Source organism: Mycena indigotica (assembly GCF_014461135.1).
Source record: "Mycena indigotica strain 171206Taipei chromosome Unknown Mind.scaff0007, whole genome shotgun sequence".
Classification (NCBI taxonomy): Eukaryota; Fungi; Basidiomycota; class Agaricomycetes; order Agaricales; family Mycenaceae; genus Mycena; species Mycena indigotica.
In genome coordinates this window covers 4,618,391-4,740,952 of record NW_023503006.1, presented here as the reverse complement: position 1 = coordinate 4,740,952, position 122,562 = coordinate 4,618,391, and the positions used below count along the sequence as shown (strand labels likewise).

The window sequence follows — 122,562 nt, the reverse complement described above, 5'->3', positions numbered from 1 at the left end:
TCGTACTCGCTGTCCTGACCAAGGCTTGCAGGTTTCATGCCAGAAGCCGGCACCTGCGGCAGATGGATAGCGAAGACACTTTCCGTGAGTGCACCATAGCTTACCCGCTGCAGCCCCGTCTTCCCACTGTTATACTGCTGCCTCTCGGCGTCCTTGCTGTCCATTGCCGCCCAGAACGAGCCGCTGCGACCACAGCTGTCGAAACAGCAATATTCATCTCAGTTTGAGCATTACTGACCGAGTTCTTCAGGTTCCTGCCCTGGATTCCCCCGGGTGACGCGTTCACGGACAACGTCCGTCGTGGCGCGTTTGGGGCCGCGTTGGACGGCGCATGCGCAGCCTGTTGGTCGCCAGATTGCTGGGGTAAGTCCCGCTCTTGAAATCGTCGCTTACAACGTCTAGAACGACCCAGAACGCTGCTAATCAAGGATCGATCTTGATTCCGCCATTGCTGACCCGGGCCGAGCTTTGCAGGTTTCTGGCTGCAATTCGGCCCGGCGGTGCGCGCGCGATGGGTGCTGACGACTGCGCGCTTGGGGGCGTGGTCGTGGCTGGTTATCGACCAGGCTCGCTCGGTACCCAGCTTGTCTTGTATCCGTCGTTGCTGACTGGATTTTGCAGGTTTATCGCTGGAGCTCGGCCAGGCGACGTGTTTTCAATGGAGGTCGAAGACGGCCCGCCTAAGGATGGCGCGTTCCCGGCCTGTTATCGGCTGGGAGTCCAACGCGCCGCGTTGCCTATGTCGTCAGTATCGTTCGCTGCCAACCGGCGCCTGGGACATGTCGATCGGCCGTTGTGGCCGGCGCATTCCCGGCCTGTTGTGGGCAAGACGGTTGTTGTCAGTCCCAGCGTCGCGCGCTCAATTAAGTTACTTACCGCCTTGCAGATGCGTCCTCGTCGAGTCCAACGCGGCCCAACTCGTTGGCAGCGTCGTTCGTTGCCCAGCGCCGCCCGGGACAAGTCGATCTGGCCGACTCTGGTCATCGAGGAGCCGGGTCGGTGTCAGACGCAAGGCTGCCGTCTTTAATGATAGAGTCGCCGTGCTGGCCGTGCTGAGTTGATTTTAGGCTAGCGGGACGTTTCGGGGAGGCCCCGGGAGCATACGGGGTGTGTTGGTTGCGTGAGTGAAGTGGTAGAGTGTCTCGAGACTTTGTTAGTGGTGTGGTGGGATGAGGGCCGGGCCGGCGTGCTGCTGCGGTGGCGGCTCTGTCAAGCGCGGGGTGCATGGTGTACATATATTGATCGACGATGAGCGATCGAAAACGCGGCCGCAGGCCATTCTGTGCGCGCACACGCCCGCTGCCTCCGGGACAAACCGTCACCCCCTTAGCCGGAAGCAAGAATATATTCGTGGCAAGGCACTAACCGACCTGAAGGCAAAGTATCGCAACCTTGGCGAGCTGAGCATCATGGGGAGGGCGTCTAGGACTTCAACCTCTACTAGTTGATAACATTACTATCTACTGCCACTTGTCATATAGGGAGCTACTTAGTGTCCTGCGAGCCACTTCGGTAACCCCACTCTCACAGAGGGTTTCGCAACAAGCGGGCTGAAAACCCACGCAGGATTTCGGAAATCGACAAAGTTCCAGATCGTATCTGGCTTCCATCCCGCCGTTTTCCAGCCATTTAGTTTCTGTGGGGAGCAGTAACGAGAATAGTAGGAGTGGGACTCACCAAGTATCCTACTTTGATGAGCCCAGTCCTACTTTGATATGATAGATGGCATGTGGACGCTGCCAACAGTGCATAGCCGAGTGATAAAACGACACTCAAGATCACAAAATCAATCAAACACAAATGAATGATGCTCCGCGCAGCGGGCCTCCGTGGCGAACGGCAGCCCGCGGCAGCGTGGGGTCCGGGGCAAAGCCCTGGTCGGGGTCCGGGGTGGAAAACCCCGGCCGCCGCGGCCGGCGCCGCAACCCTATTGATGCGACAGTTGTCGATCCATCAACGTGTGGTTGATTTGCGGGAAGCGAGTCCCATTCCGGGGCCGCGGGAGTAGGACTGGGACCCATCAAAGTAGGACTGAGTCCTACTGTGCGAGTCCCAGTCCTACTATTCTCGTATATACTCTTCTGTGGGTGATACGGCAGTCCACCAGAAGGACCGCTGTGGTTGGCAACAACGCTCCGGTCATGGGCGATAAGGACGAGCACGTTGTCCGCCGCATCCCAGCGCGCGACTTTCTCAAGCGAGACCTCGGCCACCACAGGGTCCTCGTAGAACGAGTCTGGGGTGTCGGAGACCCGGAGGAGAGACTCAGATCGGGACAGAATGTCAAAAGCGCCGTCCCGCGAGCCGGGGGCCCCAGAAGAAGTAGTCGGTGGAAACTGTTGAAGAAACTAGACAAAATATTCGATGTTTATTAGAGTAGGACTACCAAGTATTTATATGTCAGGGTTCGGGTCGGGCCAACGGGCCCTATACGGCCCATCGGGCCCTCACCACCCTTAGAGCCCTAGGGCTTGACAAGCCCTCATAATTCACAAGCTCAAAGCAATGAGCAACAACACTAATATCCCAGAGAAGGGACATAATCACGGATCGCGCTTTAGTCAGCCATCAAGCCATCATGACCCGCCATCAGGGATCATGATGCGCCGCCGGACGCCCTTGACAGCGGGCCCAATCGGCCCTAGACAACCACAGGGTCCAGGAGGGAGCTCCTTACTGTTGCATTGTCAAACACTCCTTAGTGTCGACATTGGCATGGCTCCTTTCCAGAGGAATGGTCCCTGGGCTCCTAGCGGAGCGACCAGGGACGACCAGAGACATCCCCTGCTCCATTCTGATCGACCCTCAGCGGGCCCGATCGGCCCCTAGCGCCCACAGTATATAAAGACCAGAGTATTACTCCTGTACCTTAGTGTGACGGGGCGCTTACCAAAGCGGGTCCCGGCACACGGGAGACCGAGGGCGGAAGGCCGGCGAGGTCGGACAACAAGGAGAACTGGCGTAAACTGTAAGATTGACCTTCGGAAAAGCTAACTAATACAGAAAATGGACGCAGTATTTAAGTGTTTTACATATATGATGTCATAGTGGAGAATCCGTGCGCATCTGCGATGATCAACACATGGAAATGGATATCATGGGATATTTATCACCGGATCGCGGAGCACGCGATCCGGGGCCTTACATACGCCCTCCATATCTTTACTCGGAAAGATATCCAAGTGGCTTCAACTGAGAAACATTGTCAGCACCATCCGGCACTGAATACATGCCAGACGACGCGTCGACGATCGCTGACTGATACCACGTGATGACATCAAACGCGTCATCGCGTAAGCGCTTCTTGTCAAGAACCACCACGACGTCCGCAACGGAGTCTACTATGGTGAGTGAGTTCAAGCCCGGATAGACCGCGAATCGACTCAGAACAGTTTCGCCCTCCGAATGGAGTCCAAAGTGGTCTAGTAGGACCGTCTGCACCGTCCGAGCGAGCGCGTCATCGAGCGACTCGAAGAAACGCGTGCGTCGGCGCAAGTTCTTGGTGCCCAAACCCAACAAAGCGGCTCTGTGGCGAGCATACCACGCGGCGATGCGGAAGCGAGAGTCGGCCAGCTGCCGGGACTCAAGCAACACCTCAACGCCGTATCTCTCATCACGCACGACAAGCTGCGACTCCGAGAGCCGAGCGAGCGCGAATCGGCTCGTTTGCTGGATGGCTCCTTCATCTCCTGGGTATGGCTGGGCATTCCGCAACGACAGCTCTGCGTTGAGGAGGAGGAAATTGCCAATGGGGTGCTCAGAGGCAGCGTCACCAGGTGCGTTGTCCAACAGCTCCGAGGATTCAGCTGAAAATTCTTCGCCAGAACTCTCAGTGGACTCCCCCTCGCCCTCCTGGACAACGACACCGTCGCTAAACAGTTCGGATTCGACTTCGTCAGCCCACGACAACCCAACGGCGCCAACCGCCAGCGTCTCGAGCACCTCTGTGCTCTCGTACAGCGCCGACTGGCGCTCGGAGAAGTCCACGCCGTGAGCCCCAAAAGCCTGGCGGCTTCCCTCGAACAGATGACTTCACGGTGGAAGTCGTGGGGCAGTCTCGGGCCAGATGCCCGATTTCTCCACAGGTAAAGCAAGCTCCTTTCGCGAGGAGCTCATTCCGACGCTTCACAGACATGCGGCGCTCTTTCAGCGCGTCTGGTTTCGTTGGCAGCTCGACCGACGCCGCGCGAAGCTGCTCACTCTGTGAGTCAGCCCGCGGCTTGTCGGACTCAACCCGCCCTCCGTGGCCTCGCCTACGGTTGCGGTGAGCGTTCTCACCGTCCCTCTGGGTGGCGTCTGACGATTTCTCGTCAGGCTTTGCCTTGTCGTTGCCCAGGGCATCAGACGCGGGCGATTCTGGCTCAATATTGAGCAGAATTTCGGCGTCTTCAGCCGCTTGGACAACGTCGTCCCAGGAGGCGGTCTCGGGGTCGAGCTTCTGGCGGTACATCTCACGCTGGATGTCCGCGTTCAAGGTGCGCCAATATTTGACCACTTTTTCTTGATCATCCGCTAACCCGATGATATTCCAGGTTGTTTCGAATTCAGCCGTGTATTCGACAACAGGTGCGTCCTTCTGGACCATTCTATTCAACTTGTCCCGCATTTGGATGCGGAAGTTCATAGGAAAACAAAACTCGAACATTCCCCAGAAGAAATCACGAAGTGAGTAATTTTCCTCGTGCAAAACGACCTTCTGATCGTAGAATTTCGCAGCTTTGCCCTCAAGAAAGTGGGACAAGTAGAATATCTGCTGCTCTGCGGGCACACGACCCGTATTGACATACGCCGTGCCCTCGCGAACAAACTTCTTGTACTTCGCGGGGTCGGGCGAACCGTCGTAGGGTGTCGGTTTCACTGGCTTCAGCAGCATGGGCAGTGCGACGTCACGTCGGCGTGAGCCTAGACGCGAAGATTCGGCGCGGCCCGGAGCGACGGCAGGCAGGCGCCGTCCTGGCCTTGGGACTCCATCAGCATCCGGTGAGTTGGGCTCCCGCTCAGAGCCGGAACTCGAAGGATCGTCAGATGGGTCTGGCGAAGGCGGGTTCCCAGGCGCCGCTGTCGCGGCGTTAATAGCGCGCTCGATAGTGCTCCCAGCTGCGAATCGGGGGCCACGCGAGGGTCTTGCTGGCACCGTTGGGCGCAAGCGAGAGCCCTTCACTCGTGGTTCGGCGGGTACGTCCCGCAACATGCGTTCGCGCACATGGTGTTCGGCACGACTAGCAGGTGGCTTCACTGCTGGTACATGTTCCTCGTTCGCAAGCCTCAACTCACTGATCTGGCGCCCCAGATCAGCGATCCTTGCCTCAGCGCTCAAACGAGAGCCTTCGACAACGGAACCCATCCGCGACGGGTGTTCGGAGACAGGCAACGTCTCATCCGGGGCTCTAATACCCGGAGAGGATGGCCTCGACGGCGAGAATTTCGCGAAAAAACTCGGCGGCGTCGTTCGACGTTCGATCTTCACGCGCGGCTCACGGTGATGCAACTCTGCAAAGTTTTCGAATGCATCACGCTGCGCGGCTAATTCGTTTTCAGAAAACTCTTCCGAAAACTCTACTGCTCCCCAATTCCTAGGGTCGGGGCCCTTCCCCTTGTTGCGGGAAGGTCCAGCCGAAGGTGGGTGAACAGGCCTTGGGCTGATATGGCCAAGGTGCGTCGATGACCGGAGACTCTGATGTTCGGATGGGGACACATACCCATCATCAAAAGATTGGCGAGACCGCTCGTCAAACTCAATCAATGGCGACGGCGACCTTGAAAATCGCGGGGCGGCACTCACAGACTTGCGACTCGCAGCAAAGCGAGCCTCATCAGCCAGCAGCTGGTGTCGGCGCGCCAACAGGCTGAGCTCCTCAACACTCATGCCATCCATGGCAAGGTGAGTTGTTGACTCAGATTCAAACTGATGTATTGACGAATGTGCTACACTTGTAGGACGAATGACTGGGCTTCGACGCGCGCTCGACAAGCGCGTTGTCATACCAGCACTATCATCGTCAACCGGATCAAGATCCGCGACTGGCGTCCGGCGACCCCAATCGACATCGCCCGAAAGCGCAGGGAACTCAGCAAGCTGAGACTCGGCAAGCCGAGGACTGGCAAAGCCAGGAACACGCCCGGAGGCGGCACGCCGTGAGGCGGGGGCGAGAATTCGGCATTGCCGGGACACCGCGACCCATATCACTCACCAAGTGATGGTCGGCTCCACTTGTGGAGCGGGATGACGACAGGCGTGACGTCAAACGAGCAGGGGGCGTCGGGGCAGGAGCGCGACCGGTAGCCACAGCAAGACGTGTTCGATGGGTAGCCATGAGACGTCGGAGGTTGGTCAGGGCAACAGCAAGACGACAGGAAGGGTTGATCAGACCCTCGGAGTCAGTACAGACTGTAAACCAGTAGCGAGCAGTTCAAAATATGTGACGGGGCGCTTACCAAAGCGGGTCCCGGCACACGGGAGACCGAGGGCGGAAGGCCGGCGAGGTCGGACAACAAGGAGAACTGGCGTAAACTGTAAGATTGACCTTCGGAAAAGCTAACTAATACAGAAAATGGACGCAGTATTTAAGTGTTTTACATATATGATGTCATAGTGGAGAATCCGTGCGCATCTGCGATGATCAACACATGGAAATGGATATCATGGGATATTTATCACCGGATCGCGGAGCACGCGATCCGGGGCCTTACACTTAGGTTTAGCATTGAAGTCTCTTCCTTTGAACCCTACTCCGGCCTGGTCCCCTAGAGCGGTGTTGCTGCGACTATACTCCAGGAAAGGGGCGTCTAGACGACTTCCAACACTCCAGGCTAGCTTGCCTCATTGACCTGAGCCCTTGGTTGGGCTGGACAGCTCAGGCTCTTGTCTCTTATGTTCACCCTTGTCCTAGCCACTTCTTCTTGCTCTCTGGCCTCAAGCTCTGGGTTCCCCTGGTACGGGGCGATGGGAGGGTGCGGGCCCGATCGGGCCCGCATGTCACGCGTCACACCGCGCCGTCACGCGGTGTCTAGGAGCCACAGCGACTCGTTACTCCAGGAAAGGAGATATGTCGCCCCTTGGACTGGCAACCCTTCTCAAGCGCTCCAGGGGTCTCGGGCCCGCAGCCCCTGTTGCGGGGCGACTCCCCTCGACCCCCGAACCGTCGGGTGTGACCGCGTTACGTCACGCCCCGCCCGAACGGCTTGTTCAACTGGCCCAGCCTATGCCTTGCCCTATGTCTTGGGCACCAACTCTACTAGGCAGCGATCTTTGGCTATGGACTCGTTCCCTTCAGCAGGGGTAGGAAACTCTAGACGACTACTCGTATCCTGTGACACCGCTGTCACACAACGTGGCAGCGGGGCGTCTCGAGTCGCCCGAGCTGTCCCTACCCTGCTCTCTATTGCAGCAGTGGCACCATCTACGCTGCCTGGTTGCCAACCACCCAGCTATGGGGGTTGAACCATCTTTCCCACACTTGTCAGGCTGGCAGGAGACCGTCACGTGGGCCCGGGCCGGCCCTGTTCCTGACATTATACTACTCTCTTTATTCTAGTATATTCTGTATTCTGAGTCAATAGAAAGTGGGAGAACATTCCCGACGCGCCGAGCGTCGGTGATGGCGCAGCCGCTGACGTCATCTCTCGGCGATGACTCGGGTTCGCCAACCCGCTTACTTCAACACTCCCCCTCGAACACGAGTCGAGCCGTGCTTTCGCAAGCATGGTGCGCAGTGGAATACCTCGCCTGGGTTAGAGGCTTTCTTGTGGTGTTGTAGACTCCCCCTTTCTCCATGCAGTCTCTGATGCTGACTGTAAATCCCAGTGTCTGTTGCCCATGTGCCGTTTGCTGCTTGGCAGTTCCTATGGTCCTTCCTGGCCGCCCTCGGCGCCAGCGTCAACCCGGAGTCCATGCCGTGCCCATACCAAATCCGTTGCCGCGGCCCATAAGCCCTTGGTGTCCATGTCCGTGTCCGCGAGTACATTCCCATGTCGTGTCGGTAGCCTCCGGCCCGGTTCCAGTTCAAGTCCATCCAATTCCGAGTCCGACTGTGATCCAGCCCATCGTGGCGATCCCTTTCGTGACTCTGTTCCATTCCATTCCAGGTCCCAACCAACTGATCCAGCCCATTGGCGATCCCATGGCGGTAACCCATCCCAAGCCAAGTCCATGCCGCTCCGGCGCGCCGGCCGTGAGCCCGAAGCTGTGGCGATGACCGATCTGTGCTGACCATGCTCATCTGTCCGTGTGCTGGCGATGCTGAGCCATCTGCCATCCGTGATCGAGTGTCCGGTACGTGTCGTTCCCTTCGCCGCTCTTTCCCGCGCTGCTCTGCCAGCCCATTGCCGTAGAGGGATCACATCCCAAAAGGCTGCTCCAGAGAGCCGTCCCATCGCGTGGTCGCTGTGTGTCGGAGGAGGGTGGTGCAGGGGATAATAAGTGGTGTCGCTACTGTGGGGTGCTTGGCCAATGTGAGGTGCCGGGGCCATAACCTGTTGAAGAAACTAGACAAAATATTCGATGTTTATTAGAGTAGGACTACCAAGTATTTATACTACTCTCTTTATTCTAGTATATTCTGTATTCTGAGTCAATAGAAAGTGGGAGAACATTCCCGACGCGCCGAGCGTCGGTGATGGCGCAGCCGCTGACGTCATCTCTCGGCGATGACTCGGGTTCGCCAACCCGCTTACTTCAACAGAAACATGTCCGCGGCTTGACTCTACGATGTGGGCGGGGCATGGGAAATTCGCCTGTAGTGCCGGGCGGGGGCGGGCTTCGCCGACGTGGTGGAAAGTGTCTCCAGCAAGCAGGATGAAAGTAGACGGGTTGGCTGTGACGCGGGCTAGGCCAGTTAGATGCCCCGCGATATGCTGGTATGACGTTAGTCAACGAGGAGAAGATGCTGGGGCCACATACACCCGGAGTGTCCAGCAAATAGAAGCTGCCGTCGCCAAAATAATCGACTGCTCGCAGGTCATTGATTTCCAGTGAAGACTTGGAAAAATCGATTGGAGTGACGTTCCGACCGCTGCTGGATATCAGTGTTTGAATCCGTTGAGACAAAGACTTAGGCTGACGCAAAATCGGACTCTTGCAGCGTAGCATTCGGATTGGTGGGATAAGTAGAAACGTCGGTTTCGGAGCCAATGACGAGCGATGTGGTATTTGGAAACTTCGACATGTCGCCCTAAAACACCGTTAAATTGCAATTGCTTCAGTATCAGCGTCCGGCTCACGATATGGTCAAAATGCGCATGACTGAGAATGACTGTTAGTAACGAGTAATAGACTAAGCACTGGCAAGGCCACGCACCTCCAAATAACGCTCTCTATGCTGCTTGGCGCTAGGCAATGGCACGGGTAGGCCATACCCGGCGCGGGTACGCGGGTTTTACCCGTGCGGGTACGGGTACGGGTCAGTGCAGCCCCTACCCGTTGCTTCCTGACTCAGCTGGTTCCCCTCGTGATTTGGTGGTCAAGAGGTTCTCTGTTCGATTCTGCATTTGTGTTCCATTTTTACCGCACATTTCTGGCGTACTTTGGACACTAATCACAGTCTCGTCACCATGCCTTCTTGACTCCCTGCGCCACCCGTGGGTAAAACCATACCCGTACCCGCGGGTATGGGTACTGTGGCTGTGCGGGTAAGGGTACGGGTAGGCCCTCGGATACCCGTGGGTATACCCGTGCCATTCCCTACTTGGCGCAATGCCTGCCTGTCCGAGGAGGTCGAAAATGTCCGTGTCAAAGTGAGACGGCGCGAATTGGCCACTCGCGAACGGCGCAGCCAGGCTGGGCACAAAGTTGAGGGGGTCTTTGCGGATGCCGAGGTCAAACATGACCTTTCGCTGCCCGTGTTGCACGAGAAAAGCGTACATCGGCAGCTCCATCATGTCGCGGCCAGGAATGACGGGGAAGATGAGGGTGTGGAACTGGTTTTGGGCGGTTAGGGCTCGGCACCGTATCCGTAGCCATACGGCATACGGACGTACGTACGGACGAAATGTCCGTACCGTGGAGCTCCGACAGTGGACCGTATGCTCCGTATCGTATCCGTACGTGCGGGCCGATACGGTGATGGGATCACCGGGCCGCTGTTCCAACTCCCTGGCCACAGATTTGGCGAGCGACCGCATGGAAATCGTGGATCTCACCAATAACGCGGGCTTGGCATGGCCGAGGCCGTGATACGCGGCCGGTCTACCCAACGTAGACGTCCGTATCACGTACACGGCCGCACGGCAGGCTTAAGATTTCATTAGTATCTGACCTCCTGTAAGTTGTCTACACAAAACCTACAATTGTTTTAAGATTAGGCGAGTATGACTTTCTTAAAACTTGGTGGACAGCGCGTATTAGCGTCGGGTCGAGGACATTTCATCTCACAACATCATGATGGCTCCGAGTCCAAATTAGGGTTATGCTCCGAAACCTCGATTATGCGCCGAAACCTCGATTACCTCGAAACCACTGTACACTACCACAAAGAAAGAATTCAGCTATTCCACACCCAACCCCTGCTCATCCTGCGTTACCCTCGGAAGGTGGATGGTCCGGCTTGATTCCCTCGCGCTGATGGCTCTTCAGTTTGGTGAAAACACGATTGCAAACCACCTACCTCCAAAGGTTTGGAATGGCGCCATTGACGGGTATGAGGTGAGCTGGTCCAACCCGGGCAAAGTAAGTCCAGCTGGTGGCACGATGAGCTTCATTCACAGGTCTACAAACAACACATACCTTCGTGGTTGCCATGGACTCGGAGGGGAGGGAGTTTGGTGGAGGTAAACTGTGGCTGGGTAACGGAAAAACCAGGGCCTGGAGGTGGTTAAGGTGAGCATGAGACTGCTCTATAGCTATGTGCATACCTCTGAACCCGGAGCTAACAGCAGGTTGCGGCGCTATTGATGTCGATGGGCCGGGAGCCATGGTAGAGTGACGGCGGGAGTGCACAGATGGGTCGGGCTGTAGGCTCTGGCTGTGGATGGGCTGAAGCGGAAGTGGTGCCGTCTTTGTATTCACGAAGGCCCTCGATGGTGTCTTCAGGATGGAGCTCTTCCTCAGTCTTGAGAAGGGCTATAACATGCCTAGAATCCGTTAAAACTACATTGGAAGCTAATGAACACATACTTTTTCCATTTCTCGTCCTTGATATTTGCGCCGTTCTTCTGAACAAGGCTCTCCAGCCACACCATAAACACACCCCAGAACGACTTGTCAGTGGTTCTTGGCTTCGGGGTCTTGCTCACATCTGAGGATATGTTGTGACGGGGGACCTTGTTGGCATCCTCGTGGAGCAATGTGGGGTTTTCGCGTGCAAAGGTGCGCTGTTTGAGCATTTCAGTGATAAGTAAGCAGTCGTAGACAATTGCGCACCAGGAGTAGCATCCGTACAAGATGATGCGGCGTGATTTTGTGGTGGTCAAGGCCCATTTTCTTGACGGCACTACGAGTTGCTGTGGTCAGGTTCTCGGTGAGAGATTCACCAATCTATGAGGACATTAGTGTCAGTAGAGTGTACAACGAGAAACGGTCGCGTACATGAGTGGTAAATGTCTTCTTTGCATATGACGCGTATGTCCGAGCCTCTTTTTGAAGCAATTTGCGGCGCGCTACGGTGAACTCGGAAAAGATATCGTCGAATCCATTCGTGTCCTTGTACTTTTTGAGAATGGGCTGTGCATGGGAATAAGTGCGAAGCATTGCAAAGAGAAAGCCACATACAAGAATTGCCGCTATCAAACTCTCGTTGTCGTATGCCTGCCGCTTGGGGTCAAACACAACTTGCTTCGCTGCAGCGATGACTTCGTCCTATAGGTAAGCTCAGCATGGGCAGAAAGAGATAAGCAGCCAGGCCTTTTGCTCTTGGTTCAGTGCTGCTTGATGCATGGTCTTCCGGATTTGAAGCAGAAGTGCCTTGATCTCGCTGATATCTTTGGCATTTGCGAGAGCAATTTGAGTGTTGAAGAGATTATGAGCAGATGAGAAGAGGATGGGGATCAATTGGTCGTGCGGGAGACTGAGTTTCTAGAGGAAATGTCAGCCAAATAGTATGACAAGCCTGAGACTCGGAAACGCACCGCACGAAGCAGATGTAGCTCTTGTCTATTCTCATCGTTGAGCTCCATTCGGTCGGAGACGGAGTCCACAAAATCAATGGGATTGACGACATGAGCTAGCGCTGTGTCCAAGTCGGTCGGGGCTGGCTGGCTGGATCCAAACGACTCCGAGGAGCCCAGACTTGCTTGCCGCTGGGTGAAGGGGGGTTGGAGCTCATCGTAAGATTGTTCGAACTCGTCGGTGGTGCACATAGTATAGCGCTGGCCATTTTGGGACTGTTGGTATGCAAACGACATGGCAAAAGGAAGAAAGGAAGGTGGTGGTTTTGTTGGAAAAGGAGGTAGGCTTTTATACGACTACTGGAGGTCAAATTGAGCTAACGGAGCTTAGGGTTGTTACGAAAGACGTACCCGAATGGACGACGCGACCTGACCAGGTGTCCTCTGAAACAAGCACTAGCGCATCGGCGACCCTGACGAGCTTTGGCGAGCCTATACACAACACGGACGGACCATGAGCGCAACACGGCGGACCCCGTGGGTTCCGTACAGCCAGTGTTTGAAGGCACAGTGTTCTCACTGTCTGAGAGCGGAGAAGGGAAAAGGTTGGGAAAGGAGCACGTGCTATTGATGATGTAAGTGACTTGGACATCGACCATTTTGGAACATGGCTTTTTTAGATAGAAAATGATTATTAATTTAAAAAACAAATATTAGTAAGCTAATCAACATCCATATTTAAAATGTTTCTCAGACTGCTGGATTTTGACCCTATTTGGGGCTCTGCAGCTGCAACAGGCAAACTTCCTATATGACTTGCAGTAAAGTTATTAGAAATCAAGCTGCCCACATCATGGTTACTTGATTTTTCCTTTCCTTTATTTTTACCCCTGTTTTTTTGAGTTTCAAACTCTAAAGTTGCAGCCTCCCAGATGATCTTCTCTCTGAGTAAATGTACTGGCTGACTACGGAATGATCCAAGAACCTCAGAATCACGCATCTGTGCTGTATTGATAACCCAGTTGTTAACTGCTCTGGAGTGGTGTTCTACGGCTAACTCCTTTTCACTGGTTTGTTCTCGTTCCTGCTTTGTTGATCTTGAACGGGAAATTTGACACTGATTGTCAACACAATTATGCTGGATATTGACTGTGCACAATATGTCCTACAAGAAAAATCAAATTAAATCATCTGTACAAATATTATTACATACCTCAATACTAAGACAAATTAATACTTCAACTGATTGCAATTGTCTCATAGAATATGCAGAGTGTGGAGTGCCCAATGACATCTGGGTTACTATGATAAAATCTACCCTCCCACTCATTTGTGCAGGGGTTCCTAAGACTTGCACAATTTCAGATACTCTGCCTATCTGCCTTTGATTTGTATGATCACTATAGACTATATGGTCTCCCAGATTGCAGAGATCATGATTTTTTAAGAATACCTGTTGTGGTGTGTAAACATATGTAGTCTCCAGGTCACATGTGGATAGTATGGGAATATTCCATGCAATTTGTGCTGATTTTATAATGCTAGCCTTTTGTAATGGTCCAGTTTTTTGACAAGTCCCAGGTATTTTAAGTGGGACAGACTCAGAAATACCAAGAAATTCACAGCAGAGAGCCTGAGTATGAATAAAATCCAGAGGCCTTGATCCTACAGTACACCAGGTACCCTGTAGAAAGTCTGTTGGAGAGAATTTCATCCAATGGGACTGGGAATCAAGCTGAGCTGAAACTTTAATTTGATCTGTTGATGGGACAAAAAAATATCCACCACTCAAAAGGTGACGTAAACGATTGCCTCTAGCCATCTGCATGGCAATATCCTTTGATGGTGCATGGCGATTGCTATGAATGCTGCAAGATCTAATTACAGCATTAAATGATTCAAACCCTTCAGTTGCAAATAGCATTGCAGGCCCAAATCTTCTGATATGTTCAGGCAAGTGAAGGATAACATGAAACTTGGGTTTGTTAAACCAGTTAATACTTAGCTGACAAGTACAATTGAGAAAGTGATCAATTGCATGTTGGAGTTCAGCCTATAAACAATTAGAGATAAGATGGATATATTTGGAAACATACCAAATAATCATCTAAATTATTAATTGAAGGTTGCCATGCCAAAGTCACAACATGACTGAGAGCTACCCAGGTATTTACTCGTTCTTCCGATAATAGACCTTGAAGCACAAATGGTGCTACTTGCACAATTACACGAAAATCACGTCCTGTGAGTGAGCCAGCATATGTAACAAGTGTATGGCCTGAAAGAGTAGGAATTCCAAGACCAGATACATTGAAGGAGGAAAGTCTTGCAATCAGAACTTGTTTCTGATCTGGTTTGAGTCTAGCAATAGCATCACGCCAAAAGTATTTGACAAATCCAAGTAGGATAACATGAAGAATTTCAACTGGTGTATCACTATGAGGGTCAAAGTCTGTTGTGAGATTAGTAAATTAAGTTAAATATTTAGGTAGATAATTACCCTTAATACGCCATACAGGACTAGTAATATCTGATGGAAAATTTTTCTTCAGATTATTAATATCTGCTTGTTTTCGTTCTTTTGTGCCGCCTCGTCGTCCAGAGATGGCAAAAACCTGGGATAGAAATCCCTCCATAAACTTGTCCTTGATTCCATTATTGGTTCGCATCTCCTTGTACTTTGATTGCTTTCCAACAGTTGTTGCTAATTGAAACTGAGATTTGAGATGTTCACATGTTTCTACCCTATTTCTAGGAGCACCAAGATTCATAAACTGTGATATTCTGCTCCTGAGATCTGCTACTGAATAGTCCTGTTTCTTCTTGTTTTTTCTTTTTTTAGTTATAGGAGCTTGTCCTGACTTTTGAGTGCTGTTTCCTCTACTATGGCTATCACTGTCAATGCCAGAGCTATCACTTAAATCTTTTTCTGCTGCAGGCTGTATATCATCATCATCAGACTCATTATGTTCTGGTTGTCCTTTAACCCAGCAGACACGACAGAAAAGCTTTCCGCGAAATCCAATATGACAGGCTAGTTCACTCTGCATTGGATTGTCACCTAGCATAGCCAAGACAGATGGGATCAGAAGCACAAATTCCTTGTAATGACAGTCCCATGCCCAGATACCATTCTTTTGTGCAACTCTGAAGATATGTTATTATTTATAAATGATAGATATAGAGCCCACATACTGAAGCTGCTGTACAATGCCATCTAGCATTTCTAATGGTGGCGCTATATTTGATGTTGATAGAAAATGAATATTTGACTCTCGATGTACCTCCTTACGAGGTAGACCTGCAGCTGTAAATAAGAAGGAATTATGCTTGTTCCACTTTTTTGATAGATTCCCAGAGGTATCATCACAATATAGCCAGATAGGAAATGCCATAACACGATGTCCCTGAGCCTGTTTACGCCATTGATTGCCTTCCTGTGAGTTTGTTTTAGCCCAAGGAGTTAAGGTATTCTGTGTGGTTGAGTGTTCTCCTAGGATATTATTGATGTTCAGATTTTTGTTTGTTTGATTTGATTAGAAAAACTCACCAAAAATAATTCTGGGATCAGCCAGCCCTCTATCCTGATAAGTGTGCAGCAATCTGGGAAGTGATTGTGCAAAGTGAGTAGATAGAATTGTGACTGGGCGATCTTTTTCTATAAGCCATCCAACTTGTCCATCAATTCTAGTCATTGCCATTGGATATGCATATGCATATATTTGACCTGTACGTTGAACCCATCTAGTTGGCATGCATAGTTCTCCATTTGATAATAAAGCAGGCTCCCAGATGAAAAAATCTTGATTCTGAAGTCTTATCATTGGAGTTGTTAAGTCTGAATCAAGTTCTTTAAGCCATCTTTCTGCCTGCCAGGCTTGAGCTAAAGTGGGATGACTATCTTCAGGATAAAATTGAAGTTTAGGGCGGACTTGAGGATTTGCCATTTCCTAAAATTTGAATTTATAAAATACATATTATATTTAAAAGAATGTGGACACGACTCACTTGAGCAATAAGAGCTGCCAAGTCATTCACATAGTATTTATGACCAAATGCACCTGTGTATTTGATACTCTGAACTCCACATAATTTTTGTAAAGTTTTGTCAATATCATCAAGCACCCGATCTGTAGGAAGGCTATGGAGCCCAAGTGTTTCCATAGCCCAATGAATTGCTGCATTCTGTTTTCTCGAGAATGAACACCGTGGAAGATGCCGGAGAATATCTAATACACAAGTCTGAAATTTGTTAAAATGTCACCATTAGATTCATGGATTAACTTATTCTCACTTCTTTATCTGGCCATGGGTACCAGTCAGACTGAAAATTTCCAAGATCTATATGATGTCTTTTATGAGCATGGGGTTGTTCTAAATTTATATTTGATTGAATTTTTATTTTTATTAATTTATATACTCACCAAGTTGTTCTAAAGTTGCACTTGATGAATTTGACCCAGATTCTAAGTCACTGCGTTCACAATCTTCATCATCAGAATCAATATCTGCCACTAGAAATTCATGAAGTTGCTCTAGTAATTCATGCTGGTGGGCATCAGAGCCTTCAAATTGCATCTCAATACTAGCTAAATTATTCCATTCCCCTGTGCCAGTGGTTTCATTGATCCAGCTATTATTATTTCTATTTCCCTGTCTCTGAGCTGCATCTAGAAGAGTTTGGGCAAGGAGACTCCTTATATGAGCCTGCGATTGAAAACTTGCAGTACCACTTTCATGAGAAGAGCTACTAGCTGTAGCTGGGTTACTAGAAGCTTCATCAGTTTTCCGTAGATTTTCAATATGACGGCGTGATGATTCATGCTGAGCAATATGTTTCCATGCAACAGGGTTACTATTCAAACACACGGTGCATGTGAATTTATTCATTGCTGTTGGAATCCAAACTAAAGATAAGTAGAAGTTAGGCTGGTCTAATATTCAGAGATAGATAGCCTACTGTCTGGTCTTGCAGAAGGGAAGTTTCCTGTGCTGATGCTAAAAGACAATGGATTTGAGACTAGAATATTAAATTTATATATGTCATAATATAATATAAAATCCATCTGGTACCTTGTGGTTGTTTTGACCCTCCTGGAACCCAAGCACGCAGATACAAGACAGATAAATTCTGAACACCAATGTCTCCCAGGACTTGGTGCATTTGCAAGGCCATATGCTGGCCACTAGGGAATAAAAGACTGTAGTTGACTTGAGATAGATCTGCTATGCAATGTCGTTTACGCAGCATCTGGAAGAGATCTTGGACAGTTTGACTTGAGTGCACAGCTGAATATATAATTAAACATTTGTTCTAATACTGATTTTAAAAAAATACTTAGAAATTGGGGCCCCCTGAGGCACCCAAAACAGTAATCTGATATGGACATATCTGTTTAATATTTCTAGAGTCTTGCCTTGAGTGCAGCAACCAATAAACTTGCAAGTGTCGGCATACTTGAATTGATCAGTCTGAGATCAAAGGAAGAGCATCAATAAAACACTTGCTAAAAACATAGCTTGAAAATGCAACAAAATACAAGAGAATATAAACTGTAGAGAGTATTGTGTGTCCACATCTGATTTGTGCATAGAGAAGAGAAGCTGAGCAGACTAGAGCAACCACAATGAGAAGCATCATGCCCAATATTGTGATGCGGTCATAAGCAGATTTGCGACCAAGATACTGATGCCGACGCCATCGGAAGAGTCGTTGCTTGTGTCTTCCAACTTTTCGAGAAAGTGGTGTGGTAGGAGGGAGCTCTTGGAGGCTCTGGAATGCTTTGCCCATGGTGGGATAATGCAAGAGCTCTTCGGGCAGCAAGCATGAGGCTTGTGCATGTTCACCACCACCCACTGGCACGCAGAGCCCAAGTCAGCGGATGTGTCTGATACCCGTGGAGACTGACATTGATGCCTTGATGCCGCACTGAAGCGGACTGACAGTCCATCCATCACTGCCATGTCATGTCATTGAGTTTTAAGAAAGGCGCAGAAGTATGAAAGTCTCAGAAGATTTTGCTTCGAGTCTCAAGCTGAATCACAATATCATTGTCTCAGGCATCTCATCCAAAATTCACAAGAATGTGCGCAAAACTTTTCTATGACTTGGCGCCATATGATTTATCTAAGACACCGGTGCAGCCGTGTACCGCACCGTACACCGTACCGTACCGTGAGGCCGGCCGGCCGCTTGTCCGTACCGCCGTAAGGTCCGAACTTGGCCCGTATCGTCCGTAAATGGTCACGTACCGTATACGGTACGTACGGTGCCGAGCCCTATGGGCGGTAATGTTGCCGATATTAAAGCGTGAGATGGAGACAGTCGCATTGGAGGAGGGGATGTCAAAGGTCGTGGAGTATTGTGAGGCAGCATGGACAGAGGACAGCCCTGCAACAAGCGCCAGTGCTGCGAAAGCTTGTGGAACTTGAAGGGAGAGCATCGTTTTCAAATTCGCTTGGTGGAGAAGCCACTGGCATTTGCTGAGACTTTTATACTCAAAAGGTCGGCGGCAGGTGGGGCTGACGTGATGGGGATCCGTTGGTCAGCCTATGCTTGCAAATCCTGGAACGTAAGTCGGTCCCGACAAGCTAAAGGAGTCAATACTCAGCTTGACATAGCTGGCGGCTTCCGGGATTCGTTAGAGGCTCATTATGCGTTACATTGGTGTTCGTGAATTATATTGCCCCGTTCTTTGCCTAGGTATTGATTGGGGACCGTCGAAGACCTAGAGCTATCCCTTCGAAATCGTCGTGCCAGGTAAGAGAGAAAAAGGGAAAGATCCGCGATCACCGCCCGAATTCGGCTGGTCCGACGCCATCTAAGCGAAGTTTATGCAGCCGGAAAGCTTCCCGAAACAGTGTACTGCACCTTACTGTAAGTACAGCCTAGGTGGCAGAATGTTTATGGCGCAGATAAAGCCGGGATGGACCCCCATTGGCCTGGGACGCAACAGCCCGGGCTTGCTTCAATCGGGTACCGCCGGAAACGAGAAGAGTAATCCAATGTCAATGCTGAATGAATGGTGCCGATGGAACATTTCTGCAGTCACTAGCTGAGATTTATGTATGTATCAGTCCATGAGGTGACCGTTTCCTCCTCTTATGTACTCGTTGGGGGTGAAGTGTTGAACGAATCGAAATAATCACTCAACTCCACGTCAATATCCCAGGGAGTTGCGTGTGGTGCGCTTTGCGCTGGAGACTGGGCCTGCCTCCCAGACATTTGGCGGAATGATATCCAGTTGCGGAACGCCGTCACCCATCCACAAGCCCGGTCGCTGGCCCAGCGCAATGGCGCGGTTATGGTACTCCACCACCGCCGCTATATTTCGCATCAGCAAGACAGCCGAACAAGCTTAAAAAGAATGCAAGCTTGCCAGCGTGTTCGTGCGGGGGCGTGCCCGCCTCGGTTTCGGTGCATTTAGCCTCGAATTCGCGGCAGACAATGCAGCGCAGATTGGGGGTATTTGCATTGGGCTCGGCGATGTCGATGAAGAGGCATGGCAGTTGAAACTTGAAGCACCGAGTGCAGGGTGTCTGCGACAAGTGATGAGTGCAAGACAGCGCGGATGATTCATATAAGAATTACCGCGGCAAGGAGTACTTTCCCGTAAGAGCCAATCTATGTCACAACGGAGTCATCCTTTTGAATGACCGGAGAAGGGTAGCTTACGGGTGCTCGTTTGCGCGCTCTTGGATCGACACCGCCTTTGATTCGCGCCTCTGCCCGCGCAAGGTCGAAGAAGTCCGCTAGGTAGTAAAACTCGGCCCAGTCATTCCCCAGTGGCGGGCGTGGAAGGGAGTAAGTATCCCAGTCGATGACAACGGGCGGGGCCGGTGGAGCAGCCAACATGTCGGTGATGGTAGCGAGAGGTGGTAGCGGACTAGGCTCTCGTTTCACAACACCGACTTCGCGTGGTAGCGGGGAGGATTTCGTTGGGCTTGGTTTCACTAGTTGGGCTGCTTTCTGTTGTAAACATTAGTAGAAGCTACGAATGAACGTAGGCACGAACTACCGTGACAGGCTTCTTCTTCTTCTTCTCCGGTGTCTTGAATGCAAGAGACTCGCAGCGAGTCATCAACTATATCAGTCAAGGTTCTATAAGCAGCGGAATAGCTGAACGCGCACCTGTCGTATCTCCTCCAACTGGGCCGGTGTAGCGGCAGCGCTTGTCTTCGAGACTATGTCCAGTTTCATCTCAACGAGTTTCTGTACTTGGTTGTCATTTCAGGGCCGTGCGGCCACAGAGACGTGCCACGCTCATTTCCAGCCGACCCTTCAGCATTCCAATGGCGGGCTCGTTAGGCTCCTTTGCATTGGCTTTCTCGAGTTCCTAGAGCCACTCTCAGCCACTCATAATCCGAGCAATGATGGAAACTCACCGCTAGTAAGGCTGCCTTGTGCTTCTCGGAAGCCTCCAGTTTCTCCTTCATACGCGCCAGTAACTCGCTCAGCGACGTTTCGTCGCCGGTCCGCATGGTGGTCAACCACAAAAAATTGACAGGTGACAGCCTGAGATAGTTTATGGCCCGAAAAGCCGAAGGAGATTTCTCACCTGCAACCTCCATGTCGCGATTGGAGGTCCCCTTCAAAATCGACGTTCCGGACGCGGCTCTTGAGGAACTTTCCAAGAAACTCGCTCTCGCGCGGCTTCCAGATGAGTTGGACGAAGCTGGCTGGGATTATGGTGTCCCACTCGACGACATCCGGCGTCTGCTAGTTAAATGGCGGAACGACTACGACTGGCGGGTGCACGAGCGGCAGCTCAACGCCGAGCTCCCGCAGTTCACGATGGACATTGCGGTCGAGGGCCATGGCTCGCTCAGCATCCACTACGTCCACCAGAAAAGCGAGCGGGTGGATGCGATTCCGCTGTTGTTCGTTCACGGCTGTAAGTGTTTTCCTCTGTGTTTCTGCCGCTAACTGGTGCCAGGGCCCGGCAACTTCCTCGAAGTCCGCAAAATCCTGCCTCTGCTTGTCGCTGCATCGCCAGAACATCCCTCTTTTCATGTGGTCGCGCTTGGTTTACCCGGTTATGGCTTTTCCGAGGCACCCAGGAAGAAGGGCTTCCGTCTAGACCAGTACGCGGAGGTGGGGAACAAGCTCATGCTGGCGCTCGGCTACGATGAGTATGGTGTGTCGTCTCGCGCAGACTCTCCTTGAGCTCATGCATGCATTAGTAACCCAAGGAGGCGACCTCGGCTTCCAAATAACGCGGCGAATCGCACGCAACTATGGCCCCAAACACAGCAAGGCATGGCATACAAATTTTCCAATGTGCGTCATTGTCTACGGTCTCATTCTCTTACCCCCGCCCGAACAGTGCCCAACATCCATCTCTCTTCGCATCCCCGCTGTCGTACCTCCAGGCGCTGGCGACGCCCTACACCGACTTTGAGAAAGTAGGCCTCGCGCGCTCCCGTTGGTTCGAAAAGAGTGGGCGAGGCTACTTCTATGAGCATTCGACCAAACCACAAACCCTGGGATACTCTCTTGCGGACTCGCCGGTCGGGCTGCTCGCCTGGCTTTACGAGAAGCTGGTTGCGTGGACGGACAACTACGCGTGGGAAGACGACGAAGGTACATATCACTCTTTCTTCCGGTCCACTTGGATTGATCCCCCTAGTTCTGACCTGGGTATCCAGCTATTATTTCTCGCGCGGGGCCCTGCGGCATCAATACGCATATACTACGAGCTGGCCAACGGCGACAAGCGCTTCCCGCCCCGGTCAGAGGCGCCGACGATTCCATTCGGGACTTCGCATTTCCCAAAGGAAGTCCTCATCGCGCCCCGAATGTGTGTCTCTTTTATATCTCATTGCTTTACTCAAACTACGCTAGATGGACGCGCCTGTTGGGAAACCATGTCTTCGAATCCGAGCATGCAAATGGTGGGCATTTTGCCGCTCACGAGGTACCTGAGCTGCTGGTGGCCGATGTGAGAAAGATGTTTGGCAAGGGCGGGCCCGCGTATGGCGTCGTCCCTGGTAGAACTGGGTATTGAAGCAAGCAAATAGCAAACAATGTAACCAGTGTGAAAGCGTGTTCCAAAGCGACAAGTATGCAAAATCTTCTCGAAGAGGAAACTTTGAGATATATCACACAGTAATCGGGATGATTTTCACCAGCCCAGCCTGAGTCCCGCCAAACGGCCATCTGGATAGTTGACACCACGAGATAAGGGATGATTTTATGACTGTCGCTTACTGCAAAAGCCGAAAAAAGAAGTACCCGCCGAAAGGGCGCAGCATAACGGTACATTTGAAGAGCGATAACAAAGCAATGGAATGGAAGGTGATGTAGTTAGGTAGTGCAAAATTTAACTACCGTATTGAAAACCTCTATTTGACCGCGAAATCCGGACTAGCTTCCGAGTTCAGATCAAGACGACAAGTAGAAGAGAGCGGCTTACCATCTTCCGAAGTATCTCAAAGAAAGCCTGATTTGTATATGCCTGTCCCCCCCCTATCGCCACCGACAGTCCTTGCTGCACGAAGAATACACCGTTGAAGTCGTCTAAAACGATGGACAGGGTATTTTCGGATGTTGTGCGGATGTTGTGTGGAAGACACATGACGGCATGGGCGAAGTTTGGAATGCGTATGTGGGGAGAAGAAACAGAAGAGGTCGCAGATGAGAACCCAACCGCAGGACACGGCTATCGCGGCGAGAGGCGTGGGACAGTCCGCGAGCAGTAATTCAGTGAGCAAAACAACACCAGCGGCTGTCAATGCTGAGTAGAAACCGCCGAGGCCCCAACTTCATGTCTCCGGAGAAAACGGCTTCAAAAACTGGCTTCCTGCCTATATTCCTAGTCAAAATCAATTGTACATGTTGAAATTATGCCAACGCACCTCGAAATGCACGCGAAAGAGCCATGCAACATGCGTGTCGGAAGATGTAAAAGACCCGTTGTGACATGGGATAAAAGCTGGGTGGAAGTCTTCTTGCGGTCGGAAAACGCTTTGCATTTCAACGGGAGTGCCGCGCAGTAGCGATAAAGAGGGCTATGCCGCTGTCGATAGATGCGTAAACCTCGAGTTGGGTGTGTGCATTGTGGTTACGAATTGTTGGAGACGGGATACGTGGAGAAGGTCGACCCCAGGGGCTGGGAGGAAGGAACGATAGGGAGACGATGGTTTTCATTGACTTGGACTTCTCTGGGGGGATATGTCGATAGTCGCATGATATGAGAGCTGTCGATATACGAGGCTGTTGCAGATTTCGACGAGTGTAGAAAGCCAGCGCGGCGGGGTAATGGACAGGCTCTGGCGAGGATTCACGCTTAGCTTGCAGCGACACTCTACTTCCGAAGAGAACGGGTCGGGAGAAAGCACAGTAAGTATTGCACGGCATTTGCCACTAGCTAGAATACGACCGAAGTAAGTCGCAATACACCAGGGTAAGGCAAGTGAACGCACTTATGCAGCCAGCAGTTCCTGGGCTAGGAGTGGGCCGTCCACTGTAAAGAGAGGCGCACAGCGTATTCTTAGTCTTCGACTCTGCGAAAGGCTAGCGGCCGTTCGGCGTTAGTTGGCCTGCTGGGCGACGTCAGTGCTGCATACACAAGGGAGGAGCAGGCAAACGCACCTTCCAGCATATCCCCGTCAGCATATCCTTCGCGGAAATGGTGTCTCTAGTGCGAAGGTCCCTCGATGGGGAGCCAGGGAGGAAAACTGGCAGTTGTCGCAAAGCGTGTGTAGCATCCCGGGTCCCAAAAGGCTTGTCGAAGGTCATAAAAGCAGACTGCTTCATCAGCAGCTGAAGGCGTGTGTTGTGGAGAGAGAATGTAGTCAGTCTTGGGAATTGGAAGAGTTGGCGCCTCCGAGATGATATTCCTGAAGAAGGCGGTGTCACAAACGACGATCAACACAGTCACTTTCCACCACTCCCAACTTCATCATACTACACCGCCAGTGCCATAGCCTGGGGCGAGGCTCGTTGTCAACCATCTTTCAATGCCAAGGACTGGAAATCAGGCCAGCTCCAACTGCAAACTACAATACTCTACAATATCGGTAAGTACTAGTAGTATTTGGAATTTTGGATCTATTTCAAGTTAGATTTATAAGAAGTAGTCGCCGTGTCTGAAAAGGACCTCTCGTTTCAAACTGTCTACAACCTCATCCGAAGCCGTCCACATGCTCCCGATCTGTCGAGTGTGATATTTCACCGCGCGCGACAGATTCCAAACGAGTCTCCCGATCGTCTTCCAGTTGGGAGATAGCTTTAAAGGCGCTACATCCTATGACTGGAACCAGTCGCTCTTGAAGAGCTGTCGAAGCCTTCCGGCCATCCTCCGTTGACTGTGGCTGGCTCCGTCTCAAGTCCTCACAATCCGCCTTCGTTGACGTTACTATGACCGTATTTCCTGTCGCCGCTTTCATCTCGCTCTTCCTTCTTCTCTTGACGGTGCCTCACCATTGGCGAATACGAAGCTTTGCCACGTTATCGATTATCGCGTGGCTGGCGATCCATAACTTTGCGCAAGGGGTGAATGCGACCATATGGGAAACCAATGTCAATCCGGGGGGGTTAGCAATGAAGATATGGTGCGATATTGGTACGTTGTACCCGTTCGTTGACTTGTAACTTCCTTCTATATCGACGTTTTAGGCACAAAGCTCTCTGTGGGAGCGAAGGTCGGCTTACCTGGGTCCTGTTTATGCCTCCAGAGGCGCCTCTACCAGATAGTGTCTGGACAGGAGGACCTTGTCACGACTGTACGGAATCGCGCGGTCAATATCGGATTCTGCTGGGCCATCCCTGTTTTGGTCATGAGCTTACGTGCGTAGTTTCTTGAAACTCTAGTTTTAGTCCGTCTAATACTCGTAGATATCATTGTCCAAGGACATCGGTTCGACCTTATCGAGACACTGGGATGTTCTCCGGCCATCTATTCTTCATGGCTATCGCTCGTCATCCTCGATTTCGCTGTCTTCCTCTGCGGCCTACTCTCCACGATATATTCTGCCCGCACATTTGACGAGCTTTACGCCCGCCATCGAACGGTGCGGATGCGCATCCAGTACCATACCGACAGCGCAGGCAGCAAATGCGCCATGACTTTTGCCTCATTCATCCGGCTGTTGGTCGTGACGTTTCTCATTGGCACCTTGACGACTGGATTCGCTGCCTATCATGCTTATCTTGATTGGACGGAGGGTCTAAAACCCTGGGCTTCTTGGTCTTTCGTGCACAGCGACTTCAACACTGTCTGGCGGTACCCAATGACGGACTTCACGGACATTGAAATCGCCACTTTGTATATATTTTGGTGGCCATGGCCTATTGGAGCCATCGTCTTCTTCCTCCTCTTTGGGCTAGCGCGAGAGACAAGAGAAGAATGGACACTAGCAATCACGAGATTCTTCCCAAACCGGAAAAAAGAGCCGGCGCCCAAAGAGTTCAGCCCTGACTGGTCGGTGGACGTAGAGGGGGCAACATCGACACGAAGTTTTGGGGAGGTCCTCTATCTCAAGCCCGAATCGGTCGAGTCGGCGTCGGCGACTCTCGCTACTAGTAGATCAGCGCCCGTGGAAGCGATTCCAATGACTACTGCGGGGCCACTGCCAGCAGAACGGGGCGCGGATATGCTTCATTCTCACTTGGATGATGCCCGTTCTCAGTCTGTTCGCCCACTCCCGATGCTACCACCTCGTGATATACGCCCTAATATTTGAGGGATTATGGATAGCTTCAATGCGCAGGCAGGCTCCAAAGCTCTATCTTCAGATTCTTCACTTGATGAACCGATGATGACTGGCAGAAGCACTTTAATGTTTTACGGGTCCATAAATTATAATGATTCATTTGCGCTGTGGGGAAATTTGAATTTGACACATCTATTTCATGCAATTCTGGCAGGCTCTCAGTGTCTGCAGAGAGAGAGAGTAATTGAAAACGCTCACACAAACTCCTCCGAGTCCCCAATGATTGTCTCCGTCATAGTCCACAGTCTCTCCGCCGCAGCCTACAAAATGAATATAAGCGCACCGTCATAACAAAAACAAGCAGTGACACGAACCAGATCCAGACAATGCGTGGCCACCTTATCGTTCGCGACAACCGAGTCAACCAAATAAGCACCGGGTGTGACGACGATCCGGGGGTCAAATGCAGCAGCGATCGTGCTATGAGAGATGAATAAATATCTCAACCGCGAACTAGACTCGCTCACGTAGCGGCTCCCTGTGGAATCGTCTTCCAAGGTATGTCGCGAGTATTCGGCTTCCCATCAGCGCCAAAGATCTCCATGGCCTGCATGGCCGCCACGGAGTCCTCTCTCTGCGTGATGTTTGTCAAGATAACTGACTTCATTCAGCACAAATCGAAGCAACGAAAACAACTTGAAAGAGGACGCACTTCCGGGATGCAGACTGTAGCCAAGAATCTTGCCCTCGTACCGACGCGACATCTCAATCGCAGTCAAGATATTCGCGGATTTCGCGTGATAATACGCTTCTTGCGGGGATGTGAAGTACTTTTCCTCCACGCCGGCCCTCTCTCTTGCAGGAACAGCTAAACTGGCCAAGCGGTCCCAATCGAGACCAGTCGCGATTGCATGGGCAGTACTGGAGACGAAAACGACACGGGGCCGGTATTCGGGGCTGCAGGCGGCGAGGAGCTTCGGCAGGAGAAGCTTTGTCAGCAGGAAGGGGGCAATGTGGTCAGTGGCGAGCTGGCTTTCGAGGTTGTCGACGGTGAGCTTGAATGGCCCGAGGGGAGCGGCGGCATTGTGGATGAGTACGTGGAGCGGTTCGGGATAAGCATTAACCCGGGCGGCGGCAATCCGCACCGATGCGAGAGAGGACAGGTCAAGGGAGAGGCATCGAATGTTGGTAGTCGGAGTTTCTTGCTTGATGGCTGTCTCGGACAGCTTGAGTCTGGCATTATACTGAGCGGTTGGAGTCGGAGATCTAAGTAGTTGTCGCACCTTTCCTCGTTGTGGCCAGTAATGACCACAAGATTCGCATATTTGGCCATGGCCCGTGCTGCCTCGAAGCCAATCCCATTCATCGACGTTCCAGTGATGAGAACTGGGAGCCATCAGCGACGACCAGCGCGAACGAGAGAATGTACGTGCCGTTCTTGCCATGAATCTCTGCAGCCAGCGCTGCAGCGACCTCTGAAGCGGTAGATTCATATGTGAAGGCAGGGTAGCTTGCACTGGCAGTGGCCATTTTTTATGTGGAAGAGGAAGGTTGGGCGTGTCACGAGCGAGGAAGTGGCATTTTATACTGTCCAGTTCGGAAGTTTGCGCATCAAGCGCCGGGGTGGACGAAACTAGTGAAAACTTGAATTCAAGGGCCAAGTGGATTGAATTCCCGCCACTCCAAGAAATCCAGCAGTCGATGTAGTCGTCATTGTGTGCTCTTCTAGGGTAGGCGCAAGCCTCCTAGCCCACCGTAGTCGTCTGCTTCAACGAGGACATCGGAGCGGCTTCCACGATCCGTAAGGCCGTGACAGCAAAAATCCAGACTCTTCCCAGCCCGTCACAGAATGATGATTTGATGGAAACATCAATGGGGAGACATTTTTTGTGTATACTACAGATTCGGATGTATCTTCTTTACTTCTATGGCTCTTTAAAACTCGTACTTCTCGCCAATGACCGTCTCCGTGACTTCCCAAAGCTTGGCGGCGTTATCCTACGAAAAGTCCCCACATAAGCCAAAAGGACGGAGAGGAGAGGAAACTTGGAGCGTACGGGGCTAGCGGTGTGCTCAGCGACCATCTCGGTCATAACCTTGTTGTCGTTGAGGTAGCCGCCGGATTGACCAGCGATACGAGGATCGAAAGCGGCAGTAACAGTTCTAAGAAAAGAGTTTCAATGGGCATGTCGAACAACACAAGGAGGAAACTGACGTTGCAGCGCCTTGCGGGATGGATTTCCACTCGAAATCCTTGGTGTTCGGGACCCCCTTCTCATCAACGAGGCCCATTGCGTGCATGACAGGAATGGCAGGACTTTTGGTACCGAAGTTGGTGACGATGACTAGGATTACCCGTGAGCTGTTATCGAGGACAACGAGAGAAGCGGCTCACTGCCGGGGTGGATGCTAAACGCATGCAGCTTTCCCTTAGCCCGACGGGAAAGCTCGCTAGCAGTGAGGATGTTGGCAGATTTGACAGAGAAGTAAGAAACATGTGGGGGGAATGGGACGCCCTCCAATCCAGGTTTAATCACATCCAGGACGACACCTTCGAAAGTTTAGAAAACGCTCACGTTGCGCCGGAGGAAGAGTCTTACCTGGGCCAAACATGTGTGCCTGGCTGCCGATAAAGACAACACGGGGAGTGTAATCTGCGGTAGCGGAAGCAAGAAGCTTGGGCGTAACGAGTTTCGTGAATAGGAATGCAGCAACGTGTCCAACACCAATCTGAGTTTCTAAACCGTCGGCAGTCGTAGCGAAGGGGCCAAGGGGAGCGGCGGCGTTATTAACGAGGACGTGAAGTGGTTCGGAGTAGGCATTGACCTCGGCAGCTGCTTTGCGGACAGCAGCAAGCGAGTTGAGGTCGAGAATAAGTTTTCGAACGTTGGCAGAGGGGATATCTTTCTTGATCGCCTCCTCAGACAACTTTAGCCTACAATTATCGTGAGCAAGAATGATCATGATGTGTGGATGGGCGATGGCGCACCTCTCCTCATTGTAGCCGGTGATGACGACCAGGTTTGCGTGTTTAGCAATAGCGCGCGCCGCCTCAAAGCCGATTCCGTTCACCGACGTTCCAGTAATGAGGACTGTTCAGATCGATAAGTACGACGGAGGCGACAACAGATTGAACCGATTGCACACCGTTTTTGCCTTTGATCTCATTGGCGAAGGCATCGGCGGCCTCCTCTGCGGTTGTTTTGAATCCGAGTTCTGGGTAGGACATGCTTGGAGGTGAGGGAATGAGAGAAAGAAAGAGAAAAGCCTCGAGGACTTTTATATTTACCCCAGGGCCGCGCGTCCGTCAATTGGCTTCCATCTCCTCGCTTCGCTCGGAAGCTGACTGGTGATTCCTTGTTCGACGAAGCTGGCCGAGTTGTCACCGAACCCTTGCTTATTCAGGACTCTCCATTTATGCACCGCCCTTCCCGTCGATGAGACGTTCGCGCCTCGACTCGATAGATGAAAAGTGTTTCGAGACGTTGAAGGACGTCAATTAGACCTGACTGTTGCGTCGCTACAGCAATGTATTAGTTTCTAGACCAGTAAAGCAAACGGTAAGAGCTCTGGCACCATATATACGTGGAATGCCGGTGCCGAGAGGGCGAGGCAACCCGCGACAGGCGCTCCCGAGATCGAACGGCCGGTCGTGCAACGAAGTCGCAACGGGGATAGGCTCATAATGATAGAGAGCGGGAGAAGAGAATAATGGGTGTGACACTCCCGTCACAAATGTGACGTCATAAATCTCTGGTCGACTGAAAGTCTTACTTTGGCAGTGCTTCTTGAAGATGGCCTTGAAGATGGCCGCCACTGGAAGAAGGAAGGAAGCCAGCTGGAGTGCGCCTACCAAAGTTATCTCCTCATGTATGCCATTCATATGAAGACACATCTCAGAAAAATGCTAAACAGATGAATTGAAGCTTGAGAACTCTAAGGGTTTAAAATCATGAACTCGAGGACTCGGAAGTACTTGGTCAAAAAGTAAACTTCTCGCCAATCAGCTCTTCAGTGAGCGACCACAGCTTTTCCCCGTTGGCCTATAAGCGCAAAGACATTGAGCATGCCAAAGCGAAGAAGAGCGATGGTGATTATGGCTCACCAGATCCGAGGCGTGCGGAGCGACCTTGTCGTTGGCGAGCACTGAATCATCCAGATACGCGCCGGGACTATCCACGAGGCTGGGGTCGAATGCCGCCACCACAGTCCTGTGTTTGACGATTAGCGAACCCTCGAATGTGATGAGAGAAGTCTCTGAACAAACGTTGCTGCTCCTTGCGCAAGGGTCTTCCAGGTGCCAATCTGCGTGTCTGGATTGGCTGCGCCGTCAGCAGTCAGAATGCCAAACGCCTTGAGCATATCAAGGGCCTCGGGGTCGGTATGGATGTTGGTGAAAATGACTGGTATTGGATGATCAGCGTGCGCACAATGCTTCGCTGCCGAGAGCACTTACGGCCGGGGTGAAGACTGTAGCCGAGGATCTTGCCTTGCGAGCGCCGCGAGATTTCTTTGCCCATGAGCACATTTGCCGCCTTTACCTGGCAGTAGATTTCCCATGCGTTATACTCTTCAGCCTTCGGCTTAGCGAAATGGTCAAAGTCAATGCCTTGCGTCATCGCTTGGCCGCCGCTGGAGACATAGACCACGCGCGGGCTGTAGGTGCCGCTGACGGCCGCCAGGAGCTTCGGCGTAATAAGTTTGGTGAAGAGGAAAGGGCCGACATGGCCAGTAGCAACTTGTTGGTCGAGGCCCTCTGGCGAGAGGACAAGCTTCACGAATGGGGCAGCGGCATTGTGGACAACGACGTGGATGGGCTCAGAGTATCCAAGCACCTCGGCGGCCGCCTTGCGAACCGAGTCAAGAGAAGAGAGGTTAAGGACGAGACGACGGATATCGGCTTTCGGATTTTCTTTGACAAGCGCATCTTGCGAAAGCTTCAAGCTGAAAACAAGTCAATGATCGAGTAGTGCGAAAAGTAGTATAACATGCCGCTCATCGTTGTAGCCAGTGATAATGAGCAGATTAGCATACTTCGCAATGGCCTTGGCAGCCTCAAAACCAATGCCGTTTATCGAGGTTCCTGTAATAAGCACTGAGAGCAGCATCAGCGTCTGCAAGCCGAGAAAGTAATGCATACCATTCTTGCCAGCAATATCTTCGCTGAATGCCTGTGCGGCAACTTCAGCAGTGGTTTCAAAGGAGAATGTAGGAGCCATAGAACTTGAATGCAAGGATTGGATGGTTTCTTAACGATGATACTTCGAGTTTTATACAGCTGTGTAGTCCCCCGACTGACTAAAGGGTGAATCCAAGCTGAATGTCCATATCGGTGAATAAGCTGCAGAATGGCTGAGCAAGCGCTTGAGCACCGTTCTCTCTGGTCACCGTTGGGCTGCATCGGTGTTCCGCCCGCTTCGACGCGGTGATGCGCGATGACAGTATGTGCATTGTCGGCGGGGTGTATGTGGCTGGTCAGGGAGCTCTTGGGAGAAACCTGCCCGCTGAAGCGTTGAAACAGGACGCTTTACATGGGCTGGCTGGGCAAGCGGGGATGGTTGCCGAAATGCACGTGCTGTGTCACGAGTCACAACTGTGACCATGCTGATCAGCATGATCAGTGATCTGCAATATTCCTTGGCGCTAACCACGTCGACCAACATTACAGGGAGGGGTGGTCCTTTTGGTAAAGAGGGCCCATATTCACTACAAGTCATGGCACACGCTATTATATTCATGGATTTTCAGTTTGGCGTGGACTTCCACTTCAGTCGTCTTGGATTTGTCTTGGATGTCTTAAATGGTGCCAGTGTGGAAAGTTAAGTAAGTACTACCACAGTACCATTCCTCTAGTTATATGCAAGCTCCCTCACAAGATACATAGGCTTGAGAAGTCACTTGCCTGCTGCTTTGCGCTCACCGCTAAAGTTGGCCCAACCGTGAGTGCGTCGGGCAACGTTCGGTGTCAACAAGATAAGGCGTGTGAAATTCGCCTATGCGTGCCACAGACTGCCACAGATAATTCTCTCTCGGCTGTTCCGAAAAGCCGCCCAATCTACCGGTGGGTCGTTTGCACCAACGCGGCCACGTCGAATCCTCAATAAAGGACTAGACTGTTCATATATTCGGTGGAGCACCCTCACATTCCCGTATCATTATGTCCTTCCAATGTCCTTCTCATCGGAAACAGGCGCCGCCTAATGTGTACATCTTTTGATCCGAGACACGTCAATCATTGGCCAATCTGCAATTAGGCACCGCTTGTGGATCGACATACAAAAGCCAGCGACAAGAATTTCCCCCGCCTTTCTCCTCCCATGGCCGAGGCACCATTCGTCGTTGCAGTCCCTGACACCGCCCTCAACGAGCTCCGCCAAAAGCTCGCACTCAGCCGGCTTCCCGACGAAATTGACGAGGCGGGCTGGACGTATGGTGTACCTCTAAGCGACATTCGCCGACTCTTACAACGCTGGCAAGAGGGCTTCGACTGGCGGGCACACGAGGAGCAGATAAATGCGGAGCTGCCGCAGTTCACACGGGACATCGACGTTGAGGGATTTGGCACGCTCAACATCCATTATGTGCACCAAAAGAGCCAACGAGTGGATGCAATTCCCCTTCTGTTTGTTCATGGATGTGAGTCTGAATGGAGTGCGAGTCATATGCTTCGCTAATCCATATCAGGGCCAGGAAGCTTTCTCGAAGTCCGCAAAATACTTCCTCTGCTGGTTGATGCTCCGCCTGAACACCCTGCTTTCCACGTTGTCGCCCTCAGTCTTCCGGGCTTCGGCTTTTCAGAGGCCCCAAAGAAGAAAGGATTTAAATTAGACCAGTATGCGGAGGTGGGGAACAAACTCATGATTGCCTTGGGATATAGCGAATACGGTGAGTCGTTCTTGATTCTTTGTTTTTGTATCTCATGTTTCCCAGTAACACAAGGTGGCGACCTGGGGTTCTCCATAACCCGCCGTATTGCGCAGAAGCATGGCAGTCAAAACGCCAAGGCCTGGCATACAAACTTTCCTATGTGTGTCGTGGCGTATCCGTCGCTCGATTCAAGCTGACATTGTTTGAGTGCTCACCAACCACCCTTCTGGGGTAGCATGCTGGCCTACATTCGCTCGGCCATAACGCCGTGGTCACCCTTCGAAAAGGCGGGCAGAGCCAGGACGTTCTGGTTTGTGACGAAAGGCAGAGGGTACTATCACGCCCAGTCGACGAAGCCGCAAACTCTGGGATACTCGTTGGCGGACTCGCCCGTGGGCCTTCTTGCGTGGGTGTACGAGAAGCTAGTTGAATGGACGGACAACTACGCATGGGAAGACGATGAAGGCGCGCTACGTTTTTGTAAACTTCTCTCTCTGACAACTCGCAGTCCTCGCTTGGGTAACAAGCTATTATTTCTCGCGGGCGGGGCCTGCAGCGTCCCTGCGAATATACTACGAGCTGCACCACGGCGAAGAGCAATTTCCGCCCCCCTCTCAAGCGCCGAAAATCCCCTTCGGCACCTCTTTCTTCCCCAAAGAGGTCGCGATTGCGCCGCGAACGTGTGTTTGCTTCTGTGTACCTCCATTGCGGCTGACCGCTCTGTCAGATGGACACGTCCTCTCGGGAACTGCGTGTTTGAAGCAGAACACACGAAGGGGGGGCATTTCGCAGCCCATGAAGTCCCCGAGCTGCTTGTGGACGATGTCAGAAAGATGTTTGGCAAGGGTGGGCCAGCGTTCGGTGTCGTATCTGGTAAAACGGGGTACTAAAGAAACCAATGCAAACGCTCTATCTACATATTTTCAAGTTCTATCGGCCATATCTCTCGAAGTCCGCCTCCGCCTTGAACCTGAATTTGTTCAATGTCCGGTAATGAATCACCCTTCGTCTGCCCCCATCCTTGTACGTTTTCTCGGCCACACAGCTAGTCCGAGCAGGACACCTCCCCGACGTTGTGAGGCCGCAACCCATTTGGACCCCAATCTCGACACGCGCGAGCGTTTTGTGTGCCTCAATCAGCTTCGTAGACAGTCTCTTCACGCCCCACCAGCTGGGAATCAAGTCCAGCATCAGTCCAGCTCAAAGCCCCCATGGATCATGCATATTGGTCCAGGCTGGAATACGATTTGGCGGGAAGCGGCATCGATATCATGGTTTCTTCGTGGGTCCCCGGGCCGCCGATGCACCTTTCCGTAGTCGTCCACGCGGAGGTGAAGAATGAATGACTGCAGGCATTGAAAGCCCTCCAGCGCTTTTTGGAGGCAGCCCTCGTCCCGTTTCTGGGTCGAGCCGTTAGATTCAACGATGTTCAGGCGCAGCAGGCTCGGGAGGTGTGTTGCGAAAAGGGAAACGAGTCCCTCAAGTGGCCGCCTGAAGAGCTCAATGCTGCGTAGGATAGTAAATTCCGTGAGGGTGTGATTGAAGGCCGTCAAACATTGAATTTCCAGTGGGAATCCGCTATATGGAGCAAAATACGTTATGAACAACCGTCGAAGCATCCAAGAGGTGTTACGGAGAGCAAGCAAGCGGAAAGTGGACCCAGTCGCCCGAAGTGCCGAAGGGTAGTGCTTCAACTCCGCAAAATCCTGATTGTATGCGAATGAGATGGTTTGCAGCGCTGACTGAGTGTCGAAAAAGCGAGGGCCAAGGTCGAGCCTGAAGTCGGAGTGGATGTTTGTGAGGCGGAATGGACAATCGGGGTCGTCTAGTACTTGAGCGTATACGGACATAGCTTTATGCGTTTGCTGAGCAGACAATTCGAGAACAGAATATTGAAGCCACATACGCAGAAATGTCCAAGCATCGGTGGCCAAACAGAAGCGCTTCAGGTTGACGCATCGGCGGAGCGCGGAGCGGAAATCGTCGCAGACGTCTTCCGAGACGGCTTCGCACTGGGCATGAACATAACAGGACGCCGGTCCGTTTTTGCTATCCTTTCCCAACTGAAGAGAGTGGACTTGAAGCGCCAGGCGGCTTTCCTTGATGATAACGGACGACCAAGCGACAAGCTTCCGGATGATTGTCTTGCTCGGACACCCACTTACGCTCCATGGGCGAACTTGAATCTCGACGCGGCGGTAGAGGTATGGCTCGGCAACATAGTGAAGTGCGTATGAGGCCCTGCAGAGACTTGCTAAAGTGGGCGGAGCACAGTGTGAGGCTATCTCCATGTGAAGCTCTATTGGAAGATGTCGTCTTCTGGGCATTTGCTAGGGCGGAGAATGATAGCTTCGTTTAGTGTGTGCCCGTGTGAGCAAGAAGCAAAGACAAATGCGATCACGTTTTTATCATCATGATTCATCTTAACCGGTTAACGGAACATTCGGGTCTGTAAAAGACACAAGATTCATCTCTAGACTCTGCCGGCGACACATCGAAGAAGTAATAAGTCAATCGTCATTCGGCGGCGGCGGTAAAACTCAACAGCCTCCAACAGGGCGTTTTCTGTTGGTTCATTCAGAGCGGTTGGCTGCGACTATGCCGATTCGCTGATTTGTGCGTGAGGTATAGCACTTCGCCAAAGCTTTTTGGGGATGTCGCCTGTTCCACGTCCAACGACCATTCCGGGCTGAACTCCGCATCAAGTCGCAACTTTTTTCGACGACCTCCACAGAATCTCCCGACTGCAAGCGTCCATGCCTCCCTCGGGGTAATAGTAATGTTCGTGCGCGGGCGCGCGATACGCTTTCGTGAGATTGATGGGAAACTGTCATGGGATTGATGCGCGCTTTCGTGAGCTACGTTGCCGAGCGTCAAGTTTCGTGAGCTCCGTGCATCATGGGAAAATTTCCCAAAATAGCCAGTCACGCGTGGTGACTGGCTGATCGCGGCTTGCTTCTGTTCCTCCACTTTCCGTCCCCACCACTTGCGACGTCCAGGACACTGTTCGAGCGCGTCAAACACGATGCCGGGTGAGTACATGCTCCAAGAACATTCACTCACCGGCCTGACTCGCCATAGGGCAACGACGATTCATTCTGGGACGCGTACGGCTCGTCGATGGACTACGGAGGGCGGCAGTGGGTGCACACGGGGTCAAGCAACGGCGGGAACGGCGGGTACACGAGTTATGTATCGTGCGTGACCTTTTCTACTGCTTTGGGCCATCCTAACATGCAGAATAGGGTCTTAAATCTTTTATCAGCCCGATGGACCGCGCTGTGCGACGGCGAGAACAGGGAGGAGGCGGGGTGCCCGGTGATTTGTGTCCACTCGCATCCACGTCAGCTGAACCCAACCGCGTTAGGAGGCCAGCGCGCGGGCGTCAAGCTAGGCCGGCGGCTTGCGGCCGCGTCATGGGCAAAACCTCGGGCTCGGCAGGTGGTGGCGTGGATGACAGCAAGGCGAGGGGACGCGCTGGGCGTGGACCGGCCGCTGGGCGTGGGCCAGAAGTGGCCCATGGGCAGGCTCGGCGCAGTGCGCCTTGCGCGCCGGTCTTGCACGGCGCAGATGTGATGCAGGAGGTTGATCGTGTCGGTAAGCACCGGACGGTCCCCGGGTAGAGCGGAGGCAGTCGCTGCGGCGGGCGGTGGCCTAGCTGGCGGCGGCAGGGCCGGCGAGTGGCTCACAGGTGGAAGCCGCATTACAGACGCAGGCTGGGGGACGTTGTCGGGGGAATGGACTCGCGCTGCGAGTCGGTTGTGGTCGTGGGGGGGAGGGCCTGCGGCTGAGCACTGAGAGATCGTTGGGTAGCTAGCAAGTATACCATTATTGATGCGTAGAACATAGATCATGAATATAGACTCAATTTCTGGCCCTTATGCGCTGAAAATAAGAAATTTTGGACTCAGTTGATGGGATCAAAGTCAGCGACAAATGCGCTGAGCTCCCCTCCCCCACAAACCAGTCCTCTGGCGTGCTTGGCATCCAAAAGGTAACGCATGGCACTATGATGGCCCGTTGACAGCTCACGAAAGCTGACCGCGCGCCCGCTCACGAACATTGCCAGGGCCCCCTCCCTCGTCTCCCGCGCCAGCCCGAAGAGAAGGAAGAAGACGATGGCACCGACAGGCCATGGCCACCAAAATATATACAAACTCATGGTTTCATCGTCCGTGAAGTCCGTCATCAGGTACTGCCAGACAGTGTCGAAGTCGGCATGCACAAATGACCAGGAAACCTAGGGATTCAGACCCTCCGTCCAATCAAGATATGCATGATATGCAGAAAAACCACTCGTCAATGTGCCGATGAGAAATGTAACAACCAGTAGTCGGATGAATGACGCAAAGGACATGGCACATTTGCTGCCTGCGCTGTCGGTATGGTACTGGATGCGGATCCGCACCGTTCGATGGCGTTTATAAAGCTGGTAAAATGTGGAGACTGAATATATCGTGGAGAGCAGTCCGCAAAGGAAGACGGTGAAGTCAAGGGGCCTGCGGATCAGCAAGCCAAGACATCGAGTCACGCATGTGACATAGGGTAGGGGGGGTCCCTAAGTAAAAATTTCACTTTTTGGACTTGTGTCTAGGGAAGATCCAGGGAGGGGCCAGGGATGTCCAGGAGGACTATAACTGCATTTTATCTGTTTGTAGCACTTGGGTGGCAAGTTGGAACCAATGAATACAACACATTTGATGGCCAATTTCCCAATTGGGAGTGTATGATGATGAGTGTGATGCCAAAGAATGATATGTAAGCATGTCATCACCTCTTTTTTATCATCTCTGCTGTCTGGGTCTTTTGGATGTGCTGAGCACAAATTGGTTCTCCCTTAGGGCATAGTTGCAAGAAAATTTGTAGAAATGTGTCCCAATTTAACTGCATTTTGTCATGACAAATAATTTCCTTTCTTGGAAGTCATGTGTCTTAGTCATGCTTAGTCAATAGGGTAGGGAGGGTCTGCTGGTACTTCTTTCACTTTTTTGACCCAATGTCTAGGATTTTTCTTGTGCAGGCCCCTTGAGTGAAGTCCAGAATAAGGATTGATAGCCACGATGAATAGATGGCTGGAGAATAGTGATGGCCAAGTCCGGTTCGGTCCGGTTCTTGGCCCTTTTCGGCCGAACGCCGGACCGCCGGTTCGGTTCAAAACGGGATTTTGCCGAACGTGAACGCCGAACGTCGGTTCGAACCGGCCCCGAACCGGCGTTTTTGGACCGAAAACGGCTGAACCTGGCCGAACCGAGGGCCAGGTTCGGTTCGGAAACGGCCTTGGCCGAACCTGAACGCCGAACGCGCGTTCAGTCCGGTCCGGTTCGGGTTCGAACCGAAATCCCGAACCGGACCTGGCCATCACTACTGGAGAACAGCCTAGCGTCTCGATAAGATCAAAACGATGTCCTTGGACAATGGTATCTGATAGAATAAGTAATTATCAAGTCCAAAAAATCAAACTTCAAAGAAAAACGCAGGTAAGCACATGACCAAGAGCGGTAGGGCCCAGCAGGCTCCGAGGTTGACCAGGCGATTCCATGCACTTGTAGTAACAGGCTCTATGCCAGAAACTATCTGGTAGAGGCGCCTTTGAACAGAGCTCGCATAGTGGCGTGGCCGAATGGCGTGCGCCCGCCAAACGCCGGCGTGCACGCCACTGATGGCTGTGGCGTGGCGTGAGATGGCGTGGGACATTCCCTAAGGATTTTCTTCGTTGTTTGTCACTGTGCACTGAATTCCTTGGTGGGTTACACTGGCTGTGGTCATTTCCCCCAAGGTGCTTACTACGATTCTGGTGTCGTCGACCGGTATGTTCCGGTCTTCCCGGCATCTACTGATGAGGCCACCATGGGCTTTCTGCCTCACCCTCCGACAGCACATGGTGTCTTCGAAGCCCCTTCACCTTCTTGAACATATGCTGTGTGAATCAGTGGGTCCGACACGCCCCATTGACGGCACATCGAAAATGTGTGACATTATGTCAGGGGGGTAAGGGTCCAGGTGCCTAGTTGATACCAAAGCCGGGGGAACAGCCCCACAGCCAACTACTTAAGTACAGGGCTATCTGCGCACGGACCAGTCACGTGATCAGTCACAGCTGTCACATCACATGCTCCCCTTACACCAACCCCTCCTCAAGATCCGTCGCCTCGACGGATAGGCGGAGTGTAGGGTTCTGCAAACTCGTATTCGGGGTCGCCAGGGAAATAGAGGTTGTCGCCTATAACACGCGATGATTGCGCAGGTACGCCCCTCGTTGGGCCGTCTGTCGATTGCGCTGCCGACCGTGCGCTACCGCGTCAATCTGCATGGGAGTGGAAGCCACACTGGTATCCATCCGCATGGGAGAGGCGCCTTGGGTATGCGAGACTCGGGTAAACGTCGACGGAGTTCCCATAGCCACCGAGGGTGCGAAGGGAGTAGGGTTAGGCTGGGGAGTAGGGAGAGTGGAAGCCGCGGCCCGTATAGGTTGGGTAGTGGCGGCGGCGGGGCTGACGGGGGTAGGGTAGACGGGAAGAGGGGAGAAGACAGTCGCGAATGCCCAGCTGGCCCGCCGGGCGGCAGTCGAAGCCCTCGGATGAGCGGCAGGACGTGCGGCAGTGGGGGCGCGGGGCACCTGAGACTGGCCACGGGGCACAGTGGACGAGCGGTGCGGAGCACGGTCGACATCCATCTTAGTGGCGTGGGACGCAGGCACAGGCGCGACAGGAGGAGGGGGAGCAGGTCCCTCAGCAGACGGTGGCTGACGTTGCTTCTTCGCACGGACACGCTTACGCATGAACCGTTTCCCAAGCGCAATAAGCGCTTCACCAATTTGCTGGTCGGTTCCCCGGATAGAGACCCGGCGCCGCCAGGCGCAGCGCGATCAGAGTACGCGCAACTGAGCACCAGAAGTGTCATGAGCTTGGTGGAGACCCTTGCCGCCACGACCCACGATATGCCCGACAGCCGAGTCAGGCACCACAAGCGTACAAGAGAAGCGCGTGACAGTGTCGGGCGCAGTAGGGGGGAAGGTTTCAGCAAGTGGTATGGAAGTGTGGGCCGCAGCGATGACGGCAGGGGTAGGGGCCGGGATTGTTGGAAGAACCCAGCGACTGCCGTCCCAGACACCGTGGAATGTAGGACCAGGGGAAGGGGGAGCAGGGGGTGGAGCAGGCGTACCATACTCAAGACGGTCGGTGAGGCGAGTAATTTCGCTCTGCAGGAGCAGGCAGTACGAATACAGGTCGACAGGGACGCCAGGAGTCGTCATTGGAGGAGAGAAGGCAAGCACAGTAGGGTGAGGACGAATATAGGAGATAGAGAGGATCAACTGGGGCTAGAAGAGTGCCAGAGTCGATGTAGAGGCTTTGGTATGCTGTCAGGGGGGTAAGGGTCCAGGTGCCTAGTTGATACCAAAGCCGGGGGAACAGCCCCACAGCCAACTACTTAAGTACAGGGCTATCTGCGCACGGACCAGTCACGTGATCAGTCACAGCTGTCACATCACATGCTCCCCTTACACATCATACATAACCGTCACTTAGAAGTCCGTTGCACACGGACCTTGAGTCCTACCCTCTGCCGGGCACCCTCCATATATCAGTGTTTGGTGCCGGGATCCATGACCACTGACCAGCGTTGAACACCGGCCTACCGGCCACAGCCACAGCCACAGCCGGCGTCCCGGACTGCCGGTCAGTCATGATGCATCCCTGACAGCCCAGTCCGCCCAGACGGCGCAGGTGTGGGACATTGCTATGGAGGGCGGCCGGCTCAGTTGGAGCCTGTCAACCGGGCGGAGCCTGGGCGAGGAGGGACACCACCAGCCGCCGGCGGGCCCGCGACGGCCGCGGAGGTCCGAGTCTATATGTGTGTGCTTCCCACTTGCTGGGGGACCACACTTCTTTGGACGCCGCCCGGGCTTCCCACCACAAGCCTCATGGAGCTCGCCACCGCTGTTGGCTCTTGTACAAGCTACTCCCGGGACCTGCGCACACAACGCGAAGATCAAAGTCCGGCGTGAACCGCGGTCGACGCTGGTCATTGCTAGATGGTGCTGGGGCTTCCTAGGCCCCTTATTAGAGGCCTTCAAGGCAGCGCTGAGACTCACAAAGGCCGGTAACACTCAGCATATATGGCGGCCCACGCCAAAATGTCTGGCATGCCAAGCCGACAAAATGGCGTGTACGCCTAATGGGCTGGCTTTGGTTTTGATCGACAGCCAAAAGCCACTCCCACGCCACGCCACGCCACTTGGCACAGGCGCACGCCACTTGGCGCGGGCGCACGCCATTCGGCCACGCCAAAATGTTACCTCTTGCCTTTGAAGGCACAAACAAGACCCAGGCAAGCCGACTTTAGCTCCGACAGAAAGTTTTGTGCCTAAATATGAGTGTATACGAAATCAGTGGGACTGGGACTGGGCCAATCCCACTGATCCTGCCCAGTCCCACTGATTCATGTCCCATCAGTGGGATTCATGCAGTCAAATTTGACACATTCACAAGTCCCACTGATCAACGGGATCGTCGCGGGTATACCGGTTGCGGTGCTGGCCGCGGCGGCCGAGGTTTTCCACCCCGGACCCCGACCAGGGCCTTGCCCTGGACCCACCCTGCCGGGGCCCGCTGCGCGGATCATTCCTCCTCCTCCCTCCCCTTTTCTGCCATTCCCGGGCTCAAACAACCCTTGCCATACTGGGTTGCGGCAGCGACAGCTGGGGTTTTCCACCCCAGAGCCTGACCAGGGCTTCGCCCCGGACCCCACGCTGCCGCGGGCTGCCGCAGCGCTGGGCTTGATCTCCGGCGTCACGCTGTGTCAAGCCCAAGAGCATCAATCCCACTGATCAGACGCTGAGCGAGCATGATCAGTGGGACTGGGGCTGATCAGTGGGAGTGATGTGGACTTGACAGGTCCCACTCCCACTGATTTCGTTATCCCTCCCTAAATATATCAATTAGGTATGGTGGATCAGGGATGAAGAAAGGATTAAGACAGACCAATATCACACCAAAGCTTCAATGGTAACCTTCCTACTACTAATCAGTAAAAGTGCACAAAAGTCTTTCAGGTCTTTCTGGTCTTTTGTGACGGGTATAGGCATAGTACACGGCCAAATGTCATACATCAGTTGATAGATCACTCTGTGACAGTAGCATAGTAACTTGATCTTGTCTTTCATCGTCTTTTGGTCTCTTCCTCTCCTCGTACCCCTACGACTGCCTGAGTACGCCTTAACTGCTTCCTCCATCGTAGGCTACGATTACCCTTTGCCTGAGGGATGTCTGGACTCCAGCATCCAGTCTGAGCATACTGCATCTGCTCACCTCCTGCCCCGTAGGTTACAACGGGGTTCCTACCGGTTCCACTTCACTACCCAGAGGCCCTCCCGGACCCGCGATGCACCGAGGCATCACAATGGAGCCCACCGCGAGGGGCTTCAAGGGTGGTGAAGTGGATATATGCTCTATGCATTTTCCGAGAGCTGGTTTGGGGGGCAGCGGAGTCCCAGTTGCTTCCCGAACCATCTCTTAGGACCACCACAACCCTCCTCTTCCCTCAGACCAAGCTGAAGAGCGAGGAGTCGGCGCCAGTGAGCCCGACACGATGATGATGTGGCACCATCACTTGTTGCTTGTAGCTGGATTCCAGCTGCAGCAATGAGCTAGCTTGGTCTGAGCCTCTCCCCTCCTTCCCTTACTCTTCTCCAGAGGGGACAGACTGAGGCAATAGGTCCAATGGGCAGTACTGTCCACTTGGACCATTCCCCCAGCTCTGTTTCTGATTCTTAATTCTTCATTACTACTACCTTCTATCGACATATGTGGCTACGCGCATACCATCATCATCCTCCATTTCCCCCAGTCAATTCCGAGTCAACGGCAATGCCTCCACCTCCACCAGTGACGACACGTGTAACGTCGCCATTCCCCACCTTGATACCTACGACAACAGGACACCAGTCCGGTTTCTGACCGGCCACAACTAAGCCTGCGAGTAGCTGCCGGCAGTGGAGTTCTACATTGCTGGATTCCAGCAGTGCTACAGCTCTACTGCCCAACGCACACTCGCTGTTTTCGGCTTTCTTTCCGAGTCAGGTCAGACACTTTTTGCGAACGACCTCTGTGGAGAGGGAGACAATGAAGAAGTGTCGGTTGGGAAATTGAGCTGGGTAGTGAAAGGGAAGAAATTAGATTGGTGAGCACGACTTTGCGTGTTTGCGCTCATAAAAGTTGTGCAATATCATGACCTTCGACTCACGAACGGTCCCAACGAATTGGCCAATATATGCCAACCATGTTCTTCCCTCTTTCACCTCAAAACTCCGTCATTTCTTCCCCCACGATACTTGTCTTCGACTCATTCATTCATTTGCGCGACACCGCCTCCTTCCCTTGCGAGCGGAGAACGGCACGAGTGTCATGGCGGCTTATCCACGACAACAAAGCGGGGCCAGCATCTTCACCAGATGACTCGCCTTTCTCACAAGGCTGAGCGAGATTAGAGAAGAAAGTGGAATCCTCGACTGGGACATGACTGGATTCCAGCTGTGTTTCTGGTCTGGGTTGGTCATCCAGCGACACGGAGCGAATAAGACGCTGGCCGCTGAGATTGCGAGATTCCCGAGCGCCGTTGCTTAATGCTCAACTATCGCCATTGGACTACCAGATTGTCCCTCGTCATCGGCTTTAAAACTCTTCTCGTGCATTCAAACCCACACTCTACTTGTCCGAGTCCCATCTGTTTTAAATCCCCAGTAGCCAAGCCGCATGTCGCAAGCGAACGGTCCGGCAAACAGTCTACAACCAGTTTGGCGACGTCGACTAGTCCACTGGAAAAGCATGCCAGCGAGTGAGATTTTGTATCACCGAGCAAAGGGCGTCCCTTCCAACCCTGACGACATCTCCGCTTTCTCGCAAACGGCTGCCGAATAGCGAGTAGGAAGTTCGGTCGGCGGGATGTGCAAATGCTTGGTTGCGACAACCTCCTCCCTTTCGGATCCTCGCCAGTTCCTCTGTTGTTCGGGTCAATGGTAGCGCGAGCGAACGACTGACCGCCGAAACACGAAACCGCAGTAGCGAGGTCGGAGGGTCGTTGGTTCCAAAACTCACCTTGCGCATTCAAGCCCGTGCTCTGTTTGTCCTATCTGCTTCAATCTCACAGTTGACGCGTCTCCTCTCGCGACACGCAATCGAATCTGCTCAAGCAACAGTTGTAAACGCAGCCGTCTTGGTTGTCTCGAGGAAAATGGAGACGAGTGGAATATCGACCTCAACGTGTAAGGGCCACTCGCGGATACCATTGCGTCGTTGACTGGGGGGCAAGAGCCATTGTAATGCTCGCTGATTCAGAGTCAGCGGCTAGCAAGCATTTCGGAGTTGTCACGTGCCTGTGCCGTGTCTGCTGCTTGACTTATTTCTCGATACATACCGACAAGCAACGCAAGCACAGAATGCTCTTGACCATGATCCCCCGCCAACGACGGCACTAATCCTGACGACGGCATCAAATTGTGTCCTTCCCTCCTTGTCGTCTTCCTATATTCGCCTTCAGACCCGTTCCCGAACGACGAAGCATTGCGAGAAGTTTGGAAATGGAATGGAGGAGTACTAAATGTCGAGGTCCTGGGCCGAGGTTTAATGCCGAAGCTTACGACCAGAACACGGTTGGATCCCAGCCGTGTTACGGGTCCCGTTGGCCTACCACACGACCCAACTGGCGGCTCTCGCGGGTTCACGAAACGAAGCGGTGAACATCTTGCTCTGCCGACATCGGCTATAAAACGCGCCAAATCTAAATCTTCCATTGACGATCGTTCGACTACTTGTCCAATTCCCCTCATCTCTCCCTTGTCGTCAGCCCTAGACTTCTATCATTCGTCTTGAGCTCTACGCGGATCGCTACATAGTACCGGACAATGATGAAGGACGAGTGGCGAATAGCCGCAACGAGCACTGTTTCTCCGACCGTGCTGTTGCTGCTTATGCATGGCTTTCAAATTTCCACTTGGTCCTCGCGAATGGCTCTCGAATAGCGACTTGCTCCTACTGCAACGCTCGCGCTGGGGGGCTGTCCTTTTCGCCGTTACTTTCTTCAAGTCCACTGATGAAAGCCGCCGCACTTGCACTTATCGTGTCAGTCTTTCCCGCGACAGCGATATCGCAAGTCCCCTCCCCATCTTCACGCTCTTGTTTTCGAGCTCGACAAGCACTTTCAGCTTTCTTTTCTACGATGGATTCCGGTGAGGCTAGCATTGGCCATGGACGACTGCAACGCTCGCGCTGGGGGGCTGAGCACACAGTATATTACAGTATATCTGCTAAGCGCTCCCCTCGCAGTCGTTCGGAGGAAGACTGTATTGATACAATGGCTGGATTCCAGTTGTTAGTTATTAGTCTGTCATAGTCGTAGCCCGATGGTCGAGGGTCAGGGGAAGCCAAGTATACATGAATGAACCACTGGATTCCAGAGGTTTGTGCATCATATGTTTGTACGTGAAGCTTCACGAGAAGTTGGAACCAAATTGGCGGACTATGGAATGTCTAGGTACTGAGCTGGGCCGAAGTTTATGACTAGAACTCAGTTGGATTCCAGCTGTGTTCTGGGTCCTTTTGACCTTCGGCACGCTCCAGCTTGTCAGTACACGAATTTCCGTTGGTCCACAAAACGAAGCGGTACAAGGGCTCATTCCGCCAACATCCACATCGATGACAAAACGCGCCAAGTCATTAACAGGATAACTGCGGTAACAACTCACAAAGAAGCACGAATCTTCATAACGAGATCGTGGACTATGCGGACAACAGCCATTACACGACCTCATCCTTGGTCTACCACGTAATCCTGCTCGCAGGCAAAACGGCTGGCAATGAAGACACTCTTTGCCCAGTCCTCGACACTCTTTGCCCAGTTTTCGACACTCTTTGCCCCTCACGATCGAAGCACCAGCGGGAACCTCGAAGAGGAGGTTGCGATGAGCTCGGAGGTTGCGGATAAGCGGCACGTTGACGGAAGGAATTGGGACATGGACTTGATTGGCCACACACAACTATTCTTGCGAAACGAGCGTAATCAAATTACCCGATGGCCAAATCTCTTCCTTTTGCAAGTCCTCAACTTATTCGAAGTTCTTCCCCCTTCCCGTCCTGACGCCCTCGTTTCCGAACCCCTTCCTTTCAGACCAACGGCGATATCCCCCAGGTTCGAAGCGAGGAATGGGCTGCAACCGCCGCATTGGCACTGGAAACCAATATCAGAAAGGAATGGATAAAAGAAGCGGACAACAAGAAGTGGAGACCAACCTTGAACTTCGGGGATTGCGGTAATGAAGGCTGTACATGCAGCAACCCACGAATCAGCGCCGAAAGCTGGAAAGGGACTGTCCTGAGCTGCAGCGACCAGTATACGGTTGGACTCCAGCCGTGTTCCGGGTCCAGCTGATCTTCCACTGCATCCAACTCGCTTGCACGATTGGCTCGGAAGACGCAGTAAATGGCTTACGATGGCGACCTCGAAAGCGTGCCAAATCTGCGCTTGACGGTCAATCGACTCGAGCTGGAGCGATTTGCGAGGAGTTGCAGCTGGGATGGGAGGAAATGAGTGGACCATTGTGTGTCGACAGGCTCTGAAGGTGAACTTGAATAAGCAGGCTGGATGGGAAAAGATATGAGGATGGCAGTAATAACCCACCAAAATTCACGAATCGTCGTGTCGATGTCGAGGGCTTTGCGGACAGCAACCGTCCCCACGCCTCGTCCAGCCGGTTTGGTACTGCCCGTATCTCGATAAAGTTCCCCATTCCCATAGGTTCCCATCTTTTCGGAACCACTATTCGGCCGTCTCCCTTCATTCTTCCACCTCCGCTCCGTCAAGGTCAATCAGACACCATCAGCAAGCTCATCTCCTCCCTTCGACAAGTCCACCGTCGACAAGTTCATCGTTGACGAGCGAGAGCTGTTGCTTGACAATGCTCGCCGTTTCTGCGTTGGTCGACACACATTCTGATGACGTCACGTGTGTCAGCCTTCCCTCTTCTTCGTCGACGACTACGCGCGACCCGCTCGCCCGCATGAAGCTTGCGAGTAATTTGCAGGCGGTAGAGCTCTCCATTGTTGGATTCCAACAATGTTATAGCTTTACTGCCTGCGTTATGAGCGGCCCGCGGTTCCTTCTGTTCTCGGAACCTCCGTCAACGACTCAAACGGAGCACATGAAGAAAAGAAGGATATGGTTGGGAGAAAGGGCTTGCAGAAGAAGAGGAGAAGGAATTGCTCGCCTCCGTTGGCTCCGAAATGAAACTAGTCGACTCTGAGCCATCTCGTCCTCCAACCTTCGAACTGTTGAAGCCTTTACCCCGGTCTTCGTAGCCTCCGTGCCGAGTTCTAGCTTCCACCAGCTGCCCATTCACCTTCTCCACGACTGGGCCCCAATTTTGACACTGTATAGGCTTACGTCGCTGGATTCCAGCAGCGATTCGCAATCTTGGCAGTCGTTCCTATCCTTCCGCGTTCACTGCCTCCAAATCAATCAGCTACCTTCGATTTCGACAAGTCCACCTTTGCGCTGACGGAGCCGTCTTGTCAGAAGTGCCGTTCGCTGCCGCCGACACACGACCACAAAGGCAGCACAGGCGATCAAAGCGGGTCAACGACCTCACCCGGTCCCGCCAGTCTCAATTTTTGCTCCAAGTCAATTCTGAGCTTAAGGACAGCACATGTGTCGTGTCAATTTTTCCCGCAACAGCGACAGCGCAAGTCCTTCCCCCCTTCCTGTCTTCACGTTCTCGTCTTCGAACCCTTTCCTCGACAATCCTCGACGATCGTTTCGATAGCTGCGCGCGTGACGGTCAGGCTGGATTCCAGTTAGGCTGGCATGGGCCGGGAAGGACGACCAGCTGCAACGCTCGCGCTGGGGGGCTGAGCACAGTATATTATGGTATATCTGTGAAAGCGCTCCCCTCGCAGTTGTTCGGTGGGATGTGCGGAAAGTCTGTTGGAGGCCCGGAGGAGGACTCCACAATAAGTAACTGGATACCAGTTATTAGTTATTAGTCCGCCGTCATAGACATATTTCGATGATCAGAGTGCGGAAGGGAGAATGGACAGTTATTGGCACGGATTACGGCGACACCAAAAGGGGCAAAGCGGACTGTTGAATGTCGAGATTCCCGAACTGAGTCCACGAATGAGTCGTGACCTGGGCTTTGCAGCCTCAATCGCTGGCCTCGGCAATATTCAGGATTGTCAAACGCGAGAGGCCAAGGGAGCAAGTCTTTCTTTGGTCCAGCATGTCTGCACATGACTGTTTTCCCTGAGCCAGCGGGACGAAGCAACCGTTGGCATCGATTCTCAAATCTTCTACTGAGGCTTAGTCGAGTGCTGCTCATTCGACGATCCGCGCCTGGCACCAGCTTGATATCGCCCTCGTTCCAATACTTCTTCCGAGACTTCGCCATTCTCCATCCCTCTGCTTTCCTCCCCAAACGAGAGCGGTTGCTTGACAATGCTCGCAGTTTCGAGTCGACTGACAAGCATTCCGATGACGTCATGTGCATGTGAAGTGGCCGTTTTTCTCCCGCCAGCCTATACCGCCAACCTCCTTCCCTCGCCCTCAACGGTCTCGACGACTTGCAAGACCTCGAAGGATGGGACGAATGAGCGGTGCCGTTGAATGCTGTATTGATGGATGGGCAAAGGCTCTATTGACTCGCGCTACAAAATAGCTCGCGAGCGGGCCATTGGCAGGAGGGTTTTACGCCGCTGGATTCCCGCGGTGGTTCAACACTACTGCTTAAATGCCCATACTATCTTCAGTATTCGCCGGGCCCAAGATTCTGCACCAATCGAGTGTCAGAGGTAGAGCAAACGGCACAAGAATGGACGAATAGGCTGGGCTGCGAAAAAGAGAGGTACTGGGAAGAGCTTAAGCTGCCAACATCACTGCTTCCGAATTATGAGCGCACGAACCCTTGGTCAATACGACTACGAAACACGGCCAAAACAACCCCAGCTGACGAGGACACCAACACCATGTCTCATCTTTGCACCTTTGCTCTCCACATCCGGTATCTTCCTGAAACGCAAAACGTCACGAAGGTTGGAATTAGGACAGCGGACTATCGAACTTGGAGGTCCCTGAGCTGAAGCGAGGTCTTCGACGGGATTCCAGCCGCGTCCTGGGTCTCGTTGGTCTACCTCGTTGGTCTACCACGCGGGCAAACGGCCGGCAGTTGAGTGTCCTCGACAGAAGCACCAGCGGGAACCCGTCTTCACGCCCTCGTTTTCGAACGCCTTCCTTTCGGACCATCGCCGTGGCCAAGCCCGACAAGCATTTTCGATGGCTTCGCTTGTGACGTGGCTTTCTTTTCTGCAATGGATTCTGGAGGAAGTACCAACTGCAGCGCTCGCGCTGGGGGGCTGAGTACACAGTATATCATGGTATATCTGCTAAGCGCTCCCCTCGCAGTCGTTCAGTGGGAGTAAATGGGAGTAAATGCACTGCTCGGAGGAAGACTACGATAATACGATGACTGGATTCCAGTTATTAGTATTGGTACACTGTTATGGTCGTAGCCCAATGGTCAGTGTGAGGGAGGCCAATTGGAAATAACTGAATCATGAGTACGGATTCCGTCTTGTGTCTCAAGGTGTCTTGGTGTATATTCACTCTCAAGTCGCGATTCACGAAGAGCTTTGTCAGCCTTATTGTCGAAAAATGCGATAGTATCCGTACTTCTTAATGGACAGCCAATTCGTCGTGCTCACCAAACTGTTTCCCTTCCCCCTCCACGCATTACTCCTCATCAACTTGTTCAAGTTCATGAACATGAAGTCGCCTCCTTCCCTCCGAGCCCTCGCCAAGCCTATCGATGGCAGCAAGGTCGTGTCCTCCGTGGCTGGAGTCAATGATAGCTCGAACGAAGAGTTAGCTGCGGCAACCTCGCTGGCGTCGGAAGAGCAACACTTACCGGCAACATGGACTGCGGCAATGAAGGCTTCACATGCCGCAAACCACGAGACCGCCATTGCGAAGCCAGAAGGACAAAGCGGATGGTAGAGTGCCGAGATTCCCGAGCTGGGTTGAGGTCTACGAACAGGATAGATTAGCGTCTTGGAATTCGCAGACGTGCAACGTAATCCAGTTCCCGAGTAAGCAGCGAACAATGGAGACTCTACGCTGTTGGATTCCAGCAGCGCCTTGTCTCTATCACTTAGCGCTCATTTGCTGCCCTTGGTACTATTCGGACCATCAGATTGTCACCCACAAGAGCGAAGAAACCAATGAGTCAATCGGCTTGGCAGACCCAGCTTGTCTGCATCTATCCGCGCGAGACTGTTCTCGTGAGCTCGCGAAACGATGGCTGTCGAACATCGAGTTAACTGGGGGGCGAGCGAGCGTTGTGTAAAAGATGGTCGAAGTGCCGAAGATGTCACGTGCGTGTGACGTGTCGTGGCTGGTTTCGATATCTTCTCTCCCAACCTCCAAGAAAGCGGCCCTTCTTCCTCACACTCGACAATCTCGACAACTTGCAAAGCCTCGAACGGAGGAAGATCGATGCCGTGAATGCTGCATTGACGGATGAGCAGAGGCTCCGTCGACTCGCGCTACAAAGTAGTTTGCGAGCGGGCCATTGGCAGTAGAACTTTGCACCGTTGGATTCCAACGGTGGTTCAGCCCTACTGCCTAAATGCTCACGCCAATCTCAGCTTTCTTCGCGCTCAGTGTCCTCCACCGAGCTAGTGCTCTGAGCCGAGCGAACGCTGCGAAAGTAGACTCGAACAGGCGGGGAGTGGGACAAGAAGAGCAAGGAAGTGCTCGAACGACTGGTGTGTATCTACAATCGACCAATTCCTTTGCATCCCCGTTCAGAATGCCATCTCGACTACCATGTTAACACCATCGACCCTTCAATGAAACCCGTGGCTCGTCACCGCTATCGGAAGCTGCGACATCAACAACAGTCCTGGGGCTGCTACCTCCAACGACACTAAATCGATATTCTGACAACGGCGACATCGAATCTTGTCCTTCTCGTCTTCCCGTATTCGCCTCCAAGCCCGTTCCCGAATGACGAAACATCGCGAGAAGCTGGAAATGAAATGGCGGAGTACTACCAAATGTCGAGATATTGAGCTGGGCTGAGGTTTACGGCCCGGACATGGTTGGATTCCAACTGTGTTACGGGTCCCGTTGGCCTGCCACACGACCCAGCTGCCGGTGTTCTCGTGGGTTCACGAAACGAAATAGTGGACGACGTGCTGTGGCTGCTGTCCGGGTCGATGATGACGCTAAGGCGGACTTCCTCCCTATATACCCCCTACATGGATTTGGGTAGACCAGCTGGATAGGAAAAGAGTCGAGGTCGGCGACCAGGACACGGTCGGATCCCAGACGTGTGCGGTCCAGGCTCCGTGGATTCACCGCTCAATCCAGCCCGTTTATACACGATCTTTCTCGCTGGCTCACGAAACCGCGCGGCAAGCGGTTTACTCCGCCGACATCGATTATATAACACGTCAATTCTTCCGTCAACCCCATTTCCTTCTCCTCTGCGCACAACTCGTCGTCAACTCGCTCAGTAACATTATGCCGGCTCCTCCCGAGTCATTGTCAATTCCAAGTCGTGTCCAAACATAAAAAGTTGGAATTGAAAGGGCGGAATGCGAACTATCGAATGTCGAGGTTACTGAACAGGATCGAGGTCTACGATCGGGCCATGGTTGGATTCCAGCTGTGTTCTGAGTCCTGTTGGCCGACTACACTAACCTGCCCACCGTTCTCGTGGTTCCCAAAATCAAGCGGTAAACGGCTTACTCCGCCAACCTTCGAGACGTTCGAAACTCGGAACTCTGGCTCCCCAAACCTGGCCCGTCGTCGTCTCACTTTCGAGTTCTAACCACTTCGACCTTCCCATTCACAAACTCCTGGTCAGCCGTTCCATCTCGGCCGAAACCCTTCCCGAACTGCGAAAATCACAAGCGGATGCAGCAATCCGCAATCTCTGCTGTCCTGGGCTTGAAGAGCTTCCCTCCGCCTAGTCCTAGAGCCAGATTCACCCTCAACGATATGTTGTCGACATTTTCATGTTCTTCACTCAATCCCCTCGCATCCACCTGCGACCACGACACAACTTAGCGATCCCTCGCTTGCGTCACTCTCAACCTTGACATCGTAGACTGGGAGTACACTGATCACGTCCTTGCGTTCTCCTACAACCGACTCGCCCAGCTCGCCTTCTCGCAAACGACTTCCGAATAGCGAGCTGGAAGTTATGTCGGCGGAATGTGCCGAATGCTTCCAAGGGAATGAGCGAAGGCTGGGTGGCGACGAATTCGATGGACAACAGCTGCAAATGGGAACGGGTTGGAAAGCTGATGAGAGGAGAACTGGAACAAGTGCGAAACTAACCAACATCGTGGATTGCATCAACGAGTGCTCGACGACACTGCCTCTTTTCAGCCACTGTCATTGCTTCCATGCATAAACAGTCCATCCTCTGCGACAACGACAGGAGATATTATCCGTGCTCGACTGCGACGCTCGTGCTGGGGGGCTAAAGTCGATGGACACGGCGTATTAATCGTGCGTGGCAGGGAGATATCGTAACTGGATACCAGTTATTTGTTATTAGTGCCATGGTTGTAGTCCAATGGTTGGCGCGTGTGGGATCCAGTATGCAATTGATAAGTGAACTACTGGATTCCAGAAGTTCGCGCATTCATGATCATATATGCCTGTACTTCACGATGCTACCTGAACACCGCGCGGTTCATCGCCATTACATCGATGACTACAATCGTGACACGTCTGCCTTGGTTCGCAAGTGGGTCATTGGTAGGTTCTCTGTGCCCAAGCTACTCCAACTCCACTTGCTTCTACCCTCCTCCTTCTCACCCTCGGTGGTCTGGACGCAAGAAAATAGCGAATGGGAGTGAACAAGCCCGACTGTCAAGAGCTAGTGTCGAGAACTGAACAGAGGCCCGCTGCCAGGGCAATACGATTGGATTTCTGCAGCGGCTCACAAGCTCGACTAGTTGTGAGCTCCCAGAGCTGCCCTCTGCCTTTTTCGGGCTGTGTTCCTATTCTGCCGTCATATCCCTTTCATCTCCCGTATTGCCTGCTGCTGCCTTCTCTGGTCCACCAGTTAGCCGCCACCATCTTCACCGATCTCCTTATCAAAATTCGGAATCTCAGCTCATCCTTGCCTCACATATGCACTGAAGCCGATGGTGTTGAGCATTACAGCCATAATTTTTTTTCCCATGGCTGGTTGTTTCTGTGGGTCGGTGATAGATGGGTTGTCTGGCGTATAATTTTTCCCTGCACAGTTCCGCAGTGTATCGGATCCTGCGGTCTGTACAGAGAAAAAAGTGGGGGGCTATAGGGGGTATATAGGGAGGAAGCTGTGTAGGCAGGAGAACCTTTGGATGCCAGAGGTTTGACTTACACAGTGGACTCTCCCCCTCTTGAATGGACAAGCTGGGCAGGAGCTAGCCACTATAGAGGAAGCTGCGTGGACAGGAGAACCTTTGGAAGCCAGAGGTTTGATGTACACTGGGGACTCTCCCCCCAAGCTGGGCTAGCTACTCCATGATGGTATCCTGGACTGAGGGCAGCATACAGGTAGACGGTCATGGATACCTAAGGTCCTCTGTAGTTGTGCTGCTACAGGGAGTACCCTGAGACCAGATGCAGCCAATATACAGGACCAAGGAAGCCAGAAGCTCTACTGTGCCCATGCTGCTACTATGGGATACCAACCTGGGGATGTCAAGCAACTACCACCAGGTCATGCCAGCACCTAGGATTAGCCCAATTAGAGGGAATTTGGCCTATCAAATTTTTTCCCCTCTTTCTCAAGTCTCAGTGGGGTTTGTTGCAGAGGATTGGGGGGCCATTGTGATGCAGTTTACCCGGGATGTCCGACATTGCCCGTGTGGGGGGCTCTGTGACGGGTATAGGCATAGTACACGGCCAAATGTCATACATCAGTTGATAGATCACTCTGTGACAGTAGCATAGTAACTTGATCTTGTCTTTCATCGTCTTTTGGTCTCTTCCTCTCCTCGTACCCCTACGACTGCCTGAGTACGCCTTAACTGCTTCCTCCATCGTAGGCTACGATTACCCTTTGCCTGAGGGATGTCTGGACTCCAGTATCCAGTCTGAGCATACTGCATCTGCTCACCTCCTGCCCCGTAGGTTACAACGGGGTTCCTACCGGTTCCACTTCACTACCCAGAGGCCCTCCGGACCCGCGATGCACCGAGGCATCACATCTTTGGGCAAGGCCAAAAAGACCTGAAAGACCTGAAAGACTCAAAAGATGGTAGGTCTTATTCCAGCAGCGTCCTAGTCTTGGAAAAGACCTAAGGTCTTTGCCAAAGATTATGAAAGACTACAATAAAGACTTGATTTAAGACCCCCTAAGACTCTTGAAGATGCAATGCGAAGAGTGAATAAAACACCTGTTTAGCCCACAACACACTGTACATTATCAGTAGCAACGACGCAGGTTGCCACTGATAAGCCCCAGCGTTATCAGCAATTCCCCAAGTGGCGAATAATTGTTGGTGAAGGGGGGTGAATAATTGTGAAGTCCAAGGCAGATTTTCGCTAAGTCCAGCATGTAGGGGTGAATAATACAATCCAGGCCATTTTCACCAAGTCCCCCCGGAGTCACACTATGTGACATGTGACACAACATCCTAAGGAACTTTTGTCAATAGATAGTAGAGCTGGTAGTTTTAGTGACTATGTAATATGGTTGTATACTGTAACATAGAGTGATACATGACAAATTTCCAAAAAAGGAATTTTTGCTATTGGACAGTGCAGTCATCAGAGAATGTCACAGATCGTCACAAAGCCAAAGTTGTATATTTTGTCTATACGGACAACTTTCATTAAGTAACCTATAGTGACAACTCAATGGTGGTGTCTAGACTAGTCAATCACCAGCTGAGATATAACTGATAACCCTCTATCTCTATAACTAAACAGGCCACAGAGCTGATTGAAGTACTACTAGGGATATCTGAATGGTGGGGTTAATGTTCCTATCAATAAAATATTATCAGGATATCTATAGTAGCCAATGATTATCTATCAGACATTTTGATCTAGCCATATCTCCACCAGTTCTCCATGGATTCAGATGATTGTTTCATTAGTAGGCAGGTGGTCATATTGCCTTTATATAGTCTGATATGACCCTAGTGTCATACCTTTGAAATAGACTGTTATACCACTTTTTGGTAGTTTTTCTCTCTCAAATTTGATCAAGCACAATAATAGCTTGATATCTGGGTGAGAAATGCATGGATAATCATAATCAAAGTTGTTTTATAGTTTGATGGATCCCTATAATAGCTTGGAGAGGTATATATATTTTTAGACATTCTGTATGCCTATGTATATAGCATATTGTGTGTTATGCCAATCTCCTAATATCTCACTTGAAGGCAAGGAGTCTCCCATGAGATAAAGGTAGGAAGCATACAGAGGGTTACCCCCAAGAGATATTATACCTCTAATAATGTTTTATCTATGTAATCTCATGTAATTCTCATTTATACACATGACTGCTATTACACATCATATTAACAATACAGCCATGATCTATTTGTTGATTATGGATCAAAATATGTCAACTATAGTTAATGAGGTATATCCAGGTACCCACATACTCTGATTGATGACTGTATGTTCTTGAATGATGAATTGGGGCAGACATTTGATTACAGGATTTACAGGTTTGGTGCAAAACTAGGTTACATGAATAGTGAGGGCTATAGACTGAGTATTGGACTTTGAGGTGTGCATATGAGTATATTTGGATATCTATTAGGACTATGTACTGTAATTAGTTGTGGTTCTGGCATGTGTTACAGAAAGTAGCTGAAGAGAGAGTAGGTACCCATAGAGTAAAAGAGAGTGCCTTCGCTCTTACAACTGGTCAGAAACTAGGGCTCGGCACCGTATCCGTAGCCATACGGCATACGGACGTACGGACGGACAAAAGGTCCGTGCCGTGGAGCTCCGACAGGTCCGTATCGTATCCGTACCGTATGGTGATGGGATCACCGGACCACTGTTCCAGCTTCCTGGGCCCCAAATTTGCAATTGGTGGCTGGTGTCCACCTGGAAACGGTCGATCCGACCGAAAACACACGCTTGGCATCGCCGAGACTGTGATACGCGGCCGGCCCACCCACCGTATCTCGGACCGTAAGGCCGGCCGGTGCCTCATCCGTACGCCGTAAGGTCCGCATTTAGTCCGTACCGTATACGGTACATACGTACGGTGCCGAGCCCTATCAGAAACTAATTTCAAGTATGATCTAAGACTTGAATGTAGGGTTATATAGACTGTCAAATGAACCTGTCCAGTACTTAAATCAACCTCATAACTAATCTGGATCTCTCACAGTACCATTATCAGTGTTATCTATGCCAAACATGATGGGTTTACCATGGCATAGCCTTTGTGAATCTGAATAACCTGAGTATATGAACTAGTAGAGGTATAATCCACCTTCTAGAAAGTGGTGCCCCCTCATCACCAGCATATCACCATCCTAGGTTATATAGCACTAAAGGTCTTCAGTAATTGACCAACTCTAATACTTGCTATATGGTTGGGAATGGGGTCCCAAGATATCAGTAAAATACTCTGTAACTCAGTATTCAATCATGCTTGGTAGTCAATAGGTTGATGTGATGGTACCAGATGAGATGGCTGACTAGGCAGACCAATAGTAGGATGATATACCTTTCAAATAAGCTCCCTCCCAACTTTATCCACCCAGGCTAGCTAGAGATCCATGGTTATCTTTTAGGGTTGATGGAAATCAAATACCACTGATGAGTAAATACACTGCATAATCGGGATTATATTGACTTGGGATTAGGGATGGACACACTAGAGCCTCAGCTTGGAGTCTCTGGCTATATAAGTCATCTTCCTTATAATGTTGGAGTACCAGATATTCTCTTTTATATGATGGAATAGCAACTACAGTGATTATATCATATTATGGCGACCAGATACCATGTTTTATTAATAATACTCTTTAAAACCTTCCTGACAGTACTTAAATTATGTATTTTCATCAAGTACCTACGGAGATAGAGGCTCATCAGTTTTAAATCAGTGAATGATTGGCTAGTACTGCCACAACTATTTAGCTGCCACTATAGGTTACTAAATGAAAGTTGTTCATATAGTCAAAATATACAACTTTGGTTTTGTGACAATCTGTGACATAGTCTGATGATTGTACCGTCAAATGGTGAAAATTTCCTTTTTTGGAAAGTTGTCCTGCTTATCACTCCATATTACGGTATATAACAGCATGGCACAGGTACCGAATAGTGGTTATTAACCAAAAGTTCCTTTTTAGGACACTCTGTCACATGTCACATAGTAGACTTGATTCCGATAGCCTATGTCGTATTATTCACCTTTATTCACCCCTACATGCTGGACTTAGCGAAAATCTGCCTTGGACTTCACAATTATTCACCCCTTCACCAACAATTATTCGCCACTTGGGGAATTGCTGATAACGCTGGGGCTTATCAGTGGCAACCTGCGTCGTTGCCACTGATAATGTACAGTGTGTTGTGGGCTAAACAGGTGGAATAAAAGCAATAAATTCAACATAGTTAATACAATTTAATAGCTACACACTACAGCCCCGCCTATAGCGGGCGCAGGCCAGAATCATTGATCAAAATGCAAATCCTCTGGCCAGATCTGACACATCATCGTCGTGTTGTGTTCGGCCGGTCCCACTGAGCGCGAGGATATCTGCTTGGACCATGCAGGTGCAGAACACCACGCGCGTACGGTGGGGGCATTGTCTGCATGGGTGTTGCGCCCGAACGTAGGAAGGGGCGCGGAAGAGGCGGGCGGGTGGGCGGGAGGCAACGGCGGGCCCGTTTGGGCTGAAGCTTTCAAGGATTGCAGGAGCAACCCGTCCACACTAAATGCTTCATTCTGTGACAAAACGGCCGAAGATTGGTGGCGGGGGAAGGCGGGGAAGGCAGGAATGGGAAGGGGCGCTGGGCCAGAACGCGTCGGTTGTTGGCCGTCGTTAGGAGTAGAGGTGGAGACAGGGAGGTGGGAAAGGTTTGGCGGGATTCGGGCCAGAAACGAGTGCGGAGTAGGCAGGACAAGTTTCGGCCCATTATGGCCAATGCGTCGGCCGACGCGCGGGAACGGCCAGAGCGACGAGCTCAGTCTTCGGTCTTCGGGAAGCGACGGGGCGTCCCGCACTCTCCTCCGAAGATGGGGCGAAACGGGCAAGAGTTGGCCGCAGGAGATGGGGGGACAAGTTGTGGCTGAGCGAAGATATTGTGATTGGTAAGCAAAGAAGGGCTGGGAGGCGGTCAGAGGATGACGTAGGAGAACATCGACGACTTACAGAGCTACCCAAGGCTCGACCTTACAACGAGCCGTGATCCCCTCCAGCCGAGCTGCAGCAGCCTTGACCATCGCTGTGTGTGGGCCATTTGGACTTGAATGAAGGGCTTGAGATGCTTGAAAACTTGCCGTTGAGGGGAAAAGCTTAGTGGATTGATGGAATTGAGGCAGTAGAGTGTTGAGGAGTGGAATTGAGGCTATGGGAGGGTGTCCAGGGGGCGGGGGGTGAGGGGAAGAGGAAGGAAGAAAAACGGCGAAAAGTCGCCGACAGCAATCAGCCATCTGTCATTCACATGACAACGTGACGGAACATTAGGGCCGTATTTTGATGAATGACTTGGGGCTCTAAAAACGGTTTGCAGCTCAATAGTTACAATAAAGCCTTTTAATTCTGTCCAAAACTTCACACCTTCATGATCAATTGACTTGTGATATACTCCCCACCTTCTCACATTGATACAAAAAATTTTGTATTTGTTGGCTGCAAAGATTATTGCAGAATAAGACCAAAGATTAATTTTAAAGACCAAAGACTGCTGGACAAAGACCAAAGATCTAAAAGATCTGATGCCCAAGACCAAAGACCCTCTGCAAAGACTAAAGATCTAAAAGACTTTTTGACACTTTTACTGATTAGTACATCGAGATTTGTTTCCCATATTGTCCAGAATGCGCCCAATCCTGTGCACATGCCCATGGGCATTTTCCCATAGTAATCTGATGTGGGCATAACCTGCAGGATGGGTCTATTTATCCTGTAGGATAGGTGTACTTATCCTATAGGATGCTTGAACCCGTGTCCTATAGGTTAACCAACCAGTCCTGTAGGAATAGTTCTCTATAGGATACATAGCAGATATCTGTCCTGTAGTATTGATACTGCTAATATAACCTGTAGGATACTTGTACCAATCCTATAGGATAGCTATCCTATTTGTCCTACAGGATGGCAATATACCTGTCCTACAGGATAAATAGACCCATCCTGCAGGATGGAATTACAGCTGTTTTCAAAATAGTTGGCCGCAGCCTGATTTTTTGTCACACATCAAAATTTGCATAAAATTTCTGAGAGTGTGGAGGCTCTTTGTTACTCAAAACTATATATTCCTATGTAAACTTTAGAATGTCTGGACCCAACGACCGGCCCTGGCCTGCTTGCCACGCACTAGTTTGGCGGGCGGGCAAGTGTGAGGGGCTGTGTGACGACTCATCACTCCTATGCCATATGATGGTCATGCTTGCGAGCGGTGTTGGTCAAATGGGAGAGAGCTCAGAGGGGGAAGGAGTGGCGGGGTGGGAAAGAATGCAAGGGACAGGGTGGACATGTTGGGGCTGTAGTAGCCATGTGAACGGGGCAACTTCAGGCGCTGGTGTGGTTGGAGATGGACTGGGGCAATTTGAATGTAACTGGGGTGAAGAGGGTTGCAGGAAGGTAGTGGAGAGAGTGGTGGTGGTGGGGAACAAAACACAGGTGATGACATCCTCCCCTTTGCCCTGTACCAATCGCGGTAGGTGGCAGCAGGAAGCAAAGCATCAAACACGCTGAGCAGTCACGTTGTAACGTATTGTTGACATGAAACCCTTGCTGATATTCTTATATAAAAATATGTATATCTATCCTGTAGGATGGGTCTATCTATCCTACAGGACAAGATAGGTCTATCCATCCTGCAGGACAATGTAACCATCCTGTAGGACAATGCAACCATCCTGTAGGATATGTACCTATCCTACAGGATAGACCCATCCTGCAGGATGGATAGACCTATCCTGCAGGACATGCCCATGGGTACCCATGGGCACATGCCCATGTGCGATGCCCATGGGCATCCGCACAGGATTGGGTTCGCTCTCATATTGCCGCATCCACACCCTGCACCAAATTTTGAATCGCCAGCCACAGAATAATCGACCCTGTGGCAAAGCTGCGCATTCGCCAATGGTGAGGCACCGTCGAAAGAACAAGGAATAAAGAGAGGAAAGCAACAACGGAGAGTGTCGGAATCATGTCGAAGATCGTGGGCCAGCCCCTACCAGAGAGGAGAGCTCTTCAAGAGCGGAGACTTTCAGGATGTAGCACCCAAGTAGAGCAATTTTAAAGCTTGCGGTACATTCAAGTTTCGACTGCCAGTGCTGGTAACACGGGAGAGGAACAGGGAATCTGTTGCGCTTCTTCAGGATTGGGAACTGGGAACTGTAAGTCGAAGTATAGCACAAGATGGATTGAGATTGCAACTTCTCTATTTTAGAAAGCTAGCCGATTCGCCTGCCTCCAGGATATTCGCTCGGCGTTCGGAATAGTTAGCAAGTGTTCGGACCTATGCAAATTTGTAGTCAACCACATGATTCGAAACGGGAGTTGAGCTTGAGGCCAGCGACAACTTGAAGTAAGGGTACATCGCCACCCTTATGGATGGATGGCCGTAAGAATCGTCCAAGATATCGCTGTGCAGCCAACCAAGCTGGTTGAAGAGAACTTGATTTGTGGAGGCTGTGACGAAGCTGATATGATTTTGTTTCGCCACCTCCATCTTGATTCTTGAAGTCGACAACCTCTTCCAAAACGGAGCTGCATGCGCACGCTGCGTGGGACCCAAACACCTGGCCGGTCGAATAAACGGTGTGCTGCTGTTATAACGCCCAAACTGCGCTTCGGTTTCGACTACAAGCCTCCCGAATGGTTTGGCGTTATAGAGGATGGGTCGAAGGTGCTGTGTATCAAGATGCGGTGGAAATCCCATTCGCAATCAAGCTTGGGGTCCACAAGTGCGTTTGCTTCCCCCGTCCCTTGCATTGCAACTAATTTTTTTGGTCTGGCTCTCGTCAGTGCCAACGGGAACCTTCCCCTCATCCCGTTCGCTCCCGATGAGCACCTCTTAGGCCCAAGTTCAGGCTTGTTCAGCCTCCCCTCTGGTCCCGCCGACAATGCCATGGACAGAAACCGCTTTCACAATACCATCGTTGCACCCGCTGCTTTGCTAACCGCTCCGCGACATTCTTGACGATGTATACCGCTACACCAATAATGGATACTATAGCGTTCCATATCTCTGCTCGTCCCTCCTTCATTTTCCCACCTCCTCAAAGTTTATGATGTTACCACTTTCTCGATTCCCGGACAACTTGAGACCTGCCACCCTTCGAACGCACACACGGAACCCCATCTCACCCCCCAGAAAACCTCCAAACTCATAGAACACCCGCTTTTGCAAATACTTGGTCGCCCGCCGTTTTTACCACGCAACCCTGCTCTTTCCTTCCATCTCCCGAGATGCACATCGCAGGGCTCTTTCGAGTGTCTCTCCTGGTGAAGCGGACTGCCCATGGGAATCACAATCGTTTCCGGCCAAGAATATGCGCAGGAAGCCACTTGTGGCAGGCCTTTTCTGGCGCAATGCGATCTTGGGCATACCTCCATTCTCTTCGGCATAGCAAACTGCCGGAGTGGGCATTATTGCTCCTTTACAGAATGGAATTTGTTTCTTGCGAAGAAAATATCGTTCCGTCGGCGAGACCATTGTGGGACAATAGACACTATTGCTCGCGATCGAGAGATGAACCCTCTGAAGGCAGCGACCAATTATATGTAACTTATGGTGAGCAACAAATATCTCTTTCTCATGTTGCTCTAAACTTTCAAGTAGTATGGAAGTCGTCGTTTGTCAGTCCGAGTCAGCAACATCTGCAAGTTTTCGACGTCAAGACTCCGATTCTCGCCTTCATAAACCTCATCTTTTTGGGTTTTCTCAAAACCCTTATCCGCCCGCAAACCTATCTTTTGGTGTTTCGCGACCGTCTTTAGTCACGTGACCCTGCGTGGATACTTTCTTTTTTGCGTCCTCTGCCTCGGTCAACCTATACATTATTCAAGTGTATATCGTGCCGGAGTAGGCTGTCCTCGATATCCAGGATTGTTTTTCTCCGAACAATATGGACGGGATATCATTTGCCGGAGCATTTTGTCGGCACCATGGGTCACAGTTATCCTAGTAGGGGGAGCTGTTGGACCAAATTTCCCTGTCGTTGGTGGCTCCAAATTGCCCTTCCAGTCATTCCGCACCGCCGCCGGACCCACTAGCCCTGTCGTTTGCATTCATGCTGGTTTCGTGGCAAGTGCTCCTGAAGCACTTGGCCGATTTCGAAAATGGCCCCGTCAACGTACCGACATAGGCCGGGCATACTAAATCATTCGCTCCACCCACCCGAATGGCGTCGTTCGATTGGAAGGAGCTGTTCTTTGCGGCCGGGAGGCAGGACGACATGCTTTGTTTGCATGCAGCACAATCTCCTCCCTAGTCTTTCCAACTCCACAAATTTAAATTTTATCCACTGGTTTTCCTTCCAAGTATATGTGATTCATGGGACATGCAACCAGTATTGCATGGAGCGTGAGGCCTTGAGGCTCTCAGTCTTAGTGATGAGACACGAATGAAACCTCACATTTCTCTGAGATCGCACTTACTCCTACACCAGGATGTCTAAGCAATTAAGATTCGACAAAAACGACCTCCCAGTCTAAAACTTAACGCTAGAGGCAATAACTTCGAAGCGTGCTATCTCTGGTGCAGCACCAAGGAGCTTGTCCGCATTGGCGAACAAGGCTGCACGGACTTTCCCAGCGAGATGCTTTCCGCGTGCCGCCTCGTCCTCAAAGAACTCGATAATGGCAAACTTGTCGGCAGGGAACTCGACCGCATACCAGAGCGGCATGAAGTCCTCCTCCTCTACAAGCGCCCTTTCCGCATCGCCTGCGAGGAAGTCGCGCAATGCATTGGTCTGGCCGGGCTTGGGCGTGAGGAGTACCCGGACGCCAATCGTCGCGGGTTTCAACGGGTCCACCTTGTTTGCGATAATGGCCGCTTTGGCGATCTGCGGGTCGGAGGCCAGGAGTGTGGCGGCGTTGGCATTGAGGGCCCCTGCAACTTGGCCAGCGAGATGGGCCTCCCGGCCAGCGTCGTTGCGGAAGGCATCGATTACGGCGAAGGTGTCCGAGTCGGTAAACTTGACGCCATACCACTGGATTGTCTCCGGCTCGCCTGAGACTACAAGCTCGGCGCCTTTCTTGAGGAAAGCAACGACGTCGTCGTGCTTGTCGCTTTTGGCGATGAGGGGGACGGAAAGGGCAAGAGATACTAAACAATTAGGGCTCATTCATGATTAAGAGGGGAAGTTCACCGTTGCTGGCGGGCATTTTCTGAATGGACACTGCTCTGAATCTTTTGGTCCTTATAAACCGCCCAACGTTTCGTCCCCATAGCCCCCAACGCGGCGCCACTAGAGCAACGCCCGTATACCTGGGGTCCATATTTAGACTCTCGATATTGTGGATAAAAGAAGAACACACTTATTGCTGGTAGATCGTTGTCGACATCTGCTGGTATTGGCTTTTAATGGGGAGATAGCAAGTTGCGTTGCCGACTGTTTCAGTCCAAGTCGTGAGTATGGGAATGTATTCTTCCTCCTTAGTGGGGTACGCAACCGCAAGGGTAGATATAGCTCTCTCTTCGTCACTAAGAGTACAGATGCAGTAAGTAGCACTGTCCATCGTACATGTAAGATTAAAATCACCATCACACCCTCCCGCTGGGCTTTCGAGGACCCGCTGGCCTGAGGCCTTGCGATGATTCCAGCGCAGCAATTGTGGCTCTCGCACCAGGCGCATCCGGCCACTCCCAGTTAGCAGCAGCGATTACCTCCGAGAGCTGTAACGCATCGAGTGTGGTGGTCCCGAGTTCCGTGTTGGTGTCGTCGAGCTCAGAAATCGGTGACGGAGAGATTGGGGTGGAGGAATCAAAGAAGAGTGGGGAAGGGAGATCCATTAGGGCAGCAGTAGATGGACCGCCGCGGAGGGGCTGAACGGCGACTGGGTGAAGTGAATGGTGGTGATCAGGCGTTCGCTCTTGGACGTCTCGGGCTTTCCCATCCCGCTCAGAAAGGACAGTACGCGCCGCTTCAACTGTGTTTATGGGTAATGGTGGTTTGGATGGACCTGCAAAGGCAGAGAACGCGAATGCTGAATGTGGGGAGGGATTTGGACCATTCGGTGAAGCGGAACTCATGCAGGCGGAAGATAGCGCTGAAAGGGTTTCGTTGTTATGTGAGGGATTGCCAAACGCGGTTGAGAGGGGTAGATGGGAAATTTCGATTCGTGGGCGGATCGGTGTACCACTGGCAGTTGACGAGCTCGATTCTGTCCGCTGGTGGTCATTGTTGGAGGCTTCCGACTGATTATGAATGTGTGTGGGCGTCTTGCCCCACTTTTCTTCAGCCAGTAATGCTTCGTTGTCGTCTCCCGCCGTCTGGAACGACATAATTGTGTTGCTCCGTCGTGGCTCCCTTCTTGCCGTCCTTTCCCTCCGCACGCTTCGCCTTTGGACCACAAACACACCCGCAACTGCTAGAGCCACGAATAGCACGCCTCCAATTGTCGCTCCCGCAGTGATTCCCGCACTGGTACTAGCATTCGGTGTCGACTGGAGTGGGGGAGCTTGTCGTAATCGTAACAGGGACATAGTCTGAACGGAGGGGAAAGAAGAGATTTACACAACAAGCTAATTTGTATGGTGCATGCTTCCGTGGCATGGCGCTCTAGCGAGCATATTGATACCAATCTTTCGAAGGCAGTGTGGATGGAGGCGGGGCATAATTACAACCACTAGTTTCACCTGCTTGGTTACGACGACCCTCTAGCCCGACGGTAGCAGTTGGGCAGAGTTGCGCTCGGCCTCAGGTGTGTGGAGTACTAGTGAAAACTACGCCTTGTCACAGTCAGCTGACGCGTGACGTGTCAGTGACTTTCCACCTAACCAGCATTTCCGTCCAAACACTTTGACGTTGTTCTTTCTTGGGCGCGTCTGCGCTGCTGTACTGGTCGTCTCTCCATGTCGCCGGCCCTCACGCCATAAAGGTTAAAGAGCTTTACCACGCTCTGAATGCCGTTGATTCAACTTCAAGTGTGGCTGCCTGGACCGCCGTGGGCATAAGGGAGTATCTGCTCGTGGCGGTTGACTGTAATAAGAGTGCACCTTTCCATTTCCCCTTCTAGCTCACCCAACACTACGACAAATGGCTCCGCACATATGCCTCATCACTCGATGATTTGCATGACAGGCTGATAGTCAGCCCGGGTCCGACTATGGCGGGGTGTGAGAAGCGCAGTGCATCTCTCGTCCTCCCTTCACGATGAAAAGCCTCCACACCGCCATTTCTGCACTCATTCTCAGTATATCGCTCGCATCAGCGAACCCAAATCCGGTTCTTTCTGGCCACCGTCGTGGCGACGAATTCCCATTCATCCACGTCCCGTTTGCCCATGCCTCCGACTACACATCCGGCAAGGTGCATATGTCGTTGATGAATGCTATGACCGCCGTCGTCGAGTCCATTAGGCAAGATATCGTGCATAGCACTGGTATTTTCGACCCCATGCTCGGTCTCTCCGCAATCAAGGAATTCACCCCCTGCGTCGACGGCTACGCTGGCTCGCAAAAGAACAACACCTACATGTGCAAGAATGCAGACTTGCACTCGTTTACTCCTCACAGAGAGCTGGGCAGCACTGCCCAGGTCGGCAACGACATATGGGGCTGGGCATATACGGACGAGGAAGGAAAGACAAGAGAGTTTGGCTTGGTTGGCCAGATGGATGGAACTGCGTTTGTCGAAGTTCTCCCAACGGGCCAAATTGCGTATCTGGGTCGACTGCCCACCCAGACGGAGAACAGCGGCTGGAGAGACATCAAGACGATCGGGCATTATGCTTACATTGGCAGCGAGGCAGATGGCCATGGAATTCAAGTTTTCGACCTTGACAAGGTATGCGACATCTGTTTCATAACAAAGCATTCGGATTGACGCTGTTCCAGCTACTTGACCCTGTGTTACTCCAAGAGCCAAAGGAGTTCAGCATTGAAACCGACCTCACTGCCCATTACGACGGTCTTCCTCAAGGTTCTTCGCACAACGTGGTTGCCCATGCCGACAAGAACCTTATCGTTGCTGTTGGAGCAAAGCCCCGCCTTCAGTGCGCCGTCTGACTCGCCTTTCTCTTGCATTATCACCAACATCTTCCACAGTGACTGCGGCGCGGGGCTTATCTTTGTCGATGTGTCAGACCCATCGAAGCCGACTACAATTGGCTGCGCCGGCGAAGATGGTTATGTGCATGAGTAAGTTGCTCCTATATGAACCTCCGCAGTCCTAATTGACTCTTAGTGCTCAATGCCTGACATATTACGGTCCCGACCGCAACTACAATGGCTCCGATATCTGCTACTCGTTCAATGAGGATACATTCACTATCTACGATATCACTGATGTTTCGCGGTCAGTCTCCACAGTCCCCACAGGCGTTCCGCTAGAAATCCTTCTAGCCCCGTCATCATATCGGCAACATTCTACCATGGCGTTGCGTACGCTCATCAAGGCTGGGTCTTTGACGAGAAGGACCAGTCTTACCTGTTCCTCAACGACGAGATGGACGAAATGTTCACGCGCGGGTGGGCCACCGACCAGAAGACTACCACATATATTTGGGACATCAAGGACCTTTCTGCACCGAAGCTGGCCGGCCACTACAAGTCACCCGTGCGCGCCATCGACCATAACCTCTATGTTCATGTCCGTATTCTGCTCGTAGTTTCCGATCCTCGCTGATTAGGGACACAGAAGGGCCTCATCTACGAGAGCAACTACAAGAGCGGCCTCCGCGTTGTTGATGCATCCATGATCGCGGAAGATGCTTCTGGCAAGAGCTTCTTCGAGACCGCGTTCTTCGATGGTGTGTCCCCATTTCCCCACTCTGTTCGGCACTGACATTATTGCAGTCCATCCCGAAGACGACGCGATTGGCGGGGAAGCAGTATTTGGCGGGGCGTGGTCAGCTTACCCGTACTTTGAGAGTGGGCACATTATCGTAAACACTCTGGAGCGTGGGTTGTTTGTCGTCAAGTTGACGGTATAACCGACGAATTTACTTTACACCATCTGGTGGGGTAGACTGAAAGAGCTGTTCGTAGGTTTCTGTCCAATGAATATTGTGAAATTCACGAAGCCTGAGGATTAATTGTTGATTTGACTCGGACTTTAGCAACAACTTGCGAGGCGACATAGACATCCACAAAAGACGGGGACGAAAGGATCCTCCAAGTGGCATGAACCGCTTGGCGTCTGAGTGTGCGAGTTGGAAGCAATCGAAGAGCGATTGGCCCACGAAATGAAGTGTGATCATCATCCCACCCGCTGCATTGAGCGAACTTGAAAACGGCTGCATTGCGGCTGAATTCTGGCTCAAAGGCCATCTGACAACCAAACGCTTGCCATAGCGTCCTTGACGTTGTTCGCGTAGCTTCAAATGCACTTCCGCGCTATAGAGAGAGTCTACAGCACGAGGGACCGACCATCGGTCAGGGCCTATTATGATATTATTATGGTAAATGCATAATAATAATACAAGAATATCATAACATGGTCCTCCGCAGCACAATATATCCATAATATAATATAGTAATAATAATGTAAAATATTATATTATAATTTTATTATAATACAGTATGTTGACGGGGCCATTTTCGAAATCGGCAAAGTGCTTTGGGAGATAACCAACTTTGAAAGTACTCCCACAAAACGAGCACCAATTCGCAGACGACAGAACTAGTGGGTTTAACGGCGTTGCAACATGATTGGAAGGGCCATTTGGAGCCACCAACGACAGGGAATACCCGGTCCAACAGCTCCCTCTGCCGAGCGATCCATAGTGCCGAAAAAATGCTCCGACAAATGATATCCGTGTATATTGTTCGGAGAGAACGAGTCTGGATATCGAGGACAGCCTGATCCAGCACCATATACACTTGAATAATGTATAGGTTGAACGAGCCAGAGGACGCAAAAAGAAAGTACCCACGCAGCGTGACTCGGAAGTGACTAAAGACGGTCGCGAAACGCCAAAAGATAGGTTTGCGGGCGGATAAGGGTTTGGAGAAGACCCAGAACCAGAAGGTGGTAAGACAATTGAAGGTGAGGTTTATGAAGGCGATAATTGGAGTCTTGACGTCGGAAACTTGCATGTTCCTGACTGACAAACGACGACTTCCATACACTACTTGAAAGTTTAGAGCAACAGGAGAAAGATATTTGTTGCTCACCATAAGTTACATATGATCGGTCGCTGCCTTCAGAGCGTATGTATATCTCCCGAGCGATAGAGTATATTGTCCGACAATGGTCTCGCCGACGGGACGACATTTTCTTGGCAAGAAACAAATTCCATTTGAGAACCGCGGACAGTAAAAAAGGCGTCGTTGGGAATACGAGTACGAAAACGAGCAATAATGCCTACTCCAGCAGCTTGCGATGCCGAAGCGAATGCGGGTATGCCCAAAACCGTATTTCGCCAGGAAAAGCCTCCAACAGGTGGGTTCCTGCGCTTATTCTTGGCCGGAAACAATTGTGATTCCCATGGTCATTACGCTTCACCAGGCGATAGACTCGAAAGAGCCATGCGATGTGCGTTTCGGGTGATGGAAGGAAAGAGCAGGGTTGCGTGGAAGGATTTGTTGCGAAAGCGGCCCGGAGTTTTGGTGAGCTTGGAGGCTTTGGATGGAGTGAGATGGGGCTAACAAATTCGCGCTCGGAGTGTGGCAAGTTTCGAGTTAGCGGAGAATCGGACGAGAAGGTGGCAAGGCAACATCATAAACTTTGAGAGAGTGGCGGGAGAATGGGAGAGTGACGAGCAGAGATATGGAAGGCCATAGTATCCATTATTGGTGTAGCGGTATACATGGTCAGGAATGTCGCGGAGCGGTTAGCAAAGAGCCGCGGGTGCAACGATGGTATGGTGAAAGCGTTTTGCGTCCATGGCATTGTCGGCGGCACCAGAAGGGAGGCTCAACAAGCCTAAACTCGGTCTAAGAGGTACTCATCGGGGATGGGTGGAAGGTTCTCGTTGGCCCTGACGAGAGCAAGGTTAGTCGCCATGCAAGGGACGGGTAAGCAAACGCACTTGTGGACGCCAAGCTCGACTGCGAGTGGGATTTCCACCGCATATTGGTACAAAAGCAGCACCTTCGGCCCATCCTATATAACGCCAAACTACTTGGTGGGAATGGGAGGCTTGTAGTCGAAACCGAAACGCAGTTTGGGCGTTATAACAGCAGCAGACTGCTTGTTCGACCGGCCAGGCGTTCGGGTTCTAGGCAGCGTGCGTATGCGGCTCCATTTTGGAAGAGGTTGTCGACTTGAAGAAATCAAGATGGAGGTGGCGAAACAAAATCATATCAGCCTTCGTCACAGCCTCCACGAAATCAAGTTCTCTTCAACCACCTTGGCTGCACAGCGATGTATATGGCGATTCTTACGGCCATCCATCCATCAAGATGACGATGTACACTCACTTCAAGTTGGCGCCAGTGGCCTCAAGCTCAAGTAACTCGAGCCCCGTTTTCAAATCATTTGGTTGAGCTTCACACATTTGCATAGGTCCGAACACTTGCTAACTATTCCGAACACCGAGTGAATATCCTGGAGGCAGGAGAATCGGCTCGCTTCCTAAAATTGACAAGTTACAATCCATCTTGTGCTATACTTCGACTTCCAGCTCACAGTTCCCAGTCCTGAAAAAGCGCAAGTCACCAGATTCTCCGTTCCTCTCCCGTGTTACCAGCACTGCAGTTGAAATGTACCCGCAAGCTTTAAAGTTGCCGCTCTACTTGGGTGCCACATCCTCAAAGTCTCCGCGCTCTTGAAGAGCTCGCCTCTCTGGTAGGGGCTCAGGCTGCCAGTGGCTCACAATCTTCCATATGACAACACTCTCCGCTGTTGCTTTCCTCTCCTTTCTTCCGACAGTGCCTCACCATTGGCCAATGCGCAGCTTTTCCACAGTGTCGGTTATTCTGTGGCTGGCGATTCAATATTTAGTGCGGGGTGTGGATACGGCAATATCATGATGTTCATGTCTGGTTGTTAAAACTTGGCGACTCACGATGCTGACAACGACAATCTGTAGGCCAATCAAGTCTATACATTTGGGTAATCACTGAGTGGGATTACGGGTAACACGGTCCTGGAGACTGGCATCGTCTCATGGGGTATCAAAGTCCAAGCCAAATAAAAACGAGCTCACTGGCTCGAATCATCCTCAGACCCGCTCTCGTCTGAATCCTCGTCGTCAAACCACCCGACACTGCCCAGTCTGACACCGCGGACAGCAGCAGCGGCGCCATCCTCAACCCCGTCATCTGTGTATTCTCGAGAAAGGGCAGCGTGCTGGAGCGCGGTTAAACGCCGGCGGTGTTGCCGACTGGGAATACTGCTGACGAGTCGTTCCCAGCCCGCGTAACTCTTCTCGCGCAGTCGTGCCCATAGCCAACGCATGCCTGTGTGGGTGTGGTCCGGGGGGAGTGAGAGGTCGGGCAGCCAGAGGTCGTCGCAGACCCGGATCCACCGAATACGATTCGATTCTACGCAAATGCTGAATAAAAAATCAACAGAAATAAAGGGAGGACTTGCGTGGTAAGGTGCATTCGACGAGGGACGGACAGAGGGCACCCCACAATGTGACCGTGTCGAAGGCCTCGTCCATTTGAAGCACGCCTTCTTCCCAAGGGTACCAGACATTCACACAGGAAATAACCAGCCGCTGAAGGCAAGAAAAGCGCGACAAGCATCTGCCGATAGCGTCTAAATTTGCGAGAGGCTGCGTCCATGATTAGAATTTAGAAATGAAAAACTGGAAATGTGATGCAGTACTCGCCTGAGGAAACGCCGCGTCAGAGCTGGAGAACAAGTTGGTTAGGCTTAACGCGTAAATATGGGGGAGATGTGTCGATATCTGTTCCAACAAGTCGATATTCCATCCTTGTCTTCGACAGCCAAGAAAGTTGAGGGTGTCGGTACAACTTCGTTCAAGAGCGGCCAACGCTTCTTCAGGTTCCGGTACCGGCTCGTCTATGTCGTCCCAAGTGATAAACGCTGCCCGCAAAGCAGCGCCGCCTTGAATGACAGGCGCGACACAGAGACTGTTTCCGCTGAAATACTCCAGTTGTGGTAAGGTTATGTCCGGCGTAGGGGGTATTGGCGCGGAATGGGAATTGAGCTGGAGATAACTGATGCGCCGATGGCGGGCGAGAAAAGCGCCGACGCTGGTATCCGAGAGCGACAATTGGGAGTTGAGATGGACCAAACGAGGAAGGGTCACTCTGGGGGTTAAGACGGAAGCGTAGTGTGGGTCGGAGGCAAGGAGAACCAACGTGTGGACGTTAACGATCTTCTCGAGAGCCTTTCCAATCAGCTGGTAGAATTGCAGGAACGGTCGTCGCGGGTTAGGTCTAGAAATTCTTGGTTCAAATGAGAGCGGATGGAACTAGGTAAACACGCACGGGTAAGAGATCTCGAACCTTCTCACTGACGATGCTGCGAGGGGGTTTCCGTAGACTAGAGTTCTACAACATCGGGCCACCGGCGTAGTCGAATGGAGAACAATGTCTGCATAGATGTGCCGCAAAGTGAGCGCGTGAAACAATCTCGACACGAGAGAAAGGTCCAGATGCGATTCCTGCGGGACGAAGGCAATAATTTCCTCCAGTGTTTCCGGTGGAAGCCTGGCTATCGGCGTTGAACACCCGGACACGGGAGCCATAAGGCCCACAGCGGCCTTGAGTGGTTCTCCAGCTTGAAGTCTGGGTGTTTGTCTCGCAGGGGATATGTCGTTAATACTAGGGAGAGACTCCAAAAGGCCGTGCAGCATTTGAGCTACTGGCGTCTTATGACGATCCTGCCGCGCGACTACCACGAGGCAGACCTGCTGTGCCAAAACCGGCTGGAGGAGGGCAGGCCGAGCCGAATGCGGAGAGAAGCAGTTTCTAAAAAGCGTGCCAGCTGTCCGTTTGCGAGCGTGTCGGAGGCGGTTAGAAGGGGGGACCTGCGCTGGTGGAGGGCGTTGGAAAAAATAGGCTTCGCGTGCTGTCACGTGCATGACCTTGTCCTTCGCTTCGCGAGCCGACGTCTTCCCATGCTGCCCATTAGCCCCGGATGAGCGGTGTGGGTCCTTGCAATGTCTACCGGAGAGGAACAACCGCCGGAATTGTGTCGGCTGGTCCTTCAGCACTGACAGCTTGTGAAGCCAAGGCTGCTCAAAAAGGCCAGAGTAAGAGCCCGAAAGCAGGCAAAAGTCCCGAGATCTGTATGCCGTTGCCATGGAATACACTGTAGCCCTCTTTTCCGAGTCGGGATGAAGGAGGGGCCTAACCTCGAAAGGTGGGTAGCATTAACGGCAGGATCTGTCGAAATCGCTCGGCTAGCACCCACTTGAGCCCACATTCCGCATTGCCCAAGCGTTCCCAGCTAAGTATTCCCAACAGTCTAGACTGTCTAGTCTCCGAAATATTGATGAACAAAGCGAGAACAATGTCTGTCATGACGCGTGCTTATCTGGTTCGTAGTTCAGTGCCAAAAGTACTCAGAATAGCACTACGCACCTGAACACTTTGCTGCCTTCTCGACTTCGGGCAATGTCTAGACCACGAGGAGACGCTGCCATTCGTTCTATTTTCCGTGATGAATGTGCATGAATACAGACTCGGATACTTGGCTCCCAGTCTCCAGACTGATGATTTTGGGAAAACAGTGAACACATCGCTATTAAGAGTCCCGCCTCTGACTCGGAACTCCCAGCCTCGAGGGAGCCTCGTGCTGGCGGGAGCTCGTGCCTGTCTTTACCTGCGGCAGCCATGAGGCACGTGTGAGTCGAAGACATGTACTTTGCCAGTGGAAAGACACACACATTCACACTTCGAGACAGAGGAGATACAGCGGTAGGAAACGACTCTTCATGGGAGTTCAGTGGATGAACGAGGCAAGACGGGGAAATGAAGGGAAATGAAAAGTCACGAAATCACACAGAGTCCCTGATCGATCATGATCCAAAGATGCGCCATCGGAGAACTAAGTACTTATCTATAACGCCTGAGAGCAGGATAAATTCGTAGAAGCTTTTGAACAGAGAAAGGATCGACATATCGCTGGTGATTTTTTGTCATTCTCATAAAAAAATCGGTAACAATGAGCGACAGGTCACAGGTCGATTGAGTGTGATCTACTGTTCTTCAATTTGCATATCAGTGCAATATCTGTGAAGCTCAGATTCAAGCTGAGCACCGCAAAGGTCACATTAGCTCCGTGAGAACATATAACTTGAATATCTACGACGAACAGGTCAAGTTCTCGACGGGACGGCGGAATGACAGAAGAAGGGAGGTAAAATGATAAAACAGGAATATGTATCAAGAAGCTAGTTTTCAGCGGCCCGGGCATACTCGTGGTGCCAATTTTGAGGTAAGCCACACTAAACACTCAACGCTTGGCCAACTTCTCGAGGACCATCTTCAATGTTCCTGCGCAATATGGCTTTTCTCCGTCACAGATCTGCTGTGTGATCTCCACCAAACCGTCCGAAGGTGTAGGAAAGTTTTTGACAAGGAAATCTGTTTGGAGTTCTTGTATCGCGGGATACCTATGGTCAGAAGTTGCTTAGTCGCGATAAGTAGTGCACAAACATGTTGAACCTACATGGACGTGAACGACGAAAACACTTCCTCGATAATGTTTTCCCGTGAAATGCCCGCCGAGATCGTTTGCAGAGCGAGCTCTTGGAGATCATGGAGGCCCAGCTTGAAGATGGTGATGTCAGCTTACACAGAATGAAGTCATTGCCTTCGTACCTTGTCCGCAAGCCGATACATTGACTTCGGAGAACAGTGTGGTCCCAATCCACCGAGTGCAGGCGATGACTGCTGCTTTTCGGCTTGAGAAGTGAGGGACTGGAATTGAATGCGACCTGTGTACAGATAGCTGAGGAGCGCCTTCCATCTGGTGAAAGAGTCAACGGCATTCGCCAGTTATCGAGTTGAGAAACACGAACGTTTTGTATGCCGTGCCTTTGAGCACGACTACCCGACCATTTCGTGGAGGAGATTTATGCAAAGGTAAGGTGGCGTCAATGTCACCTGGACCGCTTTTGCCCTCGGTATCGGTGCCGCTCGTTGCCTTCAAGTCGTTACGAATTCTGTGGCGAGTTACAGAAGTGTTTGCTTCGGAGCTAGTGTCGGATTCCAAGTCGCTGTCTGACTCATACCCATAGCCGGTGCTATCGATTTCCTGGTCCTCGGGCTCGTATGAATCAAAGTCCACAGTCATTGCGGCCTCCAAAAAGCCTTCTCCTTTGAGCACTGCCGGTATACATGATAAGTGGTGGTGAGAGAGCAGAAAAGACGACGTACACGAGTCAAGATCATCTGAAAACCCTTCCAGCAGGCGCAGGTTGGCAAACAACGGCAACGGGTGAGAGATGACCCCCTTGTCGTCCGCATTAAGTTTCCATCGACTGAACGCATAAAACTTGACATCGACCATCTCTTTCCCATCCAACGTCGACTCCAAAGTCTCCTCCATCTTCCAAGTTAAGGTTCGTGGAAGCGTAAGGCCAAGGGATGCAGGAAATGTAAGTGACACGGAAATAATGCTTGGTGCTCGGGCTTTGCTGGGGTATATATACTGGCCCAACTCGCTAACGGTCGACGATGGAAGGACATATTGGATCTGTTCCGATTGAGGCGTTCGTGCGGATGGCAGGAGACGGATAACAGTCGTCCGCAACAATACCGTCCCATATCTTCCTGAGGCAACCAGATATGGATCGAAAAGGATGGTCACTTGATAAGAAATGACGCTCTCCCCCGCGTTGTCGACCATGGTCAGTCTGGGAAGCTCCTCTGCCCGGACCAGGAAGCGCCAACCAAATCCACAGATACTTGTGACGACATTGGGTCCAACTGACGTCGGACGATGGCCACCGTCAGGCAGAGTAGTGGTGGAAAGCTTGAAGGTCGTGGTGACGTTGGTGGGCGTCCAGTTCTCAGAGATCTTCTCCATGGTGGACGTCGTTGGCGAAGAATGGGATGATATGAATAAGCCCTCCTCTCTAACTCCTTAACCAGGGTCATGCAGCCATAAGTAGAGATGTTCTATTGTGCGAACTCAGGCTTGGAGTAGCTCAGCTTCCTTTCCAGAATTCGAGTCTCGATAACCCATAATGGTATTATGATGTCGCAAACAAAATGGTCATTGCTGGCAGCTTTTAATCCGAAGTAAAGAACAAAGAGTTTCCTTCGGAACGCACCAATCATGAAGCCTAGATGCAGTATGCTCCGTCAACTCCAGGCAATCATATCTGCTTCCCGCTTGCCCTCTTTCAATAGTCTCTGTCTCCGTCCTGAGTCCATGCCGTACTCGTTACTTCCAAGGAAGTTTCGAACAGTGCATAACAACCAGATGCGCTAGCTGTCGCGAATGCAGAATCAATTTTGTCATTGTCAGGCAGTAGCAAGCACGCACCACTTCAGCCTTGTCTTTTCAGGAACGCTTCGTCGCTGGCGTATACTCCCTGGGAGAAGGCAAGGTTAATATCGTCCAAGGTGAAAATGACTCAATGAGACCTGGTCGTTGCCTGGTCGGAAAAGAAAAGTACTGTCACGTGTTTCATTGCAAACCCCTCACTTAAGCTTGCCACAATCGCCAGACAAATTGCGACATAATCCCATCCAACGTTTTGGGACTTCACAATTTGTTCACAATGTGCATTCGATGACTAACCATCCTCATTTTCTCTTGACTCTCATCTGTCTGGCATGACGGAAACAGCCGAGCATGCTTTCGCCATCGCCGTTTCGGACTCCGAGCTCGATGCGCTGCGCGAAAAGCTGGCCCTCTCCCGTCTGCCCGACGAACTAGATGAAGCAGGATGGGACTATGGTGTTCCACTTGCTGATGTCCGCCGCTTGCTCGCCAGATGGCAACATGGCTACGACTGGCGTGAACATGAGCGGCAAATCAACGAAGAGCTGCCCCAATTCACGCGGGACATCGATATAGACGGGCAGGGGACGCTAAACATCCACTATGTCCACCAACGAAGCGCGCGAGCGGATGCCATTCCGCTCTTATTCGTTCATGGTTGTGAGTGAACTGTATCTTTTCCTTTTCGTTCATCGACAACTTCTCAGGGCCGGGAAACTTCCTTGAAGTACGCAAAATCCTCCCCTTACTTGTCGAGGCTCCACCAGAGCATCCCACATTCCATGTGGTTGCAATTAGCCTGCCCGGATATGGGTTCTCCCAAGCGCCGAAAAAGAAAGGGTTTCAGCGCGACCAGTATGCGGAGGTGTGAATACCTCACCATGGCATAGCCCTCATTAACAAACGACAGGTCTGCCACAAGCTCATGCTAGCGCTGGGATACAATGGATATGGTACATATAGAGCATTATCTATTGCACCATTGACGCTCATTATGGCCTCTAGTGACGCAGGGCGGCGATCTTGGCTTTGGAATAACACGGAGGATCGCCCACAATTATGGAGGAAAGCATAGCAAAGCATGGCATACAAATTTTCCAATGTGAGTTACTTTTCTCGTTGTCTTGCTGGTGTTAACAACGTCGGTCAGAGCTTCACCTCCGACTTTCCGCGCCCATCCGATTGCCTACCTTCAGTCGCTCATAACGCCATTCACTGACGTCGAGAAGGCGGGGCGGGAGAGGACAAAATGGTTTTCCACAAAGGGCATAGGCTACATGAGGCAACAATCTACCAAACCCCAAACACTTGGCTACGCACTCTCCGATTCGCCTGTCGGCCTGCTTGCGTGGATATACGAAAAGCTCGTCGAATGGTCCGATTCTTATACCTGGGACGATGACGAAGGTGGGTGTCAACATGCGTATTTCCTGGCTGAACTTTTGCAAGTTCTGACTTGGATATCGTCCTACTACTTTTCCCGTTCTGGGCCAGCAGCGACTCTCCGTGTCTACTTCGAGAATGCCGCAGGCGACCAAGCTGACACGCGCTTCAAAGATCCCGCCAACGTTCCTTCAATTCCAATGGGCATCTCCTTCTTCCCGAAAGAGCTTGCTCCCGCGCCGCGTTTGTGAGTTTTGGCTCTATAATTCGCACTTTCTTATGCTTGTAGATGGGCCCGCCTACTTGGCAACGTTGTCTTCGAAGCCGAGCATGATCGTGGGGGGCACTTTGCAGCTCATGAAATGCCGGACCTCCTAGTCGGTGATTTGAGAACAATGTTTGGAAAGGATGGACCAGCGTTTAGTGTCGTTCCAGGCTTCACAGGATATTAACTGTATAAAGGCTACTTCAATGCTCAAAACTCGAATTTCTCGCCCACAATCTGCTCTGTCAGAGACCACAACTTTTCCCCATTGGCCGAAAATCGTCAGGAGAAAGACAAGAAAAACAGCAAGACTTACTGGGCCAGCCGCGTGCGCCGAAATGGACGCGTTGGCAACAGTCGAGTCGTCCAAATATGCGCCTGGAGTTTCGATCAGACTGGGGTCAAACGCGGCCGCGACGGTCCTGTCAACAGTCAAGCGATTATGAAACGCGAATGATTGGGCTACATACGTCGCCGCGCCTTGGCCGAGCGTTTTCCACTGAAAGTTCTCTGTGTTGGGCTTCCCGTCCTCCGTCAAGTTGCCAAATGCTTGCAGCATTGGGATGACGTCCGGATTGCTATGTACGTTCGTGAAGATTGCTGACGGGTACTACTGAGCTCAAAGGAATGATTCCGATATGGAGACTGACCACCGGGGTGCACGCTATAACCTAAAATTTGGCCTTTGGAACGGCGGGAGAGCTCGATGCCCATTATCACGTTTGCGGTCTTCGCTTGGCAATACACGTTGAATGCCTCATACTTGCCTGTCTTAGGCTTCAGGAGGTGATCGTAGTCGATGCTCTCCGCCCAAGAATGTGCGAGGCTCGAGACAAATATGACACGGGGCTTCCAGCTGCTGTCCAGAGCAGCATATAGCTTGGGGAGTAGCAGCTTCGTGAGGAGGAACGGGCCGACATGATCTGTTGCGAACTGGCTGTCCAGGCCATCAGCTGAGAGGGCGATTTGTGGCCCGAAATGGGCGGCCGCGTTGTGGATGAGGACATGGAGCGGCTCGGGGTATGCGAGAACTTCTACTGCAGCCTTGCGAACAGAAGCCATGGAGGAAAGGTCGACAATGAGGCGTCTCAGATTGGCCCTGGGGTTGTCCTTCTTCAAAGCCTGTTCCGCAAGCTGCAAACTACGCGACGAGTCAGTAACTCCAGATAAGCTTGGCCATTTGGCAAGCTACCGTTCTGCGTTGTGGCCGGTCATCACGACAAGCTTTGCATATTTGGCTATTGCTTTGACGGTCTCGTATCCGATCCCATTGAGCGAGGTACCGGTGATAAGCACTATGAAGATGTTCAGCCACTTGCCCAACGTCGTTGGCGTAGCTCACCATTTTTCCCTTGTATTTCGCGAGAGAATGCTTCCGCGACGTCTTCGGCAGAAGTCTCGAAAGAAAACTTGTTGTTTTTCTCATTAACCATCAGTTTTGATAGATTTGACTCGGATTCTTGTGATAGTTGGATTGTTTTCTAATCAGCTTGAGCGTCCGCACAAAGCTTATAAGTCGTTAAGGATGCTTGAACTTACTAAATTCCCGTGAATGGGGAATGAATCAGCTTTCCGGGGCCGCTGACGAACAACCGAAGTGTTTGTGAAACCTACGCAATTGCTCTGCTACTGTAACTTCTAAGCAACATCGAAGTCGTAATGCTACTTACTCCAAACTTACTCAGCAACGTCAATGCCAACTTGGCCTCATCAACGTCGCGCACGTCGGTCTCACCACTTCCCTTACTATTACTTTCTCAACCTCGCTCACTTTTGACATTGTTTGTGGACTACAAGATCATAATCTTTCAATTCGAAAGTGATATAGAATACAGCAGACTACAAATCATCTCGCAAAGCAGTTTCACAGCAGAAGGACGATAGAAATGGCAAGGGACACCAACGACTCTCGGGGGTCACTCGGAAGGTGCTGTCGACGCATCATTCTGTATTAACCAGCGGTCCATAACATCTGCCTCCTCCCAGCCCAGGACAGCCAGCTCGGCGAACCTCCTCCGCGCCTCGTACTGTGCATTTTGTACGACACGCAACACCAATGCATCCCGCGTATGTTTCTGGAGCTCGCGGATATACGTGTCTTTGAATGCGCGGGCCTCCTCTGGTGGTCGGGTCTTCCGTGTCGACGAGAAGGCGAGATCAAACCAGAGTGGGTAGCATGCCATACGCCAAAGCGGCACGGTCAGCGACATTTCCCAGTCTATTATCGCAACTATGTGGCCAGCGTTGGGGCCTTTCGGAGCGTATATCATGTTCCTACCCAGCGTTCAGTCAAAGTGACATGCAGGACTTGACGCTACCAGGGGTTCAAATCCAAGTGGCCCAAAACAAACGGCCCGGTCGAGCATTGGTCGTATGGATCGTCTCTTGGCTCCATAACGCAGTCGTGCATTCGAGGAAGAACCCTCCTCGCCAATTGCAACCGCCTCTCGCCTTCACGTTCGCTTTTGTTGGTTCTGGCAGCAAAGCTTTGCTTGGCAAGTCCCGGCAATCGTTCGATGAATTGAATATCTTCTGCGAGCGACGCCTTCAGCCAGTGCGCAGAGCATTTCCATGGCCCTCGGTCTCGTTTCGTGTCCTCCATCGCCAGGGCCGCCATCCGTGAAGCCGACTCGTCCTTTGCCCAACTTGCGGGGCCAAGACAAAATCCGGTAGGAGCAATGGTTTGAGACGGAGAGTGCTGGGCCTCAAATTTGAAGTATATGGATCCCATTGATTTGAAGTTAAGGTGGGTCAATTGGGCAATGATTCTGGCAAAATCGCGGACACCGATGAGTTTTGACTCGAGAGGCAGTTCTTCCCAAGGCACACCATACATCTCAACACCTTCCGACTGAGGGAAGTCAGCATTAGTATGGCTCGAGAATTATGAGGAAACGCACAAAAGAGACAACGGAGAAGGGAGCTCCGATGGCGTTGTTTTGGAAGGGGCAGTATCCAAATACTCGTGGAACAGGTACTTCGGGGCAATTTTGTCTGACGAAAGCCATGGTAGCAACCTGATATCTGTGAGTGCAAGTAACGGATGTCGATTGACGGTACTACTTCGGATTCTAGACTGTTATCTGACCGCGTCTTTGCGTTTCGAGCCACGCGTGCCAGGACTATCTTTGGCAGATCTGCGTTAGGAGGAGTATCGAGTTCAAGCTTGAAGAGCTAGTGACAATCAGTGAGCTGATAACTTGCCAATGGATCATAGACGACGCGCCTCGTTGTATACCCCGCTCGCATATATTTCTGTTGGCGCTCTGCAACGAACACCAAACAATTCCTGGGTAACACGCCAGAACTGTGTTATGTCAGGGATTGAGACAGCCTTCCGCCCAAGAGCTCTCGGTGGGATTTGTATTAGTCGAGGGAATAGCCAAGGGTCCGAGGTCGCCATTGTAGTAGATGACGGAAGACAAGTACAAGAGGAGAGAGTTGACGTCGCCCACAGCGGCCACGTTTGGTTGCTCAAGGCTGCGCTTCTTCTGACTCTGAGACAAGTGATGGTCTTGACGTCGTGGAGAACTCCGAATGCCGAAATGTGCTTGCCAAGGATGGAACATCGATGGCGAATCCCGGTTCGGAAAGCGCCGCTGAGTATACACGGTTGTTAGCCTCAAAGTGGGCTTTCAGCTTTCGCGACTTTGCTGGCTCCGCCCAACGGCTTGCTCGACAATGTGGCGGGCCAAAGACGCGGGTCAGCAATCGCCTTATCGCCCATAAGCCCCACAGGAACCCAAACAGACTAATGTAACGTACTTACCACAATAAACAGCGCTTCGGGCTCGCTAAGGGGGCCGGGACCACCCGTGACCTCGCCGTCAAGACTACCATCGCATTCGACCGCACTAGCACCGATCTAACTGCGATACTGCAAGATTGCACATACGATAACGAGCCGAGTGAGCCAGAATATACACAGCCAGGAAAGGTGAATGTTGGTTGAACCCGGCTGGATAGGCAGTTGGACATAACTCTCGCAATGGGAGCCGCCCGCGTGGTTGGCCTGCAGGGGAACTTGAAGGGTGACACCGTGTCTGTCGGAAGGAGAGATCCGCAAGTTTGAGAGGATTCGAAGTGATGGGTCGACTCGGAGGAAGATGCCAATGCTATTTTCCGTTCACCCCGGTCCCCAATGGACTGAATCATCGTCATGATCCGAAAGGGAAAAAAAGTGGTGACATTCTACTGTCACAGTCATGTGATTATTTTCAATCTTGACCTCATCACAGACCTTTCAGGCTTTCTGCGGCTATCTGACAAGCCTCGGCTTTGAGGAGCAGCTTGAGGAGCAGGCGAAAAGTCTCTTGTTGGCTGCTGAGGCAAATGTTGCCCGCATTCGACATCGACTCCCAAATACAAGACCTTACTAAATTGCAAGTTTGTCTGCCATGAAACGAACGAGGTTCTTACGCGGAACAATTGCTGTCCTCAAGTTTGTCACGTCTCCGGTGCGGCGGACTCTGATACAGGAAGTAATTATAGTACAAATCCGCCTGTGGTTTGGCCACTGACATAAACTGTGAAGCTATCCCCAGGCCATGTGTCGACATACTGGCGAGCGCTACACCAGTGATCGCGGCTGTGGATGATGGCTCTTCTTATCCGACCGCGACCGCGACACTCCGCGGTGATTGTCATGACGAATGTCTTCCTTGAGCGGTCCAACCCATTTCCCATCAGGATTCAGTGTTGGTTGCCATTGAATGATACATGTACAGTACTGATGTCATGTCCTGACAACTAGAAACTGTTCTGGCACATCTGGTTGGTCGTACTTTGCGAGAACCCTGTCCGCAACAAGCTCTCCCGCAGGAGTTTGATGGATGACTCGCTCGACCTGTCGAATGGTCAGTAGTTTTCGAGGACTGTGCGATGCAAATTTACCTGCCAAACTCTAGTGTTGCATCCGAATAGCTCAATTGTCTCTGGGCATCGCCGCACAATGGAAAGTGCTTGCTGTGGAGTAATGAGAATGCTAGACTGCTCCCAGTCACTCAAGCCCTCATCCTCAGATTGCGGAAGGGAGTCTGTGTTAGAGCCGTCTTCATCGTGATTTGTGTGTTGGACAAAGTTGACATGGACTTCAGCTAATGTGGAAGAAAGCATGAAGTAGTCCGCAAGTGTATTCTAGGAGAGATGAGTTGAGCAGTGAAAGATAAATAATAATACTAACAAGTGAGGAAGGCTCCACAACGACGAAAAGCTGACGGAGAGCAGTGCATCGCAAGCAGACTTCACGAATGGAACGCAAACTAATAGGCATCCGGTGAACGGACACCCTAGTTAGACGAGCACTGTGAATAGAAAGAAGGGCAGTCCAAAACGAGTCCGCCGCTTTGGTGAAGTTTCGGGAATACGAAGAGGACTCAGAGCTTCGTCCGTGTGTTCCATACAGTTGAATTCGTTCTAATGGTGCAGAATGCAAAAGCGATAAGATGTCCACGAGCCAGTCGGATGAATGGAGACTAAGCGTGAATGAGACCAGACGAGATAGGGCATGCTTGGCGTTCAGATGCACACTCAATGCATGCATATGCTGCACCTTTATTGTTAGTTATTGAGGTCTATGCAAACTGGCACTCAACGAATTTCTTTGGAAGTCCTTCGAGGCTAAGGGATCGTATGCCCACGACGTTATGTGACAACATAGCCGAAATTCCCTCGTGACTTATGGCTGGGCAGCCAGTCAGCGATAGTTGTTCTAGCAAAGGGACATTTGGCGCAATGTTCTTGAGAACTGCGTCATCAATGAAAATCGACATCTACAAGCCTAAGTCAAATCGAGCAAGTGGATTTGGTGGAATACCTTGCATATGAGCGTTAAACTCCTCAAAGTAGAAGTCGTTTGTGCAATCCATGTGGGCAGCAGCGCCACCACATCTCGACTAGGCATTATAAGCGAGATTCTGGCGAGAATCGTGAAGGAGGTCAATATCCGTGGGTCGTATCGACTATCGCTCCTCCCATTTATCTCTAGCTCACGTAGAGTCCCTCCCTCGCTGAGAACTTGTAAGATGTCGGAGGTCAAAGAGCCGTCTCGTGTCCAGGTACATGATTCTAGATTGATGCAGTTGCGCAATGCGTGAACAACAACGGATTCAATATCTTCATTTCCCACGAAGGACTTGGGAAAGTCGCGGATCTCTAGAGAATATCGTCGAATCAGCGAGTGACTTCGCTTTCAAGTTTTTCAAAGGTTACTAGCCTAATCGCCGCACATGTTTCGCAAGATGTGGATACCGGGAGAGTGTTTGAAAGAGCGCAATGACCAGAGCAGATGTTAAGCTTTACGCAATGGATATGATGCCTGAGCAAACCTTTGCTTTCGATTGTTTCTGCCAGGCAAAGATCGAGACGCGAGCATAGAGGTGTGGCGTTGCGAAGTATTCGAATATCTTGTTGACCAGACAGGCGTTGAAGAGGTATTGACTCTTCCTAACGAGATGGAAGAGGATGTCGGAAAGCAGTTCGAGAGGCAAGTCCAAGAATTGCATTCCTTGTCACGTCCCCCACTGCCTGTGACGTGACGTGACCACACTCTTTCTCAGTAACTTACTACTTTCGTTCTCCGACTCGCTGCACACAAGCCCCCGAACTATTGGCCAGCGCTGAGTATGTTCTAAACTTGCGTAACAAATCACACTCATCCTTCGTAGATGTCGAAGCCAAGATGGGTGTCATCCTTTGCTCGCATGCGCAACGGTGAAACTCCTTCGGGCCCACCGCTACTTATGACTCGGACTCTGAAATATCCTACCACTCTACCAGGTCTTTCCCCGGTTCCATCTGCAAAAAAAATGGCTGACAGTGAAAAATAGCCTCCTTGAATGGGAATCCCGTCTACATCAGTCATTCGCGATTAACATCGACGGTCTCGATATATAGCGTGCCCTGAGGCATCTGTGTCGTCTTCATCTCGCTCCTCCACATAAATGACCGACTATCCTATTTTCTCATTCGAAACGACGGCAGATGAAGTAGCGACTGCGTTTTCTAGCGAAATAAAGGGCAAGAATGGTGCGTCCCCTCTTTTGATCTATCCCCATGACATTTCCAACCTAAGCTTTCTTAGTCCTCATCACTGGGACATCTCTCAACGGAATTGGGTTTGAAGCTGCTTTGGCTATTTCCAAGTACGCCAATTTGGTCATTATAACCGGCTACAACGACGAGAGGTGTGTCTCAACCTATGATTCCTATTATTTTTTGCTCAACCATCTGTCTAGATTGAAGCTGTCTGAAGACGCTATCAAGAAGGAAGTTCCAGGAGCAAATGTACGACGACTCGTCCTTGACCTGTCCTCCCTTGCAGCCGTGCGCCAGGCTGCTGTCGAAATCAACGCTTATACCGAGTCTCTTCACGTCGTCGTCCATAACGCCGCCGCTCCAATCGCGCGGTATAAACGCACCGTCGACGGTCTCGAGAATCAGATCGCGGTGGCCCACGTTGGCCCATTCCTCCTCACCAAACTCATTCTTCCTAAAGTCCTCGCATCCACCAGCGAAACTTACACTCCTCGCGTGGTCTTCGTCGCGAGTAGTGCACATAAATACGGACAGGGCGTTAATCTGGAGCTCCTCAAAACGCCTGACGAGTCTAAGCATCATCCGGGATATGCTTACCTCCAGGCCAAGTCGGCCAATATTCTTACCGCGATCGAGCTGGCCCGGCGGGCAAATGGAAAGCTCCTGGCCTTCAGTCTCCACCCAGGAAGTGAGGAATTCACTCCCGTCTTTTCTCTCACTAATTGCTCTCTTACTAGTCATCGATACCAACTTCAACCAAAAGGACGACGCGATCCCCGTCTTGCAGAGTCTGAAACTGCTTGACGCTAACGGGAAGCCCAACACGGTGGACTTTAAATGGAAGACTATCCCGCAGGGTGCAGCAACGTGAGTGCTGTTGCTCAAAGTTGAGATTACCGACTCCTTTTCTTTCTTCAAGTACCGTTGCTGCTGCATTTGACCCGCGCATTACGGCAGACTCTGGCGCTTATTTGGACGACTCCAAGATTGCGACACAGACTGTTTCCCCTCACAGCACCGACCCAGTATATATTCCCACTCTAAACTGTATTCAAAGTGCTGACCTGACTTCACAGGCGAATGCTGAGAGACTATGGACTGCGACAGAGGAAGTTATAGGCGAAAAGTTTGAGCTGTAATCAAGTAGGAACCTGTTGTGCTTTAAGTTTCCGACAGACTAGTGCTGTATAGACACGTGGACTGGACTATAACTGACACAGCCATCCGTTCTCCCCGCACCGTCTTTTGCGGCTTGATCTGCCTGTTGGTTCCATTCACGAGGGACAGCCCAAAAACTCACATCACACCCGCCATCCGCGTACTGCTTCATCTCCAGAATGAGTTTCTCCCAGAGGTCGCGATTTGCAACGCTCTTGCTGGCCGTCGTGTTCCATCCTTGAGCAGCCCAAGTACGAATCCAAGTTGTTGCACCGTTGGCGACATACTCGCTATCGGTGATGAGCACAAGCTTGTTGAATGCCATATACCAGGCGCGGAACTCCAGCGCCGCGATGGCGGCACGAAGCTCGGCACGGTTGTTGGTGTGTTGGTGGACATTCCCAACGGGGCCTTCTTTTTCAAGCGCGAAGCTGACCGTGCCTTGTTGAGGAATCGCATTGAACACAAATCCCACTCCACCGAGGGAGTTAGGTGTGCCATTGTCAAAGCATGCCCCATCGATGTAGATGGCCAAGGTTTTCGGGGGAGCAATGTGTGGGACGTGTTGAGGCCGAATTAGGAAACGGTGAGCGGTGCCAAATGTCTCCCACATTTCCGTAGACCCAAATACATCTTCAGGTGGAGTGTTGGGTGGAGGAACAAATTTAGAGGCCGTCCAGATGCCGTTGTCGCGGTTGCTCATGTTATGCGTTGCAAGCTTAGGAGCTCGAGAGATGATTCAAACTTGAACGATAGTCTCAGGCAGCTCTGAGCTGGACAAAAGATGCTCATCAACAAGGGACAATGAAAACGAAAGAGGCCGCGACGTTGTCAGAGTTTGTGGTTTGAGGTAAAGAGAGAATGTCATGGTCACGCTTGTCACGTCTTTGATGTCTCGCCGTTTCAACCACTTTGGCTTGCGCTCAGCTTGAGCTTGAGCTTGAATTGACCAAGTCGACCTGTCCATTGATGTTATATATCCTGTCAAGACGTCAACTACCGGGCCCGAACTCCGCTGTGAGTTGTTCGTCGTCAACCATACTTACAAGTCGCGTCAACAGCCGCGGCTGTCCAGCAACTGTCCGGATACTTTAAAGCAAGTGCCGTCCGCCCGCCTTCCAGTGGAAATCTCGTTCCTCACCTTATTTCACTGGCATGGAGCTTCCTCCAGAACTCATCGACTACAGCATCGACTTCCTTCACGACGATTACTACTCCCTTGGGGTATGCAGCCTTGTCTGTCGCTCCTGGGTTCCGGCTTCCCGATACCACATGTTTCAGCATGTCACTCTCAGACGTCGCTGGAGTCGCATGGTGGAGAGCCAGTTCGGTGTATTCCTTCTCCTGCTCGCCAACGAACGATACTGTACTTTCCCCCAGTTCGTTACACACTTGACGCTGCAAGACATCGACCCTACCCGAGCACATGGGTTAGAATTCCATCCCACCTATCCCATCTTGCGAAAGCGCCTTCCCGAGTTAACGTCAATCACATTTCTCCGTTGGCAGGACTTGGGGAAACAGCCGCTTGGGGAGCTGGTACCTTACTGTAGCAAGTTGACGGAACTCAAGCTTGATAGCGCGGTCTTCAACAAGACGGCGGACTGTTTTCACATCCTTGCTCTCCTGCCATTGTCACTTGAATCATTGACGATTGCTTCAACGTTTTGGCGGCCGTCCACGGCCCCAAGACCATCCGTCTCCGGGGTAACATTTCCCGCGGCTTGCTCTATCCGGACTCTGCGCTTGAAGAACTGTTTGTTTGCCGAAATACTCGACCTTTTAGTCTCTGAATCGACTCGTACAAACACTGCTCTCCGATGTGCGACGCTAGAGCTCTCAGGTCTTGTACCTCAGTTTTTGGAGAGCACTGGGCTGTTTCTGGCTCATGTTGGCTCATCGCTGCAGCATGTCGAGCTCGGATTCTCAGAATCAGAGGAAGAAAGCAGCAGTGAGCTAAACGAGATGTTTTTATGACCTTATACTGATTGAGTTCAGTTTCATTCTCTAGATATGTTGATTGGAGCAAAAACACGGCTCTCCGATCTTTTAGTCTCAATGCAGTCGCACCAGACACCTTCAGCACTCCCGATCGAACAACGACAGCAAAGGCACTCCTCCCAGGAATTCTTCGCTCACTATCTTGGTCAACGCATCGCTCAATAGAAGCTATACATCTTCTGCTCGATCTATCGTCACCCACAGAGGTAGACAACATTCTTACTTGGGATGAGCTGGACGGACTGCTCGACTCAATGACTTGGTTACGCAAGGTTGCATTGACAATCTCAATTAATTGCCAATATAGGGCCGACCCTCGGGTTGAATATGACGAAGCGATTTCTCGGATCGTGCAACAGTTGCCGAGAATGGCGCAGCGCGACTCTTTTATCGTGTCTCCGGGCCAGGTGGGGTATCGCCCATGGTCCGCTGATCAGTGGGGAGTCGTGTATTGAGTGCGTCCGATTTTCCAGCTGCTTCATGACTCAGACCGCGAACAGCATTCAACACCTCTCGCCCAATATGGCAATGTCCAGAACCGCTGTTTGTGTATTTGTTTCTGATCTCAACAACAGCTAACAGCTCGAAGGATTCAAAGTCACTGCATGTCATGCAAAAGGCTGTAGCGCGGCCGCGTTCGACGGTAGATTCGCTGTTTTGCTCTTAAGGACGGCGCAAATCGGACGTTGTTTTCTCGACTTTGGGACTCTGATCCCATCGAAATATGAATACAGCGTTGATACCCTCTTCTAGTGTGCCTCAACAGCTCGTATAACGTTATCCTCCGGCGCTTTGGATTTGACGCTGGCGACCGACCTCAACAGCAAACACAGCTTCAGTAAAGCCCTTGCATTTTCTTATATAGTCCTCGTCGACTCATTCTCTGCCCGTGTTGGACACCTTCCTTCTCGCTCTATATTCTTCGCGCAACCCTCAATGCTCAATCCCATCGCCTTCGCAATTGTAGTGGCAATATTTTTTATCCTGATGCCTTGTTGGTCTCCCGTCGCTTTCTTTCCTTGGTGCCAGTTGGCAACCGCGTGACTCGGAGCTTACTTCCTTTCTTTGTTTCCTTTTCATCTCTAGTATCAGTTTACATCCTCTTTCATGGATGCACTCGCGCACGGCAGATGGCGGACGGAGAGCCCACCAACTATTATTCGTCCACTGGTCACGGTCGACCCTATCGCGGACCACCCCGTATTAGGCTTCAAACCGCATCCTCCTGGCGTACTTTTGCCTCGCCCACAGGAGGCACTCTTAGCCCTATCTCGGGGCCGCCAACCTTTCGAGCCCACATTACCATCCCCCCTCCCATGTTCAACTTCTTTAATCGCAGCGCAGAAGGCTCAGGCTGGCGTCGGGTGTCCGACCCGGAAGTGCGTGAACCCCTGCTGCTCTTTGGGATGAAGCTAATCGTCTGCGGCGGATAGAGAGGAACTCCAAATCGCACTCCTAGTACGAGGAGTACCGTTTACCAGGCGTTTGTGGATATTGGCACAAGCAACGGCCCCGGTCGTGTTCTTTCCCCGCTTGTTCAAGTGGGGGCCCAGGCTCCCGCTATCGCTCCGTCGTCAAGCATTGAACTTTCACCGCACGGAGTATGATAACGGTCACTATTGCTTTCACATTGCTTTCACCCCCCGAAATATTATACTTGCTGTCTTAAAAAAACTTGAATTGTACAATGATTACATGCCGCGTAAGCCGTCGAATTCGAAAGCCGCCAAGTTTCTTGAAGCCTCTGGGCCTGGGGTGGAGCGTAAACCAAGCTGGATCCAAGACCAGACGGATACGCGACAAGACGGATAAGCACAGCCTTCACTCACAGCCGCATCAGTTTTCTGAAAGGAAGGCTACAGCAGTTATCTCCACTGCTGTGTCGGAGTGGGATACAAAACATGCCTCGAGTCCGCAACCTGCATCTAGCAAACCCCCACCATCGTCAATCATGTCCCCGATACTGCCGAGCCTCGCATCTGATGCACTCACATCGGAAGATGCATGGCCCATTGATGAATCTCGGCCCGATTTGATCGAGTGTTCCAGTACGTCGCGCATCTCTTACAGTGAGCTTTTTGTGTCCGGAGCACGCTCGGGGTCCTAATGTTAGTGTCTCTTAGGTACCGCGATGTTTATTTTTCTCATGCTGATGTTTTACGCGCTGGCTCTTTGGGACCGGTGGCTAAACTTACGGTTGCGTGAAGCGAATATACGAGGTCTGCAACTGACTCTGACTGGTCCGGTGACGTAGCTTACATATACTTTGATAGAACGGCGCATCCTGCTCCAGGCACGGACAGCGCTGCCCTTCTATGGCACGACATGTGAGGGCGAGGACGAAATATGGACGTCATCAAGCGCAAAACCGCCGCAGAAACGATCCAAGTCAGCACATTCTCTACCTAGAATAACTATCACGCCGCCACCATCTCCTCTTAAGCTTCTGAGCCCTCAAATCGACTCGCCGTCGGAACACCGTCCTTGGGATGCGATTGTGCCGGCGCCGCTCTGTAAGCCCATTCTTCTCCTTGGATAGAACGCGTTCTGATTGAGATGCAGCAAGAGAAAATGCCCAGAACGCTTCACTGTTAACGCCACCGATGGCTCATTCTCTCAGCGATGTATCGTCGTAGTTTGCCGTTCAAGTTGCAAGGCGCTAGCAATCAAGCGCAATGATGTAATCATAAATCGATGATGATGATGAACTTGAATGCTTCCAATTTACTTAAGTATAATTACTTTTACTCGAATGATATTTTTATTACAGTGCATTATCCGATACGAGTATTTTCATGATGTTTAGTGATGTCGGGCGTACCATGCAGAAGAACTTGAATGAACCTGAGCTCCGATGCCAGTGCTTGCTTTGCCAATTTGTGGGTGGTGGTGGCGATTCCCGAAGTTAGGAGTTTGGACCTTGATAGAATTAGTGCTGGCCAAATAAAATTATATTATGTTCGAGAGCTAATATATTATAATGATATCGTATTCGGAGCCTCAACACAATAATATATTTGTAGTATAGTATAATTATATTCAGATGCAAAATATGATTATGTTATGAATATATTCAACTATAATCTTATCCCTATATAAATTTGACATAGTTGCCACAGGAAAATTTGCTAAACTGTGAGGGTAACTTCCTTTCAGGCCTCTTCAATTCCCTTTGAAGCAATAGGGACCCTCAAAATATAATCAGGGACATCACTCCAATGATTAAGTCAGCTAGTGCCTGGTAGAAACTTGATCAGAGGTCCTACACTACGTTCAGCAGAGTAATCCCAAAGTGATTGTCAGGGGAACCCCTGCTTCGGCCTCCTTTGGACCGTCTGAGCGCATCCAAGTGTAAGCCTGGCTTACATAGCTACCTGTAGATCACATGTCCTTTAGTCACTTATCCCTGTACCCTGTCATAGTTCTCAAATACAGCAAGGTTCTGTTGTATTGCTCGGATTTCCTCAGTGTTTCCTGGTTGGGCCACCAGGTTTCCACTTTTTTTACAACACACTAGCTCTATTCTTGCTTTTTTTTCCCCTTCATGGCATCAGCACCAACAACTCCGCGCTTCACTCGCCGTACAAGCGCCGGCGCGCTACTTCCCGAGCTCCCAACCCCGCGTCGCCGAAGGGTCCGTTCGGCCGAGCCCGCGGTCGCCGACATCACCAAAGAAGCCGTCGAAGTGCTTGACGTGGGAACGCCGGCGGTGTCGTGGCGGCGCCACGCATTCTCTTCTCCTCCCTCTTCCTCGCCGACCTCGCCAACGACCTCGCTGGAAGCCCCAGCCTCCCCGTTCGCCTCGCCCCACACGCCCCCGCCGCCAGCCATGTCCCGCGAGAGAAAGGGCCCGGCCGCGTCGGCTGCGCGTCGCCCTGGGCCACGACCAAGCTCTTCACAGGCTCACGAAGAACCACCACACCTCCAAATCGCCTCTCGCACGCGCCTATCACCCCCAGCATCGTCCCCCGGGTCCACTGAGCCCGCGTCTCCGCTGCCGACTGACGACGACGCGTCTCTCGCGGTCTCGCTGTCTCCCCGCGGCTCCACCTCTCCTGTCTCGCTCCACAACCCGCCGACCCCACCACCTGCTCCCACGCCACGTTTCCCGCATCCCACGCAGCCCTCGGCGCTTGCCACAACGACCGTCTCACGCAATTCACGCGCAAGAATGACAAAACCCATCGTATTCCCCGCCTTCACGGACGAACCCACCCCCCTGTCGATTCGTAGCTGGATTGGGCGTTGTGAGGACACAATGGAGTCCTTCGAAGCTATGAATCCGTCGCACAACCTCACGGCCCGCAACTTCATCACACTCGCTGGCTTGAAACTCGAACAACGCGCCGTCTCGGACTGGTGGGAGGAGAACCGGGATGAGCTGAAGAAGCTCTCATGCTTCGACGACTTCACGCTCAAGCTCCGCGAGAAGTTTGTTCGCTCGACTTGGCGTATCGAGGCGTTGTCGGACTTCTACGACTTGCGTCAGGGCTCCTTGGACGCAAAACAGTGGGTCAAGGCTATCGAGAGAGCGCGCGGGCTACTCAACGCTGCTGGGGATGAATTCAAGCTCGCGGATAACATTATCGTGCATCACCTGTTGTTTTATGCCCACCCAATTCTCCGTCGTCGCATCCTCAACACCCCCACCTTCAAATTGAGCTCGCAGAAGATCGAAGGGCTGTCGACACTGCTCGAAGGGACGTGGGATTGTCTTGTCGGCGAGGGTGTCATCAAACCTCGCCATATGGCAGTCGCTTCGTTGCCTTCCGGGTCCTCCTCTGCTGTCTCTCATTCAACAAACACTCTCCCGACTCCGCCTCCGCTTCCTACTATCGCGCCGCTTACAACAGCTGAACGCAACGCGTTACGTGACGCAGGTGGATGCTACAATTGCCGTCGGAAGCCTGGTGACCCGGGATGGGTCCAACACCGCCAACACGATTGTTTGGGTGACCCAGCGGCGGGTATTCCTCCCCGCGCTACGGTCCGTCGTGTGGCCGCCATTATGGGACGTGCAAACAACCCCGAATCATCTGACAGTGAGGCTGACTACTTCTCGCCTGGTATCACCACGTTCCCTCGCCACATCGCCGCTGTTATGGCTTCCTATCCGCATGACAATGTTTTCGACTCCGACTCTTCCGACGACCTCTCGACGCGTGAAGATTGAAGCTCCTGCTGTTGTGTTTTGCCATTGGGACTACATTATTCCCCGTTTAATCACGTTCTTCATTCTCGCCCCTCCAGCTTCACTTCCGCCCGCCGATTGGGATAAGCTCCCTGGCATCTGGTCCTCGTGGGCTCCGTGCCTGGCTGGCCTGGTGTCCTGTTTGCTGTCTTGGTTGTGTCCGCCCGTTCGGTGCGCTTCATGGTACTTCATCTTTTTGTTACTGTATGGTCTGGTGTTTTAAATTGGGGGAGGGTGTAAGCCTGGCTTACATAGCTACCTGTAGATCACATGTCCTTTAGTCACTTATCCCTGTACCCTGTCATAGTTCTCAAATACAGCAAGGTTCTGTTGTATTGCTCGGATTTCCTCAGTGTTTCCTGGTTGGGCCACCAGGTTTCCACCAAGGCATATTTGACTGGTGCCCCCTCAGACACTCTGACCCACCCAAACCATTGTCCACGGCCTTCTCCACCTGCACAATCACCAATCCAGCTGGAGCAGTGAGCACCTAGGTCAATGCGCAAGATATGGGCTATAGCCCAGAAGGGCAATGTACAGAATATGGGCTGTAGCCCAGGAATATCATAAGAGAATAGTTTTTCTCCTTATTTTTATTATTTCTAGTCCTATTACATACTATTAGTCATGATATTAGTTGACCTAACACCGGTGGCAATGGTAATGGCGGCCGGGAGATGGGAGCCCGATGACAGGTCCAATGATAGCATTACAGACAGCCCTTATGGCAGACCCAACGGGAGTTTGGCTGGGAGTCAACTGAACAAAGAGAAGTTCTTTGTCTTTTGTAAAGTAACATTTCATTCATGATTAATCTGTTGCTGCTCTACGTTTTGGCGTGCTAGAATCAAGGATTGGCCGTGACCGCCGGCCACTCACGCCGGCCACTCACGCTGGCCTCTCACACCAATCTATGCTCACGCTCGGTAGCTCCCCGCTGCTCGCAGCTCTCCACATCCAAGGACGTCTCCGGTCTGGGCGCGGGCGGCAGCCGACTCGTGGGCCTCGATCTCCTCCGGCTCCGCATGGACCTCGACCATGACGAACTCGGCCCGTGACGCCCTCCTACGTGTCCGTCGACGACTTGCGCGACGCGCTGCCAGTGCCTGGCGTCGACATCTGGGTGCTAGCGCGCCGATTCGGGGGCAGCCCGCTTGGGAACGGCGGCCGGCCCGCGTGGACCGGGGCCGGGGGGCTCGCACCTTGGCCCGGGGCGAGAATGGGGACCAGGATCGACTGGCGCTGGTGCGGTCCGCACTTGGGCACCAGCGGCCTCTTCTTCCTCCTGCTCCTATGCTTGCGCTTTATTGTACCCGATCCCCTCGAGGCCTCCATCTCGTTCTCGCTCTGCGGCTCGACCTGTCTTCCTCCTCCTGCCGTATTTCCTGCTTACCGCTGCGGCGGCGGCCCCGGCAACATCCCGAGCCCGCCCATCCCCGCGAGCTTCGCCGAGTTTTTCGTGGTGTTGCTCCTCGTCCTGCAACGCCCGACTGGACAGGCACCGGCGCCGCGCCGAGCCGGATGCCCCGCAGCTTCGCCATGCACTCCTCAATCGTCCGGCGTCTCGCTGTCTCCGCCTCTGCCTCCTCGTCAGCGGCTAATCTCGCCTGTGTCACTCCCGGGGAGCCGGCATCCGCGTGGCGCCGCAGACGCGAGGTCCACCATCAACCCGCGCCGGCTGGGGCTGTGGAACACCGCGTCAATTGGATCTGAAAAAGAGGCATCAGCACACAGAGAAGGTGAAGGACAAGTCGAGGGAGAAAGAAAAGTAAACACTAACTGCCATCCTCCAGGAGTCCTCCTCGTCCAACGGACTCCAACCCTGCCCTGGCGCTGGCCACGCTCATCACACTCCCCCTCTTCTTCCCCACATCCATCGTAGGATTCGTAGCCATGACCAGGGACAGCAGTCCCTCCGCATACACCCTGCCAGGCCCCGAGGTGCCGGGGCCCGGTGTTAATCGCCCCCGATCTTGAGTGCTGCCTATGGTGTTCTGCTGCAGCTGCCAGTGCACCTGGCGCGTTGTTATCCGCGAGATCGGCGAGCGCCAGGCCCAATCGCATTCGCTCGGGCGCTTCGATGGTGGTGGTTGGGAAGCAAGAAAGGTCTCGTGGGAGCCCGCTCGGACGGCCGATCCGGGTCGCCGGGCTCGTATTGTTGATGGTATAGGTTCCTGCACATGCAAAGACTTCCGCTATGCGCTTGGAGTGACGGCAAGGTCGAGGAGTGCCACAATACAATGATGCTGTGCCGGAGGCCCGGAGCAGCGAGCTGACTGTCCTCAGTGGCCCGGCCCGGAGGCTGATCAGAATTTTGCATAGGCCGAGGATATTGTCACGGTGGGAGCACAAGTGCTAGCCTTTTGAACTAGCTCAGCAGGCTGCAGTATCGCGTCTATCTACGGGCCCAGGGTGATTAGTGTAAATCAAATACTGTTCTTTTAAGATATTGTAAACCACCTCAGGCTACCACCCCCCTAAACCTCTTAGGGTTAAATACCCCCCCCTGACTTCTAACCTAAAAGGTTCCCCTGCATGGGTTTAACCCACATCCTATGGCTGTTCCCATCACCATGGGTGTCTCCACCCCCTGTCACATCACACCAGCTATTTAGTGCCCGTGGTTCACCCATCCTGAGCAAATGGTATTAAATTCATTTTGGGCTGTATACTCGTGGGAAAAATATATAGAAATCATATAAATGGTCTGACTAGTCTAAGGTAATATATTATGGTGATTAGGGGACGGGGAAAAGACTTTGACTGGTGTGGGGGTTTAGTATGTAGGGGGTTTAGGGCTCTGGGCTAGAGGGGGGGTCTAGATGGCTATAGAGTGACTAGCATAAGTAGATAGAAAGGTATTCTCTGCTCTATCAGAGTATAGGGCCAGGAAAAGAACTACAGGTATGTGGGTTGGCTTGCAGGGCTTCTATACATGATATCATCTTATATATTTATCCAAAAGAATCATAGAAGGGGGATGGAGAACAAGTCTGAGTCTATAAAGTAACTAGTCTAGACAGGTGGAAGGATATTTCTGGTATATAACAGTATATAGGGCAAGGAGAAGCACTAAAGGTAGATTTATACTATTATATATTTTTTGGAAAAATAAATGCCAATGGCATGTTCAACCTAGGCAATACCCAAAGCTTCATTGGGTACACCGGAACACCTACTTTGAACCCCCCCATGGTGTACCCAATCATGCCTGATGGGACAGGTGTGGGTGTATCCAACCATTAATGTGGGCACACCCTGGAACGCCCACCCAAAGTGGAGGGCATCACCCATATCTGATGGGATCACCCAAACAGTTTCCGGCCAGCGCCCATGGGTAATCCCATCATCGGGCATGTGGAGATGCCCACACCTGCCTGAAAAGGCAAGACAGCACCCACCACAGATGGCTACACCCAGCGTGCTTCCTGACTGGGTATGTGGAATACCCACCCACTGTGGGTCCTCCCCCACCTTCCCTCAGAGCCCACCGGGTACACCCACGTGCCTGTCAATCAGAATAGGCATCCCTATCAGAGGCCAACACGTGCTCACATATTTGACCTGTCACTTGCCGCACAAACATGTATCTAATTCCGCAGACTCACTATATACCAATGCGTGCTTATGCTCTCACCCATTGGACATGTTTTGACGTGTCACTCGCTTTCCCCAAACTTAATATATCCTTGTCAACATGTGTGCTCATGTACTCATGTGTTTGAGGCGTTACCACATGTTTTGACATGTCACTCGTCGCCCAGCAGGCTGGAAGGACAAAACACCAAAGAAGAATCTGCATTTAAATAAATACATTATCATCATTTACATCTACATTGTCTACGATGAATCTATCGAGGGTGAATAATTGGTGGTGAAGAGGGTGAATAATTGTGAAGTCCAAGGCAAATTTTTCGCTAAGTCTAGTATGTAGGGGGTGAATAAAGGTGAATAATACGACTTAGGCAGTCTAGACCAAGTTGCCCAGAGTCACACTATGTAACATGTGACACAGTGTTCTAAAAAGGAGCTTCTATTAATAGATACTGAAGTTGGTAGTTTTAGTGCCTAGCAGATCTATAACTGATGAGCTTCTATATCTATAACTACTTAATGGAAATACATGATTTAAGTACTGTTAGGAAGATTTTTAAGAGTATTATTAATAGTCTATAGCTCCTGATTACCATCATATGATATACCCACTATAATTACTATTTAGTCATACAAAAGGAAATATCTGGTACTCCAACATTATGAGGTAGATGACCTATATTTCCAGAGACTCCAAAGTATTATAAGACTTTAGTGTGTCCACTTGCAGTCCCAAGTAAATTTAACACTGAGAAGGCAAGGCATTCACTCATCAGTGGTATTTGATCTCCATCAACCCTGAAAGATAACATGGATATTTAGCTAGTCTGGGTGGATAAGGCTGGGAGGGAGCTCATTTCAAGGGTATACCATCCAAATCTACCTCACTCATCATATATTACATTAATCTGTTGACTGCCAAGTATCACTGAATATAGAGTTGAGGAGCATTTTGCTGATGTCTTGGGTCCCCATGCATGGAATCTCATGATCTGAGTTGATATAGTTCTGCGTATTGGTCTACTATAATCCTACCCATTAACAACCATGCAGCAAGTGTTAGGGTCAGTCAATTCCTAGAGAACCTTGGTGCTATATAACTCCGGATGGAGAGATGCTAGAGGGGCAGAGACAGCACTTTCTAAGATGTGGACCATACTCTTACTGGTCTATATGCTTTGATTTTTCAGATTCAAAAAGGTCATGCCATAATAAACTTTTCATCTTTGCAATATATATCACTGATAATGGTACTGTGAAAGATCCAGAATAGCTATAAGGTTAATTCAAGTGTGGGACAGGTTTATTTAAAGGTCTATACTATCCTATGTTCAAGTCTTGCATCATACTTGAAATTAATTTCTGACCAGTTGTAATAGCGAAGACACTCTTTTCTGCTCTATAAGTACCTATCCCCTCTTCAGCTACCCTCTGTAACACATACCAGAACCACAACTAATTACAGTACAGGGTCCTAGTAGATATCCAGATATCCCCCATACATGCATCACTATTCATGGAAACCAGTTTCACATCTAACTGGTCTTTGAATGTCCATCCAAATTCATCCTCCATGAGCATTCAGAGATCAATCAAAGGAAAAATGGGGGGATCTGCATACACCTTATTGACTGAACTTGACATATTTTGATCCATAATCACCTAGCAGATCATGGCTGTATTGTCAATATCATATATAACAGTAGTTATATGTATAATGGAGAAGAACAAGCAATTACATAGATAAAGAATCATAAGGAGCATACCACCTCTTAGGGGGGCCCCTCTGTATGCTTCCTACTTTCGTCTCATCAGTGATCCAGTACCTCTAAGTAAGTTATTAGAAGATGGGAATAACAGGATATATGCCATATATACAGGTGTGTAGGCTGTCTAAAAATATGTGTGTCTTTCGGAGCTATAATGGATGTACAATTGACTATAACACAACTTAGATCATGGTTATCTATGCATTCCTCACCCAGATATCAGGGCCTCATTGTGCTGGATAAAGTTTGAAACAGAAAAACCCACAGAAAAATGATATAACAGTATATTTGACCATATCAAGACAATATGACCACCTACCTACTAATGTAACAATCATCTGAATGCATGGAGAACTTGTAGAGATAGAGCTAAATTAATAAGTCTGATGCACAATTATTGGATAGTATGGATATACTGATAAGATCATATTGACAGGGATATTGACCCTACCAGTTACGTATCCTTAGTAGAACTTCAATCAGCTCTGTAGCCACCCTAGTTATTGAGATATCATTTTATCAGTAATAGATTAGCTAGTGATTGGCTAGTGTAGACACAACTAATTAAATGCCACTATAGGTGACTTAATATAAGTTGTTTATATAGATAATATAGACAACTTTGGCTTTGTGACAATCTGTGACATTCTGTAATGATTGCATCCTCAAATCACGGCAATTTCCTTTTTTGGAAACTTGTCATGTGTATCATGTTATGTTACAGTATATAACCACATGATATAGTCACTGAAACTACCAGCTGTAGTCTCTATTGATGAAAGTTCCTTTTTGGGACACTGTGTAACATGTCACATAGTATGACTCTGGGAGAGTTGGCCTAGATGGTCCATGTCATATTATTGACCTTTATTCACCCCCTATATACTAGCAAAAAATTGGCCTTAGACTTCACCCACAGTGGGAGGGTGTTCCACATACCCTGTCAGGAAGCATGCTGGGTGTAGCCACCTGCGGTGGGTGCTACCTTGCCTTCTTAGGCAGGTGTGGGCATGACCACATGCCTGGTGATGGGATCACCCATGGACGCTGGCCGGAAACCGTCTGGGTGATCCCATCAGATATGGGTGATGCCCTCCGCTTCCAGTAGGTGTTCCGGGGTATGCCTACATTAATAGGTGGATACACCCACACCTGTCCCATCAGGCATGATTGGGTACACCATGGGGGGGGGTTCAAAGGAGGTGTTTGGATGTACCTAATCAAGCCTTGGGCGTTGCCCATGTTGAACATGCCGTCGGCATCGCGTGGTATATGTGTTGATGCTCAGCATCTGCACCCGGTGTAGTCAGTAGTGTCTGGCCCTTTATAGCATACCTTGTTGGCTGCATAGCGTGATATAAGGGTACTGACTGTGGACGACAAGGGCTTGCAAAGCTTTTTTATTATTATTTGATTCGGTCGACCGGGAGGCAGACCCAAACCCTCTAGCTGATCATCTTGCAACACTTTGTTGACTGAAATGGTTCTATTCCGTGGTCTTTGTGTTAGAGCAGAGAATACCTTTCTATCTACTTATGCTAGTGACTCTATAGCTATCTAGACCCCCCCCTAGCCCAGAGCCCTAAACCCCCCTACATACCATCCCCCCCACACACTGATCAAAGTTATTTCCCCATCCCCTAATCACCATAATATATTACCTTAGACTAGTCAGACCATTTACATAATTTTTTATATCTTTCCCACGAGTATACAGCCCAGAACGAATTTAATATCATTTGCTCAGGATGGGTGAACCACAGGCACTAAACAGTGGGTGTGATGTGACAGGGGGTGGAGACACCCATAGTGATGGGAACAGCCATAGCATGTGGGTTAAACCCATGCAGGTGAACCTCTTAGGTTAGAAGTCAGGGGGGGGTATTTAACCCTAAGAGGTTTGGGGGGGTGGTAGCCTGAGGTGTGTAAACAAAGAATTCAGACAAAGAAGCCCTGGCTGCCATTGAAACCGCCCGTTGGGTCTGCCACATGGGCCGCCAATCAGACTCCCATTTCCCGGCTGCCGTTGCCATTGCGCCCAGTGTAAGGTAATGTATCACTTATGTAACCATTTCTGTAAGGGATCAGTAGTTTTGATGATTCCTTGATCTTAGATCACTCCTAACTATATTATTATAGATTTCTTTAATATGGCCTGTTAAGTATATAGTATTACATTGCGGGTCTTTGGCCTGAAGAAAAGGTGATTTGCCTTTCCACATATAGTATAAAATTAGTCATATGATGCTTTTCTGCCTTGTTTTATAAAATAGCCATATCTTATGCATTGCCCTTCTAGGCTATAGCCTATATCTTGTGCATTGAATGAGCTGAAACAGGTGACCAATTTGTTAAGACCCTCCTAACGATCACCTTGGGACAGAGCCTGTGACACCACTGAGGCCTTCTGCGCTCTACGTCGGCAGTTACAGGCAACTAGCATATATTTGGCGCCCTAGCAGGTGGACCCTTAGAGTTTCTTCTCTTTGGATCCTCCTGTTAAGTGCCGTGTCAACCAGAGGGACCAGAGTCAAAGTCGGAGTCGGAACGGAATCAAAGTCAGAGAGCACTTAGGGGCGGAACACCACAGAAGGATGTTTGGGTGACTGGGGCTTCCAGTTGACCAAGACAAGACAAGAAAGAAGAGCAGAGTTGAGACAACGCTAGGAGATAGAGACCAGCAACATTAATTTACAAGCTGAAGTACGTAGTAATACATCAAAGTATTTATAGTACGAGAAGTAATGGAAACGGAATAAGGGATAACTGTAAGGGGAGCATGTGATGTGACAGCTGTGACTGATCACGTGACTGGTCCGTGCGCAGATAGCCCTGTACTTAAGTAGTTGGCCGTGGGGCTGTTCCCCCGGCTTTGGTATCAACTAGGCACCTGGACCCTCATCCCCTGACAGCATACCAAAGCCTCTATATCGACTCTGGCACTCTTCTAGCCCCAGTTGATCCTCTCTATCTCCTATATTCGTCCTCACCCTACTGTGCTTGCCTTCTCTCCTCCAATGACGACTCCCGGCGTCCCTGTTGACCTGTATTCGTACTGCCTGCTTCTGCAGAGCAAAATTACTCGCCTCACCGACCGTCTCGACCGTCTTGAGTATGGTACGCCTGCTCCACCCCCTGCTCCCCCTTCCCCTGGTCCTACATTCCATGGTGTCTGGGACGGCAGTCGCTGGGTTCTTCCAACGATCCCGGCCCCTACCCCTGCCGTCATTGCTGCGGCCCACACTTCCATACCACTTGCCGAAATCTTCCCCCCTACTGCGCCCGACACTGTCACGCGCTTCTCTTGTACGCTTGTGGTGCCTGACTCGGCTGTCGGGCATATCGTGGGTCGTGGCAGCAAGGGTCTCCACCAAGCTCACGACACTTCCGGTGCTCAGTTGCGCGCGTACTCTGATCGCGCTGCGCCTGGCGAGCGCCGGGTCTCTATCCGGGGAACCGACCAGCAAATCGGTGAAGCGCTTATCGCGCTTGGGAAACGGTTCATGCGCAAGCGTGTCCGTGCAAAGAAGCAACATCAGCCACCATCTGCTGAGGGACCTGCCCCCCCTCCTCCTGCCGCGCCTGTGCCTGTACCACGTGCCACGAAGATGGATGTCGACCGTGCCCCTCTGCACCGCTCGTCCACCGTGATCCACGCCCAGTCTCAGGTGCCCCGCGCCACTACTGCGGTTCGACCTGCCACTCATCCGAGGGCCTCGGCCGCTGGTGGGCCAGCTGGGCATTCGCGACTGTCTTCCCCCCTCTTCCCGTCTTCTCTACCCCGCCAACCTGCCGCCGCCACTACCCTACCTATGCAGGCCGTGCCACCATCTCTTCCTCCCCCCCCAGCCTTACCCTACTCCCTTCGCACCCTCGGTGGTTATGGCCACTCCGTCGGCGCTGACCAGCGCGTCACCTACCCCGATCGGCTCTCCTATGCAGATCGACGTAGCTCACGCCCGGCCGCGTAACCGGCAGACTGCCCGACGAGGGGGCGTACCTGCGCAGTCATCGCGCGTCATAGGCGACAACCTCTATTTCCCTGGCGATCCCGAATATGAGTTCGCAGAACCCTACACTCCGCCTATCCGTCGAGGCGACGGATCTTGAGGAGGGGTTGGTGTAAGGGGAGCATGTGTTGTGACAGCTGTGACTGATCACGTGACTGGTCCGTGCGCAGATAGCCCTGTACTTAAGTAGTTGGCCGTGGGGCTGTTCCCCCGGCTTTGGTATCAACTAGGCACTGACAAGCATGGAAATTGACTATGCCTGAAATGTCTCAAATCTATGGATTTTCTTGATTTTCAATGTACAACACACAATGACACTCACAACCACTATTATTTAAATAGTTGCATAAAAGACCAAGTTTGTAGTGCTTTGCAGCGCTTTCTGATCATGTGACAAGCTGTCAAAACATCGGAACTAGTGTGGAAAGTTACCATAGTACTGGTTTGACACCGGGGCTATGCTTAAGAATGCTTCTCAAGGCTGTGTGTACTAGACCTAAATAGGGTTTTACTTCTCAGGACCTTGCTTCTGAAGGCACAGCCTCTCTGACTCCAAATGACTCAATGTGACTCAAAGCAGTGCTAATGGCGCTTCTCGGTCACATCATTAGTTTAATTGTCACATCATTAGTTATTTTTCTGAGTAGTATATAAGGAGCTCAAATGTAGTAGCTAAACATCGAATTCCAGGGAATTACACCCCATCTCTTACTTTATTTGGCAAGGAAGCAAGGCAGCTAGGCAACTAGTGTCACAACTAGGCAGCTAGGAAGCAAGTCACAGGTTTTATTGCAGGTGCAGGTGCAGGTTTATTGCAGGTTGCAAGGAAGCAAGGAAGCTATTTGAATTGCGCTACTAAAAACAGGTTTTATAACTTGTTTGAGTTTGTGTTTTGTGTCAAGTGCAAATACATTCTCTTGTTCATCCAGAACATTTGAGAGGTTGAGCCATATTGCTCCTTCTTTTGTGTTCTAAATCACAAACCATCTGATCTGTTGAAAGCACTAATTAAGTCAAATTCTAGTGCAATCCCTGAACATCTCTGAATTTGGTTAGTTGTTTCCTGCAACTCGAACCCCCGAACACACACACACAAAAGTTAGGATTTGATTTAGTTAGAGTTTGATTGATCATTGATCTGCTCTACTGCTCATTTTCTAAGTGTATTAGCACCTGGACCCTCATCCCCTGACAATAACAAAGTAAGTAACAAGATTAGAACAAGGTCAAGTAAAGTAGAAGAGGAGTTGCATACAAGGAACAAGGCATAGATGATGGCATAGATCATACGACGGTAGAGGAGGGACAATTCAAGCCTATATATATGGCCCGAGCCAGAGAACATTCTACATGGAAGACCCCTACAGAAGGAGTTCCAAGTGAGACACCCTGAAAGCGCCCGAAATAGCAAAACACAGACAAAGGACACCAAATGAATTGGACACGAAAACATAGTCATACACATGACTGTGGTGAAATGTTTGATAGATAGGAAGAAGCAATCTATGGACGCCACAAGGTGACAGAAGCCATGGGAGATTAAAACGCACAGCCGAAGCTTAGCTTGAGCTTATGGGCTGGATGGAAATTGTGATTAGAAGGACAAGCTAAAGTTAAAACCCAAGAAACCGGGGCGACTGGGCCACGCCGACTCGAGACGAGTTGTTCCTAGGGAGGGGGTGATGTCATAGATAAGACCCGGCCCGTCCACTCCGGCGCTGGTGTCGGGCCATCGCGGGCCTGCAACATGCAGCATGTGACGACGGGGAACAGGCCCCCCAGTAAGAGGAACACACATGTAGGAAGCACGTGACCAAGAACGACGTGTTGAGCCGTTGCCAAGCCCAAACCGACACTAGGGGACTGGAGAGGAGTGCTAGGAGGTTAGGAGTAGCACCTGGCCCGCAAGGGATGTACGATCGTCCCCTCTGCAGCCAGGAACGGGGGCAAGGAGGAGCAGAAGAGGTCAGGGTGTCCGATCACCCCTTTGTGGGCCCACATATATAATGTGCAGTAATGTACCATGTATGCTATCGCTTAGATTGTCTGAAGAACTACTTCTCTCCGTGCAAGGAGGAATCACCGACTCATCGGGCCCAATAAAACCCGATCTGAACATTCAACCACCGACAGCAACAAGGGACCGAGTTAACAGGCCCTTTCGGTTTCAATCTACCTGTGACGGGTATACTTCCGGCTGACAACTCAGAATCGCTCTATCAGATATGCATAATCAATTGATCTCCAGTAGTCACATTAGTCACTAGTCTTGTAACGTACACGTGACAAAAGTCATGCAGCAGCAATCTTAACCAAGTCTCTCATCTTCTTGTGCATCGTCTTTCTCCCTCCTCGTGGACCCGTCCCGACTGCCTGAGTATGCTCACCTGCTCCCTCCCGCTGTAGGATACGGGTCAACAGTCGGGCAGCCTCTGGATTCCAGCGGCTGTCCGACCCCCTTGCCGACTTCTTACTCTTCGCTTCCGCCCAGCGTAAGCCCCTCGAACGACAGCGTCACAAATGGAGCCCACCGCGAGGGCTTACTGCCTGGGCTGGGGGGCGAAGAGATCTACTTCAAAAAAGGAGAGTAACGAGGAAGATTTATCGCTGCTACGTGGCACTTCTCACGGCCGGAATCCTGCCGCGAGAAGTCCGCGCAGCTACTTGTTTCAACTTGACTGGGCTGACTACCCGATTGATGCTACCCCTGAACGCCCAGCCGCTTAAATTCGAGTCCGTAACTCTGTGACGGCAAGAAAAAACTTTTCCTTCAACCCCCAAGTCGCCTTTCAACTCGAACTACCCTCGTTCCCCTCCATGGCGTGTACCAGCGCTCCGAAGATTGTTCTTCGAAAGGTTTCGAGCTCCACGTCGGCTCCAAAACCTTCTTCGCTTCCACCCAAATCTGCTCGTCTCCCGGTTAGCCCGGATTTACCAGAGGCGGCTGGACCCCAGTCGCCCGTCCGCGACCTCGACGAAGAAGAAGGACCTAGGAGCTCGGCATCCAGTGCGTTCGACTCCAACTCGCCATGGACGCCGCTGCAGACACCGGCAGCCTCAAGTTATCGCACGCACAACTTGCCAGCCCCTCCTTCGTCTCCGTCCCCGCTGCTGAGTGCGAAAGCTCCCGTGTTTCGCCCGTCAGCAGGCATAGCCTCTAGGCCGGAAGAAGGCAGAGGTCGAGCGGCTAGTGGAGCCTCCATCAAGACTGTGCGCGCTTCTGACGAAGAACGAGATCTGGAACGACACAACTCCTCGGAGGAAGAATCCTCGCGAGTCTCAGACCACTCGGCGAGTCAATCTTCTAACTGGCAAAAGGTCTCCTCTTCACGAAAATCTCCTGCTAGTCCTATCGCAGTTAGCTTCCGACCCCCACCCCCCGCACTTTGTGGACGAATCTATCACTACGGCTCTCAGGACGGTTGCCGGATCCCCGCAGCCTTCCATACCCGAAATTTTCGAGTACCTTGGAGGAAGTTTGGGGCTATACTATGAGTCACTAGAAGATAGCGTCCTCAGACACCACCAGGAGGATTTAGAAGCGGAACTTTACGACCCGTTAATCACGTATGGCTTGGAAGGAATTGAACAAGTCTTGGATATCCAGCAACTAGACCTGTTACGACTGATACTCCGACGTTACTACTCGCCACGAAGCGACATGACTTGGGACACGCTGGAGGAAGAGATGGATGCCATCTCTTCCTTGCCCGCTACGGATACCCTGGTCGCGCCCGTTTTCCCTCAGACGGAACCGCGATATTTCCGCCTTGAAGTCAAAACCTACGCGCAAGTAGCCCATGTCGTCTACGCTCTTCATCAGATACTGGAGGGGTTCGGACTGCTAGAATCGCGGTTGGGTCGATCGAACTTCCAGGTTGACTACGGGTTCAACCTTCTGTCGGTACTGAACCGAGCAAGCGAAGCTGACAAGATTCTTCTGGCTTTCGGAATGGTGCAACTACGTCTTTCAGGAGCAAAAACCAGAGTACGCCGCAGCCTGACACACTGGGGTAAAGTAGCGAGACAAGAACCTGATACTTCTGTCTCCTCGCTGGCTTCAACGAGATCGGAGCTGAGAATGCGTACAGCGGCTTTGGACCCAGAGCCAGCGTTAAGACTCTATGCTTCATGGCCGGATTACCAAGTGTATCTCGAACAAGCAAACCCTATCGTATGGCAAAGAGTTAAGGCGCATTACCAAGCGGCGCAGGACGTATATTCCCAACCTTACCGCTCAGACTCCTGGCCCACGCATCCGCAAGCTCCACCTTTACCGATGAAGCCGGTCCTGCCCGCTACCACACCGAATCCTGCCCCAGCGGGCATTTGCTTCGCCAACCTGGCTAGCGCTCTGTCTCCGATATCTCATCGTCCGTTCCCCGCTCCTTCTGCTGCTACACGTGCTGGAATCCAGAACGTGTTCGGCAACATCGCTTCCCTTGGATACAACGGGATAGGGGGGCCATATGTGCCGCTGACAGGAATAGATCGGTCGAATCGTACTTACACCGAAAGAGGAGCTTACAATCCTTTCCCTACCTTCGCCTCGGGACAACTACCGTCTACGGCTGGCAACTCCTTCGTTCATACCTCGCGGAACTACCACACGTCTTCAAGGGGCGCTCACCAGCCGTCTGGATCATCGTCGAGCGAGTCTCAAGAGGGGGAAACCGAATAACGGCCGCGGCTATCACGGACCACCGGGCGGGAACGGATCACTGGGCCCCGGCGGACCACCAGGTCCGGGCGGACCCCCCGGCCCGGGCGGACCATTCGGTCCAGGAGGCCCGGGCGGGCCAAATGGGCCGCCGGGAGGTGGGCCGCCATACGGAGGCTACTTCGGCGGATTCCCGCTCGGAGGAGCCCCGCCTCCTAATCCCGGAGGTCCACCGGGTGGTCCTCCTCCTCCGCCTCCCCCTCCTGGGCCAGGACAGCCTTTTAACCCACCGGATGCCGGCTGGGGGGCTTTCCAACCCTTCCAGATCGACACTCGAATGAAACAATCGGAGGTTCCTGCTTGGGATGGGAAAGGAGACTCACTGATCAAGTACTTGGTCAGTATGAAAGACCTGGCCAGGAAGGGTCCACTTATCCAGTACCAAATGGCCCAAGTCGCTCCGCAACGGTGGGAAGGCGCCGCGAAAGGATGGTGGGACGTCCTTCCGGACGTGATCAAGGGATGTGCACCAGTTCTCGTGGGTCCATATGCTTCGAGCAATCACGTCCCAGTTCATGTCCTCGAGATGGGAGCGAGAAGAGATAAGCCGCTTCGAGTCAATGTTCTTCCACCAAAAGGGTTACGAGGAAGAGCTTCCTACCGACTTCTTCTAGCGAAGAATTCTTCTGGCTAAATTCCTGTATGCTACGGACGACGAAGCCACAGCCGTACATCGTATTATCCGCAACCAACCCGACGCCTGGAAAGAATCCATCGACGAAGTCCGCTGCCCTACTATAGCGCATCTGATCATGCTGGCCGAGCATTATGGCGAAACTCTTATCTACTCCTGGGAATCAGCGAAGATCATCCGCGCGTTGCGAGATCAGCAAGAAAACGGGACAAAGCGCCGTTTCTTCCCGTACTCGATCCGCTAATCTTGTCGCGACCGACGAAGATTGGGAGGAAGCAGACGGGGAAGCCAAGGACGATGAGGAGAAGGAAGCGATGGCGGTCACTAACCCCCGCTGGGGCTCTCGAGCCAATCGGTCAAAGAGCATATGGCCCAAGGGAGGCGAGATGAAAGGAGTTAAATTCACTAGAGACGACTCCGTGAAAACTAATCCTCCACCAAAAGGGGATTGTTTCATCTGCTCCAGCCCGCTGCACCATGCCGCGCAATGCCCCAAATACGAATTATGGAATAACACTCGATCTGCTCATCTAGCCGAAGCGCTATTGGCCCTAGTAGACCACGACAGAGACAAAAGAGATAGAATCCTAGGCACTGATTCAGAGAATGATAATATTGTTGCTGCTTATCCGTCGTCCGATCCCGTCGAGCTGAACAACTTCTCTGACGCCCTGCAATCGGATTCCGATTTGCATAAGGTGGTCCTGTCCGTGTCGTATGGTGGCAATCGCAACGTTCGCAGACGAGAGAGCCGGCAAAAAAGGATACCTGCTTCTAGGAAGGAGAAGTGGACTGCAGCAGTGGCAAAGGAAAAGGACCCCGTCCCTACGGAAGCCTTGGATCGTCTCGCTAAGCATATTACTTCACCTTTGGTCGTCGAATCCGAAATCACTCCAAGCGGAGAACTTGTTCAAGTCATACGAAGGTTGCGACAGTTGCCTGCGGGTATGGCCTCGGTTGGTTCGAAGGCCCTACACATTCTTGCGCGAGTAGGCTCTCCCACTCAGGCTCACGTTATAGTTCGGCTGGATTCCGGCGCGGACTTGACGCTGATATCGGAGGAGTTCGCTAACACCATCCCCGACCTTCCAGCCCCGAAAGAAGGACTGAGAATGCAGTTATACCACCTAACTGGGAAGGCCAAGGTCTTAGGCTACGTGCGACTTCCGTTGTACATCACGACCGGAGCGGACGAGCTGATCAAGATGGAAGTCGAAGCCTATGTAGTGAGGGGCATGCAAGTTCCTTTACTACTAGGAGAAGATTTCCAGTCCGCTTACGAGCTTGGCGTAACCCGACACGTATCGGGTGAAAGCGAAATCATCATCGGAGCTACTAAACACCGCATCCCGGCTTCATCTACCTCAGAGATCGATTTGGGTTTCCAGCTTCGCAACGTCAATTTCACCAGGACGGTCAAGGAACACGCCCCCGGCTCTTCTGGATCCCAGAAGTCTCGGAGGCGGGAGCAGCCTATAAAAGATGACGAAGTTCTAGTCCGCGCGGAGAAGGACGTTCTGATATCTGCCGGGTCAGTACACAACGTGAGAGTGACTGCTCCAATGGAGGGTAGGACGAACTGGTTGGTGGATAAGATTCTCCTCACCATGGATGATGGCAGTATCATGGCCGCTCCCAGCACAATGATCTCGAGGGACGCTCCGTACGTGCCGATAGCAAACACGAGCACGAAACCTTGGTTCGTGAGAGCGGGTGATGTAGTGGGCATTCTCAGGAACACGGAGACCTACGAGGACTGGCCAGAAGACGAAGCTCAGTTGAGTCGGATGGCTGCCAGCGTCGAAGCCCTGTCTTGAGTTATTTGAGCCAGTGCAATCGTTGATGACCCACGAGCTACGAGGAGCGAAGTAAGGACAGGCACGGAAGAACCTGCGGTTGAGGACGGAGAAGAAGAGTTATGGGGGCCGAAGACAACAGCAGTGCCTGACCCTGACCCCGCAGAGGTACCGGTGAACATATCCGAGGCCGTTTGCCTTGGACACTGCGGGCAATGGAGCATATTCCGCCCTGGAATATGTTGAGAATATTATGAATATTACAGGCTGTATTCATTTCATTTTCTCAGCTGTAATATGACAGGAATATCCGTGGAATATTCTTAATTTTCTCACCATCTGCCATGTATATGACAGCCCGGAAAATGTTGGGCAGATCCGTGGAATATTCTTGATCTGCCACATGTTTTCATTCAATATTCCGACCTGGAATATATCACATGTTCCAGCCTGGAATATTGTGATCATATTCTGGGACTATCATTGATTGGGATTCTGATTAGGATTGTATAATTAGTGACCATACTGAGTTAAACATTCCCAGATAAATACTCAACAAATTTCACCTCCAGAAATAAGCATGAACCCAAATGCTCTGTTACCTCGCCATTATATCATCTAACAAATACGCATATCTCATTACTAATACAGACTTGCATTGCCAGTGGATGGCCAAGAGCGAGCGGGTGCTGAGGAAAGTAAATAGGTGACAACTCCCCGCAGGTCGGGACAAGGCAATGAGGGAGAAGGTGGTCGGTTACACACTTAGAATGAGTGTGTATTTCCAACGACCAAGCACCTGGCATCTGAGCTCCATTGGGGGGAGTCACAACGGATGTCGGCGCTCACAAGACAAGCGCAGCCACTGACCCGCTTCCCTTGAGAATTGCACAGCTTGTAGGACAAATGTGTTAGTGCTGCCTGTGCTGAAGGGTTCAGCCAGAATCAATAGGAAATGAGCCCAGCACTCACCGATCTTGTGGGGAACACAAACAACAGCGAAGATGGCCGATGTAGCCCGCCACAGCCGCCAAGATGTGCCGGAACTGCTGGATGTTCATACGTGTAGTTCTGCGCCTGATGCTGTCAGCCGCCACAAATGTACCAGAAACTGGAACACACCTGCAAAGCCCCAGGCCATCGGTCGAAAAACCATGCACATATCCTCCAACAATAACTTACCAACTGCAGACATCGAGCCTACCATCTTCCCTCTCTTGCTCTGACATCTCCAAGTCTTCCCATCGCCCAGAACGACTCAATTTGAGCGGGTGTGTTGACACGCCCTTGTTTTAGGTCTTGTTTTCGTCATCCCAGACTGCCGTTTATCTTCAGTTTGTTAGAGATGAATCTTGTTTTTGTTGTTGTTGAGTTTTGCAGGTTTGGAACGGCACATTCTCTGCAGGTCATTCGAAAGACTGCTGGGGTCAGTCCCAGCATCACTCGCTCTCTTAATATCGTCACTTACCACTCAACAGAACACCTTGTTTCGCCCAAGAGTGCTATCTATCCCCAGTTTGCAAAGTATTCATCTTGAAGTCGACATTGCTGACCGATTTTTGCAGGGCTTTTGCTAGAAATCGGCCAGGCAAACCATCCGCGATAGACGTCGAGGTCAGCACGTTTGGGGCCGCGCTGAATGCCGCAAACGTGGCTGGTACAGGCAAGACTGTGGCGGGTTGGTCACAGGATCGCTCACGCTCAACGCCCGTCATACGCTGAGTCTGGATCGTTCTGTTGATGAAGAAGGTGGACGATGTCGGGGTCGGCTTGGGGCTTGGGTCGCATGTGCGGTCGCTGGGCATTATTCAGGGCGGGGTGCGCTGTGGGGCAGGCGTTGCGAGGTAGTGATATGGCTCATACTTCGGCTCCGCTTGCCCGCCGCTGGGTCCGGTTGTTGTAGTAGGCAATGGTGCAAATCGGCCGCGGGCCCGGGTGGCGCGACGGCGGGAGAGGCAGTGCAAGAGGCCGTAGAACGCCGCGGCCCGGGCGCGAGCAGCAGCACCAGGCCTAAGCCTGAGAGAGAGAGAGAGAGTCAGGGAAAGTGGAAAAGAGAAGGGAGAAGGACGCACCACCTATGACGATCTCTGCTTTTGCGAACCCGGCGAGGTGGTGTCCGTTATGTGTCCCGTCGCTTGTCGCTTGGCCCCAGGCCGCGGAGACGAGCGCCAACGTGGCAAGGATGATGCCCCACTGTCGTCACGGGTGGCGTGACCCGTGACGGGCCGCGAGGACGGGCCGTTGCGGGTGGTGCCCTGAACCCGCTGGCCCGCACCTTGGCCCGCCGGGCCCGGCTGACTGGCCTGCCGGTGGTTGGTGGTTAAGACCGGTAGCCGTTGCGTCCCCCTTGATGACGTTGGAACGGTGGTCCGGCCAAGGTCCGGGCAGCCCAGACCTCGTTGTCGGGCAATAACTTGACATTGGCGTGCATTTGAAGGTACATCTGGCGAGATCTGCCCCCGATCATATTACGCGGGCCTCGGGCAAGCGGGCTACCCGCGGCCCGCCTGCTAAAGCGCGGGTACCCGCACCCGCCGCCACGGGCCCGGGCCATCGGCGGGGGCCACCCCGGATTTACCCGCGGGTGGCCCGTGACGGAACACTACCAGTGCCCCAGGGCATGGTTGTGGTGGCGAAAGAGAAGAAGAAAGGCGGAAAGGAGGACTCCGAACGGCCAGCCGAGCCCAGGGCACTGTGGAGACCTTGTGGACAAGCGTCCCGGTCTGCGAGTCGGGCAGATACTTAGCTGCAAGGTCCAGAATTGGGACAGATGGTCATTCCACAGGTCATTGACAGCTGAGGTTTTCGGGCTTGTTGTAGCCAACGCTTGGTGCTACAGAATACAAAATCAGCACAAGTCGTATGTTAGAGACGGGCAAACACGCACACATAGTAGCCCAACATTAATATAACTCCAAATACCAGCCGCAACCGTTCCGACATTGCTCCAACAGTGCCCAGGCATTGTTGTGTCTGTCTGAGATAGACATTGAAGAGCCAGGTGAGCGCCATGTTCGTCCGAGCCGGGAGTATGTGGAATACGGAGGATCGTGGCAGTGTGACATGACCTGATCCTAGTTGCCGTGCAAATGATGCCGGGAGGATTGTGCTGATGTCTGCAACGGTGCTGGACAGGCTTCAGGCTCTTTTTCTGTTGACACTCAAGTGAATGACAACAAAATCGTTTATGGCAATGCAATGCCGTAAGGCCTCTGGGCTGGATGTGCACCAGCCAAGACAAGACGAATCAGGCACAAACTTGAACTTGCGATGTGTTTCAGGCACTGCTACTTGCAAGACTGGCGCTGAATGACTGGTGTTCAGCATGCAATGCATGAGCAACACTGTGACCTACCTGCCACAGTCTTTCCTTTACCATTTGCAATTGCACTGCTCAGGGCTAAAAAGTCAATCAGACAAGGAAATATGTGAAGCTGTCAGGGGAACCTCCCTTTCGGCCCCTCGGAGACGATTCCGATTCCGGTCCGACTCCGGTTCCGACTCCGGCGATCGCATCACCGCCTCCGTCAGGCGCATCGCCGCCCCCCGCCTGGCGATCCCCCTGGGACCTGGCCTGCGACATGGCGCAGGCATACTGCACGGAGCAACGATCAACCTTGGCGCGTCAAGAGCACAGTATATAGTTCCGCTACCTAGCAGGCGGACCCTTAGAGTTTCTTCTCTTTGGATCCTCCCCTGCTAGGTCAGCCTCACTTGTATTTGCTTACTTCTATTCACTCTTTGGATCCTCCCCTGCTAGGACCTTGATCTCAGGCCTCCGGGGTTGCCCTTACAGCAGAAGAAACTCTCTACGGGATCAACCGGACAAAATTGCCAGGTTCGGGCGCTGACTCAGGCTCGGAGTCCGAGTCCACTCCGCCCCTCGCCACCGCCCCTGCCACTTGTCCCCTCCTCCTCTGCCACTCCTGTCGTCCCCGCACCTGTCATGCCTTCCGGAGCTACTCCTGACGCTGACACTCGGCTGGATGCACTCGAGGCGAAAATCGACCGCCTAACTGAGGCCCTTACTCTTCTCACCACCCAGGCTTCCGCTGCCGCTGCCGCCGCTAATACTGCTGGCGGACCCCAAACAACACCACCCCCGAGACGTCGATTCCGACTCCGACTCCGGTTCAGGGCGATTCGAGGCCCTCTTTGGCGACATCAACCTCGCCTCAAAATTGGTCTTGCGACCAAACCCTCCGTTCACCTTCAACGGCGATCGGAAACGCGGCCGCGCGTTTCTCTATGCGGTCCGCACCTACGCCCGCCTTGCCCCTGAGGCCTTTGTGGTCAACGGAGAGGCGAGCGAGGAAAAGGCCCGTCCGCTATGCCATGTCGTTTATGGCAGAAGGACCCGCTCAGCAATGGGCGGAGCGCCACGGAAGCAAAGCCCCGTTTCCGTTTCCGTCCTGGGGCTCGTTCGTTTCCGAGTTCCGACTCCGGTTCGTCGAGGAGAATGAGCAAGATCATGCTCTCTCCAAACTGGAGACTTCCGCCTATCACATGGGCACAAAGGATGTCTACCAGTACACCGACGACTTCGAGGACCTGATGGACCTCACTGGATTCGAAGACGCGTTGGTCAAGGTGACCAAGTTCCGCCACGGACTTGACCCCCTGATCAACAACGGAATCACGTCCTCGAACGACCCCCCGGACCTCCGGGACTACCTTAGCTGGCGCACCCGGGCCTTCCGTCAATACGAGGCCCTGGTCCGGGCCAAGCTGATCAAGTCAGCCGCCCCCAAGACGCCTGGCGGTTTGATTCGGACTCCGTTTCCAGTCAACCGCATCCCGGCTCCGGCTCCCTTCCGCCCGGTGGCTCCGGTCGTGCCACCCACGGCCCGCGCCCCCGCTCCGGCGCCTCCAGCTCCCGTCCCCATGGAGTTGGATCGCACTAGGGCTCGGGGTGCCCCTCGTCGCGCCTGCTTCAGGTGCGGCGACCCAAACCATCTCGCCCGGGATTGCCCCCTCCCCGCGGATGTCCGCTCAATGGACATCCTCGACGAGGTGATCCAACAACTCGGTGACGAGATGTTAGCGGAGTTGATCGCCCGCTACTCGGACACAGCTGCGCTGCCGGAAACAGCCGCGGAGTCGATGGCCGGAGAGGATTTTGTCCCCCGCGACGAGTGACTGGTGTGCCCTCGTTCGCGTCTATAAATCGTTTTGCCTCTTTGTATGATGAATGCAGTTCCTTGCCCTACAATGAGCCCGAAACGAAAGACACACCCTCTCCTGCCCCCGCCTCGACTCCGTCTCCGACTCCGCCCGCGACTCCGGTCATCGTCCTTCAAATAATTTATTAGCTTATGTTAAGTTTTACCCGCTTAGACCAGATTTGTAACTTAAGTTGTTATATAACTTAAGTTGTACAGAACAGTCTAGATACAGGTATGAACAGTACAGAGAAACATGTGAAATATATGAACTTAAGTGCCAAGTGCAAAACTGAAGTGAGGCAGAACTTAAGATCTGCTGCATCTTAAGTTTGCACAACATCTCAAGTTTTGGTTCTGCAGAAATAGAACTCAAGTTCTGTTTGTGTTAGGCAGGTCTTAAGATCTGAGTTGAACTTGAGTGCAAAGAACAAAAAGTAACCGCAGATTACGTACCGGCCCCGCTTTGCCTTCTTTTGCTCTGGATGCTCTCCACCAGGCGCTGGACGTTTACGGCGTCTGTCTTGTGGAACTAGCTGCCAATGCTGCTTGAGCAGCTGTGCGAGACCTTGATCCACGTGGCTCTGTAGACACTGCCGCAACCACGGTGGAGGTGTCCTTCCTCTTCTTTCCAGCTTGTGGTTTTGGTGCGGGAACTGGTGGCGGCGATTTTGGGGGAGGTGGAGGTGTTTCCAAGGAAGAAGTGGGTGATTTTGGGGGAGGATTTGGTGATTTGGGCGGCGGAACCCGCAAGGGCGACTCAGGTGGGGGGACTGGTGATGGTGATTGACGTGGCGCCGGCGACTTGGGCCTCAGAGGCAGCCGGAAGAAGCCCATCGTTCCCGCACCCGCGTGGTCGGCCAGTTGTGTTGCCAGGTCAAAGAGAGACGATCGTGGCAGATTCTCCAAGCCTGTCTCCACAAAGCGAAACGGAAAGATCTCCGTCTCGTAGTAGTCATTGGGGCTGACCGAGATAGCAGCCCACGGAATATCTTCCTGTCCAAATGCTGCCACTAAAACCAATTTCAACATTTACATATGCATTAGAGAGAGATCAATGTTTACCAAAAGAATCCTTCAGGAACGATTCCACAGTCTGGGCAAGGACTTTGCTTGACGTCTCGTCAATCGCCTCGAGGGTCAACGGAAAAACTGGTGTTGGAGCCGCGGATGGTGCTCCTTTTGATGCGTGATACTCTGCTCATTCCCGTTAGCGTTGAGCAACAATATAAAAATGAAAGCATACTTTTCAGCGGCTCCTCGATCCACCCGTGCATGCTGTTGACGACACTATTGACAACCTCCTTGTGTGCTGCCTGGAAAGTCTGGTCGAGACAAATCTCTTCGGGTACTGCTTCCGCCCTAAGCCAGTCTCATGAGGAAGGAAATCAGGTTGGAAGTCAAGAGTCAAGACGTACCATTCAAAATAAACACGTCCGTCCTCACCCAGCCATCCAGTGACATTCAGCGTCGCGAACGGGCGAAATTTTCCCGTTGAATGCAGTTTATCAGCAAGATGCTGAATGCCAGCTGAAATCAAACGCTGTCGCCTAGCACCCACAATGAGCGTCCATACAAGTCAAGGCTATTGCATTGGAAGTGCTTACTCTGGCCAATTCACTTCTTCATTACTTTCTGCCAAGGCATCCCACTTGGCCTGGTCGGCGTCTTTCCAAAGCACTGCCTGCGCCTGGCGGACCTTGCCACCCATGTTTGAAGAGCCTGGTAGCGACTCCGCAAGCGCCCGAATGACTTCCGCGTTGTCCTCGCAGAATTTATCGCGCCCGGTGTATGTTGCAAGCCCATAGAGCTCCGCGAGGGCATGCTCAGGGACAGCGGTAGTGGCTCGAGCAGTGGTGGGGGCGGTGGCCTCGGTCTTAATTTTCGTCGCGGTCCGTTTGTTGCTGATGGCACGTTGGATGGCCTAGTCGAAGATGAATTCGAATGTAAAAAGAAGATGAAAAGAAATATACTAACCTCCCACCAACCGGCAAGGCGAAAGCCTCGCAGGAGGTTTGAATGCGCATCGGCATCTTCCTCCTGGTCGTCATCAGCACTCTCAGCACCCTTGAACTTTGGGTGCAACGCCTTCCAAGTAGCAATCCGAGCAGGAATTTGAGTGGACTCCTCGGCGGCGTCTCCGGGTTGAACTTTGTGTTTAAAGGGTTTTGCGTCAAAGATTGTGTTTTTGACCATATTGTAGAAGGTGCGTCCAGTTTTGCGGTCGAGAGAAACGAGGTCGACATCCCGGATAACGATGTCCAAGACATAACTTCGTTGGTATTCGTTGAGTTGAGGAACAGCAACCTCTTCTCCCTTTGACACCTTCATCGTGGCGATTTCAGGAAGTGGCATGATGTCGGGGACGTTCGCCTCGATGTACGGAGCATACATTCTTTTGGGCTGCTTAGTCTTCGGTTTCGGAGTCGGCATTGTAAGTGGTGGGGATAGCTGAAAAGAATTTTTGTGAAACAAGATATGACTCGGACGTGACGACCTAAGTTTTATTGCTCAGCATTGTCCCGCCAAATTGGAATGACAAGGCGCGCCCACACCACCTTTAAAAGGTTACCCTTACACAGCCAAACACTCTCCACAACCATGTCTTTCGACCTCGCTCGCCTTTTCGGACCCTACCGTCCTCATCGTAACACCAACACCCGCCATCGGGCACTCCTGCGGAAGGCACTCGAAGTTGTCCTGCCGGACATACTCGATCAGAAGTTTGGATCCTCCCCACAACACCTTAGAGTAACTATGGGTCGGGACTCCCCCGGCCGACTTGGAGAGCTGAGCAACAACCATGTGAGTTTGAAAACCACTACGAAGGTGTTCAAGCTCACACTGTGGGCAGATGGAAGATGGGACACTGAAGAAACGGAAGATCGACGCACCCGAACTCGTCGTTCGCCAACAACTCATGGCATACCTTTCTGCATTCGACAGTTGTTACAAGCAACGAGGACACACTCTTGTTGTCAGCATCCCTTCGGGTCTTCCGGGGATGCAGAAGGCGGAGCAGAAGTGGCACAATTTCGCGACTGAGTTGTTGGCCATGCAGGGACGAATTCGACCAGCATGGGCGTTGGAGGCGTTGCCCGGCCTTGACCGAGTGAAAACGTCATATCGCATCAAGACAGGACCCAAGCCACCCAAGCGCACATTCATCGATCTCACCTCTGGGGATGAGACATCCAACGCCAAGAAACGCACCAAGACGATGGCGCGCGAGCCGGGGTCGAAAACGCAGCAGCACAACATGAAGCGGAAGTCATTGGGGTGTATTGACTTGACGAAGGACAGAACCTTCCAAGAGATTATCGACTTAACGTAGAATGAATCGTAGAAATCTGTATTTGAGCATGAGTTTTGAATAGTGAAATTTGAGCAAAAAAAGCAGCGCGCACCCGCCCAGCCATAGTCCGTACGACTGTATCCTACAACTCCATCAGACCCGCCGAGGCTCTTCCTGTTTTCGTTGCCGCACTTCCAGCACCCAGATCCGAGTCGTAGAACCCTCGGCTCGAGGCTGAAAGGGCAACATGCACCTGTCGACAGCCTCTTATGGCTCGAAGATCGGACCCGGAGTGGGTCCAGCGAAGGTACGGGGGCGTCGTCAGAGTCTTGTCGTCGTCGTGTGCAAGGCAGCAATGGGCCGGTCCAGACCTGATCGATGATCCGCACTACTTCTTTGGCATGACATCGCTGGCATCAATCGCAGCATGCTTACGCGTCGCTTCTGCTCGTCATCTTCCCGTCCCTGCGCAGGCTTTGCTAGTCGTCGACGGTACTAGTAGCACCGCCCGATTCGTCCTACCTATGTTCAACTGTGAAGAGACCATCGGGTCAGGCGGGTCCTGACTCCTGAGCTGGGAGCAATCGAGGGCTGGATGCTTGAAGAACAAGCTTACCTTGAAGAGGGCGACGACTTGCAAAACGACGGTGAGGACAACGCGTCGGGCGGTAGAGATGTCCTCCGGGAGGGTTAGCAATGACAACGGAGCCATTGCGTTGTCATTGTCTGCTTCTGTCAAATACAGCAAAAGAATGCTCGCGCTGTCTCTTCGCGCCATCTACGTCAACCGCATAGACGACTGCAAAGGCCTGTATCAAGGTCAGCTCCGGTCTAATACAGAAGAAGAAGTCTCCAACGGCAACCTCTCTATGTCCCGCGCCTCGCAGCGGCCATCTCCGGCCTGCGATTTCAAGAACGAGGCAGCCCCGCGCCCGGCCATGCAAGTAGAAGGACATTACATAAACTTCACCCTCTCTCTCCGCTCCTCACCCTCGGCCTGCGACACTAACTTCCCGCCGAGAATAACCGGCAGCGCCGCATCGCCATCTCCGGACTGCAAATTCAAGAATGCGGCAGCCCGACATTACCTCAACGCTACCATGACCGGCCGGCCAACAACGCGCCCGCAATCTCGGGACGCGACCAAGCTCGATTGCTGCAACGAGGTAAGCAAGCGGCTTGTCTATGGACTCTGACTTGGATCTCACCAAAACAAGGCTTTCTTGCGACGGCAATGAGCTTTCGGCAACAAGCTCACTATTCCCACCAACACTATCGTCAACGCGACTAACTCTCCAGGCCCAGCTCTAACGACAAGCTTAAGGGCCGGCCGCCCGCTCGCACGATGGTCCCGCCGGCCGCACAGCTATTTGTCGCTTGCGGACCAGAAGAGTGGGCTGGCAAAAGGTCAGCGGGCACTGTTTAGATTCCGAGTTGGTGCTCACCAACAACAGCACCAACAAGCTCCCAACAAACGCCAACGGCGAGTTGACCCCGCAAACGACACAAGCGAGCCCACCAACTTCGATAGTGATGACGGATGCGGCGCGAACGGGCATATGGTGGCTGGAGATGGCAGATAGTCTCCCCAGTAACAACTCAACTCAACGAGCTTGCCAGGCCTGAACTCGGCAACCAAATCCCTCCTTCTTCCCCGCGCGGCAACTCCGGCGCAAATTGGGCAACACACCAGCATCCCCGACTTGACTGCGTTGGATCCCGGTCGCCGCAGAGCTGGCCAACACGACGAGTTAGCAAGACAAGAAGAGGATCAACATGCCGACTCACCTCTTGGCAAATCAGCTGTTGACGCGGATGAGTCCGGCCAGCGGAGCCGCGTTTACCCTCTCCCCGTTCCTCAGGCTGGTATTTACTCTGTCTTTGCGGGCCGAACCTTTGTGACTTGACTGCGCAGTTGGCACCCCAGTCAGTGAAAAGGTGTGCTCCCTCTCGTCTGAGCTTTTCACCACTACTCACCTTGTTCAGAGGCAGAACATATCCAAGCAGTGCGCCGGTCGGCGGTGGCTGGTTATTTTGAGCTATATTCGGTCGGGAAACCACATTGTCTCTTAGATTTTTCTATCCTGGACATGTGCAATGGATAGCTTTCCCTGCTCATTTCCTATCTTGGTTAGAATTTATCACACGTTGTCGACCACTTTTCGTCGACAATCTGACTAGCACGTGATCGAAACGACTTGCATTCCAACTCGAAATGAAGCGAGTGGGGGCCAAACGCCAGCAAATCAGCACACCTATATTGGCAACTAATGTTCCGACCTTCCAGCTCACAATTCACGACGGTATGTGGCAAAATCATTCCCATTCGCGCGGTGCCTAAAACACGGAATAGGTCAAGGAAATTCGCAAACAGCGGCTCATTATGCTCCTGCTGCTCAACCATCTGTGCCTGTACCATCACTTTCACCAACCATCGAGACCCACAACCATACTTTCGGCAGCTCTGCAGTCCCCGAATCGAGCTCGGAGAACATTGAAGATGCTGGGGCTCTCCCCGACTATTCTAGCAACACTCCGTGTGACGAGAAAGGGCCGCAGATGCGCCAGGTGAGCCTTGTTCATATATTTGTCGAGTCAGACTGACATTATTCAGACGGTGGCACATCTAGACGAACTAATTGCGGAAAAAGACGTTTTCCTCATGACTCTACTCTCGCTGCATCACCACGAAACACTCTCAACTATGTGTCGCTGCGGAAAGCGCAAACGCACCATTGCCTGTAGCGAATGCATGCAGAGCGAGCTATTGTGCCCCCAGTGCTGGCTTGACGTTCATCGCACCCTCCCTACTCACTGGGCTCTTGTTTGGAACTCCCGCGACCGCTTCTTCGAACGAACCGATTTCTGCCGCGTCATGAAGAACACTGCTGTCGCGATCGGACACAATGGTCGTCGATGTCCCAACGCCGGCCTCGCCCGCTCATTCACGTTAGTTGACAGCAACGGCATCCACGCGACCACAATGACGTTCTGTCATTGCAGTGCTCCTGGACATCCCGATGGCTATCCACAATTCCAGCAGCTCTTGCGAGCAGGAATTTTTCCTGGCAGTGTCAAGGAGCCAAAGACCGGGTATACGATCAATGTTTTGGAGTATTACCGACAAGAACGCAACCAAGGGAAGGGTTCGGCTTACAATTTCGTGCATGTTCTTCAACGAATGGCGGATCCCTTCTTTGCGACTGCCGTTCCAGTAAGTTAAAGCCTCCATTTGTTGACGCACCAAAGCTCAATCTCTCAGGATATATACAAGAATTTTTTGGCCATTTCACGGTTTTATTCTTATTTGGATGTGCTCATGCGACGCGGTCATGCACATGCGGTCGACCTGCCTCTTCCAAACGAGCTGCAGCGTCCATATCCCAACCGACCAATTGGATATGCTGGACTTCACTGTGCCGCGTGCCCTGAGCCTGGCGTTAACATGCCGCTCAACATTAGCTATCCGCATTATCTACGGTATTTGATTTTGCGAGCTTGTGTTTTTACACCATTGCTGAAGCACTCCAGGCACCTCATCGCTCAGCACATGACTCTTGACGGGAACTTCAAAGCGAATTTGTTCTTCAAACGTGACAACGGGACAGACCGTACATTAACCGATGGCACGATGTATTTTCCTTTACAGGACGAGTTTGAACGAGTCTCAAAATCCTATGTGATTCCGGATGATGACAAGGTATTGTTGTATTCCACTTCAAGTCTTTCTCGCCCATTGAAGCGCCGAGTAGGAAGCGCCATGTGGAGCACATATCGGGTCAATTCGTCATCAAGGCCAGACAAAATATGGGAACACAGCTGTTAGCGGGGTGATAGCTTGCGCCTGCGATCATGCTGTTGTTGGGTCTCTGGTGGACATGCTCAAGGGCGAGGCATTCGCACTCGTTACGTATGCACAACGCGAGGCCCTTCGACACACACATTCTCCTCCAACTAATGCTGAGGCGACTCAAGTGCCTCGTGTCTTCAGCTACGACAGCTATTGCTCATTTGTCGTCTATCAACTCAGACGCGCGATCACTATGTTTCCTGACGAGTCCTGGCTTCACGACATACTCAAAGCAGTCGAAGGCCAAATCCCTGCGGATCACATCAATGGACACGGCCATGATTGTCGCGTCATCTGGCAGGCTGTTTATTTTGCATGCCGTTCTCACTTTCATGGGGAGACGGGGGAGATGATTTGGGCCTTCCTGAACCCACTCGGCTCATCTACTCGGCAAATGACGGGAGCAGCGCGCCACGACACAATGAACCTTGTGATCGATGCATGGAACACTTCCAAAGTTTTTCAACAGGCCGAGCTGCTTGCGGCGGAGCGCCTCGATGCTCTGCGTCTTTTCGAGCTTCATATGGCCGTGACGGAGGACCTTGCACAGCAACATGCCACTGATGTTGGTGCTTGGTCGCGGCTGCCTCGGATGCCCACAAAATCATCGACGGGGGACTGGGAGAGTGCATATCAGCATAGTGCTATGGCGGGTATGTTCAGCTCACTTCTGAATTTGACAATCAGGCTGATTTTGCTTAGTTATCACTATTGAGGATGTCCTCGCCTCCATGGTTATGGAAGAGCATGCAAGGTTAGACAGGAATTCAAATAGAGAGCGAGAGGCTACCTCCGCTGCCCAATGGATTCATGATGGGATGGATGTCGAGCGACAACAGTGCGTGTTTTTTTGTCTCTTTTCTTTCATTGCTCTGACAGACTGTAGAAAGCTTATAATCGACCTTCTTGCCAGCCATCGTGAACACCCCCTTCAAGAGACTTGGGACATGATTGTTCGACTCCGCAATACTCTGAATACAGCGCTGAAGCGGTTTCGGGAAGGACAGAGGGATATTTATCCCCGTCTGGAACTGAGCGCGCTCGATGTTGATGAACCAGAGCTTACTGCTGTCCAACTTCCATCCTGGCGTATTAAGCACCGGCAGCGCTCTGCGACCAGTACTGACCCACATGATGTGGCATTGCGCAAGGCGGAAATTAAGCTCCGCTGCAGCCAGGCTGAAAACGGTATCCTTGCCGTTCAGGCAGCATCATTGGCATTATCCGCAACCAAAAAAGCGCGGGAGCTTGATTACCGTGGTCAGGGCGGTATGACCCGGTCGCAGCGCAACGAGCAGAAGGGGAATCTTGTTAAAGATCACGAAATCTCGATATATAATCGCGCGCGGGAGGCTCTTGTTGATCTCGACTACC

At 51.8% G+C, this 122,562-nt stretch overlaps 20 protein-coding genes across 20 annotated transcripts; 9 read left to right on the top strand and 11 right to left on the bottom strand.

The window, feature by feature from the left end:
* Positions 1-9,050: 9,050 nt before the first annotated feature.
* Positions 9,051-11,683, bottom strand: MIND_00901200 (Metallo-beta-lactamase superfamily protein; the record flags this gene model as incomplete). Its single annotated transcript, XM_037365656.1, has 11 exons — positions 9,051-9,170; positions 9,220-9,241; positions 9,297-9,327; positions 9,684-9,915; positions 9,976-10,229; positions 10,602-10,673; positions 10,721-10,798; positions 10,868-11,067; positions 11,111-11,307; positions 11,357-11,470; positions 11,522-11,683. The coding sequence occupies 11 exons, from the start codon at positions 11,681-11,683 to the stop codon at positions 9,051-9,053; spliced, it is 1,482 nt and encodes a 493-aa protein (XP_037218898.1).
* An 8,916-nt stretch (positions 11,684-20,599) lies between these two features.
* On the top strand, positions 20,600-22,046 carry MIND_00901100 (EHN domain-containing protein; the record flags this gene model as incomplete). Its single annotated transcript, XM_037365655.1, has 5 exons — positions 20,600-20,933; positions 20,976-21,176; positions 21,223-21,319; positions 21,366-21,839; positions 21,884-22,046. Exons 1-5 carry the CDS (start codon positions 20,609-20,611, stop codon positions 22,044-22,046), a joined length of 1,260 nt encoding a protein of 419 aa, XP_037218897.1. The 5' UTR covers positions 20,600-20,608.
* Positions 22,047-24,400: 2,354 nt separating this feature from the next.
* On the top strand, positions 24,401-25,725 carry MIND_00901000 (Fungal pheromone STE3G-protein-coupled receptor; the record flags this gene model as incomplete). Its single annotated transcript, XM_037365654.1, has 3 exons — positions 24,401-24,605; positions 24,659-24,829; positions 24,878-25,725. The coding sequence occupies 3 exons, from the start codon at positions 24,401-24,403 to the stop codon at positions 25,723-25,725; spliced, it is 1,224 nt and encodes a 407-aa protein (XP_037218896.1).
* A 224-nt stretch (positions 25,726-25,949) lies between these two features.
* On the bottom strand, positions 25,950-27,225 carry MIND_00900900 (Short-chain dehydrogenase/reductase family protein; the record flags this gene model as incomplete). Its single annotated transcript, XM_037365653.1, has 6 exons — positions 25,950-26,015; positions 26,070-26,175; positions 26,223-26,352; positions 26,408-26,928; positions 26,979-27,081; positions 27,129-27,225. 6 exons carry the CDS (start codon positions 27,223-27,225, stop codon positions 25,950-25,952), a joined length of 1,023 nt encoding a protein of 340 aa, XP_037218895.1.
* A 405-nt stretch (positions 27,226-27,630) lies between these two features.
* On the bottom strand, positions 27,631-28,924 carry MIND_00900800 (Short-chain dehydrogenase/reductase family protein; the record flags this gene model as incomplete). The annotated part of the gene is made up of 7 exons (XM_037365652.1): positions 27,631-27,693; positions 27,753-27,858; positions 27,911-28,040; positions 28,091-28,246; positions 28,296-28,630; positions 28,685-28,787; positions 28,843-28,924. The coding sequence occupies 7 exons, from the start codon at positions 28,922-28,924 to the stop codon at positions 27,631-27,633; spliced, it is 975 nt and encodes a 324-aa protein (XP_037218894.1).
* A 2,928-nt stretch (positions 28,925-31,852) lies between these two features.
* On the top strand, positions 31,853-33,452 carry MIND_00900600 (EHN domain-containing protein; the record flags this gene model as incomplete). Its single annotated transcript, XM_037365651.1, has 7 exons — positions 31,853-31,897; positions 31,950-32,331; positions 32,380-32,580; positions 32,626-32,722; positions 32,771-33,036; positions 33,071-33,242; positions 33,290-33,452. 7 exons carry the CDS (start codon positions 31,853-31,855, stop codon positions 33,450-33,452), a joined length of 1,326 nt encoding a protein of 441 aa, XP_037218893.1.
* Positions 33,453-38,782: 5,330 nt separating this feature from the next.
* On the bottom strand, positions 38,783-39,814 carry MIND_00900500 (uncharacterized protein; the record flags this gene model as incomplete). The annotated part of the gene is made up of 2 exons (XM_037365650.1): positions 38,783-39,379; positions 39,437-39,814. 2 exons carry the CDS (start codon positions 39,812-39,814, stop codon positions 38,783-38,785), a joined length of 975 nt encoding a protein of 324 aa, XP_037218892.1.
* Positions 39,815-61,247: 21,433 nt separating this feature from the next.
* MIND_00900400 (uncharacterized protein) lies at positions 61,248-61,778 on the top strand (the record flags this gene model as incomplete). The annotated part of the gene is made up of 2 exons (XM_037365649.1): positions 61,248-61,572; positions 61,621-61,778. 2 exons carry the CDS (start codon positions 61,248-61,250, stop codon positions 61,776-61,778), a joined length of 483 nt encoding a protein of 160 aa, XP_037218891.1.
* A 713-nt stretch (positions 61,779-62,491) lies between these two features.
* On the bottom strand, positions 62,492-63,127 carry MIND_00900300 (ABM domain-containing protein; the record flags this gene model as incomplete). Its single annotated transcript, XM_037365648.1, has 1 exon — positions 62,492-63,127. One exon carries the CDS (start codon positions 63,125-63,127, stop codon positions 62,492-62,494), a length of 636 nt encoding a protein of 211 aa, XP_037218890.1.
* A 419-nt stretch (positions 63,128-63,546) lies between these two features.
* Positions 63,547-64,488, bottom strand: MIND_00900200 (uncharacterized protein; the record flags this gene model as incomplete). The annotated part of the gene is made up of 1 exon (XM_037365647.1): positions 63,547-64,488. The coding sequence occupies one exon, from the start codon at positions 64,486-64,488 to the stop codon at positions 63,547-63,549; it is 942 nt and encodes a 313-aa protein (XP_037218889.1).
* A 652-nt stretch (positions 64,489-65,140) lies between these two features.
* MIND_00900100 (MYND-type domain-containing protein) lies at positions 65,141-66,938 on the top strand (the record flags this gene model as incomplete). Its single annotated transcript, XM_037365646.1, has 7 exons — positions 65,141-65,791; positions 65,842-65,999; positions 66,052-66,144; positions 66,191-66,301; positions 66,349-66,595; positions 66,644-66,755; positions 66,802-66,938. Exons 1-7 carry the CDS (start codon positions 65,159-65,161, stop codon positions 66,936-66,938), a joined length of 1,491 nt encoding a protein of 496 aa, XP_037218888.1. The 5' UTR covers positions 65,141-65,158.
* A 6,386-nt stretch (positions 66,939-73,324) lies between these two features.
* Positions 73,325-74,902, bottom strand: MIND_00900000 (uncharacterized protein; the record flags this gene model as incomplete). The annotated part of the gene is made up of 5 exons (XM_037365645.1): positions 73,325-73,484; positions 73,541-73,641; positions 73,693-73,840; positions 73,893-74,199; positions 74,251-74,902. The coding sequence occupies 5 exons, from the start codon at positions 74,900-74,902 to the stop codon at positions 73,325-73,327; spliced, it is 1,368 nt and encodes a 455-aa protein (XP_037218887.1).
* A 755-nt stretch (positions 74,903-75,657) lies between these two features.
* Positions 75,658-77,160, top strand: MIND_00899900 (EHN domain-containing protein; the record flags this gene model as incomplete). Its single annotated transcript, XM_037365644.1, has 7 exons — positions 75,658-75,985; positions 76,033-76,190; positions 76,236-76,278; positions 76,331-76,427; positions 76,476-76,732; positions 76,775-76,955; positions 76,998-77,160. 7 exons carry the CDS (start codon positions 75,658-75,660, stop codon positions 77,158-77,160), a joined length of 1,227 nt encoding a protein of 408 aa, XP_037218886.1.
* Positions 77,161-77,183: 23 nt separating this feature from the next.
* MIND_00899800 (Short-chain dehydrogenase/reductase family protein) lies at positions 77,184-78,415 on the bottom strand (the record flags this gene model as incomplete). Its single annotated transcript, XM_037365643.1, has 6 exons — positions 78,316-78,415; positions 78,166-78,268; positions 77,624-78,114; positions 77,444-77,573; positions 77,290-77,395; positions 77,184-77,231 (listed from the first exon to the last, which is right to left on the bottom strand). Exons 1-6 carry the CDS (start codon positions 78,404-78,406, stop codon positions 77,184-77,186), a joined length of 969 nt encoding a protein of 322 aa, XP_037218885.1. The 5' UTR covers positions 78,407-78,415.
* A 474-nt stretch (positions 78,416-78,889) lies between these two features.
* On the bottom strand, positions 78,890-80,376 carry MIND_00899700 (Serine threonine protein kinase; the record flags this gene model as incomplete). Its single annotated transcript, XM_037365642.1, has 5 exons — positions 78,890-79,247; positions 79,292-79,824; positions 79,874-79,990; positions 80,037-80,147; positions 80,200-80,376. The coding sequence occupies 5 exons, from the start codon at positions 80,374-80,376 to the stop codon at positions 78,890-78,892; spliced, it is 1,296 nt and encodes a 431-aa protein (XP_037218884.1).
* Positions 80,377-81,708: 1,332 nt separating this feature from the next.
* MIND_00899600 (F-box domain-containing protein) lies at positions 81,709-83,476 on the bottom strand (the record flags this gene model as incomplete). The annotated part of the gene is made up of 6 exons (XM_037365641.1): positions 81,709-81,819; positions 81,867-82,109; positions 82,156-82,524; positions 82,568-82,744; positions 82,789-83,160; positions 83,300-83,476. The coding sequence occupies 6 exons, from the start codon at positions 83,474-83,476 to the stop codon at positions 81,709-81,711; spliced, it is 1,449 nt and encodes a 482-aa protein (XP_037218883.1).
* Positions 83,477-83,914: 438 nt separating this feature from the next.
* Positions 83,915-85,147, top strand: MIND_00899500 (Short-chain dehydrogenase/reductase family protein; the record flags this gene model as incomplete). Its single annotated transcript, XM_037365640.1, has 6 exons — positions 83,915-83,999; positions 84,055-84,157; positions 84,209-84,696; positions 84,746-84,875; positions 84,928-85,033; positions 85,085-85,147. 6 exons carry the CDS (start codon positions 83,915-83,917, stop codon positions 85,145-85,147), a joined length of 975 nt encoding a protein of 324 aa, XP_037218882.1.
* A 38-nt stretch (positions 85,148-85,185) lies between these two features.
* Positions 85,186-85,869, bottom strand: MIND_00899400 (Ribonuclease H-like protein; the record flags this gene model as incomplete). The annotated part of the gene is made up of 1 exon (XM_037365639.1): positions 85,186-85,869. The coding sequence occupies one exon, from the start codon at positions 85,867-85,869 to the stop codon at positions 85,186-85,188; it is 684 nt and encodes a 227-aa protein (XP_037218881.1).
* Positions 85,870-89,118: 3,249 nt separating this feature from the next.
* MIND_00899300 (uncharacterized protein) lies at positions 89,119-89,803 on the top strand (the record flags this gene model as incomplete). Its single annotated transcript, XM_037365638.1, has 4 exons — positions 89,119-89,236; positions 89,291-89,386; positions 89,441-89,680; positions 89,730-89,803. 4 exons carry the CDS (start codon positions 89,119-89,121, stop codon positions 89,801-89,803), a joined length of 528 nt encoding a protein of 175 aa, XP_037218880.1.
* Positions 89,804-90,996: 1,193 nt separating this feature from the next.
* Positions 90,997-92,340, top strand: MIND_00899200 (Reverse transcriptase domain-containing protein; the record flags this gene model as incomplete). The annotated part of the gene is made up of 1 exon (XM_037365637.1): positions 90,997-92,340. The coding sequence occupies one exon, from the start codon at positions 90,997-90,999 to the stop codon at positions 92,338-92,340; it is 1,344 nt and encodes a 447-aa protein (XP_037218879.1).
* Between the last annotated feature and the right edge of the window lie 30,222 nt (positions 92,341-122,562).